This window comes from Cataglyphis hispanica, chromosome 11, assembly GCF_021464435.1.
Source record: "Cataglyphis hispanica isolate Lineage 1 chromosome 11, ULB_Chis1_1.0, whole genome shotgun sequence".
Taxonomy (NCBI): domain Eukaryota; kingdom Metazoa; phylum Arthropoda; class Insecta; order Hymenoptera; family Formicidae; genus Cataglyphis; species Cataglyphis hispanica.
Window position 1 is genome coordinate 467,806 of NC_065964.1, and position 144,179 is coordinate 611,984.

Here is a 144,179-nt window from a genome sequence, read left to right on the forward strand (position 1 = left end):
TTAAAATGCATATTTTATTATGTACATAAAATGTACATAATAAAATATATTAAAATTAAATATTATATTTGTTATAGAATTAAAGATAAAGTATAATAATTATGTTATAAGTATAATAATTAAGTTATATTATATTATTATTTAATATTCAATAACATTCAATACTTATAATAAATATTATTAATATTTATTAATTTATTTGATACACTATACTATATGTAAAATAAATATTTAACAATACAATATATAATACAATAAAATAATAATATAATAATACAATAAAATATAACAGATATAATACAATATATATTCTTCATTGAAACATAATATAAATTTATTGAAAAATTGGCACTGACATTTAAATTTATCTATATTATTTAAAGCTATATAATGTAATTTAATTTTTGTAATAAGTAATAATAATAATAATAATAATAATAAAATTTTTTTAAATAATATAAATAAATCTAAAAGTCAGAGTCAATTTTTTAACAAACTTATACTGTTTATATAAAAGTCAATGAAAAATGTATTATACATATTATATATATTGTGACGTTGCCGTCTCGCGCGCGTCTACCGGATCTCTATCCGATCGCTGAGCGCGAAAAGCGCACTCGTGCCAATCGCAAAACATTAGAGCCGTACCGAATCTCCAGAGGGGCGTTATTTGTCGGACTTATTTCGTCTTTTTAATTTTGTTATTATTTCATTACCTCAATATAACACGGGAGCCTTATCGGAGGAGCGTGAAAACGGCCGCTCCAAAAACAACGATCACAACTCGGAAGACGACCTTCGAGAGGACGAAGAAGGAAAGGAACTAAGAACCACCGAATTCGGAAGCGAGGCGAGAAGCACGAGAGGACAAGGAAGATCCTCGCGCCTTGACGCAGGACCGTGCGGAGACGTGCCCCGAAGGGCTGAAGGAGCTCCATCGCCGCGAGGCACGGCGGGAAAAGGGGAGGTCAGCAAGGGACACCGTTGCGTTCCTCGCTTGAGATCCCGGTGGAACTCCCGAGGCCGTCTTAGAAGGGCCCCATGAAAAATATTGATCGCGATCTCGGGAGTGCGTACGCCCCCAGTACGATCATGAGCGTGCTGCCAGACGGCTGCCTCGCGTGTTATCACGTGATTGGCCGTGATAACACGCACCCCGATTGCGCATCCCCGGCTGGCCCGGCGTTACCGATTCTAGATCGCAGTGTTCCCGGGGCAGATTGGCGCGAGCGTGAGCGAGAGACTGACGTGCGGACGATTGCGAAACAGGAATCATAGGGCGAGCGAACGAGTGCGAGCGAGGAGAGTTTCCGACTGTGAGCAAAACGAAGTGGCGGAGTTTCGAGGACGAAGCCGAGGAAGGAGAGCCCGCCAGGCCCAGGACTCCCAAAGGAAGAGCTTCGTTACCGGTGAGGTTATCCCAGTGTATAGTTTCCACGCGTGTTCGTGATGTAGAGATCGCGTCGTTCTGCCGTCGTAGCCGTAATTTTGCGTTGTTTTTGGCATTCGAGTTCCGCTTGGAATTTTAGCGATTATCGCGTCGTTGTAGCGTAATTATATTGGCGACACGGCCCCGTCAGCAAGCGAGTCGAGCCCCGAAGCGTCCGGATCATTGGTTTCGCGGATTCGATTAGAATCGCATTAGATTCAGCGTAAGTCGTCTCTCTGGAGATCGCGGCACGGTAATACGGCATAATATGATAGTCGCGAAATCTCTCGCCCGTTTAGCGTTTAAGTCCGGTATGTGTGAATAGTCTGCCGTGCAGTGTGAGTGTGTTTCGCGATCCTGTATGTCGTTAGTTCGTCGTCGAGTGTGAGTGTGTTTCGCGTGGAAATAATTCTGCTTATGTGTATCGAATCATACGCGTGAAGTGGATTAGTGATCGAGTGATTTCGCGGTTGGTGCATGTAACATTGTATGGAGCGTTGCAAGTTATATTTGTGCGGTGCATGTTAGGGGTGCACTGGATGCATGTGGTACTCGTACGTCAGAATAGCGAGCGAAATATTATCGATCCACGAGGGGTCCGATAATCGACCCGGTATAATTGCGCGCGAGCCCAGGCCCAATCGACTCTGATTTAACAGCGTCTTATTTTCTGTAGCGCTAAGCCGTTTCTAACACCTAGTCTCGCTTCCGCGAATTTATCGACACCGGGCATACCACCGTTTATCTTTGTTTATCATTCAGACGCATCGTTTCTCAATTAATAAAGCTGTTATTTCTTTGTTTCGCTTGACGAATTTAATTTCTTTTACGCGTGTTTGTCGCTCTGTCTTTGTCGCCTCTTGCCTTCATATATCGTTCGTTCAACATCCGCCTTGCCTCTCTACCGTTAGATGAGCTAGTCCGCCCGCGACGAAATCGACTTCTTTCTTTGCGTCTTTTTCGCGCCTATCTCGCGTATTTGACGAATTGATACGTGCAAGACCGTATCTGCCGTCCAATTTAAATTCTCGCGAGTTTTAAGGTTTCGTCACGGCACGCGCGGAATACCTTCCACCCCGTTCCCTCCCGGCGTGTAATGTGTGATTCTCAGTACACTGTGTTTTTGTCGATTATCCCTTTTCCCGCATCTCCCGACCGGCGAATCGTACTCCCGTTCGCCGGTGTACCGGAACATCCGCGCAACGGAGAGATCGCGACGGCGGACGCGCGCAGAGTTCGCGGAGGGAAAAGTCGTCGCAATATATATACATATATTTTTTATTATATATGTATTATATGTATATATTGTATTATATATATGTATTTTATTTTATTATATGTTGTATTAATAAATATTATATTTATTAATATATTGTGTTATGTGTTGTATGATTGATTTGTATTGTATGTATGTTATATTGTTAAATATTATATTTATTAATATAGTGTATTAAGTAAATCAATGGATTTAAGAGGGGTAAGTGCATGCGAATCACATAGAACTCGACAAGAGCGTACTGCATAGCCACTCCTATCCAATTCCGATTCTCACCTCCAAGTTAGTAAACCCCGGGAACCTGAGTAACGGCAGAAGATTGGATAACCATTCCAGTGGGAAGCTAGGTCTGATGAGAGCGGGAGAAATGGCCCTCTGAAATCGGGGTTGGGCGAGGAGCTGACAACTCCTCTCCGGAAAAAAAAGCAAAGGTCACGAAACCTCAGAATGAGCTTCGGATGCTGGAAACCGGAACGATGACGACGGACATCGCAAAAGAAAAATGGATATGATCTTTGGTACATGGAATACACGAAGCCTTTATAGAAGTGTCGCGCTGAAGGAGATCTTGAACGAAATGACGAAGTATGATATCGACATATTAGCCGTACAGGAAACGAGATGGAAGGGCAGTGGTATCTTCGACACAAGAACGCAAGGTACAGTGTTACGCAGCGGCAAGAATGACAAATCGGAGTTGAGAGTGGCCTTCATTGTATGGAAAGGAATGAAAGAGAGCATTCTTGACTTCAAAGCAGTAAATGAGAGAATATGCCTCTTAAAACTGAAAACGAGATTTTTCAACTTAGCCATCATAAACGTCCACGCAGAAACAGAAGAGAAGGATGACATGACAAAAGAAAATTTCTACCAGGAGTTAGGGAAAGTATATGACACGATGCCATCTAACGACATAAAGCTAGTGATAGGAGACCTCAATGCAAAGATAGAACGGGAACCAGTTTATAAGGTCATAATAGGCATACACAGTGAGAGCAATGATAATGGGCTACGAGCTATTGACTTCGCTAGCTCCAGAGGCATGGTGATAATGTCCACACAGTTCCCCAGAAAGGACATCCACAAATGAACGTGGACAACACCAGATAATAGAATCTCACAACCAAATAGACCATGTCTTAATTGAAAAAAGAGGAGCATCGAGTATAAAAAATGTGAGAACATAAAGATGCGAGAACATAGAGGGGCAGATTGCGATTCGGACCACTACCTAGTGAACGCGCACTTTAGATCGCATAGTATGTTTAGGTCGCATAGCGAGCGTAACAAGCAAAACCGTCAGACCATAAAGACCTGCCAGAATGAACCTAGAAAAGCTAGAGGAACCGGAGGCAGCAGGGCTCTATATATAAAAGAGAACCTCAATACGCCCAGGCATGCAGCCAACACGCTAACAATAGAAGAAGACTGGCATTCCCTCAAAGGCGCGCTACTGCAGGCGGCGGAGTCGACACTTGGATATAGGCGAGCCGATCCTAGAAATGAGTGGTTCGATGCAAGGCTGGCAGGCAATAGAGAAACGAAATATAGCCAGAAGAGAATATATAAAACGATCGACCAGAAACAAGAAAACAATATATGGATTCGCAAGAAGAGAAGCCAAGCAGACCATCAAGAAGAAGAAAAGAGCATATACCAACTCGATCATGATGAAAGCAGAACAAGACTTTAAGGACAATAACCTGCGGAAAGCACATAAGGGCATCAATCTCTTTAAGAAGGGATATCAACCTAACAGCACCTTCTGTAAAACACAGACGGGCGTGCTGATAGAAACAAGAAGGGATCTTAGATAGATGAAGGCAATACTTCCAAAAACTCCTTCAACCCTAATCAATAGCTAACGCAACGAGACTCAAGGTTAGAGACAAACGAAGAGGAATGTAATATGGACCCGTCTACTGTCGAGGACACGCGTAAAGCAATCCGCAAACTTAAAAACAACAAGGCACCTGGCCCTGACAACATACCTGGGGAATTGAAGCGCAGCGGGGAGCAGCTCCTGACCAGATTGCATGGGCTGATACTAAGAATATGGGAAACGGAACAGATGCCAGAGGAGTGGCGCACAAGCATTGTTTGCACGGTCCACACAAAGGGCGACAGACTCCTATGTGAAAATTACAGGGGAATATCACTACTCAGCACAGCATATAAAGTAGTTGTGACCATCATCAGAAATAAACTGAAAGAGAGCGCTGAGAGCATCATAGGAGAGTATCAGGCTGGTTTTAGACCGGGAAGATCAAGCGGGGCAACTTTTCACAGTGACGCGGGTCTGCGAGAAGTTCTGGGAATACAACATTGACGTTTATCAGCTGTTGTGGATTTTAAGCAGTCCTACGACAGCATAGACAGGAATCGAATGCTCCATTTTACTCGACTTCAATACATATCCTAAATTGGTTAGACTGATAGAAAGCAAAATTTGGAATACCAAATGCCAGGTGAAAATAGCTGGAGAGCTCACTGACGCGCTGGATGTAACATAGGGACTAAAGCAGGGAGATGGGCTAGCAACTATGCTCTTCAACCTGGGCCTCGAATGCAGTAAGGAAAACTGAAGTCGACGTTAATGCAACACTAATGGATAGGTCAGCACAAATAATCGGATATGCAGATGATCTCAACATCCTTGCAAGATCAATGCCAGCGATCAGGAAAACCTTTGGTAATCTAGAGAAGGCAGCCAAGGAGATAGGGCTAGTAGTGAACGAACAAAAAACCAAGCTCATAGTCCAGAGCAAAAAGCGAAAGAATCGCATAGGACAAAACATAATAGTATGGGATTACAACTTCGATGTTGTAAATAACTTTTCCTATTTGGGCTCCAACATGATCGCCGACAACGAAGAAGCTCAAGAAATACTGAAACGGATAGTAACGAGCAATCGCATGTTCTATTCGATGCTGCCAATTATGAAGTCTCGAAATATCCAAAAAAACGTTAAGCTCCGCCTGTATAAAACACTGATCCGTACCGTCGCTACGGAAGTGAATCCATGGACAATCACAGGCAAATCTGCGGAATTGGATAGATTCGAGAAAAAGGTCCTAAGAAAAATCTAGAGACCAGTGAAGGAGGGTGAAGCATGGAGAATTCGATATAACCATGAGCTATACCAGCTGTACAAAGTGTCATCGCTTTTGACACACATTAAACTAAGGCAATTCCAATGGACCGGGCATGTACAACGCATGCCAGAACACAGGGTTGCTGAAAACGTTCTCAGAGTTGCGGGAGGAAAGCGAGGGGCTGGGAGACCAAGGGCGAGATGGGAGAAGCCGGGTGGCCAGAAGCACCCGGGAGATGCTGGGACGGAGGAGAGCGTTGGAGGATCGAGACGAATGGAGGCTAAGTATTGAGGAGGCCAAAGCTCGATTTGAGCCGTAGCGCAATCGAAGAAGAAGAAGTAAATCAATAAAATTAACGATATTTATTATAAAAATTAACTGTTACTAAATATTAAATAAAAAATATTAAATATTAAATAATAATATCAAATATAATTATATAATTATAAAATATAATTAGTATTATATTATGTTTAATTTTAAAAATGTCGCCAGTAAATAAATTAATAAACAAGTGTTTATACGACCAAACTGGCAATTTATTGTTTGATTATTATATCACAACGTTTCGACCATATGGTTTTGGTCCTTATCAAGTGAAACTAAAATTACAATACAATAAATAATGATAGTCATGTTACAAAGAAAAAAATAGGATTAAGCAACTTACGTTATAATTAAAAAGTAGAAAGAGAAAAATCGAAATGTCAAACTGACATTGTGTCAACCACTATGTTTGGAATACTGAGATCAACTAAACGACCTTTATTAATTTATCGTATATGTTGTTTAAATTCTCTGTATCTTTTTGGGAATTAATAGTGTTGTCAAATTTTTTAATAAAAAACATTTCAGCTATTTCTCTCTTTCTTACATGTTTTTCGTTATGTAGAATATCAGACGTTGACCAATCGAAGTCATGATCAAATTTTAATTTGTGTTTGCCAATTACGGATAAATTACTTTCGTGCATTTTTATATTATTACAATGTTCCTTGACTCGGGTGCTTAAGTGTCTTTTTGTCTGGCCAATATACAAAGCACTACAATTCTTACAATTTATTTTGTAAACAACCTCCGTTCTATTGCTAATAGGCAAACGATCCTTGCCGCGTTTAATCAATGAATTTAATTTTTTAGGTATATTGTAAACCACTGTCAGTCCCATATTTTTAAGCAACCGACCAACATCGTCACTCAAGCCTTCGACAAACGGTAGTGCGATGTAGGAGGGTTTGTCTGTATCAATTTCCCCATTACCTAGAATGCTACTGCTCCGGTGTTTCAAAAAATTCAGTCTCTTACAAATATAACGATTTACAATGTGTGTCGGAAAACAATTATTAAGTAAGATCTGCTTCACGACATCAATGTTTTTTCCATGAAACTGGTCGTCAGATAGTAAAATATTTTATAATTAGTATTATATAATTATATAATTATATTAACATTATATAATTATAATATAAATATTGTTCTTTATTTTTAATTCTACAATATATTTAATATATATTATGTACATTTTATATATACATTTTAAAGCTGTTAAATATATATGTATATATATATATATATATATATATATAATATAATTATATATATTTATATATCTTATTTCTGACAAATTTCTTTAACATATAGACAAATACTGTCAAAATACGCGTGACAGTTTGACCACCAACACGAGTATCATTGATGCGAACTTATGCGATATGACAGCCAATCAATTTTAGACACAATTTATTTCGTCGCATCGTCCCGCAGTGGCTTTCTCCCTGCAATGATATGCTCGGTCTCTATATTTATATGGCTACGGGCGTGCGAGCGTGCGTGCGTGCGTGCGCACACACACATATATAAGGTATCTTACAATCTCCATACATTTATTTATGTGCTCTAGAAATAAAATAAAATTTAAAATTCTAATATAAAATTTTTTTAATTGTTGTTCAACAATGGTTTTTGAGTTAGTTTTTGAGTAAGCGATCAAAATTTGCAAATGATATAGCATAATACTCACGCGCTTAAACTCATAACTGTACTTATTCGCGTATCGATCTGTCATGTTATTGATTTTTTTAAGTCATAATTTTTATTGCACAATTGATTTTATTTTGTTGTTTTCTATATACGTATCTCTACATTATGGCGATAGGCTAATATTAATAAATTATAAATCTTATACGAAAAATATTTAATTATTACATTATTTGATTGAATAATTAAATAATAATCAATTATTAATACTAAATATTAATAATAAAAAATAAAATTATATATTATATAATATTATTAATAATATTATATAATATAAATATCAATAAAAATAATTATAAGTAACATTATTATTAATTTTATTATAAATAAATATCAGCTATTTTATTATAATAAAATCAGCTGTGCAATAAAAATCAGTATCTGATTTGAAAAAATCAATAACAAATAACACGCGGTACGTATATAGTTATGGGTTTGAGCGCGAATTTCACGTGTTATCATTGGCAAACTTTGATCGCTTATAATTCAAAAATGCAGCCTAAAAATTTTTATATTAAAATTTTTGACTTTATTTTATCCCCAAAACACGCTAATTAAATATTAAATATTAAATGTACGTAGATTGTAAATGTATGCATAAAAAGTATAAATTGACGACATTAAAATTATTAGATTTTTATTTATTGAAAAATACCATGAAATAAAAGTTGTAGAATTTATTGATTTTCTACATGTTCTCAAAATTTTGATTTAATTTGAACATACTCTAGACATACGTATATATATATACAGGATATGTTAGAATACAATTGGGAGCTTTAATGTCTACTGTGTTGAAGATAGAAAAAAATGATAAAGAAAAAAGTTGAATGGCATAGCAATGTATTTTTTTATTGATTAAATTTTTTCGTAAATGCAACGATGTACTGAAAAAGTGTAATTGCATTTTTTTTAATAAAATCATATATTTTTTTATTGTAAAAATTAATTCTTTTGAACATTTTGTGTATAAAAGTATTAAGCTAAAAGCTTGAACAAGTAATATTTTACGAGATATTTGAAATTTTTAAATGAAACTGAATGAGGAATATGTTTTATTTAACAAGCAAATCTCAACAAGTAAATCCGAAAATTCTGATTTTGATGAAACTTTACATATTTGTAAGAAAGTAAATAGATGAATTTAAAAATTTTTAGTTGCTATCCAAAAACGAAACTAAGGAGTGAAATCATCTCTCATATGTGAAGCGGTTTTGTTTTTATCGATATATCTAAAAAAATTTAAGATATTAGAAAATGTTTTATTTTTATGGTAAGTACATCTCTATTTAACCTCATTAATAAAATTTAAAAAAAATTTTTTTTCATTTTTACAAAAAAAGTTTTTTAAATTATTTTTTTTAAATTTTATTAATATAATTAAATAGAGGTATTCTTGCTACAAAACTTTAGTATTAAACATTATTTGATATTTTAAATAATTTTTTAAGTATATTTATCTAAAGATCAAAGAATTCTACATACATATGAAGGGTGATATGATTTGTGAATAACTGAAAATTTTTATGTTTATCTATTTATTTCCCTACATGTATGTAAAGTTATTAAAATCAGAATTTTCGTGAAATTCATTAAGATAAAACATTATCTACATCATCAACAAAAAATTTAAAATAAATATTATTCTTTTGAGCATCTTATCTTAATACTTTTATACATAGAATGTTTAGAATAATCGGTAAAAAAAGTCTCACGTTTGCTATATACGAATATCACTTCTCAGACTTGACAGCAGCAATCTTATTCAAATTGGTCGCAATCGAAAGCTTGCATTCACATTATATAATAAAAGTGCAGTTAGATTTTTGATTATGGCTATAGTTCCTGAGATATTTTAATCGAAAGTATTATAGACATAAAATTCCGGATAAGCTACTTGATAGCGTCGCGTCCTACATAGGCAGAACTCTTGACAAGCCAGACAGATTTTTTTTATAATTTTTTTATGAACTTGGCGTTGCGACGCTACCACGTCGCTTGATAATTCCTTTATTAAGCGTTACAGAAATAAATGGTAAAGGACTTTCCTTCTTGATTTCACTTGCTCTACCTGCACACAAGAGATAATATAATTATTATGGGATATCCTGTAATATATATAAATATATATACACACACACACACACACACACACACACACACACACACAGAATGTCCGCAGTCAATTGCATCAGGTGATACGGTTATTATGGGACACCCTGTATATATTTTATTGCATTTTATTTGTTTTTGCAAATAAAATAGAGTGAAATGTTAAATAGAAATAAAGAATGCAAAATTGCACAATTTTAATATTTTCTGCGTCTTACATTAAATCTATTTTAATTAAAAAAATAATATCTGCATATTATATTTTTTAGATTTATTTGGCGTGATTTTTTATTTCACTTTTTTTGATATATATATATATATATTAAGTTTTTTGCCATGTTATTAATAAAGAAATAAAATATAATTTATAAATATAATTTTTGAGTATATTTTTGATGGTGATTAATTTTTGTAAAGGATTATTTTGGCTGGAGAAAGATATATTTAACGCTTTTTTTTTACATCTGTGATGTCTTTTTTAGGCGGATATGTTATAACAACAATGACAATACATGATTGAGTTTTGCTCTCAAAAGAAAAAAAAAAACTCGGAGACATTGCCAGGTATTGCGCTACGTTGTTTAGTGTTAGAAAAATACAGAAAGAGGTGGATGCCGCAGAGCAACAATACTATTACGCGACAGTCAAGGGAGTGAAAACATGGCTTCGCTGTATTGCGCAGAACATCGGCGCCTTAGTGTCGCGATGACCCTTGGTGGGGTGAATCGTGAGTCGTTGCTTGGTGCTCGCGCCTTTTCGCTACGCTACGTGGCACAATCGCACAGAATACGCACGACAATGCGATCATATTGTGAGAACATGATTGTTATCCCTACTGTTTAGATTCCTCTACTCCTTTTTCGACGTAAACCAATTAAATATATATAGAAGAAGAAAAAAAAAGAGAAAAAAGAAGAGAAGGAATCATCTGAATTGTTCGATCTACGAATCGCCTATCCTTGATGATCAAGGAAGAGTCCAACGCGACAGTGTGCTTCTTTAAACGACAACAGAAGATCGCTAGATTGTAAAGACGCGGGGAGATCCACACAGGCAAAACGGGGAAAGAGAGCTACGGGTAAGGTTCCGCAGCAGCGACTATGCGCGTGATCGATCGCGCGCGTCTCTACGATCGACTGGAGATGTGATACCGGAAGTAGGCCAGGCAGGGTTGACCTGCGTAGGCGTATAGGTACATACAGGGTGCGTGTGTGCGTACGAGAACGACGTGTAAGCCGTAGGTGTGCCGTGTGGGTCCAGGAACCAGCAGTCGTAGAGATGCGCGTCGCCGTGACGGCTTCCCCGTCGCTGATGTGTTCATCATCGAGGATTACTCTTTGGTACAATGCTATTGTGCGACTGCTTTGCGTTATTTTGGTCTCCTGTTGGATTATTTTTGATCAACCAGTTTTGGGTTTACCGGATCCAGAGTTGACGACAGTGGAAGGTAAGATAATTCGTTTGACGTTGCATGATGCTCAGAATCTTATGTGTATCATTCTTTTTAGAATTATACTAGAAAAATATATCATATTTCTCACATCTTTACTAAAATAACAATCGCGCGAAAAATCACTAACGATGTTTTAATTGAAATTAAACGCTATAAACTTATTGTATCTACTTTTGTAGTAATTGTTTTACATTAAAGATTTTTATTTAATAATTTCGCATGCATTAAACATTTGCAAATATATATATATCTATATATATATATATATATATATATATATATATATATATATATATATAAAACTGCAAAGTTAATTATGCAAATTTCTCTCTCTCTTTCTCTTTTTCAACTCCCTTTTCTACATTTTAAACAAAGACTATTTTATTTATACTTTGATATACAGGGTGTCTGATAATAATCGTTCCACTCGAAATGTGCAAGTAGAGCGGATTAAACCAAGCAGGAAAGTCCTTTACCATTTTTTTGTATAACGTTTAATAAAAGAATTACTATTGAGTAAAGTTTAGCCAAACATCGCCGTTCTTTAGCCGGGCGCACATCGATGAGAAGCACATCGCGCTGTGACAGTTGAACGCTCACGCACACTATCAGGCGCACGGCTCACCGACGTACGTCCGGGTAACGATCAGCGATGATAAACTTTACAATAATAATTCTTTTATTAAGCGTTATACAAAAAAAAAATGGTAAAGGGCTTTCTCGCTTGGTTTAAACCGCTCTATCTGCATATTACGAGTGGGGCGATTATTATCAGACACTCTGTATATATATTTTTATGTATATATTTAATGTATACATTTAATACACACACATATATATATATATATATATATATATATATATATATAAATATTGCATGTGCTTTTTATTATATACCTGAAGCATCTGCAGAAGTCATTTCTAACATTCGTCAATTCACAATGACACGCACTATGAAAGTTTTTTAGACTATGTATCGCTTCTTCAAGAAGTTCTCCACTATAAATGTTTAAAAATTTGAGCATTAGTCCGTCTGCGGCGTTACTACAATGTGCATTACTTATGAAATGATCCTCGCTTATAAAATAAACTGCAGTTCTCAAAACTTTATTAATTTTTTTTCAATAAAACTTTAATAGTTATATTAATTTGACAAATTGATAATAAGCAATTAAAATGCTTATAATGAAATTATTTTGCAGATTAGATGAAGTTAATTTTTATGAGATATATGTTTTGTTGATATAATTTCCTTATCTTTTCCTATATTGCACGCAATCATACATATGACACATGCGCCACATGAAAGACATTATATCACGTCAGATTAAAGTGCAAATAAACATCCATTGTGAATTCAAGCATTGAGTGATTTAATGCAGTATTAATGCATAAGAAGCCATCATATGTTTGTTATGAAAACTAAGTGCTTTGTTGATACTTACTTGTTACAACAAATATTACATCTAACATACAATAAAATATCGAAAAAACGGGAAACATGGATCAATGCTGATAAAAACAGATATCTAAGAACAATTTGTGATTAAATAATATTTTTAAAAATTACGAAGTTGTATGTTTGTTAATTGTCTCATCTTATTTGTAATTCGCGCTACATCCTATTCGTAAATCACACTTTAAAAATCATTTCAAGGTCAATGGAGACATTTCAAAAAATTTTTGGGACAAAAGTTTCTTATTTTTCGCCGGGAAATCCGAATCTGCAATGAAAAATGTTCCATTTAAAAATTTTGACTTTTGATCTGGATAGCTCATTTCTGATTGACACCGGAAGTTGAAAATATTACCATACAATAGATTGGACTCGATTTAGTCATCAAAATTTTTGCGATTTTTGATAAAATCCATTTCCTTTTTTCTTAAAGGCCTATACAAATGGTTAAAAAAACCCTGTATATAAGTGACACCTCACCAATGACTTTGATCTTTATGTATGTTGTAAAAGTAAAGATAATAATCAGGTAATGAGTGAATTTCGTATGAATAATTGCACAATACATATATAGAATCATTTAATTATAGATTATTAATTTTTATTTTGTATTTTGTATTTTTTGTATTAATTTGTATTTACTAAAAATTATTCAAGCTCGAATTTTTATTTGTTAATAATTTTCTAATGAACGAATTTTTTAAATATTACTTGGAGTTTAATGTTTTAACAACGTTAACGTCAAGATTATTGAAGAGAATACAGTAAAGGTTTATTATTAAATTAAATTAAGTTATATATTTCAAAATTTATATATAAGCACGGATTAAAATAACAGTAATGAATCAATCTTCTTAGAATATGCATGAAGATCGATAATTATCGTTTTCCGATTATAATTTGTACTACAGAATCTCTGGATTAGTTTGAAAAAAAGATTTCTATGTAAAATATCCAAACAATTTTTTTATAATATGTGTAAAAAATTCTAATGCAAACTTTTTATTAACAAATATATTTTTTTTAAATCTTATGTTTTGTAATTCATACATTTTAAAATCCAAAACACATAGAAGATATATTAGAGCATAATCTCTCAAAAGATATAAAAATGATTTTATTGTTTAAAAATAAAAAGTTATAATTTTTATCTCTTAGTTTGTAACCTTTCTCATATCGTTTTATAATTTTTCTTTATCTGAATCAATCATCATAAAAGATAATGGCTTACATAGTTTTAATATTTCGCGGTTTTAAATTATTTTATGCATTTTTTTTATTTTATTTAGCTTTCCGACATCTTTTATTTTTTATTTTGATTCACGTAGTTTTTTTAGATTATCTTGTTTAAAAAGGATACATGAATATTCTGCGCTTTCTATTGTTAGTGCTGAAAATTTATTGATTTAACGTTTCTATCAACAAGTTACGTTTAGGCTTCATTCAATTTATTTATGTTAATATATTTCTCATATATTTATTCTTTGATGATTTTCATTAAAATTAGAATATTAAAGTGACAATAATAACGCCCACATGATACATCTCGATAATATTTATACACATTTAACTTGCATATTTGGCTCACAAAATTAGCCTTTTTTATTTTGTTGATTTGTCAATTTTTAATATGTTACATTTTGTTTGTCACAAATTGAGAATATGAATCTATAGTATCAAAATCTGAAATTAAATCTATATACAAACTGATTTTAAATTATTGACAAACTTCAGGATCGAATATAACAACTTTTGACTACGAACTCATGTTTTCCGAAGTAATCCTGTATTAATCTTAACAAAAATCCAAAATCTCTATTTTTTCTTGTCTTTATGTTAATTTTTTAAAAATTCTTTAGAAAGCTTTAAACTTTTTTATATCGTAAAGTATAATAAAAGAATCTAGAAAAACATTAATGGCGCCATGTGAAATGAATATCTTATAAAAATTCCACGTTGAAGTTTTATATGGCATATTTTATATGTTCGATTAGCTTGATCATCAACTTCAACAATAGCATCCAATCTAGCGCACATCGATTAGTCTCCGCAATATAGAATCATAATAGAATCATTAGGTAGTATATGTGCGATTAGAATAATCCCACAAAATAAGTGCTTCATAAAGCACAAGTGATACGGTAAATTGTCTTAATTATACAAAGTCAAGATCAGTATTTCTTGCATATATCTAGAATAGCTCGGGATAATATTAACTCAAATATATTGTTATACATTAGCTTTACTTATGTTAGATCTTATTTATGTTAGCATGATATTGTAAGTACATCAGTGAGTATAAAAAGTAATAAATAGAATTTCTTTGCATTACATAAATAATCATGGCTTGTATGTAAACGCAATTAGCATGGAGAGACTTATGTAATCTGAGCTTAATAAAATTGAAAGATATGCATATTTTAAAAAATCTCTGTTTACATTGTTTAACAACATTTACATTATTTAGCAGCGTCACAGACATCTTTTCTGTAATATCATGTCAAGAGATATGCTAGTGTCTTGCACCAAATCAAACGTAGCAATTATGCGCAACAAACAATCGCGCATAGAGCACAACGAGACGGATATTTATACGGATATCTATACCATGTGTCTATAGCGAGTCGCCCAGTTGAGAGTAACTCTTTTATACTTACTAAGAATAAAATCGCATAAAAATGAATATTTATCGCATAGAATTGAATATTTATTTCGATTCTTATTTATATTGTTTTTTGTAAAATTATATTATTATCGAAATTAATTCTATTTTTCAGTCTAGTAATAGCTAATGAACTATTAAAATAACAAATATTGTGTAAATATCATAAAAACTGTTAGAATTAGTAAAAGTCCATAAATATCTTGAAATGCTTAAGCACAGAATGTAAATTTTTTTTTCAATATTGTAAAACAAAATTATACTTTTATCGAGAACGTTAAAACGATGATAGTTTGGACTATAATGTAACTGATATATCATTTGTGTTCTATAGGACGCTAAGTATAAAACACACCAAATAAATCAATAAACGACATAACGTAGCTCTCCTCTCCTCGTATACATAGCTGTTATTTATATATGTTATGCATGTAGTACGTATTATTTTTTGCAGTTTGTCACAGCACTACACTATGTCAAGATTAAGTTTAAAAATGTTACATACAGTATATTTTAGCACATAAGTAACATATCTAAATATAAATAGATGACATGTTATTCGCCAATAGAAGGAGTCGGAAATTGGCCGTATGGCATGACTGTAAATGAAAAGCTAATAGCTAGATGCAAAATTTCAAGTCAATACAACTCGCGTATAATTTTTAAAATAATTATTGTATTTGTTTCGAACAGCATTACAATTTTTATTATATTGAAATATTTATATCATTAAATATATGCATATTTCTCCGTTCTCTAACATAGGTAACTTTTGTGAGCGATAAATATATCCATAATAGAGTTTAGTTAAAATCATTTCATTTATATATATTCGTATGGTTTATCTGTGTGCGCGCGCGCGTGTATGTGCGGGGGAGGGGGTGTTTTAATTTAGGAGATAATAAGGAGTATGTTGGGACTCTCTACATATACACACACACACACACACACACACACACATATTGATTATTTTATTTGCTGTGCTACTGTAATAATTCTCAAGGAAATCAGACGAAATGCCATTTGAAAGTAACATTTGTACATTTGAAATGTGAGTTCAAGTTATATTTTTCAAGTTAAATTTATTATACAAAATTTCGAATGAAGCATATATTGTTGTATCTTTTGTTCATATAAGAAGAATAGAAAATCTGCTTTCAATTAAAAAAATATATAGCATCTGCATGGAAAAAATTTGGATTTTGAAAAAAGATATAAAATATAATAAAAAAATATTAAAATTTTATTTTAACTAAAATTATATTAAATAATGAAGAGAATTAAATATTATTTCCTCCCTCCTTATTGTGCGCTTTTTATCTATTAATTGTAGATATTTTTTAATTTAAGTACCTAAAAAGTTCTTGTAATCTTACAATATTTTTGTATGTGTATCTATTACTATACTATGTATTTATTTACTATAACTGTTTATTTATTACTATAACTAGTTCACAAAGAAATATAAAAATGACTTGACGTTTTGTTGTAGTCTCTTTTACAAGAGTCTGATTAAGGTCAATGGTCTTCTTTCATTCACTCGATTCAGACTTGTGAGATAAGGTGTGCATAGGGGTTCGCGATCTTAACGAAATATGCATGTCTTTTGAACAACAGAAAACTTTAAGAGATGATTAAGAGAATCAAAATTCAAAATTAAAATGTTTTTTTCTATATCTTTACAATTAATCTTCTAATTACAAGAATTTTTTTTCCATCTATTGCCACACATAATTTTCTAACTTATGCGTGCGTAGATCTCCTTGACATCTTTTGTTATGCCTCGCAGGAATGATCAATATTAGAGATGTTACGTGCTTCCAAAGCACTGCAGTAGTTATATCATTGTATTTCTTTGCGACATAAATATCACTAATAATTAAGCTCACAATAAACATTTTGACATAAAACTTATGTCAGTGAAAAATCTAAAAATTTAGTGTAACATAGTAAAAAGGTTAAAAATACACAAATGTTGATTTTTTATCGTAAGTTTTGTACAAAAATTGAATTGTTAATAAAATAAATAAAAAGTAATATTTTAAAATATAATATTTTATCATAATATAGCTTAAATTAAATTGTTTATAAAATTAATAAAAAATTATTTACCATTAATAACAGTTTCTTTATATTATATTATTCATCAATGTTATAAATTATTATAACAGCGTAACAAACTTTATTTTTCCTGCTTTTATAACAGAAAATGCATTAAAACTGTGAAACTTTAAAATCGCATACTCGAAAATTATTGGTCAAAAATTCTTTTTACTATTTTTCTTGTGTTCCTCATCAAAATGTAATATCTGCATAAATGTAATTGATGAAGGTAGAATCGTTAAAATAACAAAATGTATCTTACACACATCCGATTTATATATATGTAGTATAAAATATCACACTTTGTAATTTCGCTTGTTGTATTTGATATGACGTGACAAATCTAACAAAATCGAGATTATCTTCAAGTATCGTTACCGTACTTTTGTGTTGATAATTTTGACAAAACAGAATTTTTCTGTGCATATGTATGCGTGCGTGCGTGCGTGCGTGCGTGCACATGTGCGCGTGTGCGCGTGTGTGTGCGCGGTACGTGGGTGTGCGTGTGCGTATGCGGGTGCGTGTGCGTGTGCGGGTGCGTGTGCGTGTGCGTGTGCGTGCGTATGTGCATGTGCGTATGTGCGTGTGTGTCGTGTGTGTGTGTGCGTGCGCGCGCGTGTGTGTGTGTAATGAGTGAGACGATGGTGATGGCGGCAGCGCAAGTGACATCCTTAAATTTATACATTGAAGAACTTTATATCGTAATATCTCTGTTCTTATATTGCACATAGAGCAATAATAAAACACTTTTCTAATAAAAACCAAGTTATTGTGATTAAACTTATTAAAAACTTAGTTCATCCTAGTTAAATAAACTTTGCACGAGACACTACCGTATCTCTTGATAATGGCATATTTCAATGTTCCAATAAAATTGTTGGTCATCGTACGTAATAATAGATAATATAAGATGCATAATTTTTCGGTGATTATTCTTTATTAAAATTAAAGATGACTAAAAATTTACTTCCTGATGTTAATTGGTTTTTAAAACTCAGATTTAATCATTTTAATAAAGTTATTAAAACTAATAACAATCTGGGTAAGAGTTTTGTAACCAACCTAGGCATAAATTTGATGAAATTTTTCATCAAGGTATGTAACATCACAGGTATGTAACATTTATTAAATAGTGGAATACCACAAATATGAATATGCGAAAATTTGTTTGAAAACTTTTCGAGATATTCAAATTTTAATTATTTGGTTAAATGAATAATTCTAATCTTTTTTTATATAGAAATCTTAAAAATTGTTTATTTAACCTAATAATTAACACTTGAAATATTTCGAAAACTAAACATTTCTGTACATTCGTACTTGTAGTCTTGAACTACATTTAATGAATGCTACATACCTGTAAAATTTTTAAATTGAGTCTGTGGGTCTATTCTCTAACTTCGTAATAACGATCTTGTTATCGTTACGAATCGTTGCGCAGTTGAAAAGTATTAGAAAATAGTTGCGCGTAACGATTGAATTTATCATTAAAAGAATAAGAATATTAGGTCGGTTACGGAACTTTAACTGAAGACTTTATATCTGATATAATATTTATTATATAATACTTTATATAATATTTATTATATAATATTTATTATATATATTTATTATATATTTATTATATAATATTTTATATAATATTTATTATATAATATTATTATATAATATTTGAAAATTATTATATTGTTTTTAAAAAAAAGTAACTAAAACAAAAAATGACAAAAATTTTACTGTGATTTTATTATATAAAATAATTGTATAAAATTTATTACATAAAATCACATTAAAAATTTTTCACAATGGAAAGTTTGCATTACGTTAATTGAGTATTTTTAAAATAATATGTTAATTTTTAAACATTATATATTAGGGATAACACCTCATTGAGTTTTCAACATCTTATTTTGAGAATTTTTTGAAGGAAGAGACCAGAATTAATCGAAAATTCATTTTCGTGAGTTTATTACACATGTCTTGAGGAATACAAATTAATTTTTTTATGTGATTAATACACAAAATGGCGGCTGTAGCAACTCGAGAACGCAGCCCTTTTTTTAAAGAGTGCTCCGCGGCCGGATAAATAAAGATTGCAAATATTGATCTGGAACAAAAACCCAAAATTTTTCATAATTTACATACCAAAAAGCTAGAGAAAAATGTAAGGATTTTGCGAAATGTTAAAAACTTTTCATTTTATAAACAATTTTCGATGAATTTTTTGGCGAAAAATGCAACTGTTTTTTCAAATGCATGCCATTTTTATAAAAATCAATAGTTATAATAAAATTTTCTACACTTTTCTCTAACTTTTTGGTACGTAAATTAAAATTGGGTTTTTGTTCCAAATCAACATTTGCAGTTTTTATCTATCCGGCCGTGGAGCGTTTTTTTAAAAAAGGCCCTGCATCCTCAATACAGCCGCCATTTTATGTATTGATCACTTAACAAAATTAATTTGTATTCCTCAAGACATGTGTAATAAATCCATATAAATAAATTTTTAATTAGTTTTTTCTCTTTCCAGAAGAAATTTTCAAAATTAGGTGTTGCAAACAGGCCGCTACATAGGTTACCCCTTAATGAAATTTTCCATATTTGTTAATTAATTTGCTGAATATTTTATCTAATAAAGCACCTGCTATTTCTTTAAATATAAGTTATAATTGTGTCAATGAAATGTTTACTCTCAGTTCGGCTTTTGACATTGAATCGATTAAGAGGCTAATACAAATATGCACGAGTATATGTTTTCAAGTATGGGCGTACTGCATGCAGATTAAAAGATAATTCAAGAGAAAAAAGAGAATAGTTGAGAGTTGAGACGGCAATAATGACGGTAGGCGTGGGAGTTTTCGCATGTGAGAGCATTGGCAACGTGCCATAGTGAACTGACCCACTTTTAATGTATAGAGTATAGATTGACCCGCTTGACGCCATTTTAACTTTGCGCCGTCGAATAGCCGCCACTTTTAATTCTTTTGCGTCATTGCATACGGACTTTTTAATCTTAAAATATTTAATAATTTCCGATAATTTTCAATATGATGCAATTAAGACAATTTATGAAAAAAAAAAATATAGAAATCAGAATTTGCAAAAAAGTACATATATATAATATTATATATGCATATAAATATATGCATATAAATACATATAATGTATGCATATATACATATATGCATGTACATATATATATATATATATTTAAAAATTTCCTCGATAAAATTGCTTATATTAAATTTAATATTTTAAAATAAAGTAGTTTTTTATATATTTTTAAAATATTTTATATATTTTATATATTTTATTTTTAATTACAAAACAATAATAATATAAAATCATTATTTAATTTTATATTATTTAAATATAATAAATGAATAATTTATTTTAATTTGTGTTTGTGCATCAATTTAAAACCAGAATATATTTCGATAATAAAAAATAATTATTCCGTATTTTTAATTAATATAATTTTATTATTAATATTTTCCTAAAAATGATAAACATGTTAGAAGAATATTTTTTATTATCAAAATATCTATCATCAAAATCTATTCTAGATTTAAATTGACGCACAAACAAATTAAAATATGTTATTCATTTATTATATATAAAATTAAATAATGATTTTATATAAATTTTATAATATTATTGTTTTATAATTAAAAATAAAATATTAAATACTAAATACTAAATTTAATATAAGCAATTCTATCGAGAAAATTTTTTTAAATATGTATATCATATGTAACTTTTTGCAAATTCTGATTTCTCTCTCTCTCTCTCTCTCTATATATATATATATATATATATATATATATATATATATATATATGTATAGGTGTGTGTGTAGAGTGTGCTGCGCGCGCGTGTGTGTGTGTGTGTGACGATGAATGAGACGATGGTGATGGCGGCGGCGCGAGTGACATCTTTAAATTTATACATTGAAGAACTTAATATTGTAATATCTCTGTTATAGTTAGAGTTATGACGAAAAATATTTTTTAGCGACTTGAAGACTGTTTCCTAAGCGATATCAAGTTTGTTTACAAATACTTTTTAATTATGTTATTACTAATATTTACTATATTAAAATATTATACTATATATTAAAATTCCAACATTTAAAATTATTTTTATGCAAAAATTTGCAAACGCATGTACAACGAGATATAATTTATATCTCGTTTGAAGCAAAGGGCGATATGGGATAAAATTCGCTCCGCGCAGAATATTGCAAACCCATGTAAAATCGTATAACTCGATAAACCTTTTTTCGTTAAATATCTCAAAAATTATACAAGACCGCCAAATAAAACAAAATTAATCAGCAATTTCACTCTTACAATATGTGAAAGTCGTGGTGAGGTGTCTAATATAAATAATTATCAATTCGTCATTTTTTCTTAAAAATGATTTTTTTATAACAATCGTCAAAATTTTCTTTAGAAGTTTTCTTTGAATCTAAAAGAAAGTTTTTCATAAAGTTTCATCGAAATCGGAGGTAAATCCTTTCCGGAACTATAGCCAGCATTTTTAAATACTTTTTTAAGAGATTGACAGCAATATCTTGTTTGTCATTTAAAAGGCTCCAAAATCATAAAAACTGTAAAAAGAATTTCTTCGCTGTAATAGTTTTGGAGAAAACAGTTTGTAACACTATGTGATACAGCCGTACATATGTACGTACCTGCACGCACGCACGCACGTCTGCGTACAAGCCTATGTTTGTATTTGTGTTTGTAAAAAAAATTTTTTTTTGTAAATTGCTGCAATGAGTTTTACACATACATATAATGTAAAGTAGAGTACATAATAATATGCAGAATGTTCAATTTCCGTTTTTAAGGCTCCTGAGTAGTTGCCGCGGCCATATTGAAATTATGACGTCAGAGGCGAGAAATGACACGCTGAGAATTCTTGCGTATCACTTCTAAATAAAAGTATATTTTGATAAATAAGACTACAGATTGTTTTAGCATACTTGTAAAATTGTCCGAAAACTAAGCTTTTGCTTTGACAATTAATAAATAGCCGTAAAATGAGTGTCAAAGTAAGCCTAGTCATATGGGAAAACGAGATCATGTGATTTGACAATTGTCCAAAGTAGAAGAAAATGTTCCTTCTACATAATACTTTCTTCACTAAGCTTAGTTTTCGGAAAATTTTGTAGGTTTCACAAATACGTTACACATCACAGCACTAGCATAGAGCAAATAATTATAAAATGGCACGCAAGAATAATTTAGGTTGTCAAAATGTCATTTTACACATAATTTATCGATTTGTTACGTGAGGCGCTATAAGAATGTCTGACATATGGATAACTTGTGAGTAAAGGTCGTTCTACATTAGTCGCGAGTAATCGATCATACATCCATATTGTCGCAAGTCACAAAAGTCTTGCGATTAGCGCCTTCTTCATTACAGTCATAAAATCGAAAATGCCTACAAAAGCACTCTTGTTTCAGAGCCCCGGGTTATTTTTTAAGATCCTTATTAATTCTATATCTGTTTCATCCACATCTGTTTTATCTTCATAAACGCTTGCATCCAAAGATTCATCTTCATTACATTCGAAATCACTCATAAAAATAAAATTTTCTACCAATAACTTTGTAGGTTACAATCAGAACACGAACAAACAAACAAGCCAAATAGACGCCATGACAGCGAAGCTCGATGCTCATTGGCTGTCGCAAAATCGCAGAGACGCAAATTTTGGATTTGGTCAAACTTTGCGATTGTTATTTGCGACTACATTACGACTGAAAATAACGCTGCTTGTGTTCATGCGTTCAGCTGTTTGCGACTAATGTAGAACGACCTTAGCATGTAACACAATACTTATTAACGTGTAGCCCAAGTTCGTGCGGAGACTACGAACAATACTGAGCGATCACGAAAACACTCGCCGCTCGCACATGTTCGAGTTTTTCTATTCGCAATATATGCATTTCCATGCAATATAACAGAATAATTGCAAATAGTAGAATAAAAATATTTATATTATATATATACAAAAGAATAAATAAAACTTATTTTTCATTTTTTTATATTAGAGAAATAACTTAATAATAAAATAAGAAAAATATAAAATTTAACAATAATTATTTTTATATAATTATATAATAATTATGTTTTAAATAAAAAGCGGTCATAACTTTTATTATTTATAGATATATTTGTTTCTGATATTATTACTGATATGTTAGATTCAATAATTACTCAACTTTTAATAAGGAACATACAATACTTAATAGAATAATAAATTTAAATAGACATAGTTTATAGCTAAATAAAAAAATTATATTAAAAATATGATACAAAAAGACTTAAGGTGCAAATTGTGGATATGCGTGCATATATTTAAATTATAATACATGTCTCAAAAGTTCTTAAGACAAGAATAAAAAGTAATAAAAAAATTTCGGGAAATTTTTGATATTAAATGCTTCGGTCTAGACTCTCTTCAGTAAGAACAAATTGAAAGAAAAAGAAAAGATTCCTCTTAAGATTATTGTTGAAAGACATTTGAACAACCAGCGTAAATTAAAAATAGATAAAAACTTTATATTAATCATCGATTGATGTGATAATATTATATGTTAATATTATTTTTGCATCTCTTCTTCATCGTCGTGTGAATGCAATGTTCAGCTGCTTTTTTGCTCAGGTAGTAATTTTTTCTTCAAACTTTTTGTCGTCATGAGAGTTAGAAGTTTACATGTCACTGTCATAGTATGAGCAATTTTATATTATTAATTCTCAAAGCGTATTTTATAACGCAAATTGAATTTAATGTCTCAATGGATATATTACTTTTTTTCTCGTTTTTGTATTTAAAATTATTGAAAATATTATGTCAGATGTGAATTTTTACAAATGATTCATGAAAACTTTTTTTTATATGAAAATTTTCTTTATATGAAGTGCTCTACCTACAGAAGTTTTGACTGGTCAAAATTATCCTTCGATAACATAAATGTAAATCGATTTATATTCTACAGACGGTGATAAAATTCGTTTTCAAAATTTGCGATCATTTATTAAGCATTGTAAGAATTTTTCAAACGTTGAAACTGAACTTGCATTTTCAATAATTCTAAATGTGAAAACGAGAAAAAGAAATAATATATGTCCATTGAGACATTAAATTCAATTAATGTTAGAAAATACGCTTTAGGAGCTAATGATAAAATTGCTCGCACTATAATAATGACATATGAACTTCTAATTCTCATGACGACAGAATATAAAAAATCATTACTTGAGCGAAAAAGCAGTTTAACATTGCATTCACACGACGATGAAGAAGTAATACAACAATAATTTTATCAATAATATATCACAATAATATATCACATAATATTATTACATTAATCGATGATTAGTATGGCTTTTTATCTTTTTTTTTAATTTACGCTGGTTGTTAAAATGCGTTTCAACAATAATCTTAACAAAAATTTTTTTTCCTTCCTTCAATTTGTTTTTATTGAAGACAGGCCAGACCAAAACATTTAATGTTAAGAATTTCTCGAAATTTGTTTATTACTTTATTTTATTTTATCTTAAGAATTTTTGAGATTTGTATTATAATTTAAATATATGCACTTAAATCCACAATTTGCTCCTTAAACTTTTTTGTATCAATATTTAATAATTTTTTCAGCCATAAACTGTGCTTATCTAAATTTATTGTTCTATTAATTTGTATATTTTTTAGAAACTTAATAATTATTATCTAACATGTCAGTTATGTACAGGATATAAATGAACAAATATACATGGAGCATATCATCAAATACAGAACAATAATCCAAATTAAAAAGTCCTGAACTATTTTTTAATCTCACAATCTTTCTTTCCGTTGTTATATGATGTTAAAGTTAGCTAATCAGTACCTGTACAACAGAAAGCCGTCTCGGTATTCTGACACTCGCCATACCTTTCTTGTTTTCCGCTGTTTTCCGCAGAAGCTGATTATTTAATATTAATATCATATAACAACAGAAAGAAATCTCAGATAAAAAAATGATTTAGAACTTTTCGATCTAGATTGTTGTCTTGCATCTGATGTACTCCATGCATATTCAATTACACCCTGTATAATGCGTATTAAATATATCTAAATAATAAAAGTTATGATCTCCATTTTTTTTTTATTTAAAATTATAATTATTGTTAAATTTTACATTTTTCTTATTTTATCATTAAGTTATTTCTCTAACATTTTATTTATTTGATTTATTAAATTTTATTTATTTTATTGTATATAATATAAATATTTTTATTCTAATTTGTTCTACTATTTGCATTTATTCTGTTATATTGTGTAAAAATGCATATATTGCAAGCGAATAGCAAAATTCGACGGTCGAACATTTGCGAGTGGCGAGCGTTTTCGTGATCGCTCAGTGTCACGCACGAATTTTTATTACACATACACGCGATGACATAGCATTATGTCTGTGTTAGTAAGCTCCTAATACACTTCACTTATATGATAAATCGTTGGAGAGAGTTCTTATTCGTACCGCAGCATTATTATTTCTATGTCCATCACCAACTCAGAATTCCGCGGCGATTATTCAGGAGCCTTAGGCGTTAAATTTAACATCGACTTTTCTTAAACGAAAATATGATAGAAGGAGTACGTATTCATATCTTGATATGATTACGGATATATAAATCTGTTTAACATAAAACAATTTTAAAAAATATTAGTATTATAAAATTTTTGTAAAAAATTATAAAAAATGTTTGTACTTATTTTATTTTTAATAATTGTGTGCTCTTTCAGATTTGTCCGGTAGGGGCTCAAAAAAATTTGGTGATATTTGTGAGGCGGATAATGAATGCGGTTTTGCAGGCTCCTACTGCGCACCGAAAAAAAAAGTTTGTGCTTGCAAAGAAGAATTTGAAGCTACTAATCATCTGGATAAATGCGGACATGGTAAGTTGGGATTCTTATTAAAAATCTAATATTTATTAGAAATATTTTGTTACAAAACATAGTGTTTTGTACAATAGCGATAATAATATGGGTGAATCTTTATAAAAATTTATATAGCATGGACCACCTTAATCTCACATATGATGTAGAGAATTCATACTTCAATAATATGCATTTGAAATTAAACGGCGATCTTTTCTAATTTTTTGAATGTAATATTTTAAGCTAAAAAGATATGATATAATATATGATACTAAATAAAAAATGTGATACTAAAAAAAAATTAAATATATAGAAAAGTAATAAGAAATATTTATGTTTTTTATTGTCATATTTGCTACTTATTGTCAGTACTTCACTGAACACTTTATCGACACAGTCTTTAACTTCTAAAATGCGATTTATTTATTTATCTATTTGTTTTCTATTTCTTCAGATATTTTATATACACATATACATATACATATATGATTATAATTAATATGTATATATATATATATATATATATATATATATATACATCATATTATATCATCATCATAACATCATATATATATATGTATACTATATTAATTATAATCATCATTAAACATTGTATCAATATCGTATGTTTCTGACTTGGATGGATGTTTGCGTTTTCTCGATTTCGGCTCTCCGTTTTATTTTGAACTAATTTATTTTGTAATGTCCTATTTCATGGACATCTATTTTATGCCATCTCTTAATGACTGGAACCGACAGATGTTTCATTGCGGGGCAAGGAGGTGAGATCAAATGTCAGCACACATACATTTTTGTCAATTATTTTGCTGAAGATGGCCCAAAGGAAAGATCATTAAAGATTTCTAATCAAATTTTGGTGCATCGACTCAATGTACTTGGCTCTTATTAGTCCATTTTTTATCCTATATTATTATATTTTTATATCAGACTCTTTTTGTTTGTTATTAATTATAATCGTTTAAGAATTACTTTTGAGCTGATGGAATGCTCTTCATTTTGAAGTTTTCCGATGAACTGTGGGATGCGTTGCTTCGTTGATTGTACATATATATTTATATTTTTCGAATTTTTTAAATCTGTTGCAGATGAATATTTAAATAAAATTGTGGAACCGAAACTTTTAACTCTTTTGCTGCGGCTGATCTTAATATGTAGAATGTGTAGTAGATGGTAAATATTCAACCGCAATCGACGCTGTGGATGACAAAATTTTTCTGCGAAATTTTTTCTGTGATTGAAACATTGAATGGCATTACATTATGCAATTATTGCCAATAAAAATTGCCGAGCGCCTAAAGGTGCCATTAGCATCAAATGACCGAAGTTAATTAGGCGCCAACAGCACACTATAAGCAAATTTTCAAAACGCCTATAGGTGCTAACACCAATGAAAGAGTTAAATAAAATCTATCTAATAATCATTAAGAAGTTAAAAAAAATTGTTTGCACTTTTTATGTAGCACATGGCTCTTATTTCTCATGTGATTATGGTTATTTATATTTTAATATTCAGAACCTTTTCGATTTTTATTGACTTTAAACGTATTAATATAATATTGTGCTATTTAAGATTTTTGAAATTTGTAGCTACTCTTATAAAGGGGATAAAGCAATTGAATTAGTCGAACTTACATATCTCTCTTGAAAATAAAATTGGCATGGGGGATTTTTGTAAAAATTAGTAAGTCAAAAAATAAACAGATGGAAAATTTTCAAATAAATTTTGTATATGTGTGTGTATGCGTATGCGTATTTCTCTTTAGATAAAACATTTAACATTTACATTTAACATAAAATAGTTTAGTTGTATCAAGTAATTTAATTTATATTCCATAACTGTATTTTGGTAACAAACATATTAAAAATTTTTTTTAGCTGCAAACGTGAACGAATCCTGTTTCTTTCACGAACAATGCGAAGTACGAGTAAGCGAAACGGAATGCCGCGACGGTCGATGCATCTGCCTTTTCGAGAAGATTCCGATGGTACAACCTGACGGTATAATCTGCGTTGGTAAGAAATGAAATTTTTAAGAAATAGAATATGATAACTTTAACGAAAATCATGTCATGCTTTGATATGGCTCGGTAGGAATTAAAAAGGACAAGAGTAATAAAGCTCTCGCTTATTTTATTTTAATCATAGATTCTGCCAAGGATTTTTTTTATATATCTTTTTTATATACAAGATAAAAATAAGAAAAAATATGAAAAAAGATAAAAAATATGAAAAGAAATAAAAAATGAAAAAATATATAAAAAAATAAAAATAAGAAGAAATATGAAGTAACGATACAATAAACTGTTATTAGTATAAATTAAATACACCAATATAAATGATTGTTTAAAGAATATAAGTACGTGTACTTATATTCTTTAAACTCTTAATTTAAATAATTTTGTTAAAAATAAATATATTTTTATTTTATGTATTTATTTTCTAAAAATTAAATCAGAGAAAGAAAGATTTAGAAATTGTAAATTTATTTTTCTAAAATTATTGATAAAAAAAGACATGAAAAATAATAAAATTTATTACAAATGATAGTTAACCTTTATACATATATAAATGATTAATAAGTTATATATATAATGTATAAATATTACAAAAATATTACACAAAATTATATGCGCTTTAAACAGGCAATAAGTACAACAAAGTATGTATAAATTATATATACGTGCAATGTATTTAGAGATCGCATAATGTAAGTATATATGTATAATGTACAGCAATGTATATACAAATTATATTTTCATTTCATATGCAAATTATATACGTAATATATACATATAAAATTCATCAATGAATATACATATTATGCATGTTTTACATCTTCTGGATGCTCTCGGGATGTTCTCTGGACATGTGCATTGTTAGGGTTGTAATATACATATATACATCCAAATCATGTATATATGAAGATACATGAATTCATTCTACATACAGGATATTATTTTCATATCATGGAAGTAAGATATATTAAGATAGTCATCGTATGTCTGATATTATATGCGAGTTATTAAAAAAAAAATACAATTTATTTTCATATATTGTACACACACACACACACACACACGCACGCACGCACGCACGCACGCACGCACGCACACCCACACCCACACCCACACCCACACCCACACCCACACCCACACCCACACCCGCACCCGCACCCACATATTGTGTTATGTATGTGTGTGTGTGTGTATATATGTATATATATATATATATATATATATATATATATATATATATAACACAAAATATATATTTCGAAAAATATTTATTTTACGAAATTTTTAATTTTTTCTTTATTTTTTAATAATTTTAGCTTAATATTTTTATACATCAAGTGATAAAATGAATTGTTTAATATACAATTATAGTATAATTACATTTAAAAAATTACGTTATATTAAATATTGCAATGTTACATTTGTACAAAAATAGAAATGTGAATAAATTTTAATCATTCTGTAAAAATATAACTAATATTATAGTAAAAGAATCAATATCACTTTATTTCATATCTTATACACAATATATGCAAATAGATTATAAAATATCTAATCAGTTATTAATTCTATTTAATACTTTTACATGCAGAATGATTGAAATTAAAATGATTATGTGGATTAAAAATAATTTATTTATATAAAATATGATCACATTTATGAGCAATTCAAGATAGTCTTGACTTTTTCTTTTTTTGAAACAAAAAGAATTTTTAACTTTTTTTGAAGTTATTATTTATTTAAAATGAATGCACAAAATATTTTATATAATGTTTTATATATAATATTTTGCTATCATCAATATGTTTATCACAAATGTTTATCGCAAATGTTTAACAATTGTGCATATTATTACAATGTTCTGTATATATACAGGATGAGTCATTTTAATCCATACACGCAAATATCTCATAAAGCAAGATGGAAAAAAATATTTTATAGAAAAGTTGTAGGGTTCAGAGGGAGACATCTGATGGTGACCTTAATCCTGATTTTGGAGTCAAATTTAGGGATCATTTTAAGTTCAACTTGATTTTCTTAAATGGAACCGCCAATTTTTTATATCACATTTTTGTACTTGGCATCAAGACCTTTTCAAAACACTAAAATAAAATATTTTTTTATAAAGTACTTTTTGAGTTATGAGACTTGAAAAATCGTATACTGCGCATAACACAGCAGACGTAAAGCGCCAGCAAGGAAATTCACGCTAATCAAGCACCCCAAATGGAATATAAAACTACTATGTCTACGCCGTTGTTCCTGAGTAGCGCTAAAAGTGGAAATAGAATTAAAACTGTTGCTGTATTACGCGCAGCATAAGATATTTCAAGTCTTATAATTTAAACAGTACCTTATGAAAAATTATTTTATTATAGTGTTTTGAAAAGATGCCAGCTACAAGAATATGATATGAGAAATTGTGATTCCATTTAAGAAAATCAAGTTAAAATTATCCCTAAATTTGACTCCAAGGTCAGAATCAAGGTCATCATCAGGTGTCTTCCTCTAAACCCTACAACTTTTGTATAAAACATTTTTTTCCATCTTGCTTACTTTATAAGATATTTGCATGTATTGATTAAAATGACCTTGTATATATACAGGGTGTCCGACAATTCGCGATACACCCTTTAAGAAAAGATAGAGAGTGTAATTTTGGACAGAAAAGTCCTGTACCATTTTTTTCTATAACGCTTAATAAAAGAGTTATTACTGAGTGAAGTCTGGCCTATCATCTTCGATCTTTAGCTGGACGCACGGTCGGTGAGCCGCGCGCCTGGTAGTGTGCGTGAGCGCTCAGATGTTATGACGACTCACCGACGTGAGCCCGGCTGAAGGCGATGATAAGCCAGACTTCACTCAGTAATAACTCTTTTATTAAGCGTTATAGAAAAAAATGGTACAGGATTTTTCTGTTCAAAATAACACTCTCTATATTTCTTTAAAGGGTTTATCGCGAATTGACGGACACCCTATATATATATATATATATATATATATATATATATATATATATATATATATAGGATGTCTAATGATAATTGCCCCACCCGTGGCGGTTGAGCATTGTCGCACACTCGCGCGGCTCACTGATGTGCACCTGGCTAAAGATCGGCAATGATTGACGAGACTTTACTCAATAATAATTCTTATTAAGCGTTATAAAAAAAATGGTAAAGGACTTTCCTACTTGATTTAATCCGCTCTATTTACATATTACGGATGGAGCGATTATTATCAGATACTCTATATATTGTATATATATATATATATATATATATATATATATATTTTATATATATATTTTATATATATATAATAACAGTATATATATATATATATATATATATATATATATATTTATTTATTATATTAATTATTTTGATCAAATTATTTGCTATTTTATATTTATATTTAATGCATTTTTTTAATTTAATGATTGTTTCTTGTTTTATTATAACAGTAATAACGGTAATACTACCAATTTATCTTTTAATCTTTTTAAGATATATACGCATATGCACATAAACTTTAATTTACGAATTTTTATCTTTTTCATGCAAAACGACCAATTTGTTTTCAGCCGAAGTTAAAGAGCCAACCAGCATCCGATATATTGATCCGGCCATGATCGGTGTTCTTGTTGGTATGGCACTGATGTTTATTATCATTTGCGTCGTTCTAAGACTCTTCAGCAAGTAAGCAAAACAATTCAATTGGATATTTAACATTAAATATAATTATATTCATATGCATTAAGTGCAATAGTCGTTATCTTAATAAAATAGTCATTATCTTAAAAATGCATATAAATGAAGCATATAAATATATGCTTTGATTTACATCTGTATTTGTTTAAATTATAATACAGTACACCGTGTACCGTTCATATGGTTTGTTTCGTATAAAGTTAAACTTTTTGTATTTTTCGATTTTTTTTCTTTCTTTCTCCCTAACTTATACATATAATATATATATATATATATATATATATATATATATATATATATATATATATATACAGGGTGTATCAAAACAAGTATAGTGTCCTTAAAAGGTCATATTCCTGAATGAATTTTAAAACGATTTTACCTTTACGAAAATTTGATTTGAAGCTTAGTTTTTTAATTATAAAAGGAAATAGTGAGCGAATTACAGAATGGGTACAAATGATAGGCAGGGGTGGTGCAACTCCGTCCGATGCAGGCGCTTACACGAGGTGCTCGCTATAGCTGATCGAGCGCTACAGCGTATCCATCCCGTAATTCGATCACTATTTCCATTTATAACTTACAAATTAAGCTTCAGACGAAATTTTCGTAAAGGAAAAATGATCTTAAAAAGCATTCAAGAATACGATCCTTTAAAAACGAACGATTGTTCTAAATCACTTCGTTACAGTTCTCGATCAGCTGTTTGCTATACGCGATGAGTGTGTGTGTGTATGTATGAGAACGTGTCTCTCTCTCTCTCCCCCTCTCCCCCTCTCCCCCTCTCTCTCCCCCTCCCCTCTCCCCCTCTCTCCCCTCTCCCCTCTCTCCCTCTCCCTCTCCCCTCCCCTCTCTCCTCTCTCTCTCTCTCTCTCTCTCTCTCTCTCTCCCTCTCTCTCTCTCGAATGCTGTTTGCTCGCTCGCTCGCTCGTTCGCTCATTCACTCATTCACCCTCTCACTCGTTCACTCACTCACTTATTCTTACCTTGTAGAGATTCTTCATAAATAAAATAATTAAAGAAATAATTGCTGCACAGCCGCGGATAGTACGAGTTTTTTATCGATTATTTTATATCAATACTTTTACACTTTTATACTCACGCACTGAATCGATAAATTGATTAAAGAAATAATTGCTGCACGGCCGCGGATAGTACGAGTTTTTCATCGATTATTTTATATCAATACTTTTACACTTTTATACTCACGCACTGAATCGATAAATTGATTAACGATTATAACAATTATAACGATCGCGTTTATAATCGTGATCGTCATAATCGTTATAATCGTTCATCAATTTATCGATTCAGTGCGTGAGTATAAAAGTGTAAAAGTATCGATACAAAATAATCGATAAAAACTAGCATCGCGTCATCAGCAATTATTCTTTAATTATTTGATTATGAAGAATCTCTACAAGGTAAGAATAAGAGTGAGTGAAGTGAAGCGAGTGAAAGAGTAGAAATGAGAGAGAGAGAGAGAGAGAGAGAGAGTGTGTGTGTGTGTGTGTGTGTGTGTGTGTGTGTGTGTGTGTGTGTGTGTGTGTGTGTGTGTGTGTGTGTGTGTGTGTGTGTGTGTGTGTGTGTGTGTGTGTGTGTGTGTGTGTGTGTGTGTGTGTGTATGTATGTATACAGGTGTCCCAAAACTCCCGGATACGCATAGCGTTATTGTCTGTGCCAAAAGATTTTTTTTGGCAAAATTGCGTCTGAACATTACTTTTTAAATAAGAATTATTTAAAGTTGTCCAATTAGCGTATTAGATTATGCGCTGATTAGGAGCGGCATGCGCTCGTCCGCGTAAATATCAATGAGTCATATAGACTGTTTTTCTACTATTTTACTAAAGCTTTTATTACGCAACTTTTTATTAATGCATAATGTCTAAATTTATCGCTATTTTAAACAGAATTTATTTGATACAAAGGGGAATTTTTTATTTATGTCTCTGAAAGAACGAAAAATAAAATAACATGCTTAAACAATGCAAACATAATTTTTTGTGCATAGTATTTTTCCAATGTTTTAAAAATATTTGTGGCCTTGAAAAAGGCCGATAAAATATTATTAATAACAAATAATTAAAATGCAACTATTGTTAAACAACTTATAAGGAGGTGCTCCACATTGAAATCATATTATCAAAAACGTAAAACACGATCATGAAAGATGATGAGTAGAGAGTGGAGGAGCGGCAAGTTAGAGTGGAGAGGGAGGAGTAGAGTATTAGAGAGAGAGAGCGAAGGAGCGGCAAGTCAGAGTGAGAAGATGAAGATGAGGGAACGATACAAGAGCGAGATGAAAGGAACGAGTAAGACAGAGAGCAGATCGAAGTAACAGGAAGATGGCACTGGGAAAGAAACGAGACAGGAGAGAAAGAAGATGATGCGAGAGGCGGGGAAACGAGGAGGAGAGGGAGTTATTAGCTATGTAAGCCTTATAAACTAGGACGGGGTAGGAGAGGGGTTGAGAGTTGTAATTGTAAGAGATTGTAACCCCAAAGGGAATCAATAAATCGTATATCTATCTATCTACAAAGCACAAGCGGAGAATATTGATACGACCCTGATTCTTGGTGAATGTTTCAATCAGATTAAAACTGCTGCTATACGATATGCGGGACATTATCTATGTAGACGTTATTTAAATGCGAATATTATAAAAAGGGCAGAAGATGCATACGATTGTAAGAAGTTGAGAATACCGTTTATCAACAGGATATTGGACGAGGACGAAATGCACGAGTTGCCTTTAAAAAGGAAATTTTGGAAAAAATTGAAGAAGAGTTACAAACAAGTATTTGCGCTATATTGTACGTCAAATTAATATATTGCGCTCTATGGTTTTTTGTGTCTTAAAAGATGAACATATGCATCCTTACCATTTTGCAAAGATCCACCTTAAAAAAATTTTCAAATTCTTGGATTGGTCGAGGTGGTCCTGTCGTATGGCCGGCAAGACCCGATTTGAACTCATTAGATTCTCCTATTTTCTATGGGAATATTTTTATTTATGAAAGTTCTGTGGAAACTCTAGAAGATTTACAAAAACGCCTGTGTTGTGCAATAGCAAACATTACGCCGACATGCTTCAGCGTACGCAAGATAATTTTATTCGAAGAGCAAATGCTTGAATAAAATGCAAGGCATGCATTTCGAATATTTGTTATAAATAATATTTCATTAACCTTTTTTAAGGCCACAAATATTTTTAAAACGTTGGTACATTTCGTATGTAAAAAATTATGTATGTGTTGTTTAAAAATGTTATTTTATTTCTAGTCGTTCTTTCAGAGGTATAAGTAAAAAATGTTCCTTTACATCAAATAAATTCTATTCAAACTAGCAATAAATTCAGATATGCATTAATAAAAAGTTATGTAATAAAATTTTTAAGCTTAAATAGTAAAAAACAGACACATGACCTATTGATACGCAGGCGTGCGCAAGTTGCGCGCCGCTCCTGATTAACGCATAATTTAGAACAGTAATTGGACAACTTTAAATAGCTTTCATTTAAAAAATAGTATTTAGACGCAATATTACTAGAGAAAAAAGTTGTTTCTTTTGGCACAATCACGCTGTGCATTTCGTATCCAGGAGTTTTAGGACATCCTGTATAAATGAATATATAATTTTTACATCTAACATAGCCGACAAACATCTGAATTCGAAATCCTTTTTGGGCCCAATGAGGTCCAAATTAAGTTTTTCAATAAAAATTCTTAGTTTTCGTCGTGTGTCGATGTCGAGGACGGTTTCTGCTTGAAAAAAAAAGCAAATTAGATTTTGTAGCACAAGGTCTATATAGATCCAATGAAACCTCGGACTCAAATGTTTGTCGACTATATCAGATGTAAGAATATGTGAACTTAAATCGCAATAAAAAATAAGTCTTTACTTGAAAAATCGATTAGGCCTTACTAGGCCCAAAGTGGATCCCGGATTTAAAATCTAGTTAACCAATCTTGGAGATGGCTCTTTTGATATCCTTTTGAAAAACTTTTGTATTATTTAACATTTTCCTCCAAAACTTATTCCCTTCGAGATATCTTACAGTCCCAGTATTTTTTCGCACCCTGTACATGATATAAAATACGTTCTTATAATTCTATATCAGTGCTGGGATTTACTTGCACATTTCAGTCCGATTCTGTGACTCACGCCTGTTGCCCCCCACTCCTCGCTCGCGCGTTAGCAACGAGTTGCTAGGTACGCGTAAGGAGCATAAGTAAAAAATGTTCCTTTACATCAAATAAATTCTATTCAAACTAGCAATAAATTCAGATATGCATTAATAAAAAGTTATGTAATAAAATTTTTAAACTTAAATAGTAAAAAACAGACACATGACCTATTGATACGCAGGCGTGCGCAAGTTGCGCGCCGCTCCTGATTAACGCACAAAGAGAACTAAGGAGCGCGACGCTACGCCTCAGGAGCGTCCGTATGTAAAAATGCTAAATATAATAAGATAATATTTTTCTGAAAACACCGTGAAAATTCTCAAAATTAAAATTTTTTCTTTAATGTTTTATATTTCATTAATATAAAATATTACATTTTTTTCTTTTAAATTATTACATCAATATAATAAATTATTTAATCCGTTTATATAATTTACATATTTTTATGATACTTCAGTTAAAGTTTTCTCTTAACCCGCTTTACAATAATAATTATAACAATATAATTATAATATAATTATAATTTTAAGACAATAGATTTTCACATCACCTATGAGGTACTATTGTTAATGCGTTTTTTTTTAAAGTTGTCCCCAATATGCCTATTCCACTAAAGAAGAATAATCCGTTCGCGTACATATATATATGAAAAAGAAAAATTATATTAAAGACGAAAAAAAAAGAACAAAAAAAGAGAACAATCGCATAAACATTAATTTGATTTTTTAAGCCGTTTATGTAAATTTACAAGAGATAAAATATCTACGGGAATATTAGATGAACTAGAGCGCATCAACGAAGATAATGTACATTGCTCAAACAACAACGTTTATCTGTTTTCATATATTTTAATTTTGAAAATGAACATTTACATAAGTAGAGCCGAACATAGAAAAAATTCGAAGACTGAATTTTATAAGTTCGGGATACTTCGATGAATCTAAAATCTTAAAAATTCAACACCTTTTTCTGGCCGCGGTTTAAGAGACAGATCATTTTGCAAATTGCAAAGTTCTGCTTGAAGTTCTACATTTTGTTCTTCAATCGGAACAATGAGAGGATTTTCGAAAAAAAATTAGATCTTTTCTAAGTAATTCAAAATCATTAAATCGCGTATCAAATTGGGTTATTAAAGAATTAATTAAATGAAGTTGTTTTTTAAAATTACAATTTTTGCCGTATTCTTCAAAAAGAATTTGGCAAGATGGATAAAAGTGAAAACTATTTTTTTCTAAATGATTTTTGAATAATAATAATTTTCTCGAAATGAGTCAATATGACTGACTAACAATACTATCGTTTGGTTGGCCTTTTGCAGCTTCAAATTTAAATTATTCAAATGGGAAGTTAAATCTGTAATAACAGCTAACTCAGAAAGAAAATCTAGATCTTCGAAGAAAGATTTAAATTCGTCATAATTTATAGACATTTTTTGCAAGAAAAGGAAGATTTCTTTTCTTATTGTAAAAAATTTCTCTAGACATTTCCCTGCGCTAAGCCATCGAACTTCGGAATGTAGAGGTATATCTTTATAAATTGCATTATGCTTCGAGAAAGGATTGGAACTTTCTATGATTCAGAAATTTGTGTCCACCTTTTATTGCATTAAGAATTTTAGTAACTATCTGCATTGCGGTACACAATTTAATCACTTTCCCACATAATGCTTCCTGATGGATTTTACAATGAATAAGGGGGAATTTTAAATTTCGTTGCTTTATTTGGCCGAAGAATCCAATTTTCGAACCTGTCATTGCTTTCGTGCCATCAGTTACGATAGCCTAACATTTAGAAAAATCAATATTAAATTTTTGTAAGGTTTGTTCAATGGTTTTATAAATACCTATCCCGGTTGTTGTGCCATGTAATGGTACGAAATTTAAAAGCTCCTCGACATATGAAAAATCGTTTTGTACGATTCGAGCAAAAATACTCAACTGGCTCACATGTCAATTATTGATGCTTTCATTGAGACATAATGAAAAATATGAGCATGTTGCTAATAAATATTTCAATTTTTCTTCTATAGAAGAAGCGATATGAGTAACTCTTGCTACTACTGTTTTTTTATTTAACGGTATACTAGCAGCTTCTGCAAGAGTTAAAGAATTTCCAAATGATTTTACAGCTTCTATGAGGCATTCCTTTACAAATTCATCTTCAGTAAATGGCTTAGAATGTTTAGCGATTAAATGTGAAATAGCATATGATGCAGTGACTGCTTTTTCGGAAGATGTTGCATTATTATTGATTTCAAAATTTGTATTATCACTACAACCTTCTTCATATACTAATTTTAAACTATTTATTAAATTAATCTTTTCTTCACCGTTATATTTTGCATATTCATTGCAATGTTTATTTTTATAATGTCTTTCGATCAAAAATTTTTTAACATGAGAAGGTTTATAACCACATAAAAGACAAATTGTTTTATTACGAATAAATGCGAAAAAATTATTCTCCCAATTCTTATCATAATGTTGCACATACCTCTGTCCATCAGCCATCCTTCACGTTTGATGAAGAGATTAATTTGGAAGAAAGTTAGGTATGCACAGGAAACACTGAGAAATCTCTCTGCACTTTAAAACTCTGTATTTAAAGGCATTTTGCACGAGACACTTTGCACGAAACCTTTAATAAGAAAGTGGCAACCGTTAGGTTAAGAAACAAAAGAAGACTGAAAACAATCTACGATCGCGCGGAATAACGGGTGGCGCAAATAAACAATTTATCATTTTCTTGTAAAACGTCTCATTTTAAAATACGAAGAGATTTCTTAGTCTTTCCTGTACATACTTAACTTTCTTCCACATTAATCTCTTCATCAAACGTAAAGGATGGGACAGATATTTTTAAAGCCATTGAACAAATCTCTCAAAAATTTAATATCGATTTTTCTAAATGTTTGGCTATCGTAATTGATGGCAATAACAGGTTCGAAAATTGGATTCTTCGGTCAAATAAAGCAGCAAAATTTAAAATTCTCCCTTATTCATTGTATAATCCATTAATAAGCATTGTGAGAAAGATTAAATTGTGTACTGCAATGCAGTTACTAAAATTATTAATGCAATAAAAAGCGGACACAAATTTCTGAATCATAGAAAGTTCCAATCTTTTCTCGAAGAGCATAATGCAATTTATACAGATATACCTTTACATTCCGAAGTGTGATTGCTTAGCGCAGGGAAATGTCTAGAGAAATTTTTTGCAATAAGAAAAGAAATTTTTCTTTTCTTGCAAGAAATGTTTATAAACTATGACGAATTTAAACTTTTTTCAAAGACCTAGATTTTTTTCTGAATTAGCTGTTATTACAGATTTAATTCCCCATTTAAATAATTTTCAAATTTAAATTATTTAAATGGGGAATTAAATCTGTAATAACAGCTAATTCAGAAAAAAATCTAGGTCTTTAAAAAATGTTTAAATTCGTCATAGTTTATAAACATTTCTTGTAAGAAAAGAAAAATTTCTTTGCTGCAAAAGACCAACCAAACGATAGCACAGTTAGTCAATCATATCGACTCATTTCGTAGAAAATTACTATTATTCAAAAATCATTTAAAAAAAGATAGTTTTTACTTTTATCCATCTTGCCAAATTATTTTCGAAGAATATGGAAAAGATTGTAATTTTAAAAAACAACTTCATTTAATTAATTCTTTTTCATTTAATTAGTTTGATACGCGATTTAATGATTTTGAATTACCAAAATTAGAAAAGATCTAATTCTTTTTATTGATAATCCTTTTATTGTTCCGATTGAAGAACAAAATGTAGAACTTCAGGCAGAAATTTGCGATTTAAAAAATTATCTGTTTCTTAAATTGTGGCCAGAATATATGTTGAATATTTTAAGATTTTAGATACATCAAAGTATACCAAACTTATAAAATTTAGTCTTCGAATTTTTTCTATGTTTGGCTCTACGTATTTATGTGAATGTTCATTTTCAAAATTAAAATATACGAAAACCGATAAACCGATTGTTTGAGCGATGTATCATTATCTTTGTTGATGCACTCTAATTCATCTAATATTCCCGTAGATATTTTATCCTTTGTAAATTCACATAAACGGCTTAGAAAATCAAATTAATGTTTATGCGATTGTTCTTCTTTTTCGTTCTTTTATTTTTTCATCTTTAATATAATTTTTCTTTTTCATATATATATATGTACGCGAATGGATTAATCTTCTTTAGTGGAATAGGTCTACTGGGGAAACCACTTTAAAAAAAACGCATTAACAATAGTACCTCATTGATGATGTGGAAATCTATTGTCGCAAAATTATATTATATTATAACTATATTGCGATTGTCCTATATTATAATTATTATTGTAAAACAGGTTAAGAGAAAACTTTAAATAAAGTATCATAAAAATATGTAAATTATATAAACAGATTTAATAATTTATTATATTGATGTAATAATTTAAAAGAAAAAAATATAATAATATTTTATATTAATGAAATATAAAACATTAAGGAAAAAATTTTAATTTTGAGAATTTTCACGGTGTTTTCAGAAAATATTTTCTTATATTTAGGCATTCTTACATACTGACGCTCCCGAGCGTCGCGCTTCTTAGATACGCGTACCAAGCGACTCGTTGCTAATGCGTGAGCGAGGAGTGCGGAGCAAAAGGCGTGAGCCACAGAATCGGACCGAAATGTGCAAGTAAATCCCAGCACTGTTCTATATATAAAAAAAAACTTATTTTGAAACTTTGAATAAATATATAAATTGTCTGAAATGTAATGTCAAAACTTTGGGAGCGTGTAATGGATAAACTAAGAAAAAGTCCTTTAAAAATTTGCTTTTTCGTTTTGAAGAAAATCGCAAGAACAAAACAACAAAACGAACAAAACAAAAAAATTTTTATTAAAAACAAACAAAATTAAAATTATTAAGTTTATTGAAAAATATCATGAGATAATAGTTATAGTGTATGAAATTAAGAAAAAAAAATGAATTAAAATTTTTCTAAAGTAAAACTAAAGGATTGTAAATAAATACACGACAATGCGAGATTATTGTATCCTGTTTATTCTGTTTGTGTACAAACATTTCTGCTGTCATTTAAGAAGTAACAACATGAATGAATAAGTTCGAAAAAATAAGAACGTTTTAATTTCATTTTACTTATTTATTTACACTTACTTATGCATGTCACTTCCTTAATGGAACGTAAATATAAATTAAAATTAAGAGAATACAATAATTTTGATGTTGTGTTTTTATTTACAATTCTCTAATTTTACTTAAGGAGAGTTTTTATTCGCTGTTTTCTTAATTCCATGCTTTACAATTTTTATTTCATGGTATTTTCCAATAAATCTAATAATTTTAGTATTGTTTTACTTTTTTTATTGAATATCTTTTTATTTCCTTTTTTTATGATTTTAACAATCAAAACAAAGCAAAAACAAGAAAATTTCTAAAAAAATTTTTTCTTTATTCCCCACACGCATCTAAAGTTTTTACATTTAAATTCGGGACATGTATGTACATATATCTGTATACTCTTATATATGTATATCTCGTGCTTTTATTTTTACAAAACATTTATAAATTTTAAAAGATAAAATCAATTGTGAAGATGTAATTGGAAAATTTTTACACATCCGCACTCTATTGTAAAAATTGCATTGTATATTGTAAAACATATTTCGTTACATAAGTTTAGCTATTGATAACAAGCGAAAAGGGCAATTGCAAAAGACAAAATTTAAATCTATTCTTATCTTGTGTGTGTAAAATTTCAGAGCTCGTTGGCGGGAAAATCGCACCATCTTTAATACACCTAACGCAAGATTGATGAACGTTTCGTTGTTGAGAGAGAATAAACTCTTGCATGCTCAGGAAAGACGTGGTTCAAGGGCGAGCATACGAATCCCATCAAGGCAACCCTCGATGGTTTCCTTAAGAGCCAACTCACCAAATGCTTCACAAGGTGCGAAATACTTTCACCACTCACAGCACAGAGTGAGCCATATAGATTTTTATTTATTTACTAAGCAAGCAACTTATTGCATAAGTCCTGTTCAATAGAGCAAGTAATGTTTTTGTTTCTTTTGAGATATTTCCAATAGTTCACATGCTTGAGTAATAGCATTTCTCGTATTTTTTTGTTTTGATTTTATTTCTTCAAAGATCACTTTTTTTCAAGTATCTGATTTTATTATAGTAACAAAATATTTACAACTTCTCCCGGGAAAAAAATCCATGTTTAATTATATCTAATTATATATAATTATATATAAATATATATAATTTATATATAAATATATATATTTGTATAAAATTATATATAAATATAATAATCTCATATACGTTATATATGACAATATATAACATCATACAGGATTATTTATATGTATCTATTATATTATTATATATAACTATATATATTATATATTATGATTGCTATGCATTCCAGAAAATTTGATATATACAATATAATTGTATACAAATATATTTGCTATATATAATTTTCTATATATGATTATATACAAATATATTTGATTATATGTAATATATAATATATATGTAATATGTAATATATAATATGTAATATATAATATGTTATATTCAATTATATAAAATTATTTGCAATTATACATAGCTATGTATAATTATAATTCATTCGCTTATCGCTATACGGCGCTCACTATCTATATCCGCACACAAGTTTTTGTCATGAGCATATATAAAGTCTGCAAAATGCAGCTAATAACATTATAATTATTTTTATCAGTTCAATTTTTAACACGATTCCCTTACAATAGTAGAGCTAGGCCGGTTCTAATCCAGGTCCTCTGAAGAAGGTGCGGATCAAGAAAAAGCTGCGCGGGGGACTTGAGGGCGCGCAGGCAGAGAATGCTTATCGTGGGAGCGGACATATTTATGACTGGTGCGTATATACAAAGGCGAGCGCCAATGTCCAGCTGCTATAATATATAAACATAATATATAATTATAAACGAATAGCGTATATTGCGCGGTCTGGACGCTGGGTTTTTTTTCTAGAAAGAGCCGTTGATGTTATCCCTCTCTAAGGGATACATCATCGCATCGCTATCCTTGTCCCACATCTATGATAACACTATTCTTCTCCCACGTCCATGCGAACACTTCGCGCTATTCTTTTCCAACACATTATAGATGCCTCTTACTATTCCTATCCCACTATGCATGCGAACGCTATCTTTCTCTTACGTCCACGCAAACACATCGCGCTATCCCTCTTTCACGTTGTACCTTCGCATTTCTCTCCCCGCGAACCTCTTGCCTACCGGTCGGGACGCGACTATCTATCTATCTTATAGATCTATCTTATCACATATTTATCTTACATGTAAGGAAGGAAAAAAAAATAGATAATCATTTTTTCATTTTTTTAACATATTTATTTATATTACCATACATCATCTCGTTTCAAAGTTTCACACAAAAGTACCACAGCATAAACTACTAATTCGCAATTTATAATAGATGTTTTATCACAAACGTCGCGCAAAATTTTGACTGCATCTTCTCTCATGGCACTAGGCATATTAATTTGCAAACACCGAACAAATTGATCAAAGCTCGCATTTACATCTTCTGCATTCTTGTAAAATTTTAAATATTCGTGATTAACGCAATGTTCGAGTTCGAATAAAAATAATTTAGTTGCTGGTTTCATGTACAAGCAAGAATCGTCTACTCTAAGTTTAACAACACTTGTATCATGTATTTTAACATGTTCCATTACTAGATATTCAATTCTTAGCGACGAAGGTGTATTCTACCTCCTACCTTCTTACTGCAGGAATCGCTCGATATCGACACGTCTTTTGATGAACATTTTCCACGTTTCATGAGGTAGTATTATGTGATTTTCTCGGATATCGTCAAAATTGTAATTCCACAAAGGACGCAGGTCCCACGCTGATTCCAAGTATTTATACGTCGTGCGCATCAATGTAAATCTGCGTACCAAAATTCGTGATATACAAGGTTTATCACGTCTAAAAAAAAGAAAACAATTAAATATGAAAAATTATGGAAAAAACATAGAAAAATATATGAAACATTTTGTGATACTTATGAATCAAGCGGTTTCTTGTATGGTTTAATTTCATCTCGAGGAACATAATAATTTATGCGTTTAACACTATTGCTGCTTCCTTCAGTGGAGCGTTTACCACTATTGCTGCTTTCTTCAGCGGAGTACATTTTGTCTCTTGGTGTAGAAAAGTAGAACGGTTGATGCGACATTGATCCTATAAAACCGAGTACACGTGACGCTTATATTTTAAAAGTACGATGGGTGATAGGGAGATTAATGCTTTGAAATTTAGGAGAAGGGGGAGACAACCAATTGAAAAAAAGTCTTAGAAACAACTCGCGAGGAAAGGAGTGGAGAGAATAAGAAATAAAACATATAAATGTTAAAAACATATTTTTATTTTTAAAAATATCGCAATTTTTTTTGACGTTGCGATCACCAGTTAAATATTTTTAATGCATTTTGTAATGCGCAATTCTTAACAGTTTTTCACATCTTATAGTCTTAGTAACATTTAGATTATTTAAAGATTCAATATCTTCATAATCAGTGTCCGAAGTCTCGATAATTAGGTTTTCTCTCGCATAATTTTCAAGTAAATTTACCAGCCATTCTCGTTTCTGGCAACCCTTAACGTACACGAGAATCGGCGTCTCGTCATCCTCTTCTATACCAAGCATGGCCGATGTAGACGAATCAAGCGTTTAGCCATGCTGTATGGCACTTTCCGTCTTTTCATCATAATCCATGGTGATTCGCAATTAATCAGAAAGCATACGACTTGTCAGATCTTGAGAAAAAATTCCATGGTATAGAGCATGTAAATACATAATGTGCCAAAACGGTCCTCTTTCTCAGCAGTGCCACCTTTACGACAAATTTCATCCCGACAACGAATTCTTGCAGGCCCACGAACGTTGGTATAGATATAACGTTTTTTTATATCAGTACATTGAGAAGAAGACTGCGATTGATCCTGATGCATTATTACAGGTTTTATATCGCCTCTTCCCCCACATTTAGGTAATTTTGCGCACAACGTTGGTCAACGGGTTGTATTGAATCACGCGCACATGCACTCATGTATGATGAGACAGTACGCAGCGGTATTCATCGTCACGTTCTCCTTACACTCAAACTCTAATCTCACATTCACGATTGCGCTCTTGATCGATTTGTTTTGTCGAGAGCAATCGTTACGTAGAAACTACGTGACGATAAGACTCGGCTCGAGATACTCATATCCGTAATAGTTTTTGCAGAAACGCTGATACGTGTCGTACAGAATTGACAATCTGTTTTTATCGAAGTCCAGATTCATATCGTCGTATGGATAATGGTTTTCAAGTTCAGATAAAGTTTCACGTTGTTCAATTTGCAGTCGTCGAATCAACTTGTTACCTCGGACATGACGTTTTTCCGACCTGTCTGCAGAGTGAAGACAACGTATCGCGGCTTTTCTAATTGAGTCGTGGTCTTAATGGCCCACGAATGTTTGGTTGTACGCTGCAATAGCGGAAACTCGTATAAATCCCACGAGTGAAAACCCATGCTGAGATATCGTCCGCTTTCCAAGGCGCGCAGCATCCACAGTTTATTGACTTCGTTCAATATAACATGTGGCATTCGCCATTGTATCTTGAATATGTTAATCACAGGCTCCAACGCCAAATTTCCAATCAGACAATTGTTGCCGTTGCGTGATCATATTAAAAGCAACTCGTGACAAGCGTTAATCATCACGCGTTTGTAATTTTCGCAAAATCCCAATAACATGTAGAGCAAAAATTAAAGTGTCCATTTGCATTAGTCTGTGCATCCCAGTCGGCGTTCCTCATAATCATGGTTCTATCAGATCATATCGTTACATAGTTCTTGAGTGTGCTAGTTATTCCCACATTTCTGTTACGATCAATCTCCACAACGTCGAGTTCGTATCGAATCTCATCGAACATGAACGTGATGCAATTATTTCCCAGTGTCACATCAGATCCTTCAGCTGGTTTATTTATCGTTAATTTTTCTTCGGTGTACAGAAAACTTTCATACAGCAATGTATACAGATCCTGTTGTATGGGTATTCGTATCTCGTTGCTGTGCTCAAATGTCGTATTGATGTACGGGATTGTACGTATAAGTCTCGATTTTGACGATACAATTGTCAAAAACCGGCTCGTCTTCAATGTTAAAGATGTCGGTCATGTTTTCTTAGATATTTCGCACCGCGAAGCCCAAGGATTGTAAAAATTGAATGTTTGACGCGCTGAGCTTCTTTCTCTTTTTTTTTTAGCGCAACCTAATGATGATGATGATGATGATGATGATAATGATGATGAGGATGATGATCGAATGATATCATCAATCGGTCTCGTAAAGATATTATTATCTCTCGCGTTCTTCTTCGCTTGTTCAACACGAGCATTTCATGTATCGTACGTGCAATCTGATGATGATCTCTTCTTCTCGAAAATCGAGCAATCGTCCATCTTGATCCGCGACACGTATCGTTAAATCCGTAAGGCTCCGCGCGATGATCGGCAGGTAAATGATCTGAGCAGGCGTGTCCGATATCTTACATCCTGACGACACGCTCGGTGAAAATTTATGTATCGTATCAACGCGTTTGCCGTTGCTGTACGCACCCACGTTGCGTTCTGTACGAATAATGTTTACGTTGATGATATTAATCGATATGTCCGATTGATGCCACTGTCTCGGTTGCAGTATACGACTCGATAATCTCAGCAGCGATCCGATATTGTTGGATTTGTCAAAGTTTACTCTGAAAGCGCACCTGATCTCGCTATTCATCGTATTGTAATTAACACGGAGCATTATCGGATATTCTACAGTTTCGTCCTCATCACCATTCGCTCGAACGGTCTCCTCTTTTCATCGCGTTTATCGAAACGATTGCCGGAGTGAACCATGCGTCACGGACGTTTCGTAAAATTGCACGTTTCAAAAACTCATGCATGGCATCTCGTACTATCCTTCGGGAATTGTAATTTCCATGTCATTTTCGAATTGAAAATAAATGTCGAAATAAAATTTATTATTCGAGGAATTCACGTTCGGCATCGTATGATAAGTTTCAAAATTCGTTAGACCGAAATTCGTAGTCATTGTTGCTCAAACCTATGGCTGGATGGTAGTGTGCCGCGAGGACGCTACTCTTTCCGGGCAGCGTCAATGTCATAGACATGTCGAGAAAACTGTTTAACGAATACTGAGTTTTAATGATACATCGTCATACTTTAAATTCACACATTTGTCGTCGACAATACGTAGAAACTGTAGACATAATTGTCCGCAAATGCTCTGATCGTAAGTTTGAACAGATGTGTGATTGTACTGTATATTCGCCACGTTCCGCCCAAAATATCGTACTAATTCATTCAGTGGTCGAAGATTGCCAAAACTCTCAAAATATATAACGCGATTCTCCCTCCTTGCATAGGCCACCCAATGAGTACCTGGTCCTTTGATATTATTCAAATTCACGATGCCACTCTCGTTTCGACGTACACTGATTGGTAAAGAATCACGCATAAATGCCTCTAAAGAATGGTATACGCATACGTTTTGCTAATTAGTCTAATTCTATGTTCGTTATCACGTCCGTGGGCATATTTAACACCTCTTTGACGTTTTTTTTTCTTCGTTGTCATTCCCTGTCCATATTTGTACGGACCGAGATACAGTCCTTATCCATATTTGTACGGAGCGAGATAAAGTCCGTGACCTTCCATCGCGCGATTGTGACGTTGCAGCTCTTTCAGTTGACGCCGCGCGACTTTGCTATCGTTCCTTTGCCACATCAGCCGCTCCACCGATCAAAGATCCGAGCGCATCCAACATCGGTAGAATCGGCAATACACCGCCTTGTTTCGCTGTTGGAAATATCCGTTTCTTCGCCGTCTTTTTCTTTGTCTTCGTCTTCGTCTTCGTTTCCGTCTTCTTCTTTATCTTCATACCCATACCGATCTTTGTCTTGGCTTTCATCATTTATTGCGCAAATAGCTATCGCTGCGGCTTTCTCACCCAGAATCGAATTTTTTGCAACGATGCGTCTTTACGCTCTTTCGGCGAATATCCTGTCAGCCGCGTGTCTCTCGGTGAGGTCGGTGCTCTGAGAATACGCAATGTCGTGCTTGCAAAACGTCGCGTCCAATGGATTTATATCCTGATCGCCTCTCGCCAATCGTTTTTTTCCAAATGAGTAGTCAGGCCGCAAAACCGAGGATATGTAATTCGATAGGAAGTGCGTTTATCGCGTGATTTAATAGGTCTCTACCTATTTTCGTTAACATTCGCTGCAATTTTTTATCAACGGTGCTGGCCCGTCGATGTGCGTTTGCTGCCACGGTTGATTGTAATGTTTTCGAAACAGCGACGATATTGTTAAACCTCCAAATCCTGCAAATCCACCTATATATGTTCCGGAAGCTTGTCTCTCAGATACTGCATGTGATCGCCACACATTCGCAGCAAAACGACTTTCGGCACAAATTGTAACTGTTCGGCGCTCAAATCGCAAATATCGGGAGATCTTGATAGCAGGACGAAAATTTTCGCTACTGAGCGATTCGCGGTTCCGCATACTTATAAATAGATCCAAATGCCCTCTCAGTTGGCAGTGTGAAAATGAAATTCGTGCGACAAACGTTGGCGATAATCAAAGTGACGAATTGTGACGACAAATTACGGTCGATGGGGGACAACGCGGAAATGCGCAAGCGATGATACGATGCTACCGACTACTATACGCGGTATCATTTGCGGTCTTTCGAATTGTGGTAAAACCAACGTATTGATAAATTTGATAGAAAATCTACACGGTGTACGTTTCGAGTACGAGTACTCGAAATTGTTTCAACAGCCGAAATATCGATATATGGAGAATTTATTGACATCGATCGACAAAATTGATTATTTTACATTCTCCAACAACAGTGACATCATTCCGCGTCCAAATTCGATCTTCGTATTCGATGACGTTGCATGCGATAAGCAAGATGCGGTGAGAGAGTACTTTCTAATGGGTCGGCACTCGAGTGTCGATTGCTTTTATCTCTGTGAGACGTACGCGAGAATACCTAAACATCTGATATGCGACAATACAAACTTGATCGTGTTCAAACAGGATGGCACCAATCTGAAACACGTATACAATGATCACGTGAAGATCGATATGTCGTACGATGAATTTTGTGTGTTGTGTCGCGATTGTTGGCAGCATAAGTATGGATTTGTAGTGATAGACAAAGACAGCTCGCTCAACGATGGTCAGTACAGAAAAGGATTTAACGTATTTGCGATACTGCAAAGCGTTAGTCGTTGCTGATACATCGTCGTGGTGAAACATGAGAAATTGACTTTGCCGACATGGCGGGGAGCGAGGATGTTCGTGAGCGCGAGAAGATTGCGAGGAAAATTACAAAAACGAGCGAATCGATTCGCAAGAAACATCGTGCTTTGAAGATCGGCAAGATCTTCAAGGAGGATATCGTGTTGGACAGACAGTTTAGACCTCTCATCGGACCGCTACAAAAGATTGTCGATAACTCTAGCTCGATAATGGTAAAGAACGAGCCGAAGAGTAACGTCGACGCGGAGATCGAACCGTTAATTATTCAGAAGCGTGAGAAGGATGCGACATCGAAAAAGAGAGAAAAACAATCTGATGTCTGATCGAATCGCTCAGCGACACCGCATAAATCGAAACGATTGAACACTCCACTGGATGAACCGCCGATAACCTCTACACTATCCGATAACGAGAATCGTACAACCTACGATTTCCGAATTACTCGCTCGCGATGATATTTTCGAAACCATTCTCTCGTAACGTTCGTTTGAAATCAATTGCAAACGCCGGAAGGTCAAGAAATGTTGCGAGATCAGTTAGGTCCACTGTGCCAAAAGTACATCTGGCCTGTCCTGAGCGGCAATCAAGAGTGGTATAGATAACGTGTACGGAGTTTATCTCGGTCAGGTTGGAATGATGTTCGATAATAAACGTTTTGACGTGGATAATGTGGATAATATAATTATCGGCGTATGATACCTGGTCTTTACGAGTTGATCTTCAAGAGAACCTCCGATGACGTAATCTATACGGAAATGATAAGCAAAAATACAAGAGCATATTATTAATGACGAACGCGCATAAACACAATTTCAATGCGCGCGGTCAAGTGCAGGGTAACTGATGATACAAGTATAAAGAAATAATCGCACCATTAATGTCGATCGAACCGAAAAAGAAAAAATCTGGAAAAGGAGTATTCATGCCTAGCGCGATGACGCTAACCAACAATAAGATTGATTACATGCACTGGAACGATCTTAATGAGCTGGTGGATTGTTTATGATTGCTTGACGCTTCGCGCCATGTAGGTCACGACAACGAGATCCTGTCGATTATCGAGGAACTTTGCGAAGTCGGCATTATTATAAATTAAACGGTGTCTTGACAAAATTAGCCAATCGATCGATGTCACTCGTATCGATGCATATCAACAAATTTGGATTATTTAAACGGTGAAATGATTCAAGCGAGATTGCTGAGAAGTTATGTGCACGAAAATGCTCTATGTCGTCTCGCTACGGAATATGATGCAAGGTTGCGCAAGATTCGCCATGTATTGCAATCTGAAGCCGATACCGACGTCGTCAACAAATTATACGTGGATCAGTTAAAACGTTGTAAAACGTGTTAAAACGTTGAGGAATCAACAGAATAAGTCAGACGAGAAGCTTGCTGCATTCGAGAAAGACGTGCAAGTGTTACAAATTGTGGTAAACGAGCTTCGGCGTGTGAATATCGCTAGATTAGAAACAAGTAACAAACGCTAACAAAACGTCAACGAATAACAATGGAAAGCAACAACGATCCAAGATCGACTACGACGGATGGCAACGAACGGCAACAAACGGTTCAGGAACGGCTGTCGGACGGGAGCGGCTCACTTGCGCACATACACATACAATACAATTGGACACGTTGCAATTGCGCACTTTGATATTAGACACATAAAGTTGCGTACCGTTCGATTGGACACATTTCAATTGCGCACGTATAATTTTGAAATTTTTTGACATTTATTATTAACTTCATTTGGTAAATAAATATTTGTTACAGTTCGTTTATACACAGTTTTTTTTAGCACATTTCTTTTGCGCACGAAAGATTTGCACGAATCGATGAACCGTAATTTTATCTCGTTTCGCGATTCTGATGTTTCGGCGATACCTTTAACATGTTTTGAAAAAGAAATATATTTTTCTTTTGTTATCGGTAGTACGTCGATTTTTCCTTTGAACACGGTAGCAATTTCTTTTATAATAAAATGTGCGTCATAATATAAATTGAAAAACCACGGGAAATATAAAAAGAGTTTTTATAATTTAAATTACAATTTGAATGTGCGGGACTCTGTAACGACCGGTCAGATGACAATGATCGCGTACTTGCACGTCGTCCCGCGCAAACGATTTTTCACATATATGGCACTGCTGGTTGCGCTATGAAATGTTTCTCACTGTTCGTGCGAGAGAGTTATCATGAGGACATTCGTGGATATTATATTTTTTACGCGGTGCGCTAATTTTTTGAGTTCGTCGGCGTCGCGATAAGAGCGATACGCGGATAATGTTTCGTCATACGAACACTGCATGTAAAATCCAACATTAAATACCTCATGATGTTGAAATGTAAACATAAACGTTATCGGATCACTGTTAGTCTTCTTTATCATGCACTTCAAATCAGCGTAAACGATAAATGGAAGCCGCTCCTTTCTGTTATTGTCGAAGCTGAGCCATTTATCCTTCTCGTTCGGTAACCAGATGGCGCACTCGTTCATTTGTCGACAATCTATCATGTGCGACTGCAACTTGTTATCGGATTCAAAATAGTGTAAACATCTGTAAAAGAAAAAAATAGAAATAATTAATTAATTTTTCTTTCGTATATATTTTATATATATTGCATTTTTTATTATTAAATATACGTACAGATCGCAGATGTATTGTGATCTTTCTTGCTCAATTGTGAGCTCACGAGGTGGGATAGATTTTTAATCCACGCGAAATGTCCTACGTTGTCGTCTCGTGGACCCTGCATATATAGCGAGTTTACATGCCTGTTCTTTCCATTAGCAAGTTGTATCGGAAGAATATTATTCTCTTTCTCGAGACAGTATACATTTATTGAAATGTTATTTAAATGTTCAAATTTTTTAATTTGATTAGTTTTAGAAATTAATAGTCACTGGAAACTCAATATCCTGGAGATTTAGCACTGTCGTATAATGCGGGTACGACAATTCTCGATCCACTTTCAATTTACTGCAGAGCAGCGACTACTGGCCACGCGAAACACGCATTATCATTAGATAGATGCACGTTTATCATCGCTTTTTTCAACATTATTTCTCGCGGTAATTTTACATTACATTTCGCGCGTATTAGATTATATTTGTTTATAGTTTATAGTATGTAAATCGAGTATTCGCGACAAAGCCCATTTGCTGTCGCGTTCTTGAAATTCTTCGAGCGATGGTAGAGTGGGCTCGATAACGCGCTGCTCGTATCATTCGCATAAATCGGACATGCGAAATAGTTTATTTAATAGTTTTTTTGTATTTATGCTTTTATTTGCGCGCTTATCACCTGTCACAAATTCACCGTTGAACACAGTATTTACTTTCACATTAAAATGTTTTTTCATCACATTTTGCATGTGCTCGAACACAATGTTTTTGACGTCCTCGAGAAATTGACGCGATTCGATATAGTTTGTCCACCGCACCAGTCAATATGCGGTTTTCGAACGTGGTATCTCTCGCCAAACGAGTTTTTCCGCGTTATTGTACCACTATAATCACCACTACTAGGTATAAACTGTCTTTATAATTGAGTCTTTACACTTTCGAGTCGCGCGATTCTGGTCACCAAAGATTGTCAAACTCCGATCGAGAGTCGGACGCTTGACACGACTGCTTTCTTCGAGCTGTTTAATAAATTCTTCGCATCATTGCGCCCACGCGAAATATTCGCCTAAGGTAGCAACTTGATGCGACAACTCCAACAGATCGCGATCAGTCTGTTCGGTGTTTTCCATGTTTTTTTTTCTTTTTATTGTGTGCAAATTGGACACATATTACATGGAAAGATCTGATACAATGCTGATTCCTGCAATTGGAGCAGTATCGACCATCCACTGCATCATGTAAATCAATCACATGCTTCCGAATAGCATATATGTATTCGAAATCAGTGTCTGATATAGCAATCATGCACGAAATACATACAGCTAAAGCACCACCTAAGGAATAACAAAATTAGATCGTACAACACTTTGTTCGTCCGTTTAGCGTAATGATTTTCGAATGAGACACTATCCTATCAACTCTTTTCGTAAGATTCTCACTTTGATCATTAATGTAATTACTGTCATCCGACAATGCGTGATCTTCATCAGACTCAATCTAATATCGCCTAGAAATTATTGTCTCTTTCCATTTTTCTAGATTATCATCAAAGATTATTACAAAATCTTCTTCTATATTGAACATTTGGCACACAATACAGTATCCTACTTTTTTCGATCGATGTATACCGTCTCAAATCGTATACTGCAGTTTTGACGCCCTTCGTTCTTCGTTATATATATTTCATTCGACTACGGATCATCTATAGTTGCGTCGTTCTTCTCTTTATCTTTCGTTTAAAAACCTCTAAGTTTGCTGTGCAGCCTTTAGAGTTCGAATATCCGATCTGTCTGTTTCCATCTTCGCGTCCACGTGGTTTTAAGTTTCTAACGTGAGAGTTCGTAAACAGGTGTGACGTCTATTTTGTTTATAGTATTTATAAATTATAGCAGCCGCACATCGGCGCTAGTGCATCGCAAGTTCGCGGGGGAAGAAATGTGAAGGTACGACGTGAAAGAGAGATAGCGCGATGTGTTTGCGTAGACGTAAGAGAGAGATAGCGTTCGCATATATAGTGGGATAGGAATAGTGAGAGGCATCTATAATGTGTTGGGAAAGGATAGCGCGAAGTGTTCGCGTGGATATGACAGAAGTATAATGTTATCATAAGTGTGGGACAAAGATAGAAATGTGATAATGTATCCCTTAGAGAGAGATAACATCAACGGCACTTCCTAGAAAAAATTCCCAGTGTTCAGACCGCACACGCAATATACGCTAATTGTTTATAATATTTATATATTATAGCAGCTGGACATCGACGTTCGCCTTTGTATATACGCACCGGTCATAAATATGTTCGCTCCCGCGATAAGTGTCACCTGTTCGCGCGACGTCAGACTCCCGCGCTCTCAAATCCCCCGCGCGGCTTCCCCTCGACCCGCAGAGAATCTGAATTAGAACTGGTTTAGCTTTACTACAAAGAAATTCAATATACTAAACTGATTTTTAGAAAATTGGACATAATAAGTGTCCAATTTTTATCTTATTTTCTATTTTCGGACTTTTGTTCAAAAGAGTAAAAATCGTTTGTTATTATCTGCTTAAGATATAAAATAAAAATTAACTTCTATATAAAAAAATCTATTTTAATCTGACGAGAAAAGTTTGGTTTGCAAATATACTCACAAATTATATATATATATATATATATATATATATATATATATATATATATATATATACTAGCGCGCGCCTTCCATGTCCATTACCAGTATACACTTTATTCTCAATAAATATATGTACAATAAATAATAATTAAAATATCAAATTTCTCATTTAAGATTTTTTAAGATAATTATTTTTCAGCTACGCTAGTCAGAAAATAAACTTAAACTAAAAAAATATACTTTAAACAATATAAGGTAATGTATAATAATAATAATAGTAATATAAATGGTAAATTCTTCTTAAATTCTTATTAAATTCAAGAATAGATTTTTAAACATTATTACTTAATTATTAAAACATTATCATTTAATCATTAAAAATGTTTTATTAAAAAAAGATGTTACAGCAAAAGCAAAGAAAATATTTAATTAAAAAACAAACTAAATAACCATTAATTTTTTGGATTTATCATATTTTGATAATTGACCGTATACCAGTTAATGTCGTTAAAATAAAATAATTATGCACTTGTTTAAAGATTTAATTAATTTTGCTTAAATTTTTGTTTTATTCCTTATTTTAGGTCCTTTATTACTGACAAACATATCTCTAAGTATTAGTTTTTTTTATCTCAGTGACCATAAGCGCAATTTTTTTCTCTTCTCATTATTCATTACCTTTTATAGCTCTCTGTTCGCCTCACACTTACTTCTTCTATTTTTTGTTTTTCTTCTTTTTATTATTTCTCACATAACTTATTATATTCCAATATTTTCATCCTGTTTCTCACCTTTTCACTTATCTCTCCATCTCTTTCCTTTTTTTTTCTTTTACCTCTTTACAATTTCTTCCTATATCCTTCCACTCATTTTTTCAATCTTCTCTGTCATCACTTTATTTTCCTCACTTCTAAATTTTTCCTATATTTTTTTCTATCATCTTCCTTCCACTTTCCTTTCCTCTCTTTTTTTTCTTTTTCTTTTTTTTTCAAAACATAATCATAATCACATAAATATGATTGCTTAAAATGTGATTACTATCTATCTATTAGAAGTCTGTAATAGATAGATAGTAATCACATTTTAAGCAATCATATTTATGTGATTATGATTATGTTTTGAAAAAAAAGAAAAAGAAAAAAAAGAGAGGAAAGGATAGTAATTCCTTCCTCCCGTATATGTTCACTTTAAAATATCTCTTAGGAAAAATTTCAGTTTCTTAATTATGGATTATTTATATTTTTCATTTGAATAACCATCAATTTAAGATTTTTCAATTGAATAACCATCCAAGTATATCTAAGCAAATACAGTGGCGTATTTTGACTTCAAGCCTTCAAAACTTATTAGTTTGATTTTTTTTCTTTGATTTTCATTTCTACTTCTAAAAGTTGTAAATGCATATTAATAATTACAATTAAAATTCTATAGAAACGTAATCATCAATATTCAATTAATCCTTTTAAATAAAAATCCCTTCAATTTTCATTTTCATTTACTTTATCATTTTTTACATCATCAATTCAGTTCATTTCTTTTCATTTAATATATTTAATAGTTTAATAATCCAATAATCAAGGCAACATTTAAATGATTCAATAATTTAATAATCAATTTAGCACTTTAATAATTCAATAATGTATTAATAATATATTAATAATTCAATATTAATGTTAATGTCAGTTTATTTAAGATTTTAATATTTTTTATAAATTTTAAAATAAATCAAATAGAATTCTTTTGTAAAAAATATCTAGAACTTTTAATTAAATTATATGTCTTAAATTAATTTTATAAAAATAAGTCTATTTTTTAATATAAATTAATATTATTTTTAATACTAATTTTAATATTAATTAATTTAATTTAAGAAACTAATTTTAATATTAATTTAATTTAATTAACATTTTATTAAAAATAAATTATAATTTAATTTAATAAAACAAAATCAATTTTGAAAATTAAATATTTATTATTAAATAAATTATATTGTAATTATTAAAATAATTATTAGAAAATAATTTTAAAAAATATTTAAAATATTTAAAAATTAATATTATTTTTATATTATAATTACTTTAACTTTGAATTTAAATTTTTTGATATCTATATTTTAATATTGAATAAATTCAACACAATAACCATAATATGTCAGTGTAATAATAACATATATTATTATAACTTAAATTTAAAATAATATTATTATAAATATATATAAATAATATTATTATATTATTAAAGATATTTATTAACTTCTACTATACAGCAAGAAGTGGATTGGTTTACACTTTGTTCTTAATCATGCATTCAATCTTTTATACCTTATATTACAATCAACACTTAACTCTAGGCTAATCACAGCCTTTATTATTATCCTCTATATTAATATCCCCTATTTTTTCCTTCTTTTCTTTTATTATCCTCTTCTTTTCTTTTCCCAGTTTCCATAACACCCTTCCTTTTTCTGTATTTAGTTCATCATGCCTTATTCTATTAATTCAACTCTTTATATTATTGCCTATATTTTTTAACCAGTTTTTAGTTACCTCACATTCCCCTATATAATGGTATAAATTGTCCCAATTTTTTTTGCAGGACACATATATGCTTTCGATCTTCTAACCAATATTTATTTCCTTCCTTCATATTACCTAATCTCAGTCTTACTAAAATTCTAATTTCTCCTCCCTTACCACTATCCTCTATATTTCTCCTTTCCAAATACCTTGGCTTTTTTTCTATCAAAATTATTTCTTTGTATCTCTTATTATTTTGCCTCATCAATTCTCCCAATTTCCCATTGCTTTTGTAAATCTCCGTCCCTTTTCTTTAGCTTTTTCTCAAAATTTTTCTCGTCTTTTATTTTATCATATATTATAATACCTATAATACCCCACCCATTTCTATTATAATACCTTTCTCCTTCCTATATTGATCTTTTTCTTCCCATTTTCTATTTTCCTTTCAACAACATTTTACCCATCTTGTTTCCTCCATTTTTTTATTTTCACCTCATACCTTCTTGCTCTAATACCTCATTCTATTTTTTAACTTTTCAATTCCTAGTTCCCTCATTATTAGATACCTTGGTGTACAGAAATCTATTTTAAATATCCACCTTACATAGTTTAACATAATCTTTTCCAATTTTTTTTTCTCCTCCCATCCCCATATTTCTACCCCATATGTCATCACACTATGTACCAGATATTTAAAAAGAGTCCATTAAAACTCTCCTACTAAAATCATCTTTGCAAATTCTTTCTCTTAAACTCCATATCTTATTTGTCGCTAACTTTACTTTCCTCTAATTCTTTGATGTGATTTGTATCTTCTTTTACTATTAAATGTAAAGCCTAAATATTTAAAATTCTGTACCTCCTCAATAATTTTTTTTTTACCCCAGAACCATTTTTCCATCTTTTCTTTCCTCTTCCTATTAAATACTACTTTCCTTACAAAATTTCTTAAACATATCCATCATATCCAAAAGTGCATCCCTATTTTTAACCAGTAAAACATATCATCTGCGTATGCTAATGACCAAATCCTATCCTTTCCAAGTTTTATACCTTCTATTACCCTTCTTTATCTAAATCTGCAATATACAAATTGGATTCATCACACACCCTTGTCACATCCCTGTCTCACTCTGCATCTTGAAGTATCTTGATAAACCTTCCTTTAATCGTATTATCATTTTTGTATCTTCATATATTTTCATTTTTTTAATTAAACTTTTTTCTATTTCTTTTTCTTCCACAATTCCCACAATTTCTTCCTGTCAACATTATCAAATGCTGCTTTAAAATCTACAAATAAAGCATATATTTTCTCATCCTTTTTTTCCTTTCTTCCTCTGCATAATGTGGTTCAATATAAATATATTATTTATATTGTTCCTCTTTCTAAAACCTCTTTGACTTTCTGACAGTAATTTCTTCCTTTCTACTTCGTCTTCCAATCTTTTTCTTAGAATTTCTGCGTAAATCTTATATGCTGAATATAAACAGAGAAATTCCTCTATAATTTTCTACCTCCGTATCCTGATCTCTCTTCTTGTATAGCGGAACTACTACGCTTATTTTCTAATTTTCTGGTAATTCTCCCTTTTCCCTATTTTCTTCAATATATCCATTACTCCTTTCTTTATCGTTAATCCCCCATATCTTCATGCTTCCATCTCATCAATTCCTGTTTTTAATTTTCAATCTCTTTACTGCCTCTATTATCTCTTCTTCATCTATTTCCTTCAAATCTCTTATCTGTTCTTCTTTATCTTTTCCATTCTCCTCGTCCTTTCTTCTAGCGTCTTCTGCTTCATTTTCCTCTAGTAAATCCACGAAATAATCTTTCCATTCTTCTTTGCCTATGTTGTTCATTGTCCATACCTTCTTTTTACCTATTTTTTTATTAATCAATTTCCATATCGCCGACTCATTCTTTAATCCTCTTAATTTCTTTTCTTGCTCTTTGTTCTTCTTTCTTCTTTTCTCTTCTAATAGTACTCTTAAATTCCTTCTTTTCTCTAAATATTCTTCTCTATTTAACAATCCTCTTCTCCATTTCCTTTGGGCCCTGTGTACTTCTCTTTTCTTTTTTGTACATTTCATTTATAATAATATAACTCTATAACTCTTTTTATTAACCTCTTTTTTTTCTTTATTAACAAATCTTACACCAAACTTTTAAGTTTCACTCAAATTTCTTCCATCTTATTTTCTTCTTGTATCTTCTCCCAGTCAGCCTTGTCTGTGTTTTCTCTGTACAGAAGTCTATCTTCTTTATTCCAACTTGTTGTTTTTTTTTACCTTTTCCGTAGATTCTTCTTGAATTATCTCCTTCTCTCCTCTTAATACCGTTATGATCCGATTCCATTCTCTCATCTATCTCAAAATTATCTATTACATCATGACAATATTTGTTTACTGTCACATAATCTATTACTGTACTTCATCTTGGCCCTACATATGTATATTCTCCTTTCTCATCACCCATACATGTTCCATTTAATATATAACCTCCTATATCCTCAACTAAACTTATTATTTTCATTCTTATATTGCCTACTACTTTGTCTTTGCTCTGCCTATGTATTCCTACCTCTTCAAATCCTCCTTTTTCCCAATTTATTTTCCCCAATTTTCCTTATATTAAAATTTCCGCCTATTATTATATATTTGTCTTTATTTTCTTCTAATATCTTTCTAATTGTCCTCTCCATCATCTCCCATCAATTCACCCGAATTATAAATTGATACAATTACCACCTCCCTCCCCTTATTTTCCTTGATTCTAGATATTGATACCTTCCTCTACTTTTTTGTCTAATTCTTTACCTCCCTTTCCTCATTCTTTCCTAATTCCTATAATCATCTCTTCTTTAGCCTTACCTTTCTTTTTTTCCCTTGTTGCATAAATATATTTCCATTCATGTGATGGAGACAGTCTTCCTTTTAATCTGAATCAAATTTTTTCTTCTACCCATGTTTCTAGTACACATAAAATCAAACTTTGCTATAAATTTCCAGCAGTTCCTGTCCTTGTTTATTCCTGCTAGGTTCCATATTAAAATTCTTTTCTCTAAATCCTCTGTCTCTTTCTTCCTACTTACTCTACTTTCCACTTCTATCCTTAACCAAAATTCTGTCTATCCTTTCCTATTTCTGCGTTTCCCTTATCTCTTTCTTCCTTTTATTATTATATTATTTAAATTATTTAATTATATATATACATATATATTTTATTACCTTCTAATTTCGTCTTCTATATCCTCTAATATACTTCAATTGCAGTAAAATATTGATTATTTTTATTCAACAGTTGCTTCGTAATTCTTAATTGTAAATTTTAATCTTTTACTTTTTTATTTGTCTGTAAAAAAGTAATATTATTTATTATGTGCATATTTATTTTTTTATATAGAAGATATTTAATAAAATAATTAAATATTTAAAAATAATATACATTCATCAAAAGAATTATCGCATAGGTACTTGAAAAATTCTTAATTTAAACTTTTTTACATAGAGTAAGATCTGTATATAAAATAATGAAAATAATTTAATATATAATATAAAATATTAAATCATTGCGTTTTTTGCAGATTACTTGTTATCGCTTTATGAAAGAACTAAAAATCTTAGTCAAATTAAGACATTTTATTTTTAACTATGATTTGAAAATGTAATTATACTTCATAAAAAATCTAGACGTTTTGGAAAGAAATAAATAAAACAAAAACAACTAAATATTAATTTATTACGCGCCAATTATAATTTATTTATTTATTGATCTTTATTAATTTATTTATGATAAATATACTTTTCTTTATTTGTATTTCTTTTACTATGCTACGCACGAGTGAGAGAGAAAGCAAAGGGTATAAAACAGAATTTATCCTTTTCTATGTGCATCTTTTCTCCCATTTCTTAACACTCTAGATATATTACGTTACATTCATTCCATATCGAATCGTTATTTACACGTCATTCCTAATCGGATTTAATAATATTCGTAGTTTTAAGGCTGCCCAATCTCAGTCATTCTATTCTTCAAAAGAATGACTATGATTGGCCAATCTTAAAACTATGGATGTTATTAAACTCGATTAGGGATGACATGTAATAAAGGCCCTTTCAATGCGAGGCGATAGCGATAGAAATAAAGGATAGTGATAGCGATAGACAATATCCAATAAGAATACTACTTTTTCGAAAAAGCAGATTTCTCATTAGGTATCGTTTATCGCTATCGCAATTCCCTTATTCCTATCGCTTCTCATTAAGCAAGAACCTTAAACGTAGTCAGAAAATCTGTTGTTATTCCATATTTCATTGTGCGTAGACATTTCAAATTACCAGATCAATGCGCAATGGAATATGGAATAGACAATAGAAACAAAATTTTAGATGCGTTAGATTTGTTACCTGTGTTATTCCCTGTTTTAATTGCCTTAGCCTAACATTGTGCAAGGACCTTTAGTCGCGTGTACCAACATAAAGCAGATTTTTCTCCTTTGCATATATGCATTGATAAACTTAACTCACTCGATCATCAATCAAGCACGCATTTCTTATTCTTCATCTTCTTTAAATTTAAATAAATCTTAATAAATTTTAATAAATTTTAATAAATCTTCCTTCTTCTTTTCTTCTCTCTCTTTCTCTTTCTCTCTCTATATCTCTCTTGAAATTTAATAAAATATAAAATAATATTAATAAAAGGAAAAGTAATTTTATATTAGATAATAATATTAGTAATATTTAGAAAATATTATTACCTTATATTCCTTTTCCTTATATTTCTTTTTCTTTTCCTCTTTTTTACTTATTCTTCCTCTTCTGTAATTTTAAATTAAGCTTCCTGCTTTCCTTTTTCTTTTTTTCTTTCTATCTCTCTTAAAATTAAATTAACAATAATTTTTCAATTAACTCCTTTTCTTCCAACTCTCTTTCTCTCTCTTTCTTGCTTCCTTCAAATACGCACTTTTTATGAATTATTATTATGAATATTTATTAACCGGATACTCACAATGTACGAAACGTCACCGAACTGTCACCAAACTGTCAAACCGAAAATATCGAAATGTCACCGAACTGAACTCGAACGACAAAATGTTTACACCTCTCATCATACCGCCAATCGGACACGCGGAAAAACGACAACAATAGATTCGATTAATGGGCGTCAAAAAACACACTTCAGGCGTTTCATGACTTTTCATTAGGGATACATATATACATATACAGGGTGTCCGATAATTCGCGGATTACCCTTTAAGGGAAGGTAGAGGATGTTATTCTGAATAGAAAAGTCCTGTACGATTTTGTGATTTTCTCAATATTTAAGAAAATATTAATTTTAAAAGATCAGCCAACGAAGTGCCGCGAAAAGCTCGTGGCGCGAAAATGCCTCCCACTGTCAATTGATACTCAGTCCGCGGCGAAGCAATGGGAGGAGCAGTTTGCGAGCATGCTTCGCTATGGCAACTGAAAAAAATACACACATAATGAAAAGATCACATACATAAAACGGAGCGCGCATTATGTGTGTATTTCTTTTGGTTGCCATAGCGAAGCATGCTCGCAAACTGCACCTCCCATTGCTTCGCCGCGGACCGAGTATCAATTGACAGTGAGAGGCATCTTCGTGCCGCGAGCTTTTCGCGGCACTTCGTTGGCTGATCTTTTAAAATTAATATTTTCTTAAATATTGAGAAAATCACAAAATGGTACAGAATTTTTCTATTCAGAATAACACCCTCTACCTTCCCTTAAAGGGTGATCCGCGAATTATCGGACACCCTGTATATTATACGAGATTATGTGTGATTATATATGATCATACATAATCATATATATTTGTATATATTTATAAATATTGCCTTATACATATTTATATATATTTATATATGAGTTTTTTTCCTGGGCTGTGACTATGTAAGTTTGAAGAATAGGATTCATGTTCATATGACAGTTTTTATTTATTGTTAGAATGAAATTATTGTGAAAAATGTCATGTGAATACACATCATACACACACACATCAGCACATCGCAGGCGCGCGCGCTATCACGCACGCACGCACGCACGCACGCACGCACGCACGCACGCACGCATCGCATCGCATCGCACGCACGCACGCACGCATCGCACGCACGCACGCACGCATCGCACGCACGCACGCATCGCACGCATCGCACGCACGCACGCATCGCACGCACGCACGCACGCATCGCACGCACGCATCGCACGCATCGCACGCATCGCACGCACGCATCGCATCGCATCGCATCGCACGCACGCACGCATCGCATCGCATCGCATCGCATCGCATCGCATCGCACGCATCGCACGCACGCATCGCACGCATCGCACGCATCGCACGCATCGCATCGCATCGCATCGCATCGCATCGCATCGCATCGCACGCACGCATCGCACGCATCGCACGCACGCATCGCATCGCACGCATCGCATCGCATCGCATCGCATCGCACGCATCGCACGCATCGCACGCACGCATCGCATCGCACGCATCGCACGCATCGCATCGCACGCATCGCACGCATCGCACGCACGCATCGCACGCACGCATCGCACGCACGCATCGCATCGCACGCATCGCATCGCACGCACGCACGCACGCACGCACGCGCGCGTGCTTGCGTGACTTTGCCCTACATTATGACTATTTTGCTCTGACTAATGCGTTTCTTTCGCACAGGTCCTCATGCTTAAAGTTATTCTGGCTTTTCGTTCGTGCTGCCGCGCTTTCATGTGAAAGCACGCGATACTTTAGCAAGAAAATCTCTGTCGCCAGGATCTCCTCGTCGTGGAAGTCCCACCAGCAGTGGAAACGCTTCGGCTATTTCGATGAAATCTAACAAATCGCCGAATCATATGAACAACATCACTGATCCCGTTGTGGAAAACATCACCGTCGAGATCTTCGACGTAAAGGCAAAATAAATCGTCTTTCCACCGCAACAAATGGTCCGATCGACAATTTCGTTTATTACTAGTCTTGCATAACCAACACACGGCACTACATAAAGATCGTTATGTTTATATACCTTCAACTCACGAATAATTGGTTCTGTCGATTCATTTTTATTAAATACATAAAAAAAAATTGAAAATTTCATGTTTAATAGTTCAAGTATCATCGAAAATTATTTTGCTTAGATAAATCACAATACTGACGAGTCAAGTGTCAAAATCTCGAGGTCGAAGCATAAGTTAACAATAATACGCAGATCTTATTGCGTTTTTTAATAACAGTAAAAAAATTATTTAGTTATAGTAATTACAAAAGATTTTTTTAACATGCCTTTTTTGATAATTTGATATTTTCATATTTAATAAAACATAATTAAATGATAATTATCACATTATCAGAATATTAATTTTAAATTAATTTTCTGTATTATCTTAATAGATGTTATAAAAAAATCAATTTAAAAAAAATACACGCAGCGTGTTGTAAAATGATATAAATTATGAGTAATACGAATTACTCGAAAACCTATTGTGCTTTTTTAATAATAGCAAATGCAAATAAAAAACATCTTAATAGATTAGCAACAATCGAATTATCATAAAGGCATCCAAGTTTGAATTAATTATTGATATTAACTTGATGAGATATTAAAATAAGCCGTTTTAAGTATACATTTACATAGTGTCTGATAATAATTGCTCGTAATGTGCAGATATAGCGGATTAAATCAAGCAGGAAAGTTTTTTATCATTTTTTTGTATAATGTTTAATAAAAGAATTATCATTGAGTAAAGTTTGGCCAATCATCGCCGATTTTTAGCCGGGCGCACATTGGTGAGTCACGCGCCTGGTAATGTGCAGCGCATCACTACTAGGCGCGCGGCTCACTGACGTGCGTCCAGCTAAAGATCGGCGATGATTGGCCAGACTTTACTCAATGATAATTCCTTTATGCTTGATTTAGTCCGCTCTATCTACACATTACAGGTGGAGTAATTATTATCAGACACTCTGTATATATCTCTGTATGTATCATAGAATGTATGTATAAAGATATTTGCGGTAATATGTTAGTTAATACACGTATTATAGATACATATATTCAATATATTTGAGTTGCGAAATATCATAAAAGACTTCAGAAGAAAAAACACATTATTTAGGAGAACGTTATTAATAAAATATTTAATCGCGATGCATTAGCATTAAACTTGAAAGATATGAAAACTTGTACAGCATACAGAACATTACAACAACATTGCAACTTTGGCGCAATATTGTTGCAATGTTCTACGCTATATGGAAATTGTCATATCAATTCGTATGATGACAATGTAATTTTATTACTCATTTAATTATTAATATACATAGTCCTTCATCGATTTGCTTCATGCTAATGTTTCAATTTTCAATCAAAACGCGCATCAATATCATTGTGTAACCTGAATACATTTCTCGGACCAAGCGGTTTTAACACCGCATTTAATTAGTATGTTTAATAAGAATTACATAATATATAATATTGATATTATCATCGATACATTAAGAAGATGCAGTAAACGAATATTTCAGAAGAAGTATAGAAATATCCATACATTAATGTAAAGAAAACCATCATAATGGAAAATAGCATCCGCAATTGTAAATTATTGATGCAGTAGTTATTATTGAGAGAAATATAAAAACGAACTTGACATCCATATAACATAGAACAATTGCGGTACAATTGTTGCATGGATCGTTTCCTTGATTAGTACTGATCGAATTCACAATCTAGATTATATTTAAAATCAATAGAGAAAACAGTGGAAAAGATTTCAATGTCGAAACGATGATCGATGACGAGCTCGAAATTTCTCGGTTAGATCGACTGCATCGATCTCTGCTCGTATCTCTCTCGAAAAGTGCGAAATTAAAAACAAGGCATATTGCCAGATTTATTAAGATGGTGCCACGCTTTGGTAGTAATTAAATATAGAGATAGGATTATATATATAAGAGAAGGTTTGGATATTCTTTCTCAATTACCCATAATGTGCAGAGTACACAGTCGCACAATTGACAATCGACAGCAGAAGAATATAAACAAAATTATATGTTATTGGCTCCTGCGCCTCCGCTCTAGAGATTATTCGCAATACATTATGGATATTTGAAAAAAATTTATGTAGGCTAAGGGAATATCTTAACCTTTATACATATAAATATATATAAATATATATATATATATATATATATATATATATATACACATCTATATATTCAAAGTAAAAAAAGAATTTTCCAAATTTCAGAATTATATATACAAGGTGAGGCATCTAAAAGACCACCCAAATAACTCCCACAGTTTTGGAGAAAGGAGAAAATGTTTGAAATAAAAGTTGTATGGTATAGGGGGAGGAAGAGGGGGCAATCTTGTGGAGATAAACATTTTTTTTTAAGAAGTACTTAGGGGAGTTGATGTATATATAAAAAAATAAGTAAAATACATTATTTCATTTAAAAAAATAAAGATTAATAGTAAAAACATAAAGTAACATTTACGAAATAATTCGTAAACTATTCACTTTTTGGCCCTTCTGACCCTTACAATTTTTTGTGCTAAATATTGTGAGAAATCGATTTATATAAATCGATTTCTCAAATCGATTTATAAAAAAATTAAGGTAGTTCTATTAAAAAAAAATTAAGATGACCTTCAAATCTCCTAAGTCCCTCCTAAAAAAAAATGTTTATCTCCATAAGATTTCCCCGATATCATACTACTTTTATTTCAAACATTTTCTCCTATCTCCAAAACTGTGGGAGTATTTAGGTGGCCTATATACACACACACACGCCACCCACACACACACACACACACACACACACACACACACACACACACACACACACACACACACACACACACGCACGCACGCACGCGCACGCACGCGCGCACGCACGCACGCACGCACGCACGCACGCACGCACACGCACACGCACACACGCACACGCACACACACACACACACACACACACACACACACATATATATATACATATATACATATAAAAAATTATAAAATTTTAAAAATTTTAAAAAAGCTTAGGAACTTTTTTATTTTAGAAACTTTAAAATAAATAAATTAATTTTTTTTTTCAGTTGATAGTTGTATATTTTGCGACACAGTGTAGCAAACATCCACATTAGACATCATATGGATTTATGGTTATTGAATTTAACGAATAATGATGTAGCAAAAATAAATGATAAAAATCGATCATATGTATTATATTTATATTAATATTTTTCTCTTGTTAATCTCATGTATGTTATTATAATACTTTATTAGAATCACTATTTAAAGCATCATAGTAAGGCACTTTTTTAGAATATTTACGTCATAAAAAATTATTTCTTTTATATTCTTGCCAAATTAATATCGGATTCGAAAATAATTAAATACGCGATCAGAATTTGGACTCAATACTCATAGAGGAATACTCGGATATTGAAAAGAAATTCATCTTATTAAATACATACATGTGTATATCGAATTCAATGCTGATACAACATCAGCAATGATGAACACAGAATTATATAACAGATCGGATTTATTTATAATTTTTTTTATTGTAAATAAATGAAATAAGAGAAAAAGAATTTCAAAAATTAACGGATATTAAGAGATATGATTCTTTAAAAAGTAACGGCAAAAGTAACGGTAGTTTGTAATAATCTCTAAAAAAAATGCATATAATACATACAAAGTTCTAAGATATATTTTATAGGAATATATTGCCAACATCTATAAGAGTTTTGTCTTTTGTTACCACTTTTCTTTTTTATAACTCCTTTTTTCTTTATAACACAAACTTGAATGTTAACACTCAAATTTGAATATTAAGCACTCAACTTTAACACTCAAAGTTGAGTGTTAACACTCAAATTTGTTAACCATCTAAGTTAAGTATTTTTCCATAAAAATGATTTTACGTTTAAAACATATCACTCTAAACGTGCTTCTTATATTACATTATTAGAAATAGCAATATACATATATTATATATATAACAATGTACGTGCGTATATATGTGCGTATATGCGTTTATCACGTCCAAGAGAAACATGCTTGATTTATATCAAATATCTGACGTTATATGAAAAACAAAAAATTTTATAGAGCGACCAAAAGCATTACGATTATACACACAATTATATACAAGTTTAGACATGCAATTTTATACGAATATCTTATTAATCGCACAAGATTTCTATCAAAAGCTTGCAATGTTCGTATGTAATATAATCATATATAAGAATATATGAACAACACACTCCAGCACGATTATATCTCAGTAATTAGTGCCTGCGCTATTGCATTTATAGCAATTTATAGCACCTACTAGCTTTAATTTTATCAATTAGGTACTTATTACGAGTACATATGTGTGTATATATATATATATATATATATATATATATATATATATATATATATATATTATTACGAGTACATACGTGTGTGTGTGTGTGTGCGTGCGTGTGTGTGTGTGCGTGCGTGTGCGTGCGTGTGTGCGTGTGCGCGTGCGTGTGCGTGTGCGCGTGTGCGTGTGTGTGTGTGTGTGTGTGTGTGTGTGTGTGTGTGAGTGTGTGTAAGATGTATAATGTGTGCATACACACGCATTCACACATTGCGGAATGATCTATAAAATTATAAAATATTTTAATAGATATGTGTATGAATACGCACACAATATATAACGATTATTAGTTAGCACTATTTATATTATATATAGATTATTTTTTTAATATCTAGCAACTGTCTCTATTCTGTGATCTGTGTGCAATACATAGCTGCGATTATTTTCGCAAGCATTTTGATTATTATTTTTGTTAATATTTATTGTCACATTATTATACTGTCACTATTACTATTATTATCATTATTATCATCATTAGAATTGCTGTTATAATTCTTCGCAAACGATTCATTTATTATTAATATTATTGTTTAATTATCTGCGTTTAAAGAACTTGACCCATTTTTATATCAACATATGTACAAATATATATACTTCAAATTGTAAAGTATCAGTGAAGAATTAAAAATTTTATAGGCGCATTGATCAAAAACCTTGCCGTTCAGTTTAAAAATCTTATAATATATTGATTTGGGAGATATACTCATTTTATTATCTATATTTGTAAAATGTCTTTAATTATTGACTTTATTTTTATTTAATAATTAAAAATTACATTTGAGAAATCTTCGAAAATCTACTCAATTTGTTCAATGTTTTTTCAGAAATTAGCAATTAATTTTTTGCGGATTTTATCGAATATTATTAAATTCGATTTTTTTTCTTTCAATCAACAAATTATAAAATCTTGATTTAAAAGTGTTTGATGTATTTATTGTAGACGGAGAGAGAGAGAGAGAGAAGTTTCAAAATGTTACACATTATCTTCAAATGAGGAATTTATTGCAAAAATGTCACCGATAAATTCCTGCTGGTTAACATCAAATGATTTGAATTATTCACGATTGATCACAAAGATTTGATATATAGTGGATATTATTAATGACATTTAAAAATTTTAGATTTTTTAATCGTATTTAAAATATGCCGTCTTTAATTTATTTAATGACTGATCTGGAAAATGTAGCAGCTTTGCGTAATACCTTCTGTTGCGAGATTAACTCAGATGTTGTATATGCATATTATCAGATTATTCAGATTGTGCTAACAATAAGTAGATTAAATTAAAACAACATTATACGTCGCATAATGGAATATAAGAATCTTAATCGGAGATAGGTTTATATCAATTCTATTCAATGACGATGAGAATTTGGCTTTCCGAGTTTAACAACACAAATGTCCAAAAGACGTCCGGATGTCCTTTGGATGTCTTTTGGCTATGTTGTTAGGGGATAGTGTGACAAAAAAATGATTTTTATAATTATATAGTTAGTTAATTATAGCAGATAATTATTATTAATTCTTTATAAAAATTAATGTATGAATGGTGACTGTACGCAGATAGTCCAGGATGGGCCAAGTTCTTTGTTCTTTTTCTTTGTCACTTTAACAAATATCATACCATCCAGTGGATTCACATTTGGGGGTCGAAAAAAACACTATTATTAATATTTTTAATGTAAGTGCACATGTATACAATGAAAGAAAAGTATTATTGTCGCGTGACTCCTTACTATAAGGGATAATATACGCGCATGATATGTATGTACGAATATCTAACAAGACTAAGTTTAATGCACAAGACTATGTAATTAATAAAATAGATTATATATCAAATTGCGACGTCATCGGAACAATTCAAAAACAAAATTCGGGGAAGGTTTTTGTTTCAGAATGTTCACGATTTCGGGCGATATTAATATTATATAAGCATAAATTATCTTTATAAGTTCAATTTGTATAAATATTACAGCATATTCCTCTCCCATGATCTATCTATAATCACATAATGATCTATATAAAGATGGATCGCGCGACGATAATAAAACGATAGCGAGCAAATAAATTCTCTGTTTTTCTTATAAGCTTTAGAAAATATATAATTATCTATTAATTAATATAGGATATAATTGAAAGCTTTGAGACGCGATACAGAACTATATTCTAAGTACTTATTCGATATCACTTATAACAAATATATTTATGAGCAAATTTTTGCACAAATTTTTCTCTCCGCCCTTATAAACAAAGAAAGAAACAAAAAAAAAGGTAAAAAAAAGCTAAGAGCTGGAACAGTGTGCCTATTCTCTCTTTATTACTTGAAGACGCTCACTCACTTTAATGTATAAGTCTTTGTCTAATTCTACAACAAATCACTAATTCTACAAGTAAGAAACTAAGTCACATGTTTTGCACACTACGATCATTTTTCAGCAAAAATGTGATGGTAATATAAGAAAGGTATTTTCTAAAGTGCTGATACTTTATAATATTGGTCTTATGCACTATAAGTGATTTTCTTCGTTGTTTGACCGATTTGTTTATTTGATAAGTCGATAATAAATATAGATGAATATAACATGTAATTAAAATTTTCTCTTATTAGAATTAATTTCATTTTATATACCAATTCTCAAGTATATTATAATTAGATAGTTTTGAATTTTAATTATTAACTCCCGAATATATAATTATTCACTAAGCAATTCATAAATGGGAGATTAGATGTTAGTAGTTGTATGCATTTGAAAAGTGTTTGCATTACGCATTATCGCGTGTCAAGCCAATCCATTGTATTAATCAACAAATCCCGTAACTGTTGAAACAGTTACGATCTCGTTTCAACGACCAAATCAATTACAATGGGAACTGTAGATTAGCATGCTTGAGATTTTCTTAATATCATGAGGAATAGATAAAGTGAGAGTGCAACAAAGAATGACGTGATCCAAATATAGGGGAAGTGTTTGGATCATCGTTTGTTCTCCCAAAGAATGTTCAATAGAAAGGTTTCAGCGTGACAAAATGGCAAACTATGCAAATAATCTACAATTGTTCATTGACCAATATATAGAGGTATATAAGAGAAAAGTTATCATAGAAAAGATGAAATTAGCGATATTTTAATTGAGGTATGTAAAATTTAAAGAATTTCTGAATGAGATTTTTCTATTCGATTCACTTTGATCGATTAGTTTCGATCGATCGTATCTTGCAGGCGTCCCAATTGTCGTAAACGCATAAAATTATTGTTATTCCGAAATTAGATAGTACAATGTCCACACAGCACAGAATATTACAGCAATATTGTAACATTGCCGCAATATTGCTGCTGTATGGGCGGCGATCATATTATCATCAACAATACGATTTTGCAAAGAAAGGCAATAGAGATGATCAAAGTATATATACTTAAACGATGATCATTTTGATGATAAATGAGTAAGCAGGATCGACGGTATTTTTTGATAAAAATAATTAATGATCCTTAGAAAATTTATCAACTTTTGCGAATCCTGTCAAAGGAGCATTGATATTGTCATAATATTGTACTTATATATATATATATATATATATATATATATATATATATATAAATATCAATTAAATTACATAATTATTGTATAAGTCGACAAAATAAATGCTTTTTTCTTACGTATATAACGATAAGATTTATAATCTGAGCGCTAAAATTGCTAGCTCTTTAAAAACTATGCGGTTTATGTATATTAACATATATTCTATTATTAAGCTTTTGAGAATCGCATTAAAATTCATCATATTATACAGAGTATTAATTATTACTTAGTATTAATTATTAATTATTAATTATTACAGAGTGTTCCAAAGCATTCTAAACAATAACGCTCGTGAGCAGGTAGAACACAGTAAACTGAACAGAAAAGACCTGTACCATTTTTTTCTATAATATATCTTAATAAAGGAGTTATTATAGTAAAACCTGGCCAATCATCGCTAACTTTTAGTCGGACGTGAACAGCGCGCCTGGTGACCTGGTAATGTGCGTGAGTGCTCTGCTGTTACGGCGGTACACCACTACCACTACCACACGTCCGGCTAAAAGTTGGCGCTGATTAGCCAGATTTTACTCAATAATAACTTCTTTATTAAGCGTTATAGGACAAAAATGATAAAAAACTTTTCTGTTCAGTTTATTGTTCCCTATCTGTTTACAAGCGTTGTCTAGGACGCTTTAGGACACATTGTATATATGTATAATATGATGTATAATATGTAATATATTATGTATATTCTTAAAATTTATGCTTGTATTTATATATTATTGTTTACAAATATTTCTATTTGTTTTATCGTTATTTGAGTAACAGATTGTCAATGATACTGATGAAGTATTGCGATTATAACTGTGAGTATAACTTTTTAACAATACATGTTTAAAATAATAAAAAAGATAATTATATATATATAGATCTTTTTTGACACTATATATATCTGTACTATATATACACAAGGTGTCCCACCAAATGTAGCTATCTCTTTTTATCTTTTAAACTTAAAAGAGATAAACCATAACAAATATACATATATCAAATTAAATGGTTCAAACTGAACTCTATTGTGAGCATAATGGTTACTTCCAAAAACTATCTGTGTTAAACGGAAAAATATGCATAATTATTTTATAATAATGTGAATATTTTGATATGATAAAAGTTGTAGCGCTGTTTGAAACGAATACAACTATATATGATATAATGTAAATATTTTACAAATTATACGAGTTTTATTGATTTGAAATATCACAGGCGACGTCCATCTTTTCACTGCCCTGTAGTCGTCTTCTGACTCCTGTATTAGAGATTGACATATGTCATGTTGTCATTTGATCATAATGTTCGATCCGAAGTTGGCCATATCATGGCTATACCAGGGCTGAAAATGAAAAGATAGACGTCGTCCGCGATATTTCAAATTGATAAAAACTAATATCTAAAATATTTACATTACATCGCTGTATTCGTTTTAAACAGTACTACAATTTTTTTCATGTCAAAATATTCATATTATTATAAAAAAAATATGCATATCTCTCCATTCATTAACAGAGATAGCTTTTGGAAGCAACCACTATGCTCACAATAGAGTTCAGTTTGAACCATTTAATTTGATATACATTTGTTATAATCTCTTTTAGTTTAAAAGATAAAAGTAGGTGGCTATTTTTGATAGGGCATTATGTATACAGGGAATCTGATAATAATCGCTCCACCCGTAATATGCAGATAGAGCGGATTAAACCAAGCAGGAAAATCTTTTACCATTTTTTGTATAACGCTTAATAAAAGAATTATTATTGAGTAAAGTCTGGTCAATCATCACTGATTTTTAGCATGACGCACGTCGGTGAGCCGCGCGCTTGGTAATGTGCGTGAGCGTTCAACTGTCACAACGTATATATTATATATATATACGCTATATCAATCGCATCACCCCTTGTATGCAAGTAGAGCAGATAAAACTGAGGAGAAAAGTCCTGTTCCATTTTTTTCTATAACGCTTAATAAAAAAGTTATTATTCAGTGAAGTCTGGCCTATCATCGGCGATTTTTAGCCGCACGTCAGTGAGCCATAGTAACTGAGCGCTCACGCACACTACCAGGCGCACGGCTCACCGACCGTTAAAGATCGGCGATGATTGACCAGGCTTCATTCAATAATAACTCTTTTATTAAGCATTATAGAAAAAAATGATACAGGACTTTTCTTATCTGATTATATATATATATATATATATATATATATATATATATATATATACAGGGTGTCCGGAGTCAATCGCATATATATAATAAAATCTTTATTAACTTTGTTTATCCAAAATATTTCTGTTATTTTGAGAATAATATCTTGCATGTATACATATAATTTGAGCATCTATAAAATATCTCTCCTTTATTTTTTAAAATGCGAAAAGACTTCAAAGGAAAAGATTGTGCGGCATGATAACTAGGGCCTCTATTTGAAGCGTCATTTCTGAAGGCATTTTTGAATGCTTGAATAAATGCAGAAACACGGGAAAAATAATAAAAAAAATTTTTGTCCAATAGTTTCCAAGATATGCGATTTTAAAATTTTACAGTTTTAATGTGGCTTTTTTGTTATAAAATAAGGAAAAATAAAGTTTGTTTACGTTGCATTTGTGTAAAGCAGATGAAAAAAAAGTGTCTGTTTACATTTCCAAGAACAAAACTCCACTTAACGGTGATCATCATTTGTCCTTGTTTAACTTTCGAGAATAAAGTTATCAAATTATCAAATAAAACTATAAAATGTATGAATACTTCAATAAATTACATATAAAAGGAAAAGTCATTGTACATATGAAAATCATTTAAAATACCAATTTACCCATTTCACATTTAAAATAGATTCGAAAAACTCATTTTATATTTTGCATTTTAAATTATATTTTTTAAAGTATTTTACAATTGGCATTTTAAATGCAATTAGAAAAGCATTTTACCCAGCCCTGGATAAGTGTTGTTTATAATTTTTTGGTAAATATAAAGTGGAAAGTTGTGAAACTCATTTCGCATTAAAAAGTATATGCGTGGAGGTAGTATGTTCCGCTCCTCCCCCCCTACGGGGCGGGGGGAGGGGGTCCACTATCAAAAAATTAGATACATTGATTTGCTTTGAACTTCGCTTTGCGTGGAAAATTGTAAACCCATTTCACATTAAAAAGTATATGCGTGGAGGCAGTATGTTCCGCCCCTCCCCCTACGGGTTGGACTTCACTATCATAAAATTAGACACACGGTTTACGTTGAACTTTGCTTTGCGTGCAAAGTAGAAAAAACCCAAAAAGTTTTGTCTCTGGTCAAAAACACTTTTTTTCCACATCTACTTTACACAAATACGTAAACAAACTTTATTTTTCCTTATTTTATAACAGAAAATGCAACTTAAAACTGTGAAACTTTAAAATCACATATTTCGGAAATAGTATTTTATGATCTCTACGTGACTGACAATGAGTATCAAAAATGCAAACATATAAAGTATGGAATGTATGAGAACATATAAATTATGGAATAATTTATGATAAAGAGATGAGTAAAGAAAATTTCAACAAACAAATATTCAAAACAATTTCCATTTAATTACGATATATTTTTGTAGCTGATGATAAACTAATCTCTGCTCTTAGTTATGTCCATTATTATCAGAACAGTTGCTTTTTTGACACAAAATAATTTTTTTATTTGACGTCTCTTTGTATTTTAAGAAATAATAGAGATATTGGAGTGTTCTAGATCTAAATGCTCACATTAAATGGGACATCCAATGCATAAAATTGCATCAATGTATAGATAGTATTGATCTAAACATAAATGCAGATTTACGCATTTAAGAAATAAATATGATTTTGGAATGCAGCGTGGACAGCAACAATAATTACAAGCAAAACTCACTTATTGATTGTACTTAGTCACATTCGTACTTATTACAATCTCATCGAACAACTATAATATTGCATAATCTAAAAGCTATCAAATGAGAACGATAGATTGATAGAAGTATTTAAGAAATACAATATGATTAAGTACTGGCTATATAATATTCTCTTCCTTTTATTTTCAATATTTTATAAACAATAGCATATGTGTGTGTGTCTGCAAAATGAAAGCAGATATTATTAAATTTATCGCGTTCAGCAGAGAAAGTCATTCATTAGCAATTGAACGTGATTGACTTTTACTTTTGAACCAATGTCGAGTGTTACAAGATGATAACTGGCAATGGACGCTTTCTCTGCAGAATCTACGGCTATTATATAACCTATCATTGTAATTACTTATCTATATTAATTTTATTAGCTTAGCATATGTCTTATATCTTTATATTATACATTTCATATTATATATAATTCTCTTACACAACGATTAATAAAAGTAATCTATTTCAATGTATCTAAAACTTTATTATATTCTGATTCTTCAAATTCATTTTAATAAAATCTTATATTATGATACACACTACACACTAAGAATTACATAAAAATTTGATCTTCTTTCTTACAATTAGTAAATATTTTAATCATTTAGAGTTAGAGCAGTCAAATTAGCAAAAGAGACAAAGTTTGCATATCATCAGAATATTAAGTAAAATAAAAAATCTAGCTGTATATATAAAGCTAAATAATTATACAAATAAGAAAAAAGCAAACAAATATAACAAATAGAATTTTTTTTTAAGTAAAAAATATTTAATGCAAAATTAATTAGAGATATTAGTATTTCTTTCATCGGCTATGTAACAAATCATTTTAAGACATAAAAGTTCTATAATATATATTTATCATATATTATATATATTTATCATTTTTATAGCAGTATTTTTATGATTAACGAAAAAGTTGCAATAAAATATAAATGTAACAGTTTTGTAACTTTAAGTAAATAATTTTCTTGTCAAGAAAATATAGAATATTTACAAAATCATTACATACATCAGTACATACATAAAAGGTTTTATTTATATGAATTTTTTGCTCGCCAATCAAGAAATTCCTCAAATTCTGCTTCATCACTGCTTAATACATCATCATCAATATTTTCTTGCTTTCTATCAGTACCTTGAATTTGTTCCATGTGTTTTGCAAGATCTATTACCCTTTAATAAAAAAAATCAATTAATAAAAAAACTGTGTATATAAATGTGTATATATATATATACAAAATGTGTGTATATATATATATATATATATATATATATATATATATATATATACACACACATATATTTTAAATATTATTTTCCCATATTGGAATATTGAAAATACCGTGACCAATGCCTAATTTGCTCCTCAATTTCATCCAATTGCCTTTCTGTTGTTGCTTCCTCTTGATCATCAGCAATAATTTGTGCAGATTGAGCAGTCTCTTCTTTAATTTCTTTTTGGAATTTTTCCCATTCTTCTTCAATCGGATCTTTATATTCAACGTTACGTACCTATAAACAAAAAAATAATTGAATTAGTGGAAAAATAAATAGTAATTGAAGAAAAATAAAATAGTAAATTGAATATACTATTGCACTTTAATGAGACAATAAATTGAATATTTAATAGTTTTTCTAATTCATATATTTTTATTTTATTTTTATTAATATATTTTATAATTTTTATTTATATATTAAAAATATTTCTTATGTTATATTAATATTTATATAAATATTTATATAAATATTAAATATAATATTTATATAAATATAAATTTTATTTTGTTAATATAAATTTTGATAGTATATAGATATACATATTGCTATATTTACTTTATTTTAATCTTACTTTAGCATCCATTACTGGATCATCAAAAAATCCTTCTGGAAGAACAGTTGGATTCGTATCTTTTATTTTCTCTTCTTCTATGTCCTTATATTTTATATCTGCGGTACTAGTTGCAGAATCTTTGCTTTCATTTTTTTGCATAGATATACTATTTATTTGTTTCAAATTATTATGAAAAAAATCTATTGATAAGTTCGACTTTGTTTGCACTTCTGACAAGTTGGAATTTTTTAATATTCCTCTTATTTTTTTTTAACAGAAATATCTTGAGATGGAGAGAGAGATCTTTTAAATGGTAAAATATTTGATGACCTTGTAGAACTTTCTGTTTCCAATTTGGTTGTTTTTGCTAATGTCACATTTTCCCTATGTATTTTAGAATATAAGTGAACAGGCCAAACTGTTTCACTGCGTACAATCGATTTGCATAAAATGCACATAAGTTGATCTGAATCTGTATATGTATTTATCAGTTAAGAATATTTTAATTAATTTTCTATAAGAATTAAATTATATACTAATATAAAAATAATAAACTATTTATAAAATATATTATAATTAAAACGTCTGTGTGAAATTTATTTTTGTATTAATTCATTTATTTTCATAATTACATCAACTTAAAATTTTAATAATTATTCATATCAATCAAGGTGCGAAGAACCACTATTTACCATTCATAGTAAAATTCTCAAAATTCTATAATTGGAGTTAAATAATAAGATATCATAATAAAAAATCATATAATAAGAATGTATGATTGTTTTGAAGATTAAAAATATTTCTTTTTTTATTTTTTATAGATTTACAAAAAGGATATTTTGCTAATGGCGAATCGATCTTTTTATTTATGCCGAGTTTTTTCTTCTGCTCCGTCATTGCCTTACGCAAATCATCTTGCGTCAATTTTCTTTTTAATGACATTTTCACTCGATTATATCACTGCATATAATGTAGTGTTTTTTTGATGTAGATATTTAACATGCCATCAATCAAGTATTTGTTTTTTGGCTTTTTTGACACTTTTACTTTTTTTTTCTTTTACTTGGGCACCATTGATTTTATATTTTCTCATATAATTTTCTTTTCCCGATACAAACAATGTATCAAATAATTTGTAGGTTATATTTTCATCAATCATATACGGTGCGTTCCACTTCTCACATAATGCATAGGGTGTTTAAGTAATCGGATTTCCATTTTCCAATTGAATCGAGCAGTGATACTCAATCTAGAGAGAAGCCTGAGAGCAGCTTTCCCGGTGTTTTTCGTACGTTAGCTCTCGGTCCTAGAGTCCCTGTAACAGAGTCTGGCCAAGTAATAGCAACTTTTGATTCGTCCGTCATTTTTTTTGGCAACTCCCGCTGATATTTGAATGGAAATGGCAATATATAACAGTAAATTGTACACAATTGAAATTAAAAATATACGTAGTAAAAACAATATATACATAAGAATTTCTATAGTATAGGAAACGTGTGAAGAGGCAGTTGAGTAAGAAAATAAAAGGAAATAAAAAAAAATAAAGAACAAAAATATTATAATAGTAATTTATTGTATTAAAATATTTATATTTAAAAATTTTATAAAATACATAATAAACTATGTAATAATAAAAATATAGAACATGTAATGATAAACAAAACATTTTTTAAAATTTAATAAATTATTGAAAAAACAAAGGCATATTAAGAAAAAATATTATGCATAGCCATAGATTTGCTATCATACCTACATTTACTAAGCATGGTATTTTTCTTTTCATAAATATGTAAACGCAAAACAATAAATCTTCTGATAATTTCGGAATATAATTTATGACAATTTAAAATGTGATCAGCAGGAACATTGTAAAATTTAGATATGAGAAATGATTTAAAATTTATATTATCTAAAAAATATTTAGAATAATGTCGGAATTGTTGCAAAAAGGTGCAGCACACCCACCCATTTTGCAGAATTATTCTTCAAATATATTCTGATCACAATTCAGCTTTCCATATGTAGCCATATGTAGTAGCAGCAACACTGTCATGCGCATGCGTTCGTTTAGAGTAAGATGGCGTATATTTCTATCTCTCTCGCAAAATTTTGCCAAAACTGCCGTTGGCCAGACTCTGTTACAGGGACTCTAGGACCGAGAGCTAACGTACAAGAAATACCGGGAAAGTCGCTCTCAGATTTCTCTCTGCTGATATTAATATCATAGACATATAGGGTCTGTTTGTTTTAGCTGAACTGGCTGCACTAATTCAGAGTTTATCTTTTTCTTTCCAATACGGAGAGAAAAAGATAAACTCTGAATTAGTGCAGCCAGTTCAGCTAAAGGTCGTTCTACATTAGTCACAAACAGCTGAACGCATGAATGCAAGCAGCGCTATTTTCAGTCGTAATGTAGTCGCAAATAACAATCGCAAGGTTTGACCAAATCCAAAATTTGCGTCTCTGCGATTTTGCGACAGCCAATGAGCATCGAGCTCCGCTGTCATGTGTCTATTTGGCTTGTTTGTTTGTCGTGTTCTGATTATAACCTACAAAGTTATTGGTAAAAAATTTTATTTTTATAATGAGTGATTTCAAATGTAATGAAGATGAGAATGCAAGCGTTTATGAAGATGAAACAGATGTGGATGAAACAGATATAGAATTAATAAGGATCTTAAAAAATAACCCGGGGCTCTGAAACAAGAGTGCTTTTGTAGGCATTTTCGATTTTACGACTGTAATGAAGAAGGCGCTAATCGCAAGACTTTTGTGACTAGCGACAATATGGATCTATGATCGATTACTCGCGACTAATGTAGAACAACCTTAAAACGAACAGACCCATAGACTAGACTGAGCGTTGCGATAGCTTCATGAAGTTAGCCGGTCAACATTCACTTTTATAATTTTTTTTTTTATAAATCGTTTGTTAGTGATTGTTGGCCTAATTACAACGTTTGTTGGTTAATATTTTTTTCGAAAATACAAAAATAAAATTTTCTGTGAATTTTGACCGGCTAACTTTATAGGGTTCGTTGCGATAGATGAACGGACGCTCGCTTAGAAAGAAAGGTACTACATGAAAAGTTTATGTTTGTCTCTTTTGGCAGAGCCGTCAAAATACAGTTGCAAACCCTACACATAATTTTTTTATGAAATAGTTAACATATTTTTTCACTGTTTTAAAATATTTGTTTTAATATATATTTAATATATATTTAATATATGTATATTTAGGTGTAAGCAATACAATAGTATGAAAACGTATCACAATGCAAAACACAATAAAGTGAGTTATTGAATAGGTGCCGAATTCAATGCTACGTTATTGCAAGAATTCTGGAGGGGAACAAAATCACCAATGAGATACTAAAAGATACAAACATAGGCCTCCCATGTAGTATTTTTCTTTCTACAGCGGGCGTCCATTCGTCTATCTCGCAATGCTCAGTCCAATTTATGTTGTTACGTCTCAGCGACGCTCTTTTTCTCTCTATACCTAAGTTAGTGAGAAAAAGATTGCTCTCTACTTTTATAGGGCAACCCGTTTTCACCGGCTATACTCCAGGGACGCCGAGAGCTAGAACTAACCTAGTGGATCTAGGGGAATGATGTAGCGCGAAACTAGTTGGTTACTAGGAAGTTCACTAGCTATTTTAGGGATACGGATGCAACTAAGTATATGTAATTCGAAGGTTAATCAGGTTTAAAGAATAGAATTTTAATATTATAATAAAAGAAATATATCGATTATGTATCTAAATACCTAATATATTCATCTATGTTCAAATGATTTTCAGTTAATTGATATTTTAATTGGGAGCTTAGATTACGAGAAGGAATTGTTAAATTATGTTGATAACTTTCCTTAACATGTGTTATATTTTGATATAATTGGTTTAGTAATATAAATTCTGGCGTATACGTAAATAGGCCAGTAGGATCACTTATTAGATAGAGACCGTTATTAGTTAAGTCGATTTTATTACGAAGTTTTATTCGTGAATGTTTTTGAATGTCTTTATGAAATCTATGAGAGAATTTCAGGCGATTTATAAGGGCTAGAGAGAAAAAAACTCTTTTACAAGATATTATACGAAGTTTTGGTTTATTAGTAAAATGTTTAAACTGAGATAGATTAGAAATGCATTTGACGCGTTTCTTTATGCCGGATCTATGGTTCCGTTATTTACGGCAAGCTCGCTTGTATTGCGGGTTCACCATATGCAAGGGGCTTATTATTTAAGATATATATATATATTAATTAGAAACAGTACAAGAGTTAGAGAATTAAGATTCGGAAAGGAATATTATAATAGAAATAAGGGTAGTTAATTAATTGTGGACACTAAATAATAGAGAGTTAGTTAGATCGAATTAATTTATTAAGAGAATTGTCTAAGGAATAAAGTCTTTTATTTAATATCAATACTTGATTATATTATGACTCTAAATTTCTGATAGAAAGAGAAGGTTTAGAAAGGTGTCGAATGTCGCCAGGGGCACCGTAAGAAGCGCTCGGCAACGATGGAATCTTAAAGAGAATAGGTAATGTCGCCAGGGCACCGTAATCAGCGCTCGGCAACTAGGTTCAAAGATTGGGTTGTGTTCAAAAAATTAGTAATAAGATAATAAATTTGATTTCAATTTAATCTCCTGTTGTCATTTCTTGTGGGAAATTTTTAAATCAATAGGAAACGCCGCCAAGGCACCTTGATCAGCGCTCGGCAACTAGGTTTAAGGGTTATATCAAGAATTGAAAAAGAAAGGAGAAGGTCGCCAGGGCACCATAAGCGCTCGGCAACGAGGTTTAAGGATTATATTCAGAATTTAGGAAGAAAGGAGGGAGTCGCCAGGGACACCATAAGCGCTCGGCAACGATGGATTTTCGGGAAAAAGAGTAAAATGTAGCAATATTAAGTCAGGTTTAAATGACAACAGTAGTGTATATTTTGCATGGAATTTATAAATCTTACTTAGTATTGATATTATAGGTGTGTTTTAAAATAATAGTAGGATAATAGATAAAAGTTGACTGATTGGAAACTGTCAGCCACTTGCTAATGCTTGACAGGGGATTTCTTATTATTTAGAGGATGAAGAGGTAATTGAATGATATTTGGGGTTGTCAGTCAATTCAAATAAAGTTTCTAATATTTATGGAAAAATGGAGTTTTATAGTAATTGTAAGTACTTACCGTGATGTGGCAGGAAAATCCTTCCTTCTGCTCAATTTCTGGTCGTACTCTGTTAGGCCTTTTTCTTGTCCTTTAAGACCTCGATGGTGAGGTAGACCGGATAAAAGTATATAGACGTATGCACAAAGTTTTTTTATTATTTCCTTAGTTTTACACAACTTAACACTGAATCGACAGTAATAACAATTAATATATTAATCGAAATGGTATAGTGAATAGTACGCGAACAATGACCAGGTGCAGAACGGGTGAATGATTCGAAAATGAGTTCGTGAGGGAATGAATGAACGAATAATACGGAACGAATACTTGTACGAAATAGTAATAAAATAGTAATGAATAATGTTGACTAAGAATAAATGTTTGAAGACTTTTCAATTGAATGACTCGAATGCTTGAATGTAAGAATTGAATGCTTGAATGTAAGAATGAATGATTCGAATGCTTGAAAACCTTTTAATTGAATGCCCCGAAGGTTCGAAATCGCCGGCTTATATACTGTCAAAACAAAGGGTTTTCGGGCCGTGTGCAGATCACGCGTTGCGCTCTGGAATGTTCTTAGGATGATTCAGTGGAGGACTTTCGAGAAGAAAGATTTTTAACAACAATTCTTCTGAGAATTGTCGATCGATATGCTTATCTGCCTATTAAGTTTCGGCGCTCGTGATCGAAACCGTCGCGAGTCCGTTCGACTTATTGCTCGCAATATCAGGTTTCACTGATATGAGGCCTCTTATGCGCATTCTTTTCAGCTTAATTAATATTTTATAATATAAAATCCTTAATAATATAGTTAATATTTATGCTTATTAATTTATGGAATCATTTGTTCTATTTATTTCAGTTCTGATAATAAGTTGGCAATTTATATAAAGTTATGGCATTCTATAGTTTAAAAAATAGATATTTTAGATAACTTATATGTATTATATGTAATGTATATAATTTATGATTCCATAGAATATAAGCCTCTTAAATTTATATTTATGGTCGCTTGATCGATACTACAATAAAGCATATTAATTCTATTAAAATCACTTCTTTATGGAAGCATTCGCGCATTATATAATAACCTGTTTTAATTAATATAATTTTAATTATTTATAAAGTATAATTGTATTAAATATAGTATTGAAAGTTTTGTATGTGATGTTTTGGATAAAATAACTATAAATATTGTCAACAAATTGTTATTATATACGTTCTATGATTCCATAAAGTACGGCGCATTTACTCCTCAATTTAAGAGTGAGTTATTTTTATATATATTTGTCTGTGTGATTAAATATTAAAATCTTAAAAGCTAAGTATTAGTATTGATATTATCGAGTGTGAAATTCGCTCGCAAGTCCGTTCTTAAAGTCTTAAATCTTAAATCAGCAGATTAGTTCTAGAAAGTCACTGCTGTACAGCTAACTAGTTCTAAATAATGCTTTCTGATTCGTCGATCTAAGGAATTCTCAATTCCTTGCGCCATCGATTATTATTACTAAAAAGATTAAAATATATTCGGTTTTTAGGCTAAATAACCATATGGAACTAGAATAATAAGCGATTAATGAAATTAGTTAACAATTAAAGTAAAAGCAAATGGATTACATAATTATTCCATAGGTATTTTGCAGGGATAAAAGCGGTACTTAATTACTAGCTAAAATATAGTTTTTAAAATTGGCAGGACGTTACACCTCTAAAGGGTGAAGACGGGGGGAGGGGGAAAAGGGGGTTTGACAGACAGGAATGGCGACAGGAGGGTTTGTTGTGACGGCTCATAGTGCCCAGACACAGCGGGGGGTCGGCGCCAGGCGCCGAGGAGTGGGGGTTTGTTTTGACGGGCCATAGTGCCCATATACTACTTGTATCTTTTGTCGCTCGCTGCCAATTATTTCGATCGGTTTAAAATCCGAAAAGGCGCCGAACTTTATTGGCTGCCACGCGATATGCTGGCGCGCAAAAATTAACGCGAACGATAGGCCGATGGTCCTTATGTCACAGTATATGTTACGCCGTCGCGCGTGCAGGTTACCTTATCGTGCGGCTAACCGTCGAAATTGTTTGCGTGGTTTGTTGTTAAACTTGTTTGCGACATGAGCTTTGTTAGCGGTAGAAAAACTTTGAGAGATAATAATATTTGTCACATTTTGACTATTTTTCGACTTTGAAGAGATATAAAAAATAAATAATACCAAATGTTAACCGAATAAAATATAATTATTTTAAGCCCATGTCGCAAACCTTCCTTAAAAATTGTTAGATTTGAAAAGGTATAAATGAGTTCTCACTTTGACTTTTCCGCAGGTACTTTATTAATCGCAAGCTGACACGCAAGCACCACACATTAACGTCCGTACTCGGCGAGGGTCTCTGAGAGAGAGAACGGAAGGATATAATCGCGCCCGATTGAGATATCCTATATAAAAGACCCGCGAATTATAATTCGCCTTACATGGCCCTAACATCTTCCTTTAGTAGGTGTGTTAGACAATGACTAGCTCACTTCGCATTAATATCCTGTGATAAGAGTAAAAGAGGCAAATATATGAAGAAATAAGAAGAAAGATATCTCGGCGAGGGAGTGACGGTAGAGGGGAAAGGCGGGCGGGGTAAGTATGGCGAGAGGTGTTCGGGGAGAAGAGGAGTGAGCACGAGATGAATGGGCGAGGAGGTCTGAGAGGAGGAAAACGGGAGATGTCGGTTGTTTCGAGGTCAAGCCTGTGGTTTATGATTATCGGCGCGGCTTAGAGCGCGCGCGACGTTCTCGAAGACATGCCCGTGGTTTTCGTTATCGGCACCGCTTAGAACGCGCGATCGAAGTTCTAAGTAATCGAGATAATGGTTTCGTTAACATTTGTTCGAGATTTATTTTTTCGGCGGCGAGGCGCGTCCGGCGATGGAGTTAGAGTATCCGGCGCGGTTAACCTTCTTTCCGCTATTTTTGCTATAAAAGTATTTCGCAACGATTTTGAAATATTAGTTTATTCGAAGAATTTTTCCGAAACGTAGTGATAAAGCGTTTACCGAGCGCTTTAATGAGACTAGCCGGAAGAGTAATTAATACTAAAATTAGGAGTATCGATGATATACAGACATTGGAAATATCGATTTGTTTAAAGGAAGAATTGCGTAAAAATTATATAGAGGACTGTTTGCATTGCGCGGAAGAGATCGATTTCGCGGAAAACTTCGTACGAGAGGCGGGCGACGGGCGATTCGACGAACCTTTCGCGGACGTCGGAGCCGACCGCTATCTGCTTTATCGCAATTGGAAGTGGCGGTACGGCGTTCCGAATTTTTCGTGGGAAGTGAATCACGTGGTGCATTGCTATTATCAATTTGGTTGTTTATTCGATAACGGAAAGTATATTAAGGAAGAGGAGAGATATTGTGCGAATTGCGCGCGTGGACCGAGTTATATTAGAAGCGTATCGATGCATATAACGGAAGTAGCGATCAGCGAGATAGTGCGATCGGATTATCTCATCGACGTGTCGAATCAATGGTGCAGCGGTTGTGAGACGAGAGCCTTGTTTTACATCGAGGAGTATGACGAGGAGGATACATGGTTTATTAGCAAAAAGATTTTGCGTGCATTGAATGATGAATAACGGAATCGAGGAATAACGGAAGAGCGCAAGATCATCTCAAAGAGTTTAAGAAAGATACACAATTTATTAATAAAAAAGTCTTATATATTGAGGAATAGATAGAAGTATGAAAGAAAGGGATATTTTCGATAGCGCGCGGAGCGACGGCGGGCGTACCTCGCGTGGGCGCGACGATGCGACGAGCGTCTCGAGTCTCTACGGGAGAGGTGCCGAGAGAGGCGCCGAGGGAGATCCACCGGGGGCGATCAACTTTCTGATCGCTCGAATCGTTTGATTAACGGGCGCGTGGGATTTGTGTCGACGCTTCGAGCGCTCAGGTGGCGGCGGTTAGAGACACGAAGGATTCTCATAGTCCGAGATCGAGATGGCTTTCGTTAGACGCGTTTTAACCGGCGCTGTTATCAATTTCATTATATAGAACCTCTGCGGTTTCTCGAGGACGCCAGAGATACGGTGCTCGATCGAATACGCGACGTTAGATACGATAGCGTTAAATTTAATACCGTGTTTAATGGCGAGTTTGTTTCGAGTGATAAGATTTCCGTTAAGACTATCATTACGAAGAATCACTCGCTTCTGCCCGCGTCCGATTTGTGGGAGTGGTACGGCAGCCACGTGGTTGATGCTATTCTAGCTTCGCTAGAGGAGTTTCAGGAACGCGATAGCGGATGGACGTTATCGCGAATACTGAATTTGACGGTGAACATTAACAGATATAATCTTATGCGCGCTGGATGTTACGTCGAGATATCGCGAGAGATCAAGTTGAAAAAAGCGGTGGTTAACGTGAGATCTACGGACGATGCGTGTTTCACGTGGTCGGTGGTCGCCGCTCTGTATCTGATTGTAAAGAACGCGGATAGAAATTTCTGGTATCCTTATTATACGACGGTGTTGATTCTCGAGGGTGTCGAGTTTCCTATGAATTTGAAAGGAATTGTTAAGTTCGAGCGTCTCAACGATGTATCTATTAATGTGTATACCATTTGGGATAAAAAGATAAAAATAGAATCATCGCTCCTCTGCGTCTCACCGATGATAAGAAGAAAAAATTCGTTGTATTCATCTGTTGTATATTAACGATACAACGCGACGAGATAACGCGGCGCACTTCGCGTGGATCAAAATTCTGTCCCGTATCGTGAGTTCGCAATTGAGCGCTCGACGTTGTAAAGCACATATATGCGATCGATAAGTATTCATTAAAAAATTTGTTAAGCTAATAATATACGCGATGTAATAATAAATATTGCGTAGATGCATGCACTATTTTCGAACGAGCGATAAGTTATCGGCTCACATGGAAGATTGTGGAAGAATGAATGAGTGTGCTATCGTCCTTCTTACCGAAGAAGACAAATGGTTAAATTTTAGCAATTACGACAGAAAGGAGCGAGTTTCATTCGTGGTGTACTCGGATTTGGAATGCGTTCAGGAGAAGAAGGGGGAAAAGAGAACGCCGAACACGTTCATTGTTCATCATCATAAGGTCTACAGCGTGGAATATTCCGCGCGTGCGCGTTCGACGATCGCGAATTAATATATAAAGCTTATCGCGGCGAGAGCTGCGTATCGTGGTTCGTTCGTGAACTGCGCGATCTGGCGCTTCGCGCGAAGGATATTTTGGACACCGTTGTGCCTGTAACCCCTCTTATACCGGATGAGCGGGAGAGATTTCGCGACGCTACGCGCTGTCGCGTGTGCGAGAGACCGTTCAAACCGCAAGACGTTCACGTTCGCTATCACTGTCATCTGACCGGGCGATACAGAGATCCCGCGCATTCGAGTTGCAATCTAAATTATAAGGATACCTACGTTATTCCTATATTTTTTCACAATTTATCAAGCTACGATGCCCATTTCATCATTAAAGATGTGGCTAATACCTTCCCGGGTAGCGTCGAACTGTTACCGTTGACGAAGGAAACGTACATCTCTTTCTCGAAAAGCGTGAACGAGGCGTCGAGCGAAGAGAGACTGTTTGGAAGACGCTTGAAATTACGTTTCGTGGATTCTTTTAAGTTTTTAAGTGCGAGTCTCGAAAAATTGGCGTCTTATCTCGATAAGAACGAGCTAAAAATCGCGTGCTCGGAGTTTCCCGATTTCGACGACGTCGATTTCGAGCTTCTTATAAATATATAGCGAAAAGGTGTATTTCCATACGAGTATGTCGATGATATCGATAAATTGCGGGAGACTCGTCTACCGTCGCGCGAAGCGTTCTATAGTTCGCTAACCGGCGATATCGTATCCGATAGTGATTACGCGCACGCGATAAAAGTTTGGGACCGATTTCGCGTCGAGACATTGGGTGATTATAGCGATCTGTATTTAAAAACCGATGTTCTTCTATTAGCCGATGTCTTCGAAAATTTTCGCGACGCGTGTATGAGAAGTTACGGTTTGGATCTTGCACATTATTATACGTTACCTGGATATACGTGGGATGCTATGTTAAAATATACGGGTGTTCGATTCGAACTATTAACAGATATCGATATGGTGATGTTCGCGGAACGGGGAATACGCGGCGGGTTGAGTCAATATTCCAATAGATACTCGCGCGCTAATAATAAGTACAGTTGTACGATCCTTCGAAACCATCATCGTATCTTATGTACTTCGACGTAAATAATTTGTACGAATGTGCCAATCGATATGTCAATCGCTACCTTACGAGGATTTTCGATGGGTCGAGGATGTTGCGAGTATCGATTTAATGTCCGTGATGTCGGATTTACCTATCAGTTATATTCTAGAAGTCAACCTTGCGTATCCGCCCGACTTTCACGACTCTCACGCTGACTTGCCGTTTTGCCCGACGCGCGATAAACCTCCCGGAAAACGGGAGGTTTATCCGCAACTAAATAATTATATAGGTATATACGCAACTAAACTCCTTGCCGCCTTGCGATAAGCGTCGTTACGTGATACACTATCGTAACTTGCAGCAATGCGTTAAACATGGATTACGTGTTACGAGGATACATAGAATACTACGATTCGCGCAATCCCCGTAGTTACGCGGATACATCGAGTTGAACACGTGATTGCGGATTAGTGCGAAAAACGAATTTGAGAAAAATTTGTATAAATTGATGAGCAATGCTGTGTTTGGTAAAACTATGGAGAATGTGCGTAATCATTCGGACATCTAGTCGGACGGCTAGTGACTCGATGGGACGGGCGATACGGCGCGGAGACGATGATCGCGAAGCCTAACTTCCAGTAGAAGCGTTTTCGCGGAGGATCTAATAGCTGAGGAGTTGTCCAAACTCGAGGTTAAATTTCACAAACCGATTTACGTGGGTATGTGCATCCTTGATATGTTAAAAATTCGTTTATACGAATTTCATTACGAGTATATGTTACCATTGTAGAGATAAGTGTAGAATAATGTACACCGACACGGATGGTCTTCACGTCGAGTGCGAAGATGTATACAAGGATATGAAGCGCGATATCGATAAATTCGACACGAGTGATTACGCAAAGGATAATGCGTACGGTATGCCGCTCGTTAATAAAAGGATGCCGAGTCTCATGAAAGATGAAAATAATGGCGCGATTATGACGGAATTCGTTGGACTTAGCGAAGATGTACGCGTTGCGAGTCGATGATAGGAGCGAGACGAAAAAGATCAAAGGCGTCAAAAGCGGCGTCGTCGCGAGAACGGTGACCTTCGACGATTACGCGCGCTGTCTGCGACGAGAGATCGAGATGACGTGCGAGCAGTCCTGCGTAAGATCCAAGTTACACGAGGTATATATGGTGTCAGAGTCGAAGATCGCGCTTAGCCCGTACAACGATAAGCGGTACATCATACCCGGAACGACTGATACTTTACCGTGGGGGCATTATAAAATACCATTGTAATAAGTTTTATTTTTTTAATCGATAAAATTATATATTTTATAATAAGTTGTAACGATGCATCCCCCCATCGTTCCCGACACGTCGCCCGTCGGAAGTCTGCCGCCCGGCGAACACCAGCCGGGCAGGGGCAGAGGCGCTTAGCGTCCTATTTTAAAACAATGCGAAAGCAATGTTTATGACAAACACCAACACGGCGGTGTTTGTCACAAACAACCGAGCGCCGAACGGCACCGAACGTTTCCGGCGAATGTCGAACGCCGAACGCTCAACGCCGGAGGCCTGCGTCGTTTCCCCCACCCCGAGGGGAATGTGAACGGCGCGGCCGCTCCGGTAGGGTATAAAAAGCCCTACCGACCACCAGACCGTACCAGACCGGCACCTGAATCCGCTTGAGCAGTACACTCCGAGAAATAATTCCGAGAGAAACCGCTCCAACACGTTCATAGACAGTGACCCGGAGGTTGACGAGGTCGCAGCCTCCGTCGAGCATTCTCGACTAGCTGTTCTAGAGACGAATCCCGTCTTAAAGCATCCGTACAGGACAGAGAGTGGACGAGTTCGCCGCTTTCCTCGAGTATTCTCGAGCCTTTACGATCCGCACATCCGACCGTCCGAACTCCGCGCAAAGACGCATCCCACGATCTTTATCTGGGAACACGCGCCGCGTCACCGACACCGACGCATAAGACCGACTGCAGGCCTGACACCCTGCAGTCCACGCCGAACACCCGGCCGCATACAATACGCGCCTTAACTCGCGTATCTCGCACGATATCATTTTGCGAGATATCGAAGTACTGACACACGTTGTCAACACGCGCCCGCCTTACCGCGCGCACCTCGAGCCAGCAAACGCGAGCCGACAACACGCGCCCGTCTCACCGCACGCGCCCCGCGCCAAAAGCCGGGCCTTTAACTAGACGCGAAAAACACTGTCTAGACCGGCGTCACAACAGTGCGCTCGTATTCTTGTATTAACTCGTATTATTGTATTGACTCGTATAAAGACTGTAACAGCTGACCATTGCCATCGAGTGGCAAATAAACGACGTACATACCAACTAACGTACGATTGTGTTTCAACCCCTTCACGAATCCTGATCCCGATTGCGCTGTCCGCGCACGCGAAAACCGCACGTGAAGCGGCCCGTTACAAAGTTTATAATAAATTTTGTAGTAAATATAGTGTTACGTCCGGTAGACTTCACGAATGTTCCTTTTTTTTATATATACTAATATATAAATTATTGCATCCAAGAGACTGCATGATTGTTTTCTTTCATCGAAAATTCGTTAATAACATAAGATTTGTTAGTGACATAAATTACGTTCTAAGAAATGGTCTACGTCCGACAGAAAGAATAAACAAGCGAAGTCTGAAAAGCGAGACTGTGTAATCTCGTTGTCGAAAGTCAAATATAAAAACAGATCCATAAATTTAAACATTATAACTCACTCTAAAGGCTCGGAATTTTTAAACAAAAAAATACAGATAGTCAAGCACTAGAAATTTTAAACCATGACAAACAGACAGCGAGATACTCGAGCTCGAGTTCGGATATCAGACCTAAGAATTTTAAACTAAAAAAATAATAAACAGAGCACAAAAATAATGATCCATTGATGATCCGGAGTTGAGACTCGCGACACTCGACGCCGCGCGCTCGATCGCCAGACCACCCGCTTATGTTATATGTGTATCATAAATTCCAAGTAAAATGTCAACTTAGGTGATTACTGCGAACTGAGCATGACTCAATCCGAAAAACGAAAGCCTCACCCTCACCCGATAGCAACTACTCTCCATTGGTCAAACTCAACGAAGATCTTCACCAATACCTATGATCTAAGAATCTAGAGCAACGCCCTAGGAAAAATCGGAGGGCGTGATTAGAAACAACTATTCGTTAAAATAGATTAACAAACCAATGGAGAGGAGGAGCAAAAGGGTTTAATAAACGTCGGACAAGACCACGCGACGCTCTCTCTAACGTTCCAAAGTTATCAGTCTTTCGGGCAGTCTCCTTATACTCGGTCGAGAATATAGCGCCAAGAGTGCCGTGTCCTCGCGAAAAAGACTTTGTGACGTACCTTAAGGACTCAAGACTTTATCGTGAAATTCGCGTTAAGATTTTATAGTGCGTTTAGTGTTACAAAGACTGTCCGAACCAATCAACCTTATTGTGAACACTGAGGCAGTCAACCTCCACCCGACGAGCTCGAGAGCCAAGATCTACAGGGTCGATCACGTTATTTATTCATCGCACTCAACAAGTAGTAAGTGCTTAAATTCTTCAACTAATTAATCCAAATAATTCTTGGTTAACCATCCGACTAAACCTTACTCAAAATCCTATTATATTGACTATTAACAATTTAGAATTATTTATTAAAAGTAAATTATTATTATTACATTTCTATTGTACTTCCCATACTTCCGAAACTCTTTATCAATCACCAAGGGTCGTCCGCGTTTTGCGGAGCTACCCGTGATTCTCTCACTCTTTCTCTCTGACTTTCTCTTACTCTCTCACTTATTCTCTTTATAAGTCACCCAGGGTCGTCCGCGTTTTGCGGAGCTACCCGTGATTCTCTTACTTTCTCACTCTCTTTATAAGTCACCTAGGGTCGTCCGCATTTTGCGGAGCTACCCGTGATTCTCTTACTCTCTTACTTATTCTCTTTATCAATCACCAAGGGTCGTCCGCGTTTTGCGGAGCTACCCGTGATTCTCTCACTCTTTCTCTCTGACTTTCTCTTACTCTCTCACTCTCTTTATAACTCACCTAGGGTCGTTGCGCGTAACCGTCGAAATAGACGGCTTAGGAAGAGGTTGGCTCGGGCTCAGGCGGAAACTAGTACCTTAGGCAATGTTAACATTAATATCAACACAAATATAGCCACTACCGACACTCCTCGCTCCCCAATCCCCGTTACTTCTCCTCCACCCCTCTCTACCCATTCAAGATCGGAGTCGCCCACCCCCTCGATCATTATTTTAGGTGACTCCCCCTATTCTTCCCCTCATCGCTCCCCTCACCAAGAAGACCCCCTCGAACTACGGGGTACTGACAGCGAACCAGAGATAGTATCCACAGAGACCGAAGACTCGTCTCGGTCCGAACGGGAGCCGTCATCCCACTGGCCAAACCTTTCTGAGGACTACCTCTACTTCCGGACATTGGTCCAGTTCCCCCCGATATACGACCCACTTCCGGACGGAGCCATTTGCATAGGGCCCGGCCCGGTGGACCGCGAGGAATTGCTGACTGCACTGACGGAGGCCCTACCAGACATCGTAATCCCGTGGTTCGTCCCGGGGTCTCACTATCCTGTCGCTGTTCCTATAGAAGTCCTCTGGAGACAATTCCCCTGTATCCTAGAGGAGATCCCATAACACATACACACACATATACATACAAAGACATATAAAAATAAAATAATAGTTAATAAGCGATATATACTAAGCTAAATGTTTAACTAGATAAACTTAATAATTTGTTCTTTGCTCTCATTTTTCTTTTATTATGCAATAAATGCAAAAATTGATATGTAAATAATAATATTCTTTTTTTCTTTTTTTTTTGCTTAACCCCTTTTCCTATCTCATATCCCGAGATCGCACAAGGTCCCGTCCCGGGTAATAAGGATTTAGTTCCTTTACCGAAAAGGGGACCATCGAACGAACGGCCTACTGACCGAGTAAAAGCGACCCTTCCGGTCGTTGACCTGTCGCAGGCCCAGCTCAAATTCGTTCGACTCCGAGACACTCGCTGTCTAGCGTTTGTCTAGCGGAGTTAAGTAGGTTACGCTCTCCCGCTGACTCTGACTCTTAAGGGTCTGGACGTAACAATAGTTTATAGAATAAAAATACTAAATAAATATAGTTTATAGAATAAAAAACATACTTTATTCATAATAACATTTTTTATTTAAATAAAATGTATTTTTATTATAATACAGCTGCTTTATTTATCCAAGAGTTGTGCGTTTCATCCATTCCTAACCATTTCACGTAAACCTCGTCGTCCCTTCTCCACGAGATACACATTAGGATCGGAAACGCGCAGCAACTCGTGCTCGTAGAATTCCCCGGCGATCGGCTCGTTTCGCGAATCCTTCAACAGATATGTCGCGAGATTGGTTCGTTGCACTTTAGCTATTCGAAATATTTCGGTGGTCCAATTAGGCGTGAAACCTTTCTCGAAGATCGTCTTAAACTTGCTGACGCGTACCGGATCGTCTAGCTTAAATTTCGCGGCTATTTTATGTTGTTATACACTGTGTTCAAAAAGTTTATTGGCGATCTCATATCGATAGTGCGATGCTTTCGCGCGTTGTACTCTTTCACGAGTCGGGGCAACGCGTCTATCCATTTGTACGTTCTGTTTAGCGTGAAATACTTCTACATGGAGTTCTTGAAAGTGCGATTGAATCTCTCGATGATCGACGCTTTCATCATCGAGTACGTCGAATAATAATTTATGCTGCGTTTCTCCGTAAACTTTCGCACTTCGGTATTGTAGAATTCTTTTCCTTTGTCAGTTTGCAGATTTTTCGGACACCGCTTAGATTCTCGTGTTATTTTAGATAACGCTCGAGCAATCTCGCCGACGCTCTTGTTCTTGAGCGGTATGGCCCACGCGTACTTGCTCAAGGCGTCGATAACGGTAAGTATGTAATTGTGACCTTTGTTGCTTCTCGCGTAAGGTCGCATCTCGACCACATCCGCCTGCCATAGATCGTACCCGCGCACCGTGACGCGGCGACGCGGAAAGTTTCTTCTCGCGGGCGCGTGCAATTCTTCCACCAGTCTTCGTTTTTTGGCGCTTATTCTATCTTTTTATCGGAATAACGCCCTTTTACGATCGCTTTTCCTTTCTCGCTCGATTTCGATACCGGAAGAGCCGTTATCGAAGCCGGCAAGTTTATTGAGCTTGTTTTATTAGGAGATTGGCTCGTGGTTTTTTCTAAACCTTTTATACGTTTATCCAACTCGTTCGATTCTTTCATTAATCGAGATGTCGATTCTTCCAATTTTTTATTTTTGCTACGGAATTTGCCGAGATCTGCGACTTCTCGGTTAGTTTCTGTATCGTTTTATGAGATTCTATGTTTTTCGTGGAGGCATTCGTTATAAACTGCGATATCGAATTTCTCGCGGCGTCGATTCGTTTGCTTAGATCTTCGATCCGTTTGTTCAGAGCGTCGGCGCTCGTCTCAATCTTCGAAATTGCGCTCTCCGCCGCGTCTAACCATTTATTTAGAGCGCTTTTGAGCTGGGCTACTCTCGCGAACAGCAGAACGACCCCCTGCCCCGCCTCGTCCGCGTTCTTTCTCAATTGCGACGCGATCTTCTCGTCGTTCTCGCGATACTCGATCTCGTTCTTCTTCACGGCGCGTAATGCGTGATCGACGTAACCCTTGCTCATCGCGTCCGCGTCTTCCTTCGGCGAGGCTAGAGTCTTATCTTGCGCTCTCTCGCGTCGTATTCGTCGGCGGAGCTCGCGCACAGCGCGTTATCGCGCACGTAATTTCGCAGGGATTCGATAGCCGAGCATAATCTTCCGACATCATTGTCGCGTTTCTTCAGAGATATGCTGAATTTGCTCACGGACATCGCGCGTGTCTCGCGCGCGACTGCGACCGCGATCGCCGACGAGGCCGTTCGATTTATAAGATCGCGCCCGCTTCGCGAAGTTCCTCGACTATCGATAAAATCTCGTTATCGTGAGCGTTGTTTCCAGCTTGACGCGAAGCGTCTAATAATCGCAGACGATCCACTAATTCATTCGGATCGTCCCAGTGAACGTAATCGATTCTATTTCTCGTAACTCGCATAGTCGACGGTACGCGGACCGCGCCCATCTTCGTGCCGACGTACTGTAAAAGCGGAGCGATGACGTGTTTGTATTTGTATCCTTTATTTCCTAAAACGGGATTACTAACTTTTTTGTCGCGTCTGTGAGCATTCGTCGTTAATAGTATATTCCTATACGTTACTTTATCATTCTCGGTCGAGATCGTCGGGCATTCTCTTGAAAATCAACTCGTATAAACCGGGAATACCGACTATCTGACACCGTTTATGAGTATGGAAGTGTCAACGTCTACATCGTAACGCTTATCCCCGAGCATTGCGCCATCGCCGATGTATACTAAGCGAGGTCGATCTCGCTCGGCCTTTCCTTGCTGAGAAGAGCTCCACGTACTTTCGTCCTAACGGTCCTAGCTGACCGTGCAACATTTCGCGACCTTGAAGAGTTCGAAGAGTTCGTTTAACGAACGTTTCGAGTTTCGAGGGCAATTCGAGATTCTTGAATATTTCCGTTTCGCCCAATGCGAGCGGATCTCTCTCGGTGGAGAATGTGTCTAACGGAGTAGACATGTTTTCCAATCGCCGTCTCGCTTGTATCCGTTTCACTTCGGGCTTTTCTCGCGTAGGAGTCAGCGATTCTTCTATCTTCCATTTTCTCTCGACGCTCGTCGTTGGATCAGCGTCGACCACCTCACGTTTGACCGCGTCTCACTCGTCTTGCTCAGTGTGGCGATGCGATGCAGCGGCTCAATGACCGGTTTGAAACGAGTCTCCATAGCGACCTCGCTCTCCATCTTACTGGTTTTCAACGCTCTGTGCTTTTTACGAATCGAAGCGCGCGTTTTAGCTATCTCTTTCGTCGTCTTCTCTCGCTCGTCGATATCTTTCGTAGCCATCGCGAAGGGATCGATCCTTTCTCGCTCGCGCGCGTTCGACGCATCCGCGATTACTGATCGCTCTATGGTACCTCTATGGTACGGCGAACTTGTTAAATCCTCGTCTGTATCTACCGTTGCGAAGCGCGCTGTCTTTGTCTATCATTAAAAACCCGTAACTGCGCTGCCAACGCGTAAAAGTCATCTTACGACATATCGGTGTTCACGTGATCGTTGTATGCGTGATGCAAGTTGGTACCATCCTGATTAAATAGAATCAGCAGATTCGCGTTATCTCGTATTAAGTGTTTCGGTATCTTAGCATACGTTTGACACAGATAGAAGCAATCGACGTTCGAGTGTCGACCCATAGCAAAGAACTCTCTGACAATGTTCTGTTTATCGCATGCTACGTCATCGAACACGAATATTGAATTTGGAAGCGCTTCGCTAGACGGAATAACGTCAGAGTTATTGGAAAATGTGAAATAACCGATATCCTTCATTGGTGCTAATAAGTTTTCTAAATATTTATATTTTGGTTGTTGCAACGATTTCGAGTAAACGTTCTCGAAGCACAAGCCGTGCGGGCTCTCCAGTAAACGTATCAGCGCGTTCGTTTTATCGCAATTAGAAGGGCCGCAAATGACGCAACAAATAGCGCTCGGTAAGAGACTGTCTGCGCGTCCCCGCGTCGTTCGACAATCGCGCTCTACCGTTCTACTTTTATCGCGATCAGCTGCCGCACGAAGCGCATCTCTTTCGTCGCGCGCGTGCACGATAGACTCGCGAAACAGGGCAAGATCTTTTTATTTATATACGGATTTATCGCGCAGTAGCGAATCGCGCGCGCTCGATCGAGATGTTTATCCTACTACTAGAAAGCGACGATATCCTCGAGCTTACCGCCGAACAGTTGCGGTTTATGCCGAAGACGATCTTATTGCGATATTTCAGTCGCTAGGTGGAACGAGTGTGGGAGAGATTGCCCGAACATATAAGAGCGGATCCTGAGGTGCGGTGCTATTGTCGGTGCCTGGAACACCACAATTATCCTTGGCAACGAACGCATATCGACGGGTACCGCTCATTAAAGATTGCGGCGAATGCAATTCCCGAAGCGGAACAATGTAATCGGTGATATCAGCGACGCGGATTTATTGAACGGAACAATAAACGCGCTGCCTTTCGAACTACATATACTAGGCTATCAATTTTGCTGGCCGGGCACTCGTCTCGCGAAGAGACTCGCGCGAGGCGATCGAGGCGTCAATCCGTTGTACGCGGCTTGTCGCGAGTACGACATCGCGTACTCGCGAAGCGATGACCTCGCCGATTGACACGTCGCCGATCGAGTGCTCGCCGAGCGCATCGCGACGAATGACTCGACCTTGGGCGAGAGAGCCATCGCGACGGCCGTATGGGCAGCTATGAAAGCGAAGACGAAACTCGGAATGGGTATGCCTGCGAGAATCAAGAGAAAGAGAAGCGGGAGGAGGAGAACGACCGTTACGAAAAAACGAACGCTTCCCGTAGCGAAACGCGGTGGCTTTTTACCGCTGTTACCGTTACTGGGAGTTCTCGGTTCCTCGGCTGGAGGAGCAGCGGGAATCGCGAAGGCGGTGAACGACGGCAAAGCGGCTCGACGGTGGCTGGAGGAATTACAACGTCACAATCGCGTGATGGAGGGTCGCGGTTTGTACCTCGCGTCTTACAAACGCGGAAGCGATACATCTTCGATAAGAAGAAGAGGAAGCGTTAACAAAAATTTTGCATAAGATGACCCCAGTTGGTGTAACAACAAACGAACAGCTGAATCGCGCCGCGATTGATGAAAAAAAATTTTGCATAAGATGACCTGCGAGAGTTCTGCTCCTGCCTGCAGGGAGGGCTCTATTATTAAAAAACTAGACACATAAGTTGATATAGGTTTGAGTTCAACCATCGGCCTGTGTCCGATCAGGAAATAATTGGATGCGTTCCGTTTCACGGATTGAGCACATAGATCGCCTGAAAATCTATAGTTCACGTAACATATATTATAGATTTCCAAACGATCTATGCGCATGAAACGGAATGTAAAGCGGGGAACACACACTTTTGCATAAGCGCATAGCTATAAGGATAAATAAATTGATTGGTCCACAAACATATGCCTAACGAAATGAACCAATCAATTTCCTTATACTTATGGTTATGGGCTTATAGAAAAGTGTGTGTTCCCCGCTTAAATATTGTTGTGTCCGATCTAATGTGCGCAAACGAGACGATCCTTATTTGCCTCTCATTCTACTCGTAAGGCTCCTTTTCCACTAGCCATCAGCAATCCATTCTATACAGTTGATGAGTAGGATCACTCTGTGTCGGCCCTGTTCTAGATGCTAAATGATTGCCATATTGCTGGTTGGGCACGGGCTTTAATTTGAATGATGATACTCGTTAAGATAGAAATCTGTATGTCTAATTGTGAGACTTACAAAAGATGTCATGAGAAAAATTAATTTAACATTTAATATTGCTTTTATAATACTATTAATTTATAATACTATTTTATATATTAAATGAATCTATACAATTAATAAAAATAGTAAATACAATATGATTATGCACAACAAAAATATAAAGCAACAATAAGTGAAAAGAGAATTATAGAATAAAATATGTAAAATCAAAAAATATTTTACCAAAAAAATGTGTATTTAAAAATGTATTATTTATTGTTATATGTATTTTATAAAATTTTAATAATAAAAATTTACAATATGATGAACATAATTTAAGTTATAAATTGAAAGGTGGATCATGTATCACAAAATAATGAGATTTTTAAAAGTGAATTTTTATTTAATTGTATAACTTTCATCATGATAAAAATACGATATTTCTCAGATGACATTATTCGATTAATAAAATATCATTCTATAATGTCAAATGATATTACCTATACTGTGATTGGGCGCTACGTGGCCGCCGTATTGTTAGTTGTGCAACTCGGTCATGCGCAATGGACAACCATTAGCATAATTTTCAGCAGAGTGATCCTACTATACTTATTTACCTACCTGTGGCCGTGCGCGTTCCAGTATGGTATACAGTTCAGTAACCTATGCAGTTCTGCTGCATTTTTTCAAGTTGAAAATATTCTTTATATAAAAAAGTCGTAGACTACGGAGTCCGAACAAGGATTAATCCTCTAACAAATTACACGAACATTGTAATCAAATGGGTATTGGAAACAAGACGGAACAGAGATTGTTATTGTCTTATTGTTCCTTTACTTGTATCTATCTTTCCGGAATCTTGACATTAGTGAAATTCAATGATAATTTATGCAATGTCGGTAAATACAAATTTTTACCCGTACTACTGATACTAATGTTTGCAGAAGTGATAAAATTACTGTTTCCTATGCTTCAAATGGAGACATCTGTTATTATTAAGATTGAACAACGAAATTCGCCAAAAGCTAAGAAATCCTGGACAAAGAATCTGAGAGAGATCCTTAAATTCTTACTCACTGCATTTGTATTGTCAATAGTTTATTATATAATGATTGTCTTGTTTGGTGCACCTGTATTGACTGATCATGAAGAAACAACAATGCTTGTAATCACATTGATTATTTTAACTTTTGTTGCTACCAGTCTGCATTTGGGAGTGGATAATGCATTGGATGTCTTAATAGGAACTTATTTTCAAAAGAGCAGCATTCTTGCAGATGCTTTGAGAACCAATATACAAGCGACAATATTGGGCACGTGGCTAGGTGCTATTGTAAATCCTTTGGATTGGGATCGTCCTTGGCAAGCTTGGCCAATTCCTTGCATAATCGGTGCACTGCTTGGATATCTAATTGCCCATTTTATTACTCTTGTTAAAATGTTTCCTACACCTAAACTACATAAAAAAGTTCATCGATGATAAAGAAATTTGTGCAGAGACTTATTAAAAAGTATTATAATTTTGTAAATAAATATTAATTTTTAATTTAACAAATGATTAAATCTAGTTATATTTTGAAATATATCAGACCATATTAAAATAGTTACAAATGCATTATTGCGTTATTTCTGATCATGTATTAATATATAAATTCATTATATTATAATTTGTTGATGATTGTGATATAGATAAATGAAAAAATTGTAATCATAATACAAATAATGTATGTCATAATACAAATTTGTTTTATAAATTACATAGAGTAATAATATTTATAATCAAATTCCTTGATTTAGACAATTTATTTTTATTATATATTTATATATGCAAACTTAAATAAAGATTTTTAATTTGTAAAGGCATATAATAAAATGTAAAATAAATCAAAATATACAATACCAAAAAGAAGCGATTACATGCAAAAATAAATCAAAAGTATAAAGTAAAATTTTTTGTAAGGTTTTTCTCTAAGAAAACTGATTTTAAGAATTAAAAAATTTATAACTTGTCTAAACTTTTTGTATATGCTCTGAACAATGGCTAAGAATATGCACCAATTATATTTTTTTATTTATTTTTATTTTTATTATTTTTATTTATTTTAAATTTTTATTGTTTTTATAAAAAAACAGCTTATCTTTAATTTTAATACTATATTTACATTAATTGTTCTTCAGTCACTTTTATAAATTATTTTACTAAATAAAATATATTATTGTTTCTGTATTAATGTTTTTGTGTTAATTATTATTATTATTTTTAAAGTTATTTTATAGTTATTTTCTATATTAAATTATTAATGTTAATATATTTAATATACTTTTTAAGCTTAAATGAGATTTCTAATTTATTGTCCAGTAAGCAAAATACTAACAATCTATCAATAGATTTGGTCAGATTATTACGGTAGATTGACATCAATTGCGTCCACAATAAGCTCGTGCTTTGTATGCTTGCAGAGCTTTTAAATATCAAATAACAATAATGTGATAGCAAATTGATGGCAGATAACCAGATACTGATATTTATAAAATTAGCAGACAAGTCATTTCGAATTATATTTCGCGGTTTGGCGGAAGAAAATAAGTCATATTGACGGTCATGAGATGGCGTGGGAGACAATCAGCAGGCTAGTGCTTACCTCCGTATACTTAGCAGACAAATTTGGTATTTTTTATTTTTTATTATTGCAATCGTTTGCGAATTGTTTGGGCAAATTTAGGAATACATTCTCATAGTTTAGGAAATAATAATTTATTTATAATAAATGAAAATTAATTAAGCGTATAGTTAGCAAACATAATTTTTAAAAAATTCTTTTTTTATTTTAATCAACGTGAAATCATTTGGGAAACACGTGTATTATGTTTTTAAGTATATTCTGAGAATATATGAGAAAATATACGAGAAATAATATACTGTACGAAATATATTATAAGTATATCCTGAGAATATACGAAAAATAATATACTAAAAGAGATATTATAGAGATGTACTTAGAATATTATATATATTATATTACGTATATTCATAGTATGAATATAGAATATTCGAATGATATCATGTGCTGTGTGGGATTTGACGTTTTATAAAATATATTTAAGTTTAATATACTTAAATTTATGAAGAGTGTATGTTGCTTTTATGTACATAAATATTACGTTTATAAACATCAAATATTAAAATTTATTTTATATTTTTAAATTGTAAAAAAATTGTAATGTATTTTTGTTATAAACATTGATGAGGTGTTTGGTAGTTTTTCTTATTTTTGCATCAAATATTAAAATATTTCTTAAGATTCTAATAAAATTCTTATTATATGAAAAAGTGACTTAAAAATTATTCGAATATCTTCTTTTTTCAGCTTGTTATTTTATTATTATTATTATTTAATTAATGCTAATTTGATAATTTTACAGTAACGGACACCTCGCCGATGACTTTGATCTTGATATATCTTTTGTCAAGTACATGATCCTGATGAGTAATATTTGCTTATAACTTAAGCGGTTTTTTATAATTTTTGAAATATTTAAAGTTAAAGAGTTTAATTTAAAATTTGGTTTGGTTTATACAAAGTAACCCAACCCAAATTTTTTGTTCATATTAATAGGCACCTTGCCGATCTTGTTTACTATGTATTTCAAGTGTCTACCCATACAGCACACACATATCCTATAAATATCCTATAAACATTCTTCAAGGATATTGAGAATTCATTATATGTCCGTTTCATATATAAAATATATAATGGATATTCATATAATGTCCAAATATAAAATTGGTGGATCCTTGAAAATCCTCGTCCAGAAGATATTCAATAGACGTCAAACATAAATTTACAATAACAGATATACAAAACATAAATTTATAATAAGAGATATACAAAACGGACTTTATATATATGTGAAACAAACATGATAAAAATTTACAGTTTGGACTAATGCATTATATTTATTTATATATAAATGTTATTATATATTTTATTAAATATTTAATAAATATATACATATTAAAACAATTATATGTATAACATTGAAGTAAAAATTAAAATAACATTTATTACATTTTTATTATATAATTGTTATATATCATCTATATATTATATACTTGTTATTAAATATAAGTGAGAATCGTTATACTTCGTTATCTGTAAATAATATTTATATAACAAAATTATTGATATTATTTTATTGAATAAGAACATAATTGTAATAAAATTAAATATATAACATAAAAATATAATATTATTCGGTCGCTATAGTTCATTTGTCATTACGCGACGCGCGATGTATTTATCTCGCATTAAGATTCAACTATGAGAATTATATAAAACATACAAAGAGCAACTGGAGATTAAAAATGTAATTATTTTGATCAGTTCAGTTTCTGCAATCCCAACATTAAGAAATTCAGATATTAGACTGATTGTTTAGAAATCAGGTAGATAAATGTCCGAAAAAGTTAAAATTATATCTTATTTATAATATTATAATTGTTGTCTACTTGAGATTTGAGATATAAAATACAGTTCTTATATTATTATAAACAAAATTTTGCATTTTACGAATTAAATGATTTAAATTTAATTATTTTATTTAATTACGTTAATCACGCCTTTTGTCTTGTAATATATATATATATATATATATATATATATATATATATATACACTCATATATATAAAGTAATTTGTAACTGCATTTTAGAAAACGTTATATAAAAATATTTGTATATCATACTATATATTACTATAAATATATATCTACAAGTAATATTTCTGCACTCTTTTGTGCTGTATAGTCAAAATAATGAAAAATTATAATGTAATATTCATATCAACAAAACTATGTAAGATTAAATCAGTATATATTATTATATCTTAATTTTACTACAGTTACATTCTGTGCGTGCGTGCGTGTGCGTATGTGTGTGGATGGATGGGTGTGTGTGTGTACACATATATATACATACATATATGTATATATATATATATATATATATATATATAGTATATATATATATAGAGTGTCCGATATTCGGGACTTTTAAGGAGAGGGTGTTATTTCGAATAGAAAGTCCTGTACATTTTAGATTTCTCAATATTTAAGAAAATATTAATTTTAAAGATCAGCCAACGAGTGCTGTGAAAGCTGTGGCGTGAATGCCTACTGTCAATTGATATTCGGTGGCGAAGCGATGAGGAGCAGTTTGCGAGCATGCTTCGCTATGGCAACTGAAAAAAATACACACATAATGAAAAGATCACATACATAAAACGGAGCGCGCGTTATGTGTGTATTTCTTTTGGTTGCCATAGCGAAGCATGCTCGCAAACTGCTCCTCCCATTGCTTCGCCGCGGACCGAGTATCAATTGACAGTGGGAGGCATTTTCGCGCCACGAGCTTTTCGCGGCACTTCGTTGGCTGATCTTTTAAAATTAATATTTTCTTAAATATTGAGAAAATCACAAAATGGTACAGGACTTTTCTATTCAGAATAACACCCTCTACCTTCCCTTAAAAGGAAGTCCGCGAATTATCGGACACCCTGTATATATACATATACAGTGGGAGTAATTTATTATCTGGGCACGGATATGAAACAATCGAATGTTTTATCACGTCTCCGGAAAGTGGATGTGGCCATGTAGTTTCAGGCGGCGTAAAATGGATGTAAGTGACGCTAGTGTACGACCTAGAAAAAGCATCGTACGAAAAACGGCGGCGTGGCGATATGTAATATTTTCAGGCTTCTCTCTGGTAGTATTACACATGGTGGAAAGTAAGGTGTGCTCATACTGAGAATGCGTTTTCGTATCGTTCTACGCATTGTACCAGCCGCCTCCATTTTTAAATTTCTGTGTTTATATCGAAAAGCACTTAACCTTTGGACGTCTGTACTGCAATACTGCAATTAATTATACGAGTGTGTTGATGGAATTCATATTAAGATGCTTTCATGTGCAGTAAATAGTTGCCAAAATTATACGGAAAAAAAGGGATCTGAAAATCTTAGGTTTTTAGATTTCCTACAGTTTAATTATAAGTGACCAGTGAAAAGTTATTTACAAAAATAAAAATATTAATGTAAAAAATGATATGTTAAATAAACATTTATTCTATCTAGTTGCATTTTTTAATACTATTGTATTTATTAATAAAATTAATAATAATAATAAAAACAATGATAATAAATATTATTTTTATAATAAATATTTATGTGTGTATAGTTCATATCTGTTCAATCCATTTTTATGCAAGAGCATATAAAAATAAAATGAAAAGATTAACAAACAAAAAATATTAATATTTATATATGTTTTCCATTGTTGTATAAATTGTACTCATTCTTTATTATTATTGACAATTATTCGTTTATTTATTCGACTATTATTGACAAATTATATTTAATAATTTATTTACTGTTTCATTCATTTTATAACACACATATATATATATATATATATATATATATATATATATATATATATATATATTATATATATATATGTATACATATTTAATGAATATATAATAAATTTACATGATAAATATGTTTTGTTCGTTATTCATCTTATTTTTAATTCATTATTTATATTCATCTTATTTTAAATTTTTACTAATTTGTTATTATTTTCTTTACGTAAATATTTGATTTTTTATTTATATTATTATAATTTAATAAAATATATACATATTGAGAATGCCATTCATTTTATTTTCTTCTTTCATTTTATCCTTTTATTAATTTTATGCAAATTATACAAGAATGAGTGATATGTCAGTTTAATTTGCCGCTAAAAAATGGCGGCCGCTGGAACAAAATTGTATTGGCTGTTCAGAAATGTGCGTAATAGCACCTTTAAGGCCATTGCACGTTAAAAAATTTTAGTCGTAATTATAATGCCGTAAGAAAATTGACCAATCACAATCAAATTCACATTTTAAAAAATAATAAGAATGTTTGAACTGTGATTGGTTGATTTACTTACGGCTTTACGATTATGACTAAAATTTTTTAACGTGCAAAAGCCTTTTTACTTTCTTTCCACCATGGTATTACATATATGTAAATTTGACACGTATCTCAAGACCATGTTTAACGCGCATGCGCAAAAAAGCGTCTTCGAGAACACGTTCTAAAGATATTAGAAATAAAATGAAAGCAAATGTGGAAGGAAAAATCCAGAATATTTTAACGACATCATTTCGTTTCAACAACAAATATAGTATTGCCAGAATGCTTATAAACACCAAATAATACAGCCAAAATTTTTCTTCAAGAAATTTGAAGCGAAAATAGTGTCAAACGGAACACTTAGTTAAAAGTTTCTATAATTTCTAACCTAAAAATGACAACCGCAAGTGTGGAATGTGGCGATTTTTTAGAATTTCAGGTATTTCCGAAAATAGAACTTAAGTGACACTTGCGTATTTCTACATTCCATTATATGGATATAACAAATATACATGTTTTTAATAATATTCAAGTTTTCAAAAAGTAATATTGAAAATTTTTATGCTTAATGCTTAATGGTTGATGGTATTTTAGAAATTTATTATATATTGTATGAAAAAACTATATATTGTGTATAACACGTAAAAAAATAATTTTGATTTAACAATAGAATATCAACATTATTATGAAAAAAATATATCTCATATATATTATATATTCAGATAGCAAAATGCTAACAGTATGCTTAGCAAATTCAATCATGAATTTGCAACAGATTTTGCTGCATTCTTATTAAGCTTAATTTATGGCAGCATGTTTATTTATGATGACAATGGATATGTAGCAATATCAAGTATACGTAATAATATCGAGCAAACTCTGCCATATTCAGATTCTAATGACAGAAATCAAGTATGGTCTGCCGTTACAACATGACAGCAGAAACGGTAAAAATAAAACACAATCTATCTCAGCAACTATTAAAAGCAGAAACGCAGCATAAGTTGAACAAAATCTGCTATCACAATGTGAAAACATGATAAACGAAAACATAAAACAAAACAAAATTACTAATATAAATACAATATAAATACAATAAAAACTGAATATTATAAATAATATTACATAAATGCGATTTACGATAAATCAATTACATGTAATTTTTCCATCATAAATATAATATGTAATGCATAGCATATAATATGTAATGTATATCATAGTTATATTCTATATAATGTAAATAATTGACATATTAAATTTATGTAATGTAATTAATAATTGCCATAGTTATAAATATAAATAAACAATTTTTTTCATAATTCATAAATTTTAAGGTTTATATAGAAGTTGAATTCTTACTTTATTTCAAACAACCAACAAATGGACAATTTTCTATTGATTCACAATATCCAAACTTGCAGTTTAATGTTCTAAGTTCTTTGTTAAAAGTCAAAATTTAAGTTAATAAAAATAAATGTTGTACATTTTTAATCTTATTCCCACTTTGAAATCTTTATATTTGCCCGTAAAAGAAATAAATAAATACGTCGGTAACGAATATAGCGGTAAACGAAAGAACTATATCCAAGCAGAAAATCACAATAATATCAAAATGACATCGATATCATAATGACTATCAAAAGTCATTGTGATGTCATATTGAAATGATTTTAATGTTATTTGATATAATGATTTTCTGTTTGCTTGAGAACTCGATATACAAATTTTATATGATATATATATTTACCATTATTTCATGGCAACAGACCATATTGCATTTTTAATGTGTTTTTGATATTCTTGATAGATCTTTTGAGACAGTTGCATATGCTGAATTTTTGCAGCATTTCTGTTGTCACGCTGTGCTTACAAATCAGCTCGATTTCTGACCATATTCTGATGATATTCCAACAAATGATATCATGTTAAGCTCAGTTTTTATTTAGTTTCCGATAACATATTGTGCCAATATGCAATACTTAAAATCTATTGTTTTTATGCCAAGAACTTCTGTTTAAATTTTACAGCATTTTTTGTAGCATATCATAAAACAAACATTATTCATTTCCTGCTGCATTTCTACTAACATTAAATGATGAGATAGCATTAAGCGTGGCTACTATACCGGAGTTCGAAATTCTGCCGATATAATACATAATTTGCAATACGTGATCTGACAGATTTGGCTACTTATATATACATATATGTACACACACACACACATAATACACAAAATTTTCTTGTTCCATATTTTATAATTATATATATTTTCTTATATATATATATATATATATATATATATATATATATATATATATGTGTGTGTGTGTGTGTGTGTGTATGCGTGCGCGTGCGCGTGCATGTGTGTGTATGTAAACGTTTAATTTTCTTAGGGCCAATTTTACCACCTTCGGTTAAGTTAACCGACGGTTAAAATCAGCAGGGTGGCAACAGAAAATACAAGTGAATGAAAACCAAGCATTCTTATCATTTCAGTTGCCACCTTGCCGTCGGTTAATCTAACCGAAGGTGGTGAAATTGACCTTTAGAAGATTAGGGAAATAAAATTAGAAAATTGAAAAACGTACAAATACATATACCAGTGATAAAACTGACAAATAAAAACCAAGGCGCGAGTATTGATGCGCGAATTATTGTTATATTTTAGTAATAAATGTGTATTTTAAAAACTGTCCAAACTGTACATTCAAAAAAAATATACATTTATTGTTAAAATATAATAATAATAATAATAATAATAATAATAATAATAATAATAATAAGTCGCGCACCAATGCCCGCGTTTTGGCTCTTATTTGCTAATTTTTCCACTAATTACTAGTATTCTGAGTCTGTACAGGGTGTCTGGCATCAACGCATCAGCCGTCGTGTGCAGGTAGAGCAGGCAAAACTGAGAAGAAAAGTCATACCATTTTTTTCTATAACGCTTAGTAAAAGAATTATTATTACGTGAAGTCTAGCTTATCATCGCTGATCTTCAGCTGGGCGCACGTCGGTGAGCTGTCGTACACATCTGATTGTGAGCGCTCACACACTACTAGGCGCGCGGCTCACCGATCGTGCATCCAGCTAAAGATTGGCGATGATAGGCCAGACTTCACTTAATAATAACTCTTTTATTAAACGTTATAGAAAAAAATGGTGCAGAACTTTTCTCCTCAGTTTTGCCTGCTCTATCTGCACACGACGGATGATGCGATTGACGTCGGACATCCTGTATATAATATAAAACTCAAATATGTCATACATACACAATATTATATTTTTATATCATTTTATAATGTAAAATAAGAATATAAATACATAATTATTAAATATGAATAGCAAATATGAAAACCATATTGTATTTCAGGATACATTAAAAAAAATGCGACTGCTAGATGATAAAATAATTTACATGTTGAATACCACAGTTCCTACTGAATCATTCAAAGGCCAAGTGGATCCTAATGCGCAATGTAAAGACTTATTCCAACAAATAAAGTCTGTGCATACACAAAGAGAACAAGCAATCATGAAATGTTTGAACATTGCTAAGGAAAGAGTAGTACAATTAAAAAATTTGAGAGAAAATGGTGATGAAACTCTAACATTAATGAAAAATTTGAGAAATGAACAGACTACATTGAGATTATTAAAAGCTGAGCTTAATATAGAAGAAGTTATTAAAAAACGTACAGTACAAATTTATTATGAAAGATGCCGTGAATTTTATAAACCATCACATGTGAACATGTGATTAAATAAAAATAGCAAGTAAATAAGACTGAAGATATATTGGTATATGGTTATCTAATTGCTATATTATATATGAGTTGTTACAATCTAGGTATATATATAATAATTTTGTAAACATTAGCAATAATTTGTTTCTCAAAAATCATTGTTATCTTGTAATGAAAATATACAATATATACCAATTCTTTCTCTCTCTCTTTTATGAGTGAGAATTCTCTTTATTGCAATTGTATCATCTGTAAGGATAAATAAAAATATAACTAATATAATATAAATATAAATAATAATATAATGATATAAACAAATCATAGAAATTGTTATTTATTTTGCAAATAATTTAAATACTCACTAATAAAAATCAGATATTCACAATGTATAATAATACATATAAAATGACAATTAGGAAGTTGCTGAAACTAAATCTTTACATCCCTTTTTTTATCATTTCAAGCATGCTTGCATCTATCAGTTTCGTGAATTAAAGACATGTCAATTTTATATTTTTCTAGCCACTGTAGTCATTGTATATTATTAGTCACAAATGCTATCACAAAAAGTTTTTTTTTTATATAATGTGTTATTATACTACAGATAAATCATATGCAAATGTAAATTATAGTTTTAGATCGCAAATAACAAAATGCGAAACATTTTAAGAGATAAGTTTTAACTTTCTTATACTTATGACAATTAAAAAGTTGCTGTTTTTAAGCCTAATTATTTAGCTGTTACTTAAAAACAAATAAGTAGAGTTATAGATATCAAATTGTTTTAAGCACAAAAAAATTGTCAATTTTTTATTTATTAACATATAGTACAAAAATTATATAAAATAATTTAATAAAATTTTACATTTAAAAAAACAGCAAACCGATTGTAGGCAAAATTTAATTATTAAATTACTTTGTATAATTTTACTGTATGTCAACAATATTGACAGAGATTTCTTGTACTCAAAAAAGCTTAACTTCAAAAATTTTAATCATTTGTGTTTCCATATAATAGCTGTATAGATTCAGCAACTTCCTAATCGTGTCATCTTATAAAAAAAAATTAATGTTCTAAACTTATTTAAATATATAATTTTACAATAGATGTACGCACATGCACATGTGTGCGTGTGCTGAGGTAGTGTAATGTACTGTATTTTGTTTGCCTCGTTATTGAAAAGAAAACACCTGTCATAAAACGTTCACATTATTTATTGCACTTACAAATAATTAAATGTTTATTGTTATATGGAAAATATTATATGAGAAATATTATTTAAAAATAGTATATATAACAACAAAATAATAATAACAATCACTAATATTTATTTTATTTTTTTATGTTTCTCAAAAAAATTGCTTATATATACATTTCTAAGTTATTTCTACATTGTTCTACATTTACATATTTATTCATTTTTCTCCCGTGCTAAGGTTTCCTCCAACCAATCTTCTCTTTGTTTAGCTAAAGTCTCTCCTTTTGCAGCTTGTCTTTTTCCAAGTATTACAGAACCTATACAACCAATAAGGGTACCAACAATCATGTAATTACAAACCTTAATTCGTGCTTTACTTCTTGCAGCAAGTAGACAGTCCACTCTATTTAAGAGAAAATATCTATTTATTAAATGAGAAAAATTAATAATACAAAAAGCTCATAAATTAATATAAATGCATTTTTGAATAAATTAAAAATTTTTATAAAATTCATTTATTAGATTTCTTATAATAGCCAATATATTAAAATCTCTAAAGAAAAACAGTTTTAAATTTATTTAAAATTATATTTTGAGTTAATAAATAATTTTAATCAAATTTAGATTTTAAATGTTTGTATTTTAAATAAACAAATATAAATTTAATACATACGTAATATCCTTAGGAATGTCTGCAAGACTTGGATATCGTTTTACCCAAACCAGCATTCTCTTATCAAAATTAGTCACACGATGCATCCGTGATCCTAAAATATATAAACTACAAAAATATATATGATAAATAGATATATATAAAAATTATATTAGTATATTTTCAATAAAATAAATTGCTTTTTTGTATATATATTTTCTTTATAATTAAATAATGAAAAAGAATATGTTAGTTAATACCATATTTGAGAAAAATTTTTGACAATATTATTTAAATAAAATAATTTAATTAAAGCTAAAATTAATCGCTTTAATTGTTTGCTTCATTTATTCTATAAAGTAACTATTTTACTAATTAACCCTCTGTTGACAAACACTGGGTCACTCATCCATATCTTGATAATGTTTTATAAAAATCTAGTAATAATCGAAATAAATATATCATGTATATAAAAATTGTAGTATAAAAATATCAAGAATTTTATTTAAAAAATATATATATATATATATATATATATATATATATATATTTTATCAAATTAAAATTTATTATAAAAATTTAATGTGGGATATATATATAAAAGAAACTTTACTATGAATCAAATTTGACCCAATTTTGCATGCAGTTGTCACATTGTATGCTGTCTGAAGGTTAATTGGTTTATGTAAAAGCTTTTGAACTCTTTACCCAAGACACCATCAGTTTTCTTTACAGTTTCATTGTTTCTTTGTGTGGGAATTTTGTCCATTTTATTACTTTCTTGTGTAATACTGCTGCGAGTAAACCATCGTGCTATAACATGCAACTTGGCACTGTGAATAATTTGTTTTGACTGCATTCTGTGAAAACAAAAAATATATTAAAAGAATAAAATAGAGATATTTAAAATTTATCTTAATTACTCTAAATACTAAAATAATCTTAATTACTATAACATATTATACAATCATAGTCTTCTCATTTGCTTTATGGAGAGCTTAAGAGACAAAGTTTTTTTTTTCTTACAAAACTTAGTACAAAATTAGACAGATTAAGTCATGAAAATATATAATATATGGAGAAGTAAAAAAATTTGTGTCTAAAGATTTAAAAACATAAATAGAAAACAAATATTGTAAATTATATACATATTTTACATACATATATTAATTTGTATATTATTAAATATTGTTAATTTTGCAAGTTAATTTCATATTAATAAATGTTATTCAAAATTTATTTTTTAAACAAAAGTAAATATTGTATTGAAAAATTTACATTAATAATAAAATATTTATATATATATATAAAACAACTTCATTGCATTCTAAAAATAACAAAAATGTTTATAATCAAATTGATTGATATTATAAGAATATCAATTTAATATAAATATCAACTAAATTTTTGTATAAAAATAAAAATCTTAATATATGATACTCAAATATCATATGTTCTCCTTGACAAGAATTTATTTATCTAGTTTGGAGAGTTTATGTAATGTAAAACAAGACGATTCCATCAAAAATTGATTATTAATTAATAAATATTATATATGCCTTGTGCAATAACCACATTTTATTCAGAATCAAGATATATGTGTGTGTGTTGTTCTTTTGTGTGTATATACACATGACGCACACACACGCGCACGCACATATATATATATATATATATATATATATATATGTATATATATATATATATATATTCTCTATAGGTGCAATCCACTTAACGAGTGTAAGTTCATGGTATTATTTCTTCCTTGTTGTTCACCGAAAGTTAAACAAGGATAAATGAAGCTTGCGAGCGTACAGTCGTTAAATGGAACGCACCCTGTAAAACACTTCATAAAATGGTAGCCACAGTATACACACAATCTTATGATTATTACATTATTATATATATAATCATTAACGTTACAACGCTATATTTTTCAAGATAAACGGTAATGATTGATGCTTGATCGTGACACAATTATTTGATAATAAATTCATAATTATCGTGCAATTATTTGATTTTCTATTATATTTTTAGGTTACATATTTATATTGATAAAAAAATATTTATAAAATTATGATGCACTTAATATTATTGTATCGTTCAGCAATTGATTTGATTCTATCGTGTGTATATACGTGTATACGCGTTATATGTGTCTCACATTTATTTATAATTCAATTTTAGATCACAGCTTTAGTCTTCAAAAAATATTTATCACATTATCATAAAATTTTGTAATGTGTGTGTTATATATTACTTTATACAGAGTTATATATGCACTTTTTACTGCACTCAAAAATAGTTTATAATAAATAAATAAATCACTTCGCGTTTATTATTTTATATATAAACGACCTTAGCTCTAGCATTGTATCGAAATTGTATTAATTTTGCGTACATTAAGGATGACAAGAGCAACGAGTATAGAGAGAGACTCTCTAGGAAAAGATAAGGCTCATCTGCAATGACAATAGCAGTCCTAGGGTGCGTTCGTTTTTTTGTACGCTCACATGCTATAAGCGCTATTTTCAACCGTTTAATTCGCTGCTTAAGTGCTTAGAATTAAGTGCAAACAAAAGTCGTTCCTTTTGGGTGTGTGAGTGTAATAAATAAATAAAATAAGCAATGCGAGCGTGCCAAGATGGTAGAGAAAAAAATTATTATTTTATGTTTTCTAATTTCAATGTTATTTAAAATATTTTTTGATGATGAAGATTTCTCATATAATATAGAATTAGAAAATATTAATATAATATAAAAAATATTATATTTCTTAATCAATATTATGCCGTTACTAAAATACTATATATTTTATTAGTTGCAGCGTCTTGAATATCAATTGAGATTTTTGGAACATCCATTTTTCATTTACATGCGTTCGATGCATTCCGTTTTAATGTTTACGTGATATAAGCGCTCACGCTTTTACTGCCCTACCTTGATGAAATAAACGTTTGTGAGCACGAGTTATAATGTCACAGTGATGTCATAAATGTTTTTATAAGCGCTTATAACTCCAAAGGGAACAGCGTAAGCAATGCTTATAAGCGCTTTAAGCGTATAAGCGTTCAAATGGAACGCACCCGTAAAGTCGTAGATATAGTCGCAGTTTTAAGCCGGTATTCATAGTTCGTTTTTATATTTAAGATCAATCATCTCAAGTATGATCTTAAGACTTACATGAAGCTAACCGACAGAAATTATTAATCATAATTATTTTTAATTTTACTGAATATATTTTGTTTATAAATTGTTTGTCATTGATTGTGAGTCTGTTTTTAACGTTTATGACAAATTAAGTTTTTTATAAGTAATAATTTTAATTTAGTCATGATGTCAGCCGAAACTTTTTATAAACAGATTCTGCGATAATTGATATTTGTAATTGATAGGAAATCGTTTGTGATTTACAAATATATTATTGTTACGTTTGTGAATTGATAAATTTTTTAATTACATGCAAAATAAGTTTTTTTATATTTGTAGTGCGCATGCGCAAAGTATACTCAAGGCTTTTCTCTGATAGAAGCTTTGGTAATTATTTACTTTTAGAGAAGCACCTCAAAAGGACCTTGACCTTGACATATGTTGTCAAAGTCATGATCCTGAGTAACATAAAAAAAATTTTAGCCGTTGGTCACTTATCATTAAAAAGTTATTACAAAAAAAGTTGACAGTATAAATATAGGCCCTAAACTAAACAAGGCCCCTTTTGCACCCCGCTACCGTGCGCGCGCGCGCGCGCGCGCGTGTGTGTGTGTGTGTGTGATGTGTGCGCGCGTGTGTGCGTGCGTATGTGTGTGTGCGTGCGTATGTGTGTGTGTGTGCACGTGTGATAACTAAATATAAATATAAATATAAAATGTATCCGGATATATGTTAAAAAAAATGTATGTATCCGGATGGTGCCGACGGTGGATGGTCTCAAGCCAAATAATGATATTACAGCCGATTCTGAGCACGTTCGCTGTTGCCACATGGTTCGCGAAAGAAAGAGAACTATTGAAAGAAAGAGAGAGAAAAGAGAGAGAAAGAGAGAGAGAGAGAGAGAGAGAGAGAGAAAGAGAGAGAGAACAAATAAGGAACAAGCGAGACTAACTAACATGAAAGAGTTGCGAAATCTTACTCGCAAGGCTCACTTTATCTATAATCTCTCGCGTTATATATCGTTACTGTAAAATTTTTGTTTTTCGCACTTATTGATTCGAAAATAATTACAAGGAATTAATGATATTTTACCGATTAAAATAATACTAAACACGATATAAGTCGCATAATTTTTAATCAATTATGTAATTAAAATTATAATTACTATTTTATTATAAAATAATCTGATTTATATCATATTTAGTGCCATTTTAATCGCAAAAATGTAATTAATCCATTACAATTATTTTCAGATATATAAAATGCGAAATATAGAATTTTTATTTTCTATAGTAAGGTGATATACGTCAAAGATTACAGATAAAAGGTCTGGTCAGCGAGAACTCTTTCGGAACTCTTTGATTTGTCATCCCACTTGCTCCTTCATTCTTTCTTGCTCTCTCTTTTGGCGACTTTTCAGCATCGGAATCTTTTCTTATCTACAAAATATAAATCTTTTATAGAATAAAAACTGAAACTTGCATTTTGCATTTTATCAGTATGAATGTAAATATAATGGATTAATGAGATTCTTGCGATTAAAATGATACCAAATATGACAAATGAATGAAATCGGATTATTTTTAATTAATTATCTAATTATGTTTATTTATTTCATTAAAAATTATTGCGAGCGATAAATCGAACGAACTCGCGACGGCTACGACCACGAGCGCCGAAACTTAATAGATAAACATATCGATTGACAATTCTCAGAAGAATTGTTGTTAAAAATCTTTCTTCTCAGAAGTCCTCCACTGAATCATTCTAAGAACATTCCAAAGCGCAACGCATGATCTGCACACGGCCCGAAAATCCTTTGTTTCGACAGTATATAAGCCGGCGATTTCGAACCTTCGGGGCATTCAATTAAACGGCATTCAATTAAGAGGTCTTCAAGCATTCGAATTATTCATTCTTGCATTCAATTACGAGGTCTTCAAGCATTCGAATCATTCATTCTTACATTTAAGCATTTATTATTAGTTAACATTATTCATTATTAATTCATTACTATTTCGTACAAGTATTCGCTCTGTATTCATTCACTCACGAACTCATTTTCGAATCATTCATCCGCTCTGCACCTGGTCATTGTTCGCGTACTATTCACTATACCATTTCGATTAATATATTAATTGTTATTACTGTCGATTCAGTGTTAAGTTGTGTAAAACTAAGGAAATAATAAAAAACTTTGTGCATATCTGTGTACTTTTATCCGGCCTACCTCATCCACGACCGAGGTCTTAAAGGACGAGAGAAGGGCCTAACAGAGTACGACCAGAACTTGAGCAGAAGGAAGGATTTTCCTGCCACATCACGGTAAGTACTTACAATTACTATAAGTCCCCATCTTTCCATAAATATTAGAAACTTTATTTGAATTGACTGACAACCCCTAATATCATTTAATTACCTTTTCATCCTCTAAATAATAAGAAATCCCCTGTCAAGCATTAGCATGTGGCTGACAGTTTCCAGTCAGTCAACTTTAATCTATTATCCTACTCTTATTTAAAACCCATAATATCAATACTAAGTAAGATTTATAAATTCCATGCAAAATATATATTACTGTTGTCATTTGAACCTGACTTAATCTTGCAACACTTTGCTCTTTTTCCCGAAAATCCATCGTTGCCGAGCGCTTATGGTGCCCCTGGCGACTCCCATTTTCCTAAATTTTGACCTCGTTGCCGAGCGCTTATGGTGCCCCTGGCGACTCCCTCCTTTCTTCCTAAATTCTGAATATAACCCTTAAACCTAGTTGCCGAGCGCTGATCAAGGTGCCCTGGCGGCGTTTCCTATTCAATTTAAAAACCTCCTACAAGAAATGACAACAGGAGATTAAATGGAAATCAAATTTATTATCTAATTTTCTGAACACAACCCAATCTTTGAACCTAGTTGCCGAGCGCTAATTACGGTGCCCTAGCGACATTACACATTCTCCCTAAAATTCCATCGTTGCCGAACGCTTATTACGGTGCCCCTGGCGATATTCGACCTCTTTTCTAAACCTTCTCTTTCTATCAGAAATTTAGAGTCATAATATAATCAAGTATTGATATTAAATAAAAGATTCTTTTCTTCCTTAAACTCTAAGATCTCTTATTCCTTAGACAATTCTCATAATAAATTAATTTGATCTAACTAACTCTCTATTATTTAGTGTCCACAATTTGTTAACTACCTTTAATTTCTATTATAATGTTCCTTTTCAAATCTTAATTCTCTAACTCTACGGTTTCTAATTAATATATATATCGTAAGTAACAAGCCCCTTGCATATGGTAAACCCGCAATACAAGCGGACTTGCCATAAAACGCAACCATAATCGATATCTTTCTTTTATTATAATATTAAAATTCTATTCTTTAAACATGATTAACTTTCGAATTACATATATCTAGTTGCGTCCATTCCCTAAAATAGTTAGTGAAACTTCCTAGTAACCAACTAGTTCCGCGCTACATCATTCCCCTAGATCCACTAGATTAGTCCTAGCTCTCGGTGTCCCTGGGGTATAAGCGGGGAGCACACACTTTTGCATAAGCGCATAACCATAAACATAAAGAAATTGATTGGTCCACAAATGTATGCATAAGAAAATGAACCAATCAATTTCCTTATGCTTATAGTTATGCGCTTATGCAAAAGTGTGTGCTCCCCGCTATAGTCGGAGAAAGCGGGTTGCCCTATAAAAGTAGTGAGCAATCTTTTTCTTACTAACTGAGGTATAGAGAGAGAAAGAGCGTCGCTGAGACGTAACACCATTCACAATCAAACATTCTAACATAATAAAAATGTTTGAATTGTGATTGGTTGATTTACTTACGGCTTTACGATTGACTAAAATTTTTTAACGTGCAATGGCCTTTACGAATTTTTCGACCGCTTATGCATTATGCTTTATACACTATGCAAGATCCACAGAATGAAAAGTGGGGATAGAAATGAAGGATCTGATTGGTTAATTCTCTTATGCATTTTATGCGTTATGCCAAAGTCCGTGCTTCAATGGCTGGGTTCGGAGAGTACGATTTTAGCGCTATAAGCGTGCTCTATCCTTGTTCAACTTTCAATAAATAACAAAGATAGAGCACGCTCATAGCGTTAAGCGGGGAACACACACTTTTGCATAAGCGCATAGCCATAAGCATAAAGAAATTGATTGGTCCACAAACATATGCCTAACGAAATGAACCAATCAATTTCCTTATACTTATGGCTATGCACTTATGCAAAAGTATGTGTTCCCCGCTTTAAAAGCGTGCTCCCCGAACCTAGCCAATATCAATTTGGATTCTCAAGAATCTCGAGATTCTCAAATTCTTTTGTTCATTATCGCCTGTGATTGAGTATGGACGTGTTGTAAAATTTGCTTTCATTGGCACGTATCCTTTGCTCCAGATTTTAAGTATATAGAACAAGTGTATGATAACTTTAAGAAAAAATATATAATGTCGGATACGGCTAAAAAGGTAATTTAATTTATATACAATACACACACACACACACATATATTTATATATTTATGTTTTATATACATATATAATTAATTCAACGCTTTTCTTCATTTTTATTTTATTAACATTCTGGTAAAAAATTATCAGTAAATATACAACTGTAAATTACTTCTTTTTTCTCATGCATATACACAAACATATGAAGTGAGTCAATAATAATTACCATTTGAAATAACTTATTTATTGATTTAAAAAAAAAAAATTTTATATAAAAAAATTTTATATAAAATGCATTGTATTTGAAGAGACTCATCGAACAAGATTATTTCACTTTTTATGCCTTATATTTCTCTAGATATAAGTGAATTTTTTAATTGACATCCTGCATTCTTTTTAATACTGTATTGTAGCCAATGAAATGACTTGCAACAAAGTGAACTTGAAATGTCCTTCACCCTCAAAACATGGCTACGGTTAAACTATAACTTCTGCTGCTTCATTTGTTGCAAGTTTTTTTCACAAAAGTATTTTACTTTTGAAATGTCAATTCTTTTTACAATATTTTAAATAAATTGTCAAAAGTATGACACATTATTCATCATACCAATTAATAAATTTTCTTGCATAAAGAGTTACTGCAAGAATCACAGCATTTTTTCATTTATCATAAATCAGCATATTATATCAACTTTTTTCACATTCATGTTTTGCATTTTCTTATCATGTTCAGTCATAACACAGATTCAATGTTACTGAAATAATAGGTTCTTATAATTTTAAATAAATTTGATATTGATTTAGCAAATATGAATTCAATTTATGATGAATATATAAAGAAAGATTATTATAATGGAAATAAATATATACTTTAAAAAAGCAAAGACGAAATTAATATTTATTAAGTTAACATATATTATAAATTAATTTTTTTATATCAAATTGCCCAAAAAGAGACATATTTTTAGAAATTAATATATTTGTATTAAAATATGCTTATTATTTTATTTATAAAATATTTATTGGAACTCTTATATTTAATGTATTTTAATATAAAAAAATAAACATTATATATAAGAGAATTTATATAAAATTGACATTATGTAATCATTATTCCCGGTTACCTATTTTAATCAAATATAACTATTTTAGTATTTATTATATAATTAATGATATTTAATAATTAAATATAAATAGCTATTAGAAAAATAATTTAAATTTACTCTATTGTTTCAGGTTATTAAATGTAAAGCTGCAGTAGCATGGAGACAAAAAGAGCCTTTATCTTTAGAAGAAATTGAGGTAGCACCACCAAAGGCACATGAAGTCCGAATTAAAATAGTAGCTGTAGCACTTTGTCATACAGATGCTTACACTCTAGATGGATTAGATCCAGAAGGAATATTTCCTTGTATACTTGGTCATGAAGGCAGTGGCATTGTAGAAAGTATTGGAGAAGGTGTTACTGAGTTTCAATCTGGTAAACTTGATTACATTATAAATTTTTTTATGAATGTTATAAATTATAGGATAATCAATTTTGATTTTATGTGTTGATTACATTATATTTAGTTAAAATTTTTTTATAATTTTATAATTTCTATGAATATTTGTAGGTGACCACGTTATACCACTTTATATTCCTCAATGTAACAATTGTAAATTCTGTAAATCATCGAAAACAAATTTATGCAGCAAAATCCGCGAAACTCAAGGTAAAGGTTTAATGCCTGATGGTACATCTCGGTTCACATGTAAAGGACAAACAATTGCACATTTCATGGGTTGTTCAACTTTTTCTGAATATACAGTAGTAGCTGACATTTCTCTCGCAAAGGTATAATACACACACACACACACACGTACACGCACGCACACAACACACACACACACACATAATATACACAAGATGTTTCACCAAAAGTGGCTACCGCTTTTTATTTTTTAAACTAAAAGAGATAGACCATAACAAATGTATATCAAATTAAATGATTGAAACTGAACTTTATTGTGAGTATAGTGCTTGCTTCCAAAAGCTATCTGTATTAATGGAGAGATTCATTCATATTCATAATTTTTTTATAATATGAATATTTCGATATGATAAAAGTTTTAGCGCTGTTTGAAACGAGTACAATAATGTATCATATAATATAAATATTTTGCTTATTATACGAATTTATCGACTTGAAATATCATGGACGACGTCTCTTTTTATTTTTTGTCCTGTGATATGGCCAATTTCGAATTGAATATTTGATCAAATGGTAACATGACATATGTCAATCTTTAATACATGAGACAGAAGTTGGCCATAACGCAGAGCCGAAAATGAAAAGGTAGATGTCGTCTGCGATATTTCAAGTTGATAAAACTTGTATAATATATAAAATATTTACATTATATCATACATTGTTGTATTCGTATCAAACAGTGCTAAAACTTTTTCTATCGAAATATTCACATTATTATAAAATTATACATATCTTTCCGTTCGTTAATACAGATAGTTTTTGGAAGCAACCACTATGCTCACAATAGAGTTCAATCTAATCATTTCATTTGATATACATTTATTATAGTATATCTCTTGTAGTTTAAAAAATAAAAGAGGGTAGCCACTTTTGGTGGGACACCCTGTATATATATTTAATAGAGAAAAATGCTTTAAAAAAAAATACAGCAAGATCTCAATGTATTACTGTTGCAAATATCATAGATTAATCCTATAGCACCATTGGATAAAGTTTGCCTATTAGGCTGTGGAATATCTACAGGCTATGGTGCAGCTTTAAATACAGCAAAAGTAGAACCGGGAAGTACTTGTGCTATATGGGGTTTAGGAGCTGTTGGTCTTGCTGTAGCATTTGGTTGCAAAAAATCTGGTGCATCTCGTATCATTGGAATAGATATTAATCCAGCCAAATTTGAACAAGGTAAATAATTTAACAAAGTTGTGTAATACAATAATTAAAATGAACTTTTTATAAAAATTAATGTTTAAATGTATTTTTATTTTACTTGTTCTTTCCCAAGATTTTACACTAAACATAACAACATTTATAAATATTATTTTATAAATATTATTTATTCATTTATAGCTAAAATTTTTGGATGTACAGAATTTATTAATCCTAAAGATTATAATAAATCTATTCAACAAGTGTTAATCGAGATGACTGATGGTGGATTAGATTATACTTTTGAATGCATTGGAAATGTAAATACTATGGTATGTATTTGAAAAATTTTGTTCCATACAATAGTCCCATTCTAAAAAATTGATTTTTTTAGAGGGCTGCATTGGAATCTTGCCATAAGGGTTGGGGTGTTTCCATAATAATAGGAGTAGCTGCAGCTGGACAAGAGATCAGTACTAGACCTTTCCAATTGGTTACAGGACGAGTGTGGAAAGGTACTGCATTTGGAGGATGGAAATCAAAGCAAAGCGTACCGAAATTGGTCGAGGAATATTTATCAAAAAATTTGATTCTCGATGAATTCATTACACATAATTTTCCCTTTGAAAAAATCAATGAAGGCTTTGATATATTGCATTCAGGGAATTGGTAAGTTTTCAAGAAGCTTACTATGCATATATAAAATGAAAATTAAAATACATAAAATTATACCTTCTTATATTTTATTATTATAAAATTTGCGAAAATAATATATTTTTGTGTGTTGCAGTTTGAGAGCCGTTCTTAAATATTAATAATAATAAATTTCTTATTTTATTTGTAAAATAAGCCTATTAAGAGATCTAGCATGTATCTTCACAATCTATATAAAGAAAAACATTTAGAATATTATGTATAGGTACATGAATATATATATATATATATATATATATATATATATATATATATATATATATTTATATATAAATGAAATGTATTTGTTTCTACTTCTTATATACATTTATATTGAGTCTTTAGAAAAAAAAAAAAAAAAAAATATATATATATATTTTACATTTACTATATTAAACTTTCAAATAAATATATCCTCAATTTCTACAACAATCTTTATTCATAAAGAATTCTTACAGCCACATATACAATACCAATTATATTTATGGTAGCTCTTGAATGACATAAAGATTTTTTATGTTTTGATCAAGTGCATACCTTCTAAAAATCATAATACAAAGATTACTAACAATTTTTTAATTGTATATAATTATATATACATACAATATACACAAAAAAGATTCGATAAACCTATTTATATTCGCTTTTAGCTATATTAATTAGTCTAAGTTGATAAGTCAGATGGAATGTACAAATTCCTTTTAAAGCAGAAAGGAGTATGCATTAGCTCATTACAAACGATGTTTACTGCTTAAAAATGTAGACATACTTTGAAGCGTTACCTATTTTATATTTTATATTTTAGTGCACAAATTTAACACTTTATGTCTATTAAGGCAAGAATTATGATCATTTATGAATGAACTGACAATGACTACAGTAGCTTTTGATTAAAGAAAAAAATATTATAATTTATAAAAATAGATGACTGATAAAAATTAAGAATTACTATACAATGTTTCGTAAATTACATTATAAAGACAAAATAATAAAGGGAGAGAAAATATTGACAGAAAAAAATAATAAATTGTATATTTTATCATGCATTACTTAAATCTCTTCAGTATATATTATTTTATCTCTTATTAATATAATTTGTGTATTACTTTCCCTAAATATTTTACAGAAGGAATGTATGTCAAAGTGAGACATTAGGCTTGCAAAATGAAATTTTATTTTTTTTTTTGGGAATGAGACGCAATTTGTATTAGCCATCGCTCTATGCATGTCTTTTAATGCTAAAAATTCACATAATCACATTGATCTTTTTTTCCTATGGATTACAAGTTATTCTAATATCTACGATATATATTATTGAAGTAAAAGTTGTAAGTAAAAATGCTTATATTATAACAAAGACAGATGAGTCAAATATTTAATTTCGTAAAAAACGATCTTTCAGCATCACATGATTAAGGTTGCTTTCATTGTGATCTAAAGAATTGTAATATTTCTAGGAATTGAATGTTGCACAATATATAATAGGGTAATAATAATATATTATTCCATGTTACCTCTATAAGCAATTCTTTATAGGCAATCTCTTAATAATTAATTCGACATCTTACTCTTATGATCGTGATTGACTATATTATAATATATTAAGTAGGTCATTAATGAGAGTACATGAGAAGTATAGGTCGTTTTTATTTTCGTATCTTACACTTACATTAATAGCGTTTTCGAATGAAACAAGTTTAATCGCTCGGAGAGCAATTAAACTCAGTTTGCCATGAACATATATTTGACTGAAAATAAGTTTTTTGATTAATATAAATAATATGAAGTATCCCGTTTGATGCTATTTTGACTTCGAAGCACAAGATTCTTGATTAATCGATCAAATGTTTACTCTTATTTCATTGATTAATTTAATAATCCAAATATCCCTAATAATCCCGAAATGGACTTTATGATGTTAATCATTCTCAGAATTATTACTCTTGCTTTTTTCGAAAACGCTATTGGCTATTGGCTTTTGCACATAAAATGCAGTAACCCTTGCCGTGAAACAAAAGGCGATAGCGTTAACCAACTTATAATTTTTTCATAAGAGCGAAAAATTGATTAGTTATTGCATCGCCTTTTGCCGCAAGCGTTGTATCCTGTGTATCCTAATAATTTTCATCATTCAAGATGGCTATGAGAAAAAAAAGAATAAAACAATGTTCTCTAAGCTTGCCGAAAAACATGTAATAAATATAAATAACACTGATCGCGACAAAATGAGACTTTTTTGCTTTAAGTTCAAGTATTTTCTAGTAGATTTTTTAGCGTTGATTACAAATCTGGCGGTAAAAATGTATCACGTCAAGTTTTTAAGAAAATCTCAAAATCAAAGTTGCTTAGGCGTTTTTGATATTTTTGCGTGAGTTATATCTTTCGATGCTTCAGAAGCGACAGAAAGTGACAGCTCAAAATGACTCAAAAGTAGAACACAAAAGTCATAATGATATCATAAAGATATCATCATGACTTTATTTGTCTCTTAAAAGTCACTGATAAAAAATGACATAAAAATGATCTAAAAATGAAAATAGAAAATCATTGTTATGTCAAAAATTCATCATAAAATCAACATAAATCATTGTTATGTCAAGAGTTCATCACAAAATCATAAAAAATATATCGGTTGACGTCTGTATCATAACCCAAGAACAAAAAAGTCAAAATAATGTCAATTTGATGTCATATTGACGGGATCGTCCCGTCAATCCGTTTGCGCTCATTACAGATCGGACACGACAATATTTCCCGATCGGATATAGACCTGATCGGACACAGATCCGATCGGACACAGGCCGATGGATCAACGCAAATTTCCTTTAAGCAAAATGTTAGCAGTATGACGACAGATTGGTAGCAAATTTAATCAAAATCTATTAGCAAACTGCGTTCAGTTAATGTTTTGCCAGCAGAATCTGCTAATATAGATTGCGTTCCATTTCATGCATAGAGCACATAGATCGTTTGGAAATCTATAATATAATTAATGTGAACTATAGATTTCCGGGCGATCTATGCGCTCAATGCGTGAAATGGAATGCATCCATAATAAATCGACAGATAGGCGGAAAAATTTGAACAGACTTTGTTGACATAACTTGGCGGCAGATTGGCGGCAGAAACCGAGCAGAGTCTGCTAATATAATCTGCTGACAGATTGACAGCAGAAATCAAGCAGATTCTGGAGCTTCTAGACATTTATATAAAATGGACATTTAAATGGATTTAAACATTTAAAGAATCCCAAGTAACAAAATGACAATTTTGTCAAAATAATGTAAATAATGTAAATAATTAGACATCCTAAATTAGGTCTCATCAAACCCAAAACTGATGTCAATATATCAATCGATATATCACATTCACGGGACGTCATTTTCTGTTTTTTGTATTAATAATATATAAATATATAATATTAATGTAATAAATATAGGAAAATTTAAATAATTTAATTTATACAATTAAAGATTTTATTTAATGGAATTTCTATTTTATATCTTAGATTTTTATTTTATATCATAAATAACAACTAAATAATTTTGTTTATTTGAACAGAAATTGTCCGAATAAGTGAAATTAGACATTTATCTGTCCGATTTTTCAAAAATCAGTTCAATATCTGAATTCCCTGTATGGGAATCGTATAAAAAATTGAACCGATAGAAATAATTATGTGTTGTTAGCCGCATTTTGCAGGCTTCATATACGCTCATGACAGGAACTTGAATACGAGATATAGAAAGTGAACACTGCGTCGCATAGCGGTAAGCAAATAAACTGTTGTTTCAATAAATTATTGCAGATTCTGCTCGATTTCTGCTGTCAATTTGCTGTCAGATTGCGCGTGCGCAGATCTTGCTCGGTTTTTGCTGCTAATCTGATATCATGTCATGTTAGCAGACCTGCTCGATTTCTGTTGCCAGTATCCCAAAATGCGTACACGCAGACTTGTTCGGTTTCTGCCGCCAATCTGACATCAAATTGCATTGCGCAGATCCTGCTCAATTTCTGCTGCCAATCTGCTATAATAATTCTGTACAAATTCTGTTTGGTTTCTGTTACTGATCTGTTGTCAAGTTATGTCAGCAGGTTTTGTAATATTTCTGCTGATGTTCTGCTATCATTATTTGATATAACAGATTTTGTATACAATCTGCAGTCTTTCTGCTGACAAAAATTTGTAGCAGACGTTTGACAAAATCTGTTTGAACAGACTTGGTTATTTGGGTTATGTATCTAATTTTTTGATAGTGCAACCCCCCCCCCAGGGGGCGTAACATGCTGCCTCTACGCATATACTTTTCAATACGAAATGAGATTCCACATGGATTTATAACTTATCACGCGAGGTTCAATTCAAATCTATGTATTGATAAGTCTTATATAAACTTTTTTTTTATTTCCCGAAGTTGGGTTCACGCGCAATTTATTTCTTATTGATTGAAAACGACTGGAACTGTGTCCGATCGGGTCTGTATCCAATCGGGAAATATTGTCGTATCTGATCTGTAATGTGTGCAATCGAGACTCACTCATATTGAATAAATTATGTCATTATAATAATAATAAGAATATATATATATATACATATATATATATACATATATATATATATATATACAGGGTGTCCGATAATTCGCAGATTACCCTTTAAGGAAGGTAGAGGATGTTATTATGAATAGAAAAGTCCTGTACCATTTTGTGATTTTCTCAATATTTAAGAAAATATTAATTTTAAAAGATCAGCCAACGAAGTGCCGCGAAAAGCTCGTGGCGCGAAAATGCCTCCCACTGTCAATTGATACTCGGTCCGCGGCGAAGCAATGGGAGGAGCAGTTTGCGAGCATGCTTCGCTATGGCAACTGAAAAAATACACACATAATGAAAGATCACATACATAAAACGGGCGCACATTATGTGTGTATTTCTTTGGTTGCCATAGCGAAGCATGCTCGCAAACTGCTCCTCCGCTCGCCGAGTATCAATGACAGTGAGGCATTTCGCGCCACGAGCTTTCGCGGCACTTCGTTGGCTGATCTTTAAAATAATATTTTCTTAAATATTGAGAAAATCACAAAATGGCAGGATTTCTATTCAGAATAACACTCTACCTTCCCTTAAAGGTAATCCGCGAATTATCGGACACCCTCTATATACATATATATACATATATATACATATATATACATATATATATACATATATATATATATATATATATATATATACATATATACATATATACGTACATATATACGTACATATATATATATATATATATATATATATATATATATATATATATATATACATATATATATATCCACAAGACGTACATCACATTTTCTAAAGATTATTTGAGATTAAATTTTCAATTTATGATAAAAAAAATAACATAATTTAGTCAACATGACATCAAATTAACATCATTTTGACTTTTCTGTTTTTCTTGGGAATGAGTTTTTCTAAATTGACTTCTACTTGATGTTACTATGATCTTATTATAATTTTGTGTTCTATTTGGGGAATCTCGAGGCTTATGCTTTATGATAAAAATGTTAGAAGTCTTCCAAGTAAGCAAAATGTTAGCAGTCTGCCAGCAATTTACAAGCAGAATCAAGCAGAATATTGCAGCAGATGGGAAATATATATATACATATATACACATACAGGATGGCCCACGTAAAGTGTTACAAGGCAATATCTCAGAAAATATTTGTCAGATCGAAAAATTGTTCATAACAAAGTTTCATGGATTTAAGGGATCTTTCTAACTATATAAACACCAAGTTGCTCCCGTCTCCCTTTTAAGAGGGACGGATGATAAATTCATAATTTCAAATAATATCCTATAAATAGTTACATATTTGGATTCTATAGGAAAAAACAAGCAACTTTTATTCGAAATATTTTTCTGAAAAATGCTTTTATCAAAAGTTATGAACGTTTAAACCTTATAATAGAGGGTATTCAAATTAATGAATAAAATCGTAAATTAAATGAAAGACTTCATAGTTTTTCATTTTTTTTAAAATTTATTAAATGTTCTAACTGTTATCCAGTCTTCGTTTTAAGTTTCCTTTTGTAAATTTTGCCGTCTTTATGATGAATGTGTAGTTTATTGTGTTTTTTTTGGTTACAATCAAGGTCATTTTTGTTTGTTAGAAGATTTAGAGTACGTACTTCATAGGTAAAACGAAAATACTATTTTCTGTATGTACATTCCAGTCCGTTTTGTGTTAACTTTCATGCTATGAATTTCGAAAAAAGGCTCAATTTGACGTAGAAGGTGATATGTTACTAATTCTGGGAGAATGTCAGAAAAATGCCCGGCGTGCAGCTCAACTATTTTTTTAACGTTATGGTTTTCAAAAATCACATATGGCATTTGTTCGTCTAGAAAAGCGTTTACGTGTACACGGTAAATTGAGTGGAATTAAAAGACAAAAAGAAAAATTAATGGTTAATTATGATAATAATGTCAATATTTTCGCGTCAATTGAAATTAATCCACACCTCAGTCAAACGTGAATTAACAAACACATCTAGAGTTATGATCTTCGATACAGCGGATTCTGAAAAAACATAAATTTCATCCGTATCATTTAGATTTGATTCAAGATCTTTTAGAAGCTAATTACGAACGTCGTTTAATATTTTGTGAGTGGATGCGTAATGCCATGACAAATGATTTAGTTTTGCAAAATATTCTTTTTTCTGATAAAGCGCAATTTATCAATTCTGGGCACTGTAATAGATATAATATGCATTATTGGTCAAATGAAAATTCTCATTGGATGCGTACGGTTTCTTTTCGGTATCGTTAGACACTAAATGTTTGGTGTGGAATAATTAATGACTTTATAATTAGATCATATTTTTTTGATGGTACTGTTAATACCGAAACTTATTGTGATCTATTGAGCAATCATCTTCCTCTAGTTTTGAAAGAATTACCACTTAATGTGAGAAGAGAAATGTGTTTCAACAAGATGCCCTCTTAAAAGAGGGGCGGGAGCAACTTGGTGTTTATATAGTTAAAAAAACCCCTTGAATCCATGAAACTTTGCCCTGAACAATTTTTCGATCCGACAAATATTTTCTGAGATATTGCTTTACGTGGGACACCCTATATATATATATATATATATATATATATATATATATATATATAGGGTATCCTAGACCACCCGTACACCCCTTCTCTTTCAAAAACTAAGCATTTTAGAGAAAAACGTTTTGAACAAAAATTGTCTGGTTTTGAGGGGAACATAAGATGGAGTCATTGGTTTGACTTTGGATGGCATCGTTAAGATCAAGTCAAAGACACTTTTAATTTCTTAAATGGAATTCCCTATTTTTTATTGCATATTCTTCTAGCTTATGTTGGGAACTTTCCAAAACACTATAATAAAGTACTTTTTCATTAAGAATTTTTTGAGTTATTTTGTATCTAAATCTGACATATTTTAGTATAAAATATAAAATATCTGGAAAATTATTTAGTGTTCGATAATTGTATCGTAATACTTTTATGTATAGAATAATAAGATGAATCAAATGGTGCACAGAAAATAATTGTTTTTAAAAAAAAGTATGCAATTATTTGCAATATATTGTTTTATAACAATTATTTATTTTTTCTTTACACCATTTGATTCATCTTATTATTCTGTAAAAAAGTATTACGATACAATTATCGAACACTAAATAATTTTCGAAATATTTTATACTAAAATATGTCAGATTTAGATACAAAATAACTCAAAAAATTCTTAATGAAAAAATACTTTATTATAGTGTTTTGGAAAATTCTCAACGTAAGCTAGAAGAATATGCAATAAAAAATAGGGAATTCCATTTAAGAAATTAAAGGTATCCTTGACTTGACCTTAACAATGCCATCCAAGGTCAAATCAATGACACCATCTTATGTTCCCCTCAAAATCATACAATTTTTGTTCAAAATGTTTTTCTCTAAAATGCTTAGTTTTTGAAAGAAAAGGGATGTATGGGTAGTCTAGGACACCCTGTATATATATATATATATATATATATATATATATATATATATATATATATTATGTTTAATTTTAAAATGTCGCCAGTAAATAAATTAATAAACAAGTGTTTATACGACCAAACTGGCAATTTATTGTTTGATTATTATATCACGACGTTTCGACCATATGGTTTTGGTCCTTATCAAGTGAAACTAAAATTACAATACAATTAGCAAACACAAATTAAAATTTGATCATGACTTCGATTGGTCAGCGCCTGATATTCTACATAACGAAAAACACGTAAGAAAGAGAGAAATAGCTAAAATGTTTTTATTAAAAATTTGACAACACTATTAATTCCCAAAAGATACAGAGTATTTAAACAACATATACGATAAATTAATAAAGGTCGTTTAGTTGATCTCAGTATTCCAAACATAGTGGTTGACACAATGTCAGTTTGACATTTCGATTTTCTCTTTCTACTTTTAATTATAACGTAAGTTGCTTAATCCTATTTTTTTCTTTGTAACATGACTATCATTATTTATTGTATTGTAATTTTAGTTTCACTTGATAAGGACCAAAACCATATGGTCGAAACGTCGTGATATAATAATCAAACAATAAATTGCCAGTTTGGTCGTATAAACACTTGTTTATATATATATATATATATATATATATATATATATATATATATATATATAATGTATAGTTCAGTCGCTTACTGTGTATTCAAGTTTTTGTCATGAATGTATAAAGCCTGCAAAATGTGGCTAATAACATTGTAATATCTATTTCTAACAGTTCAATTTTTGACACAATTCCCATACTGGAAATTCAAATATTAAACTAATTTTTAAATAAATGAAAAATCGGATTAATAATTGTTCGATTTTCATTTATTTCATTCATATAATTAATGCCTAAAAAATTTTTTAATATAATAAATTAAATTATTTAAATTTATGTTTTAACATATTATCAAGTAGGAAAGGTTTTCCTCTTCCTTTCTCTTTATCTTTCTCTCCCTCTCCCTCCTCTTCTCTCTCTCTCTCCTTATCATCTTCCCTCACTCCGGCTTTCCCTCTCTCCTCCCTCCTCCCTCTTTTCCTTTTTCTTTCTCTTCTCACCTTCCCTCCTTTTTCAGCCTCGTTTCCTCCTTTCCCATCCCTCTTTTTCCACCCATCTTCTTTCTCTCCTCTTTTCTAATTGTCTGTTACTAAAATATTTAATTAAAAAAATCATTCTGATTATGAAAGTCGATATGTATTTGCCTAGTTACTCATCATATGTTAAAATTTCAAAATTGAAAATAAATAATTTAAAATAACTAATCAAATTTTTAATTTTGAAAATTCCAACATGACTCGTGATGAGTGACCAGGTAAACGTATAAATACCGACTTTCATGATTAAAACAATTTAAAAGAAAATTTTAGTAAAGGAAAATTGGAGAGCCGTATAACTGAGGGACAATGTAATAAATTATTTTTCTTTTATTTGGACTACTTGTTTTCAGGAGAAACTTTTTTTATCTGACTTAACATTTCTAGCAACATTTCTTTCTTTTTTAAAAGATATAAGTCTTGAGCTTCATCATTTTGAGCTATCACTGTTTTAGTGCACGTCTTCATCGAAAGATATAATTCACACAGAAATATCAAAAATATCACACAGAAATATCATAAATGCCTTAGCAACTTTGACTGAGGTTTTTTTAAAAATTTGACGTGATATGCCATTTTTATGACAGATTTGTAATCAATGCTCCGAAATCTATTATAAACGTTGTAGAATGTCAAGGCAAATTTGGCGTTGAATAGTGTAAACGGAGAATAATAGCAAGATTTTCGATATTGCGTTCGACGAAATGGATGAACCATAACCAGGAATTCCTTAGCACACATTCCCAACATACCATCATTGATTTCTACATATAAATGGATATAGGGGATAGAGTATAAAACTGTGATCAATTAAAGCTCGAAGTTGTAATCTTTGTTTACAACATGACGTTTACACTTGCGTGTTTGCACTTGCGTAAATGCATTCCGCTTGATGCTATTTTCGTTTCAAAAGATTTTTGCCCTGATTGGTCCATTAAATGTTTGAAGCGAAAAAGTATAGACATAAGCCACAATTGTAATGGCTTCCGGTATTCTATTGTTCACAGTTTCTGAGTTGGAGATGCTAGTGAATCCCATAATCAGTTGTGTATAGAGATCAGTGCACACCATACATATCGATCACTGCTTAGGCACAATTAACCATACTCAGTTGCGACATTAGGCCGATTTACACGGACAGTTTTTCTCACAGTTTTGGAGTGTACACTTCAGGTGCGCGCGCCAAAACTGTACATGTAAAATCTCCGTAACAAAGACCAATCCCGCGCGAGTCTAGATTGCAGGTCTAGACTGCAAGTCTAGACTTTTTCATTTATTTTGACACATTATTATTATCAGTGATGCGGTTGGCGTAACGTGGCGCGTCTCACTGAATTGTCCGCCCGGCGGACATGCCATGCTCCACGCGAAAAACTTGCAACCTTGGAGCGGATGGTCTAAATCTGCGGATTTGGCGGGCGCGTTTGAAGTATACGCTTTTTTACATTACGCTCTAAGCGCGCGTTCCGGTGCGACGCATCGGAGTGACACGCTAAACCTGATGCTTTGGAGCAGCCGTGTAAATCGGTCTATTGAGTGTCGGCATTTTTGATAAGTAATTGTTTTCAAGTCACGTGATATGTCGCCATATTATTATTTTACATTAGCTTTCATTTTTATTTAACTCTTTTTAAATCGAGAAATTTTAATTTCTTAAAAATTTTATTTAATAAACCCTGATACAAAAGGTACAATAAATTAAATTTTCTTTTAAATATTTATTTTAATTCATTTACATTACTTTCATTATAATAAAAATAATTATTTTATTTTATATACTCAAACTTAATTAAATTATATATATATATATATATATATATATATATATATATATATATATATTCTATATAAATTATAAATCTTTTAATATAATTTTATTTATTTCTAAAAACTTATTCAATATAAAAAAATTATTTTATTAATTAAAATTTTATTAAATTTGTAGTATTACCAGCGCTACGATTTAAATGTACATATGTAATAAAAAAAATTTTCTATACAATTTGAATTATAATCCAGAAAATTGATTGAAGTAGAAGAAATAAAAAAATACTTCTGTATTTCTTCTTAAAAATTAACTCCAAATAAAATATATCATGAAGCTGTAAAGGTTGAAATTATCTATGATATTTTGGGCACAATCATGTGTTAAATGTACAAATTCGCACTAAAATTTTATTCTAGGTCGGACGGCTGAGTCGCACTGGGTATGATTAGATGTGGCTTAGAGCTGTGTTCTCATTCCCCACCCACATGCACTTGATAGTTTACAGTTTACGATATCATCACCCAACAAACATTGTTTGTTGCAATAATATAACGAGGTAGTAACAAATAATATAACACAAAATCTTCTATACAGGTCTGGGTACTTGCCTCTGGAAGTCGTGAATCGAACAATCTTTCTTGTTTTTATTGTACGGGGTCGTTAGTGACAGGTAGGCCGATAAAATGCAGAAAAATGAAATTAGCTGAGAATTTCAAGTACTTTGCAATGAGATAAGATTCTGAAAAAATCAACCATGCGAAAGATGCTACTGAGGATATTAATTGTAAATATCAAATAACAATGCTCTATGGCTTTCTCTCTTGCACACCGATTGATTATAGCGCTGTAGCTAAGAGCAGAAACAATGTCCGCTTTTGGTGCTACACAAAATCCGGAGGTAGCGAGTGCCCAAAGCTGTATAAAAGACTGTGATATAACACCAATTATTTATATGATATATAGTTGAAATATATCATATGTGTAACTATGTAATGTTACAATGGTTACTGTATTAAATATTTTAATGCATTTAATGCAATTTAACATTATTATTTTAGTGTTATAATATGACAGAATATTTTTGCAATATAATATTGTTATATATATGTGCTTACATTTGCCGCAACGTGGCAACATCAAATTTAATTAACTCATATTTAAATTCTTGCCATAATGTATATAAAAGAGGGATATTAACATAAGATACAAAATATATCTTTTCTTTAACAGTTTAACTTTTAATACAATCTCATTTTTGATACAATCTTAACAAGAGATTTAGTATATTAAATAAATTTTTAAAATTGAGCGGGTAAATGGAAAATATTAATCCATTTAGTGCCTATTTGACGCAAAAAATCGGAATTTTTATAAAAAATAAATTGCAAATTTTATAAATTAAATACATAAATTATATATTTATAAATTAAATACATATAAATTATTTTTTAAATTCATTTAATTACCAAATATATAATAAATTTTATATGAACCAATTCTGTATTTAATATTACTAGGTATATACATAGGCATTTTTCGTTTTATGCATCATACATTATTTATCCTTGTTGTTCAATGTTAAACAAGGACAAATGATATATTATACGCATTATGCGTGAATCAGAAAGTACTCGATATAACAACGGTATAATATATGTTATATTACATATTATATTTATGAGTGAGAAATTATAATTATAATATATATAATCGCTTACCGGTAATACTTATGTATATCACTTGTAATATCACTTGTAAATTCTTTTTATTGTTCTTATATAATGTTAATATAACAATGTTTACTGGGCACGTACATACACTATATCGATTGCATCCGGGTGAAGAATCAGAACACCCTAGGAACAGCCTAGGATAGAGTCCAAATAAAATAATTGATCAATCAGAACGTCCTAGTAGTCAATTGGCAATGTAGGCTATCGGATTCCGTACATATAACCCAAAGTAAGTATGTTAAGAACTATAAAAATTTATTTATTTTGTATATTAATATCGTATGTGATTAATTAAGTTCAGCATATACAAGCGTAACGATAGCAGAATAATTTTACTTTTATTCATCTTTTTTCTCTGTTCTATATCAATCAGTTTGATTCCGTTCGCTTGCCGTATTATTACACAAATCATAATTGATATTATATATATTTCATTATATTTGACCGCGTTATAACGCATATATTATTACATATTATTAATCTAGATGTTAAAATACATACGTAAAGCGTCCACTTTTATCTTTTTATTATATGTAATTTGTGTGAATTTCGAAATTGCCCCATTCTATTCCTTATTCAGAACCTTTTCATTTTTTTAACCTCTTCGTTTTTGATGTTTATATAAATAATAAGTAATTATATTATTTATAGATTTAATTGTGCATGAAGGTACCTCGAGAGGCACACAGGTAATACAATAGTCTGTATCTATATAGAGAAACCTCTCTGTGATAGTCTGTAATGCGATTTGCAGAATTTCCTACCTTTTCCGCTTATCCAGCAACTCTCACACACCTATATACTTTCGGATATATTTGCACATTTTCTACATGAATTCAATTGGATATTGCACGAAATTATAATTGCACGAAGTCTACTTGCGTCATAGAGCTTATATATTTGTACATACTGTGATTTTGTATCTTTTAACGATAATGTTGCTATTATAACATATTACAGTTACACAGTATTTTGTCATATCAATGTTATATATTTTGACAAAAAAAGCTCATATCAAACTACACATTGAATATTAAAGATTAAATATCGAAATTTGACTAAGCAAAAAAATCTAAAAGAACTCTGCACACATTTTATAGAAAATTGTCCCCCGATGCATTTTGTTCAAACTTTAGGATTTTGTAGTTTATGTGAGCAAAAGTTTTAATAGACATAACTTTCTAGGAATTATATATTTAGTCCGCAGAAAGCGTTCAAAGTCAACTTTTAGAACTCTTTTGCAGAAATTACCTTTACAAATCTTTGAAAATTTCAATAAGTGAAACATTCTAAGAGTCACTATGTAGAGGTATCTGCAATTCGAATTTTACTTAGATCTTTCCAACCATCTAGCCATAAAGACTAAGAATGTTCCAGCAAATTATACATATGACACAATATAACACACAGTATCACACGATTGGCACAAATAGAGAATTTTTCAAGTCTCAAAAATTTCTTTTTTTGATAGCTAATTATGTGATATTATGTGTTACACTGAGTCATATAACATGCTGAAAAACACTCTAAATTATCGCTTAATCATTAATAATTATAGTTCTATTAGTTGCATCTTGGCTCTATTTTTCGTATAGAACAAGATTAGGAAACGAGTTTTAGATTTGAATGGCATTACTTGATGCCGTATTTAATTAGTAGCAATAGGTCAGCACTACATCACTACTATTCTCGGATGCTAGCGTATATTCTAGAATAGACTAATTAACCATAGGCGCGCTAACTTCTGAATTCTGATCATAAAAGATAGAAGTAAACCATTGTTCAAATTTTTCAGTAGTTACACAAAACTTATATGCTTATACATATATATGTATATATATATATATATATATATATATATATATATATATATATGATAAATGTTTACCTTTACACACCCCATCCTAAATGACTTATAGTTTACTTTGACATTGTGACATCTAAGGAGTTCAAGGTCATTGACTTTTCCCGACGCTCGATTAATAAAAAAAAGTTCTGATTACTTAAACAAAGTTTATGATTATACAATTTCATATGAGTTTGTAACTTTCTGCGCGAAATAAGGTTTAATCTATATCGCCCTGTGCTTCAGGCGTGGAACAAGGTTTATAATTATACGTTTTCACATGAATTAATAACTTTGGATAAAGTTCCAAAAACGATAAACCTCCGATTGCGCTGAAATTTTAACCAAAGCTTGTCCTTGAGTATAAAGCATCTTGAGAATTTCTTGCCGACGAGGTTCCCCTTGCCCCATATGCTCCTCAAAATTTCAAACATTTTTACTGTACATCTTCGAAAATATTAATTTTAAAGAAAAAAATTTCAGACAAAAAATGAAGCTTTTAAAAAACTCTATAAAAAAGGTTATATACATGTTTCAAATAAACATATTAATTTAGGAGTTAGTACGCGATAAAATAATAATTTTAACGCTATCGTGTTAATACAATGTATTGGATCTGATTCATAGCAAAATATATTAATAGATTTTCTTCAGTTGTAGATTCCCAAATCAATTTCTTCTTGTAAACCCATGTAGAACCTCACTTCGCATTAAAAAGTATATGCGTGGAGGTAGTGTGTATTAACACGATAGCGTTACAATTATTATTTTATCACTTAACACTCAAAATAATGGATTTATTTTAAAAAAATGTACATAATCTCTTTTGTTCAGTTTTATTCTCTCTGTATCTGTTAGATAATCCTGTATTAACTGATGAATAAATTGTAAAATTTTTCTGTAACGTAATTTTGATTTTCTTCAATACGTTTATTTCTTTACAATTTTTTTTTTTTACTAATCGAGCGACGGGAAAGATCAATGAACGTTTTAGAGATCATAGTCAACATCAAGGTCAACCGGAAGTCATTTGACGTGGGATGTAAAGATAAACATTTACTTATATATACAGGGTATTCCCGGGTTAAATGGCCAAACTTGAATTATGAATTTAAGATCTTATTCGTAATCGAAATTATTTGTTCTTATAATTTTAAACTTCAAAAAGTCAATATCTCTTGAACAAAGCGTTTGCGAGCATACTTGCAGAGAAAAATTTTTTCTTGTTTTAAGGTCTTAAATTCATATTTTAAGTTTGGCCATTTAACCCGGGAACACACTGTATATATATATATATATATATATATATATATATATATATATATATATATATATATATATGTATATACAGGATATATCTGAAATGATGCAGTAAACTTTAGGAGCATATTCTAGAGGTCAGAATAAGACTTTTTTTTCTATGAACATGAGTCCGCAAATAAACCCTTCTCCGAGCTGGAGGCACCTAAAGTTTGGGAAAAAAATTAAAAATTGACTGTAGTTCAGAAAAAAAATGGCAGAAGGTTGAAATTTGGTATAGCCCAATAAATTATGAAGTAAAGTAAGCCACTAAAATGAAAAAATAAAAACGTATATTATGTATTTACACCCGTACTTACACTTGAACTTGGTATTTATGGATTGCCTTATTATTAGATCTTGGTTTTGATGTTACCTATTATTCTCTCTTGAGAGATAAATAAATTTGCGTTGCGAGTGTTTGATCAATTTCACACATTTTCGAATTTTAGCTCGGAGGGGGGGGTTCATTTGCGGACCCCATGTTCATAAGAAAAAAAAGGCTATTTTGACCTCTAGAATACGCTCCTAAAGTTTAGTGCATTATTTCAGATACATCCTGTATATATATATATATACAAAGTGTCCCAACACTACCGGACTTAATGGCAGATTCCTTAGAATATTTCAAGACAAAAATCCTAATACAAAAATGTTGAGGCTATAATAGTTTTTAAATGGAAAGCGATTATATTTTACGAATGAGAGGGTTGAGATTTCGCGCACTCAGGTACGGCGAAATAACAAGTAAAAAAGTTTTATAAATGCGATGTCTTTTTTATGAAATTATGATTATCGTATAAATTTACAGTAGCATTGTCATTATATGTTTTTTCGCTTCTCTACGCAATGCATTTTTTTTACGAATAATGGATGCGAGAATTAAAGGCATCCCAAAAATGATTCAAAAATTTGCGACATGTTCTAACTTCAACTGTCAAAGTGATCGATCATTATTACAATGAAGATGTCTGCTATGATATGAAAATAATTTGTATTTTACAAAGATTCTAAAATATTTCAAAATGCAAAATAAATAAATGTCAAATCTAATTCTATTACAATTTATTTGTCTTGCATAGCATATCATAGCAAACATCTTCATGGATAACATTGATCGATCACTTTGGCAACTAAAGTTGAAACATGTCGCAAAATTTTACTTGAATCATTTTTGAGATGCGTTTAGTTCTCGCATTCATTATTCGCAAAAAGAATATATTAATGTAATGCGTAGAAAAATATAATATATGTGTAGAGAAAACATTTAATAACAATGCTATTGTAAATTTATACTATAATCATAATATTATAAAAAGATCATCCCATTTATAAAGCACTTTTTTCACTTCTTCGCCGTGCCTGAGCGCGCGAAATGTCAGTTCTCTCATTCGTAAAATATAATTACTTCCCGTTTAAAAACTATTATAGCCTCGACATTTTTGTATTAGGATTTTCGTCTTGAAATGTTCTAAAGAATCTGCCATTAAAAGGAAGTCGGGTAGTTTAGGGATTATGTATATATGTATATATATATATATATATATATATATATATATATCATATATATATACATATATATACATATATAAGATGTCTGATAATGATTATATCACTTTACATGTGCAGAACAAATGAGATCGAAGAGACAAGTCCCTTATCAGTTTGAGATTTTCGCAATAATTATTGAGAAATTAATTAAAAAAGGAAGTCCAATTCGCGCGAGTGTAATACAGCGCGATGAGACCAAAGATACATGATTGCTAGAAGCGCGACGAAATTTTCAAAGGAGCGCACACGAATGATAATATTTATATACGAATGGTTACATAATACTGGATTCTCATGTTTTAGGGATTGCATATTAATGATTGTTTCTTCTCTTTACACGCTTATACTCGCTCGAATTGGCCGATTTTTTAAAATTAATTTCTCAAAAATGTTTTATTTTTGAGATTTGAGAAAAATGTTTCAAATAAAAGTTGCAAAGTTTTGGCGCATTAAATAACAATATGTTAGCGTAACTGAAGTGTAACTAAAATAGCATTATTAAGATCACGTGAAAATCAGTTTCGGGTAATATAATGCTGGTGGTACAGTTTCAAGATTCATAAATCCGAAAATATTTAAATATTTAAATACTTAATGGAAAAGAACTTTATTATAGTGTTTTAAAAAGATTTCAAGAAGGGTTATAAGAATATGTAATAAAAAATGTAATAAAAAATAAAGGGTTCTATTTAAAAAATTTAAAGTCTAATCGTAATTTTAAATCTTATCCTGACTTTGACGACTCAAGATCAAATTGATAAGATCAGTAAATAGATCTTTTTAAACCTTACAACTTTTACTGAAACATTTTTTTATAAAATTTATGTTTTTTGAGATGCCTTTTTTATCTTATATATGCACATATGTGTATTCAAATATAAAATTTACAAAAATGGGCACCCGTTAATCTTGTGCGAACATCTATGCCAGCATAAATGCTTGTAATCTGTCCACTAAAGGCCACCACATAGCGATGGTGGAAAATCGTATTATTAATTGGGAGCAGAAAAAGGGATTGCTTAAGCGAAATAATAGGATGGGAGGAAGCTTCTAAGCATACTAGTGACGAGTCAAGATTCATCGCTGAGCGGCTACGGGCACCAATTTTTAAACATCTAGTACGATTAAACCGCTCTGGAGACATGCCGAGTATATCGTCTCTGCGTAGCAGTTGGCATTGTATATGAGCAAGATTCCAACATCGTTCTGGCGTCATATAAACTATGTTAAAATGGATTAAGATTTAAGGCCTGAATAACTCACAAGAAGATGACGTCAATTGCGAAATCGATTTTCGAACGAGTTATAGTTCATTCTCTAGTTCAGATAGGTTGTGTAAGTAGAGAATAAAAACCTTAAAAAGGTTTGAGTGAATCGACTTTTGTTTAGCAGAAATAACGAAGCAAAGTTTGGGTCACGGAATTGCGTCGCACATAAAAAAAAAATTTACATTTGTTTTTAGCGAGGCAATGTAGCTGAGATGACTGTGGTTCCTGTGGCAAAACTTTTTATGCCGGCGCCGGGTATTCGAGTCCTGCCGATAAACTGCTTTGCTTCATATTAATATATTTTTTTTAATATAGGACATATAATAAATACTTTACTTTTTCTTAAAATGTTATCCGTTTCTTGTGCAAAATTAAACATTTTATAAATTATGAATTATGTTGCCCATCCACACACATTTAATATTGTAAAAATTAGGGAAAAGCATAATTGATTGACATTAAAACAGATTTCTCTGTTATCAGTTAATTTATTATTAGAAGCACATCACGCATATTCATACCTTTAAATTTTTATGTTGTTAATAATGAGTCAGTGATTGTATACAAATTGCATCAATCAATTATGTTTTCCCGCCAAATATTTTCAATATCAAATGCGTGTATAGACATAATTCATTTATAAAATGTTCATAATGTGATAAAATTTTATATTTCCGATAAATTTTATGTTTGCAATAAAATTTTATGTTGCTTTTAGACATTCAAATTTTCATCCGCAACATTGCAACACCATGAAAACATTTTAGAACTTGTAAAGAAAAGAATGTTTTTATTTCGACATATGTAACATTTAAACATTATGTGAAAAATATAATCAGCTTACATGACTGCAAAACTGTGTCTTCATTTTGTTTTACATTAATACAGCATGAAATTTCACATAAAAAATGGATAACATTTTTTCTTTAATTTCACACCAAAAATGGATAACATTTTTAAAAAAGTAACAAAATCTTTATTATATGTTCTACGTAAAAAAAAGTGAACATGAAGAAAACACAATCGTCGATGAAAGTCGAACGCTCAGCGCTGGCATAAAAAACATAGGGCGGGAATCACAGTCATCTGAGCTACGTCGCCTTATTGAAAACGAATGTAAATTTTCTGTTCATGTGCAGTTTCGTGATCCAAATTCTGCTTCGCGATTTCTCCTAAACAAAGGCTCATTCACTCACCTAACCTAATCTCATTCAAATTCTTTTTATCCTCTACTTACAATCTACTCGCTTCAAAATCGATTTTGCAATTGGCGTCATTTCCTTGTCAGTGGTAAGAGCAGTTGCCCGAAAAGCGAAAGATTCGGGTTCGATTCTCAATGCAGCCACTTGTACCTCCCATATTTTTTGAAGTCCACAAATATTGTTTTCTAAAAATTATTTGTTGGATTGAAAGAGTATGTAAATGTTCTACATAGATCCGACAGTGCTGCAATAGAAGAGATGGTTGCT

The 144,179-nt window shown here is 32.0% G+C and overlaps 6 protein-coding genes across 10 annotated transcripts; 4 read left to right on the plus strand and 2 right to left on the minus strand.

Annotated features, from left to right (window-relative positions):
• Positions 1-10,639: 10,639 nt before the first annotated feature.
• On the plus strand, positions 10,640-65,519 carry LOC126853005 (uncharacterized). Of its 2 annotated transcripts, none has more exons than XM_050598376.1 (6): positions 10,640-11,397; positions 26,431-26,583; positions 28,462-28,599; positions 32,188-32,302; positions 42,283-42,470; positions 64,408-64,643. In XM_050598376.1, the coding sequence occupies exons 1-6, from the start codon at positions 11,229-11,231 to the stop codon at positions 64,419-64,421; spliced, it is 777 nt and encodes a 258-aa protein (XP_050454333.1). In that variant the 5' UTR covers positions 10,640-11,228; the 3' UTR covers positions 64,422-64,643. The 2 variants fall into 2 exon arrangements, with proteins under 2 accessions (XP_050454333.1, XP_050454332.1); XM_050598375.1 differs by having other exon boundaries at positions 10,641-11,397; positions 64,504-65,519.
• Positions 65,520-76,753: 11,234 nt separating this feature from the next.
• Positions 76,754-79,783, minus strand: LOC126853016 (zinc finger protein 830). The gene is given in 5 exon segments (XM_050598396.1): positions 76,754-77,811; positions 77,981-78,150; positions 78,488-78,739; positions 78,742-78,949; positions 79,308-79,783. Coding segments are annotated over 5 exon segments (876 nt in total). The 5' UTR covers positions 79,412-79,783; the 3' UTR covers positions 76,754-77,669.
• Positions 79,784-100,910: 21,127 nt separating this feature from the next.
• On the plus strand, positions 100,911-101,887 carry LOC126853008 (phosphatidylinositol-glycan biosynthesis class F protein). Its single transcript, XM_050598381.1, has one exon. The coding sequence runs from the start codon at positions 101,068-101,070 to the stop codon at positions 101,764-101,766; it is 699 nt and encodes a 232-aa protein (XP_050454338.1). The 5' UTR covers positions 100,911-101,067; the 3' UTR covers positions 101,767-101,887.
• A 5,456-nt stretch (positions 101,888-107,343) lies between these two features.
• On the plus strand, positions 107,344-111,286 carry LOC126853014 (protein MIX23). The gene is made up of 2 exons (XM_050598393.1): positions 107,344-107,690; positions 110,625-111,286. The coding sequence occupies exons 1-2, from the start codon at positions 107,646-107,648 to the stop codon at positions 111,009-111,011; spliced, it is 432 nt and encodes a 143-aa protein (XP_050454350.1). The 5' UTR covers positions 107,344-107,645; the 3' UTR covers positions 111,012-111,286.
• Positions 111,287-112,303: 1,017 nt separating this feature from the next.
• Positions 112,304-115,290, minus strand: LOC126853013 (protein FAM162B-like). 3 transcript variants are annotated; one of them, XM_050598391.1, is made up of 4 exons: positions 115,109-115,290; positions 113,557-113,708; positions 112,870-112,963; positions 112,304-112,599 (listed from the first exon to the last, which is right to left on the minus strand). In XM_050598391.1, exons 2-4 carry the CDS (start codon positions 113,705-113,707, stop codon positions 112,410-112,412), a joined length of 435 nt encoding a protein of 144 aa, XP_050454348.1. In that variant the 5' UTR covers position 113,708; positions 115,109-115,290; the 3' UTR covers positions 112,304-112,409. The 3 variants fall into 3 exon arrangements, with proteins under 3 accessions (XP_050454348.1, XP_050454349.1, XP_050454347.1); XM_050598392.1 differs by lacking the exon at positions 115,109-115,290 and adding an exon at positions 115,013-115,034; XM_050598390.1 differs by lacking the exon at positions 115,109-115,290 and adding an exon at positions 114,585-114,613.
• A 4,829-nt stretch (positions 115,291-120,119) lies between these two features.
• LOC126853001 (alcohol dehydrogenase class-3) lies at positions 120,120-124,493 on the plus strand. Of its 2 annotated transcripts, XM_050598367.1 has the most exons (8): positions 120,120-120,486; positions 121,705-121,948; positions 122,085-122,305; positions 123,188-123,404; positions 123,570-123,700; positions 123,763-123,790; positions 123,869-124,037; positions 124,159-124,493. In XM_050598367.1, exons 1-8 carry the CDS (start codon positions 120,466-120,468, stop codon positions 124,181-124,183), a joined length of 1,056 nt encoding a protein of 351 aa, XP_050454324.1. In that variant the 5' UTR covers positions 120,120-120,465; the 3' UTR covers positions 124,184-124,493. The 2 variants fall into 2 exon arrangements, with proteins under 2 accessions (XP_050454324.1, XP_050454323.1); XM_050598366.1 differs by having other exon boundaries at positions 123,763-124,037.
• Positions 124,494-144,179: the final 19,686 nt, after the last annotated feature.

What these genes read in the sequence shown, in the direction of transcription:
- LOC126853008 (XM_050598381.1), top strand. Translation starts at nt 101,068, where the DNA reads ATGGGTATTGGAAACAAGACGGAACAGAGATTGTTATTGTCTTATTGT.
- LOC126853001 (XM_050598366.1), top strand. Translation starts at nt 120,466, where the DNA reads ATGTCGGATACGGCTAAAAAG. An exon ending in TGTCGGATACGGCTAAAAAG is followed by an intron (nt 120,487 to 121,704) that starts GTAATTTAATTT and finishes CTATTGTTTCAG; the next exon opens with GTTATTAAATGTAAAGCTGC. An exon ending in TGTTACTGAGTTTCAATCTG is followed by an intron (nt 121,949 to 122,084) that starts GTAAACTTGATT and finishes GAATATTTGTAG; the next exon opens with GTGACCACGTTATACCACTT.
- LOC126853005 (XM_050598375.1), top strand. Translation starts at nt 11,229, where the DNA reads ATGCGCGTCGCCGTGACGGCTTCCCCGTCGCTGATGTGTTCATCATCG. An exon ending in AGAGTTGACGACAGTGGAAG is followed by an intron (nt 11,398 to 26,430) that starts GTAAGATAATTC and finishes GTGCTCTTTCAG; the next exon opens with ATTTGTCCGGTAGGGGCTCA. An exon ending in TGACGGTATAATCTGCGTTG is followed by an intron (nt 28,600 to 32,187) that starts GTAAGAAATGAA and finishes ATTTGTTTTCAG; the next exon opens with CCGAAGTTAAAGAGCCAACC.
- LOC126853014 (XM_050598393.1), top strand. Translation starts at nt 107,646, where the DNA reads ATGACAACCGCAAGTGTGGAATGTGGCGATTTTTTAGAATTTCAG. An exon ending in GCGATTTTTTAGAATTTCAG is followed by an intron (nt 107,691 to 110,624) that starts GTATTTCCGAAA and finishes ATTGTATTTCAG; the next exon opens with GATACATTAAAAAAAATGCG.
- LOC126853013 (XM_050598390.1), bottom strand. An exon ending in GAAAACTGATGGTGTCTTGG is followed by an intron (nt 112,964 to 113,556) that starts GTAAAGAGTTCA and finishes TATATATTTTAG; the next exon opens with GATCACGGATGCATCGTGTG. An exon ending in GACATTCCTAAGGATATTAC is followed by an intron (nt 112,600 to 112,869) that starts GTATGTATTAAA and finishes TCTCTTAAATAG; the next exon opens with AGTGGACTGTCTACTTGCTG.